The 109,243-nt window shown below is 36.5% G+C and overlaps 1 protein-coding gene across 1 annotated transcript; it reads right to left on the reverse strand.

The window, feature by feature from the left end:
- Positions 1 to 462: 462 nt before the first annotated feature.
- Positions 463 to 108,992, reverse strand: LOC132152958 (potassium voltage-gated channel subfamily H member 3-like). The gene is made up of 15 exons (XM_059561994.1): positions 108,513 to 108,992; positions 35,727 to 35,960; positions 31,695 to 31,829; positions 28,257 to 28,396; positions 27,704 to 27,956; positions 26,601 to 26,758; positions 26,179 to 26,383; positions 21,153 to 21,530; positions 17,181 to 17,380; positions 15,858 to 16,107; positions 9,041 to 9,255; positions 4,914 to 5,170; positions 4,125 to 4,225; positions 3,441 to 3,493; positions 463 to 2,711 (listed from the first exon to the last, which is right to left on the reverse strand). Exons 1-15 carry the CDS (start codon positions 108,586 to 108,588, stop codon positions 1,797 to 1,799), a joined length of 3,570 nt encoding a protein of 1,189 aa, XP_059417977.1. The 5' UTR covers positions 108,589 to 108,992; the 3' UTR covers positions 463 to 1,796.
- Between the last annotated feature and the right edge of the window lie 251 nt (positions 108,993 to 109,243).

A 109,243-nucleotide genomic window follows, 5' to 3' on the forward strand; every position in this document is an offset into this window, starting at 1 on the left:
TGTCATTATAGAGGATTGGAAGAGGATCCCAGCAACAACCTGTGTAGCTCTGGTGAATTCCATGCCCGGGAGGATAAAGGCAGTGCTAGATAACAATGGTGCTCACACACTTTGGACACAGTTTTGACATGTTCACTTGGGGAGTACTCCCTCTTGTTGCCAGTTATTTTGACAATAATGGATGTATGTTGAGTTATTTTCAGAGGATATTAAATCTATACTGCTATACAAGCAGCACACTCACTTTTGTGAGATATTGTGTGCATGTATTTGTGTGTATATATATGTGTGTATATATATGTATATGTATATATATATATGTATATGTATGTATATATATATATATATATATATATATATATATATATATGTATGTGTGTGTGTGTGTGTGTGTGTGTGTGTATGTATGTGTGTGTGTGTGTGTGTATGTGTGTGTATGTATGTATGTAAGTATCTGTGTGTGTGTGTGTGTGTGCGTGTGTCAGGGAAGTGTTACATCTTCAGCTTATTAATTGATCATTTTTCAGAAGTGGAGGACAGGCATTTCCCAAGGTCTCCATTCTGACTGAATATGCAACTCATGATTCTTGTTAGTGAATGTGTTAGGTGACCTGGGACAGTCTGGTTGAAACAAATGAAGTATTATGGATAATGTGTTGTGACAGCTTATTCATTTATCAGTTCTAGAAATTCAAATATGAACTCGGTTTACAAGGTGGGTAATTTGTAGAGTAAAAACATAGTTTTGGTAATACAGAGATAAGAAACACCACCTGACAGTTCCTGTATTCTGTGCGTGATTAGTGCACAGCCATGCAAGTTAATCAGTGCACTTTCACTTGTTATATTAAACTCCCATAGCAAGGTATGACCACAGCAGGATCTTTGCAGTTCTGGCCACCATGCTTTGTTGATTATGATGCCTGTGAAGAACCTAGAATGCCTTTAGAAGAGGAACTTCATGAAGTTGTGCTCAGAGGAGAGTGACTGACTGGTGTCAGGTACTGAGGTGCTCCCAGATGGTGAATGCCACTGTGGCTCTGTTCCAAATCCTAGAAAGCTGTCTGCATAGGCAGCTACAATTTAAAGTAACATTCTAACCTCATAAATGACTGAATCAAACCATTTTCATTTGTATAAACTGTCTCTCAACCTGACCAGCTGACCAGCTGACAAGTTCCCAAACCCAGTCTAAAAGCCATCAAAACACATTAACCTATCTAACAGCACAAGATAGTTGTTCACAGTTGATTCCAATAGAGTCTGACATACAATATTAGACTGAACATTTTCATTTATAATTAGGAACTGTTCCTATCAATGCTTTTCTTTGTTAACAATTTCTGTCAGCATGTAAAATAAGACTTTATATGGAGTCTACTGTGAATAAATGTAAAATCCTATTGGTATTACCGTACTTACAAGATTCTGATTTGTAAAAATGATGAAGATGAAGACATCTTATCTGTGATGCATACATACAGTAGGGACAAACATTTTAGCCACATGCTCATATGCTTTTAAGACAGCATCATTTTAGCTGTCTACCATTTGAAAAAGGTGTCAGTACCATGCTTATGATACCTTAAATTGCTGTCTGTAAAAGTAGGCAGCTCAGTAGGGTTTAGAACAGAGCCACAAGCTGTCCAATTACAAGAGTATTGTCCTTTAGGAACAGCAATCAGTTTTGTCTGTCATTCACAATGTAGGTGTGTTAGGGTAACTGCAGTCACAGCCCAGTTCACGACTCCCCTATTTGCTAAGTCGACTAATCATAGTATTCATCATTCAGTCTCTCACAGTGGCGGTCCTTCTTCATCTATGAAGCTGATATGCTCTGTGGAAGGTCTCCCTCCTGCTGCCCATTCTTGCATCTCAAACTCTAACTGAGGAGGTCTTGGCCTGGGGTTCTGCAGGGACTGTGAAGTGACAAAAGAGGCCTGGGTTTCTGGCAGGGAGTCCAGGAAGCAGGGCAAGGGTGGGGAAGTGTGTGGACAAGAAGGAGGAGTGCACGACCGTGGCTGGACCTGAGGGGCGGTGGCAGTGGAGGAAGGGGACGAGGGAAATGGACTGATCCCCAGCCTGTGGTCACCAGGGGAGTTATTGATAGAGGGTGGTGCAGAGCAGTGAGAGGGCGGTGGAGGTGGGGTGTCCTGTGAGGGGGCATGAGGTAGCAAACCTCTGCTGTGACTGGCAGGTCGGTGAGGACCCTGGCAGGGAGAGCAAGAAATGGATTGGGAGCGGAAAGAAGGGAGCGAGAAGGAAAAGGTTAGAGATGGGGATAGGTGGTGGCTGGCTTGCGGTGGCTGGGCCGGAGCTGCCTGGGTCCCTTCCCCCTCCATTTGGGCTGTCACTGGAGAAAGATGGACTGGCAAGGAAGGTCCCCTCGAACAGTCTGCCTGAACTTGTGCTTGGGGTCTCTGCGGCAGGTTGGTGGGTATGAGACAGCTGGGCAAGCCAATGCTCCCAGTGTCTGCGCTGTCTACTAGGGGGCAAGTAGGTCTGAGTGGTGCAGACGATGTGACGGTGGGCGAAGGAGCTGGTGGTGTGGATATTGTTGGACCACTGCTACTGCTGGGAGATGGAGGCATTGTTTGATTAAGGGCTGTCAGGAGAGGTTGAGATCCAATGACAAGCAAGGGCCTGAGGAGACGTGTCATTTCCTGTAGCTCTTTGCTCAGCTGAGAGACTTGTTGGGATAGACTAGTCATCTGTGAATGAAATCAAAAGAATGTATGTTATGGTGCATATAGTTCTGGCTATAAAATCTGACTGGATGTTCTTCATTCAAAGAGATTCACATTAAACAATGTCCCAGGTAACTGTTTCCTTATCGCTGTAGTGATTACATGTCTCCCAAATCATTCAGCTGTCGCAAAATTAAATCGCTTTAGGATATATAGAGCTTTTCACTTATCATCCAGGTCCTGATTAATATCTTTGGGCTTATTTTGCTATATTGACCAGCTTACTCTATATTATCCTGTACTTACTGATAGTGCAGTAGTGCAGCCTTTTTACAAAAATCAATAAGCCACTTGTCTTACTTAAAATGAGTGTAATGCATGGCCTCTAGTGGCTTATTGGTTTTGGTAGAGCCTGATCTACTTTTCACACATCTTCAAAGATTTCAAAGCATTTTATATCCTGCATGATGTGCAATGTTGTAGTACTTCGGAGTTTGTCAAAATCCAAAACCGTATTTCTGGTCTTGCTCTTGTACTGGACTCAGAAGCATATGGACTCGGTCTTGACCCAGACTCAAGACCTACTGTATTCCGGCTCTGAGTACTACAATTCTGTACACAGTGTTGTACTACTTAAGACTGGAATTGGTCTGGAGGTTTGTGTCACACTGGCATCAAACCAGGGAAAGCATGGTCTTATTTATGTTAAATATAATTTGTTTAATTCTGATTTAATGTGTTTGTTTCATTTACCTCCTCACTCAGTTTGGTGATGCTCTGCTTGGTCTCCAGCTGCTCCTGGTTCACTGTACACAGATGCACACAAAACGAGGTAAGTTTGTTATAGAGAGTGTTAAACATATATTTTTTTAAGCTAACACATTGAGGGAGGATTGGATGGGTGAAGCAAAGTTTATTGTAAAAGACTGTTCCCTGGGCATCTGATGCATATTGCACACAAAACTTGTAAGAGCTGCAATCTGATTGAACAGCTTTAAAGTCAATGTGCATCGGAAATTAAAGTTGTATTAATAAAGTTCCCAGGCTGCAATGATGAATCACTGAGGAAAAATGAATAAATGGATTTGCTAAGGTTTGTAAAGTTCAAGGTCTGTGGCATCAAGACTTATCCTCAAAGGTACTGAAGAGTTTTGATTGAGACATTTAGTGGGACAAATCTCCCTGAGTAGCAAAATATTCTGTATTGCTTTGAGGTTCATATTCAATTTCAGATGTACCACCCCTAAGTGTCACGTAAAAAAAAAGTTGGCAGTTTTACATATTGGTCAGATGGTCCCGTTCTGTCTAAGTGGGTGGTTCTTGGAAAGAATAACCCGCAGAATAACTCTGACTGTGCGAGACAGTCTAATTTTGGAAATATCACTTCATAATATTTCCTTTCTGAAATCATATTCTGTCTTGCTGTTGTGTTTGTACCTGGGGAAGGGGATGGAGGACCGCTCTGAGGTAGGGAGGGACCGAACTCAAACCTTTGTGTTGAGCTGGAATTGCTTTCTGTCTCTATGCCGTCCACAAACCTGCAGAGACATCAGACAAATGCACCGTTGTTCATGTACAGCTGATAAAGAGCTGGTAAGAGATTCAATCAGCGTGGTTAAAATAACTGAAATAGTAATATTAACAATAGTATTAAAATAATTTTAGTAAGTTTAAATTAAAGTTTAAAAATTACTTTATAATAATTGCTTTCTATTTTAATATATTTTAAACTATAATTTATTCCAATGATGATTTCTTAAGTAATGTGTGACACTGAAAACTGAAGAAATGGCTGCTGAAAATTAATCTTTGCCATTAAAAAATATATATATTAAAATAGAAAACCGTTATTTTATATTGTAATAATGCTTTACAATATTACTGTTTTTACTGTATTTTTCATCAAATAAATGCAGCTTTGATGAGCATAAGAGAAGTCCTGCAAAAACATAATACAATCTTAATTATTCCAAACTTTTGACTGCTAATATGCTAATATAAGTGGATTCCTTAACATTTTGCTAATTAAATTCAAGTTTTAGATAAGCTTTGATTTCTTAGTGTAAAATTGAAGAGCCAATCACTAGAGCAGGCAGCGATTCCATCCAAACTGGTTGTCATGGTAGCTGGATACTTCTTCTAAATTATGTATCAGTAAAGTTCTTATGAGAGCCACCATAGGGGCTGCAGCTCACTGAGGATGTGATGTGTGATGTGTACGTGTACCTGGGGCTGAGTTCTGGAGGGGCACTGCTGAAACAGACCACAGGGATCTGGAGGGTGGCGGGCCGCGTGTGGTCTGACGTAGGGCGGAAGGGGCGAGGCGGGAGGAGAGGCGATCGTAGGGGGGAGCTGAGGCCCCGGGTGAGGCGGAGGGGAGAACGTGGGGCCCTTGACACAGAGTGCTGCTCTTCATCATTCTCCTCGTCCTCACGGATAGCAGGAAGTTTCTTCACCAGACCACCATTGCTTTCCCAGTCCAGCTGAGAGAGACAGAGCAGATTTAGTTATGTTATGCCTACGGTCAGCAGAAGTGGTAGTCAGAGCTTGTATCGTAATATTTTACTACAGTACTTGCAAAGTAACACTGTACTTATCAACCATTCTATCTTTTTTTTTTTTCTTCCTTCACCTTGTACAGTACATCTTCATTTTCTGATTCTGATCATTTTTTTTTTATACAATATAATTTGAACCTTTTAATTTCAGGTGTTTTCTGTTTTTGAAATGTAAATCTTGGACATATATTTTCTATTACACACTTATTAAAGTTTTTTAACATAAATAGATATTAACTGTCTATGTACTGATTGATTTGATAAGTAGAGTAGCTGTGTTGTAGTAACTGGGATAAGATAAGATAGAAAGGATAGAAAGAAAATTAGAATGAGGATCATGTGACTGGAGTAATGGCCGCAGAAAATTCAACAGAAATACATTTTAAGATAGATTAGAACAGTTTTTATTAAAGTTAAAAAATCCTCCATTCACAGTCGTGAATAAAATGTACACTTTCAAATTGGCAGCAATCTGACTGCAATATTTGCATACTGAAATGTGGCTGGCCTTCTTACCTGCATTCATTCGCAAGCTAAATTGTGATCTTACATCTATTTAGCCATCTAGAATCACTTTTCATTGTCTTGAAACTGGAATTGTATTGAACCTAGGGTTACATCTAAACATTAACACTATTCTACTGCTGACTTGCAAGCATTAGTACTTGCTTCTAAAAATGCAAATCTAGGAAATTAAGGAACAATTTACATTTATAAAACCATTCTTGGTCTTCTGTAGCAAGTAAATCTGAAAATGATTTTCAAATAGGTAGTAAAGGGTCATGACCAGTGTGTGGCAGACTAACACAGCCTGTTGATTAATCTTGCTTCTCTTTTCCTCTCTACCATATTTCTCCATCTCCAGCTCAACTCTCTGCATATTTTCCATTATACTAGATTAAGGAACCTCAATTGGTTTTTGAACATTAAAACACTCTTCTTTGTAGAAGCTGAAATTGATTTCGATTTCTTCATTGTTAACTCTCAGCGCTGTTCTTAGAATGTCATAAAAAGAATGGCTGCAAGCAGTGTAATCCTGCGGCACCACAGAAGAGGTTGAAGAGAGGAGAGGCAGCACTGTTTATTTTTGATTTGTCAAAACACATAAAAGACTATGTCAATCACCGTCTGTCGCTATAGGGTGGCAACACACACACACACACACAGCCCACATTCCTGTGTTACTTAAAAACTCCATCACATAACCAGGAAGGAAAGAGACTGAAAAATAATAACAATTTGAGCAAATCTTAATGAACGTCTTCCCCATCATTTTCTTCCCACCCCTACATTTGTTGTCCCCAATTCAGTTTGACTGAAATCTCTCCATCTTTATCTGCAATCCCCCTCCCATTCTCTGCACCCTGCCTCTCTCTTTCTTCACATCTTGTTTTTTCCCCGTTGCTCTCATGATCTCCACCCCCACGCTCCGTCTGCAGTCCCACACCCCACCTAAAGCAGAATTTATTTTTAGCCATCTCCTTCCAATCTTAGTAACACAGACACGAGGGGAGCGTGTGTGTGTGCATGTGTGTAAGATGCTTAAATTGGTGCTTCTACAGAAGTTTTCACTTTCTTTCCCTCCCCTTCTCCAGAGAGCGAGAGCAAACGAGATGTTTATTCTGGCATTTCCATGTCCCTCGAGTCGCCAAATTCAGTCAATCACAGCTAAGTATAACAAGAAAGAGAGGGAAGAATCCATTACCTTTTTCCTCCAAAGCCCCAGTGCACAAACACAAAGAGACAAACAGTAATAAGGATGCCCAATAATCACACTTCTATTCCCACCAGCTCTGCAATTATGTGCAAATGTATGTGCGAGTGTGCGTTCATTGGTATTCTCTGTGCATTCTGGGGCAGCACACATGTGAAATGAGCAATGGTGCTGATCCGTTATGTCTCATGGCACAAACAAAGTTGATTTTTATGAAAATGAAGAAAATGAAGTGCTTGCAAATGCAAGTCACTGCCAAGATTTCAAGCTATTGTTGCTGGTTGCCAGGGCATTTCTATGCGGTTGCTAAGGTACTTTGAGAGCGCATTGCTATACAGCTGATAGGGTGTTCTGGGTGGTCTAGGTCAAACAAATCCCTTCACAATGCTATAAGAAAATTGTATATTTGATTGAAAACCTATCGATTTGAGGTAGGGTTGAACTGCAACAGTATCTCGTATATATTGACATATGATATCCTCAAACAGAGCAATATCTTTCTCCAGCTAGAGTGAAAGCTGCATGTGACACCTTGCAGAAGCAGCACTGCAGGAAAAAGTGAAAAGGACAGAAAAGAGGCAACTCTCCCCACGTGCCTCTCGCTTCATTGCTATTTTTATCTTACAGGATCCAATCTTAGCTCGAGGCGCGGGGGACCCAGCCAGCACGGAGTCCCCGCCTTCCCTCTGCGCTATTCTTAGTATCGACACACACTCCAAACTGAAGCTTGCTGCTATTCCTGTCTTTGCAAGTTACACTCAAGGTTGGGAGAATGTATGTGTGTGTTTAAGAGAGAGGTCTCGAGCACAGGCATATATCTGCATCCTGAAGACAAGGGGGAAGGGGCTTTATCTAAGTCAGGGAAAGGACACGGACTTTGAGAATGTGCAAGAAGGAAGGAAAGATGCCTAAGACAGCAGATGGGGATCCATTTTGTCTTTACACACCCATACCCTCCAGTCTGGAGATCGTGGCTTATGAATTAATTGAGCAACTTGGAACTCTACATTCACTATGGACAACTGGGTGTGCAGTAGAGGGTTACAGATTTAAATTTCTAGCTTTTTTTATTCATTTGGCAAATGCTTTTTTCTGAAGTGACTGTTCACACCAGTCCGGATGTTCAGCATGAGAAGCATAAATAGAACAGTTGCTCCAGTTATGAGCGTACACAAAGCAAAGCTGCACAACTTTCTGTCTCTAATTTGCTTGTCATCTTTTTTTTGTAATTAAACAACACCAGTACAGAGAGAAGAGAGCCAGTTCTGGATTCCTCCTCTGCTATTCACTGTTGTTTAGCAAAATACCTGTTTGTGAAAATGTTTTATGTTACAGCAGCGGCTCTGGGCATTTGACCAAACATGCGTATCTTATTAGTTGGTTTTCTCGCTTGTGCTGGCAAAGCAACTAAACCGATCAAAGAACCAAGCTGTATCATTTTCATAATAGGAAATGTGTTACTTAAAGAGCAGCAGTATTTAATTCTATGAGTGGAATCCCTGAACACAAACAGCTACAGCCTGACCAATAAAAGGAGAGTTTTACTCACGTGACTTGCACAAACATATTTTGGCAGAACACAACACAAGGAATACTGAAAAACCAAACATTGACTTCCACTACATGGGGAAAAAAATCTACCAATGCTTTCTTTTATATTGTGTAGGTACTGTCCAAAAACTGTACACTGTATGTAATATGTTTTTACATTTATATCTACTAAATAATTATATAAGACAAATTCAAAAGAATTTATACAGCAGAGAATATAAACCATAATGCTCATGAAGGCACTATTATCGTGTTTGTCTATTTGAATGATGCACTATTTATAGGACTCGTATCAGCTCCACTGCACAACTTACAATATTGATAATCCATTCCTTAGGCGATGTATTGACTCCTGCCCTGTACATCTGAGGCAATTGTCTCAGTCCTTCATGCACATAATTCGGGCTAAAAAAAGCACATGTACACACTGCTTGACCTTTACAGTCATGGATGCAGAATCAAAGGTAATACATTGGGATTGTCACCCTTTGACCTGAAAACCATCATGTGTGCTTGCAAGCATCACTCACGTCAGCTCCACTGCCCTCCCGCAGGTTATAGGTGAGATCGTGCTGAATTTCGCTGACAAACTTCTGGGCATATTCAGGATAGAGACGCAGCACTTCACGCAGTCCCTTTAGGCTGATGTACTGCAGGTCACAATATGTCAGTGCTTTCACATTTGCGTTGGTCTTGATCACCTGCTCTTTTGTCAGCGAGTCCGATCCAATCAGGTCTCCCTTTCCTGTTTGAGAAAAGCATATAGAAGTTCATCTGTGCCTTAAACAGGCTTTGCCATGCAATATTTATAAAAACACATCTAAATTTGCATATGCATGTTAGATCCCTCCAGTATTTTATGTAAACGTGTTCAGACAAGTAGAAAAAGATAAGTGTCAATCAAATTTAGATGATTCTAAGCAAAACCATTCTGTTCTAGGTTTGAAAATGAGACACAGTAGGGGCACACAAGGCAGCATAGAGGCTAAAAATATGTTCTAGTTTGGTGCAAAGGGACTATGAAAGCAGTGACAAATTCTGAAGTGTGCAAAAGTATCAGAGCAGTGCATTCTGGGAAGGCACACATTGGAGGCAACTGAGTTCAGCAGTGCTGGAGAGAGATGGGTGGTAGGGTGCATCTTTCATCAAGTGAGCAGGTGTGGTAATTATACAAGGAATATGTGTGTGTTTGCATGTTTGTACTGTCATGTTTACAAGAGCTCTATGCATCTTATCTATTAGATAACATGGCAGATTTGTTGCTCTTTTACCCCTTGTTCTCTTCTGCTTCCCTATATGAGCAAACCCATGATTGTCCATTGACGAAGTAGCCATGTATTCTGCCAAAAATGTAAAACTATGCAAACTATGCATCAATTAAAAAAAATCTTAACATATGAAAAAGTAATGTGGTAGAAATTTTACTTGTGACTGTTCTGCATTCAAGGTCTTTACTGATATTTTCATGTTCTTGTAAACTCTTGATTTGTTAGTCGATCCACTAATTCCATATTTTCATAAAAATGTTTATACATGACTTTTTTTGATCAGGACCATGAAATTAAAATGCACTATTCTTATATTTTATGGAAATGGTATTATATTTGTATTTTTTAAAAGTGCCCTCATAATCTTTCAATAAAAACATTAGCTTGTCCACATTGTCTCAACATCTTTTGTCTAATGACATGCGCTCAGGTTCGAGAACTGGGTAATAAATGTTGTCCAATGGCCCAGTTAGTTTCAACCCTTTTCCTCAAGCAACCAAACACATAAAACATTAATCTATTAAGTTTGCATCACCCACTTTCTATAATCCAACCAATTCCCAAAACACAAAATCACATTTGTTTTTCTTGTTTGAAAAGCCATTTCATGTGGATATACATCATATATACGTGTTATGTGCTTTGCCATGAAAGTATCACAGAAGCATTATTTTTATGATGGTTTATATATAGCAAAAAGCATGAAGTGTGCATGGGATTGTAGCAAGAAAAAATATTGGTTAATTTCTATTAGTTCAATAACAGAATTCACAGGATTCTTCGGAAACAGTACAGTAAATATACATGAATGAAAAGAGTCATTCAAGACCATTTGTGTGCATTCAATCCATAGAGTTCAATACTTCAGGCAACACTGACATGTGCCATGTGAGAGGACCTGAAGAGGAATCTTTCGCTCCATCTCTTTGTTTCTTCCTTTCCTTGTCTCTATATCTGCTTTCTTGTCTTTCATTCTCCTTATAGCCCCAAAAAGACTAGCTCTACAGTGCAATAACACTTGTAATCTCATTGCGAGGTGACATGAGTCTAGGTGGAGGAAGCCATTTCATATCACAGCTTTAATTAAGACAATCACTCCCCATTCAAACACAGCTCAGAGACATCTGGGTGTCTGTGTGTATTTATTGGTCTGGTTCTGAGAATAAATGTTTATTGCTGTCAGTCTTGACTAATCATTCACTTACATTTCATTTTTTATCAGTTATAGCAAATTTGCACGGTGTCTTTCTCTCCTGCTCTCTCTCTCTCTCTCTCTCTCTCTCTCTCCCTCTCTCTCTCTCTCTCTCCCTCTCCCCCTCTCTCTCTCTCTCTGTGTGTGTTTTCCTGGCTGTCTCTCTGTTTGTCTCTCATTCTCTCTCTCTCCAGTATTCTCCGGAGCCTCCTATGGATCCTCGGGTCAAGCTGTCAGATCGATAACGGCACAGGAAAGTGCCATACTTTGCATGTGTGCAGGTGATGTGTTTCAACATCAAACATTATGTGTACAGGGGTCAAAATGGGCAGCCTGACTGGTCTGCTGCTATGCAGCCCCATATGCAACAAACTCCAATGCACTGTGTATTTTGACAGCCTTCCATCAGAACCAGCATTAACTTCTTGAGCAATCTGAGCTACAGTAGCTTGTCTGTTGAATGCCTCATACTTTATATCCCACCCGCTAACTGGTGCTGTGATGAAGAGATAATCAGTGTTATTCAATTCACCTGTCAGTGGTCATAATGTTATGCCTGATCGACATATAATTATATAAAATGCTGTCTAGGTAGGCAGTTCACTAGGTTTCGAAAAGAGCTTTAATATGCAGGGTGAAAGAATTTGTCTGTCTTGTGTTTATTTTCTCTGTACTGCATGTTCTTTTCCCCATTCCTTGATTCACTCCCTCCCACATTATTTTTCACGTGTGTGGAGATCTATGGTTCTCGCCTTCATGTGTCAGCCAGTATTAATAGTCAAAGCACTTTAATAATGCATTAACCATCAATTATTGAGTGTGCAAGAGAGAGGTGGATGTGGCCTAGGAGCACACCAATATTTGATTTGATCAGAGCAATAGAGTCCGGGCATTTGGAGATAAAGAGACTCACAGACACACAGGAACCTTTAGCATGGCGAGAGGTTTAGCTCATCGTTTACTGTGACCTTTTGAGAGCTTTTATTTCCAGATTAACTGTAGGCACTGTACAAGAGGAGGCTCAGATATGACAAATAGTTTATTTAAGACTGTTAAAACTGCAAGCATTTTATTATCCTTAGTCCTTTGGCATTAAGAAGCTTTTATAGTGCCATGTAAATCAATGTCATATTATACGCTATCTTCTCGATATTGTATAATTTGGTATATCAAGCATGCATTATCCATATTCCACCCAAATGTTTTATAAAGGTTTGGCTCCTCATGTTTTCATATGAGGGGTCTAAGAAACCGAATGTGTGGACGTGTGTTGAGCAGCTGCTCCATGTTCAGATGAAAAGAGAAACACACATTGAACGTTTCATAGTCCTGCTGTCTTGCTGTTAAAAAAATAATTAAATAAAAAAAAAATGATATATATATATATATATATATATATATATATATACACACACACACACACACACACACACACACACACACATACACACACACAATAAAAAAGCATCAGGAGACAGAAATGGAAAGAAAAGGGTATGGCAAAGAGGGTCCTAGGTGACTAAACTAAAAGAACACAAAGAGGCAGAGAGAGATGTATTCATTGTAATCCAGTCCTAATACCCTCAAAGGCATACGGATGATGTCTGTGACAGCACTGCATTGATACATCTCAAACAGGACAGCATTTGTCCATTACACTGGCTCATATGCTCTGGTGCAACACATTAGATAAGGATTATGAAAAAATCCTTGGATTATGAACAAATGAATGAGGTTCTCCATGTTCCTGTGTGTGTGTGTGTGTGTGTGTGTGTATGTGTGTGTGTGTGTGTGTGTGTAACCAAACCCCAAAGATTAAGACTCTAATAATGCAGCAACTAACACTGTGTATAGTTTCCTTCTACTAACAGCTGAAGGACGTTCACATGCTGTTATCTTGCTTCTAGAAGCTTCACAGCAAGGTTTTTGGGAGGTCTTTTTGATGTGTACATCAACTAGGAATGCTTTAAGATAAAGATAAGCATTTATTATTATTATTATTAAATTACCCACAGACAGAATCTGTTTATGCCAATAATTACCATTTCAAATAAAACCCTGGGCTTTTTTTTAGGTGTTTATTTATTTATTTATTTTAGAAAATATTATTCATATTATTTTATGCATGTGCTTATTAGTATGTTTTTCTCCATTGTAAAGCAAACTGATTAGATCAGCATGACACAAAACAGTCCTATGTAAATTAAGCCATAAAGGCTTTTTTTCTGGTCAGTAATAGCTGAAATGTAAAATACCTCTTTATATGCATATATATAACAGATGCCTTTCAGAAATAAAGAAATATTCACTTGAATGAAAATTGTGACATTTAGCTCAAGAGTCACTGAATTTCTGCCACATTAACTGAGTATTTATCTAGTAGATATCATTAGGGTATACACTACCGTACAAGATCATGTGATTCACAGAAGAAAGGGGACATTTACATGGATTCTATTGTTATTTGTCATCAAAAGTAACTTACAGGGCATTACTGCAGCAACCAGTAGGCTAAGTGCCTCGCCGAAGGACACAATAGGTCATAAAATCATGAATCCTCATGAATACTACTGGGTTTGACATCTGGGGTGCTTGCCGAGCTCATTAAGCTCTACAACAGCATAAAAAGCACTGACCTTTTCTAGTGCAGTGGATGAAGATATATTCACACATTTCCAAAATATTTAAACAGAAAACTTTTCATTGCTTACCCATGATTGTCTCAGATTCGAGTAACTACACTTCCTGAAATGTATTACAATGTACATCAGATTTCTAAACATGCATATGTATTTCCATACTGCATTTATGTCAGGTTTTCTTCATATTTTTCTTCAAGGACTGGAGGGTGTGTTAGGAATGTGAATGTAAGTGTGGGAATGACAGATACGGTGCATGGAATAGCAATCACAGATTCAAGAGCTGGATTGCTAAAATCTCTTGCATAAAAGCACAAGGTAATTTCAGGCTGCAGGCTTCATATTTATACCAGCTCTGGGCAAAAGATGTTCTTAGGTTAGTCAACTAGTCCAAAGCAACATAGCCAATAGTAAAAATGAGGAACTTGTAGGTTATCAGATAATGTTGTGAAAATCCTAGAAAGCTGCCTACTGAGAAAGCATTCTTAAGGACAAATTTAAAGGCACGTATCCTCGGCAGAGAAGGCAGAAAGCTCAGTGAAAAAAATCATTAGTAAGAAGTTGGATCAGTCGAGAAAAACATACTGCACATTGTCAATATTCCATTTCATTAATTTGAAAGTTTAAATCCAATAAAAATAAAAAAGTTTAATCCAACTAAAATTTAAAATTTTATACTATACTTTACTATACTAGTATTGTGTTGTGTTGAGCCTCCTGTCTGCTTTGAGTGATTTGTGTTAATAAATTAGCATACTGTTGGGCCTGTACAATTCATAGTAATATTACATACATTCCTTGTTTTTTTTAATTGATTGATTGATTGATTGGATGATAACCCTTGACGAAACTTGATGTACAGCACGTAGGTCTATCACTTTCAAAGTTCCATTTCAATTAGACTGCTGCCTTAAGATGTGGTCACACATTAGCAAAATGTATGCGTAATTTTGCGGCAAAATTGTGCATTGTCCAGTGTCAGTCTAGTGTAGCAATCCATGAACACAGAAGTCACTTTTAAACTAAGCAACCTTCTTAAGGTCATTGTGAAGAATTTGTGTGAACAACTTAAACACAAGTAAAATTTCAACTAAATTGACTATATTCTGCAGGTGAAAATTGCTGAACAATGGTAAATGTAACACTCATTTGGAAGGTAACTGCTTACACAGGCATCTCACTATGTTTTGGAGCTGAGCTTGAATGTTTGCAGCTTTCAAGTCATGTATTGGCAAGCACATTAGAAAAACCATATATCACCTCATTATCAACTGCAGTTGAATATTGCAGATAATATATGTATTATTATGCATATCAAAGGAAGACAATTAATGAGAAAATGAAGCCAATGAGCCGAATGTGTGTGTATAATGGGGGGAGGGGGATAGTTACTGTTCAGCAGAATAAACAAAAATTATATGGGAATTCTCCCTTGAAACAATAAGAACTACAGATAGTGGGAGGATGAGATTTGCTGAGCAAGTGTGTTTAGGTGGTTTAAAAGACCAATTATTTAGCTAATTTGTAATGTCTGAATTATGTCAGAAATGATACATTGATTTTAATGGATGGTGTGTGTGCATGTGTGGGCAGTTTTTATTGTATTGGCCTGTCTCAATATCACATAAGAAGCACAGCTAATAGTGACAGGTAGGAGGAATTAAATGGGTTTTGAAATTGTAAAACAGAAGCCACTGAATAAGTCAGCATAACTGACACACAGATATGTATTTGCACTAGCTGTAGAGTGTTACCAGTGAGCTTTGAGTCTGTATGTAATTGTTTCATTTTGTTTTCAGTTTTCCACAGGTAGCAGCACATGTTTTACCTGAATAATAAAAAAGTGAGATTATTTTTTGCCACAAGTGACACCAAATAGAGTTGCATGGAATCTGTTGCTCTACATGGCAAAGTTTAAAAATGCAATATACAATTCTTGTTCAACAGTTTAAGTACAAAAGAACATTTAGGGCCTTTATTAAATCAATAATTATTTCAATGAAACCAGAACAAATTTCAGCATATATTTTTCAGAAAATCATTCTTGAGTAAATTGTCAGTTTAGATCAAAATTCCTTCTGGTTTTGTTTCATCATTGAGCTTGATTTTGTGTGTGTGTGTGTGTATGTGTGTGTGTAGGGTGAATTTAGGTAATTTGGGAAACATTTTGCAATTGAGCTGACTTGCAAAAAATGGCACAATTATCCAAAATTATCTCCTGAACCCTATGGTTTATGTGTAATCTCACCCAGTATAGCCAGCACAGTGTTGTCCTTGAGCACTTCCATGGAGCCTGAGCAGACAAAGTAGATGGCCTGCAGAGCGTCACCCTGGCGAATGAGGAACTCTCCTGGAGCACAAAAGGAGGTTTTGATGATAAGCGAAAGAGAGCGCAGACACCCTCGACTGGCCGACTCAAACAGAGGCAGCTGGAGAAGCTCTTTATTCAGGTGCATAGCAATGTCAGCCCGCAGTTCATCTGGGAAGTCCTTCAAAAGCTGGGAGAGGACAAAGAGATCTTTTATTTGAAGCACTGACTTTTACTTCTCATTCTTGAAAAGCATAAAACATATATATTTACAGTTCTTCCTCAAGGAATCAATTGCAGCAAAGAAACTGCAGATAAGTCTTCAACTTAGACTTTAATGGGAAATGATATTGATATCAAAGCAAAGAGACGGTTGTGAGTTATGTAATAAGTGTTTTGAATTGGGCTCTTTAAATACATTGTAAGTGTAAGAGTTGTTAATGAGCAGATCAGAGTTATGCATGAGACAAAGAATGGAAAGAGAAAATAAATAAAATGATAGAAGATAATAGGGATTATGAAACAAAATGAGCAATAGAAAGAGAGCATGGTGAAGTGAAAAGAATCACACTAGTGAAATCAAGAAGGCCAATAAAGCCTATAAAGCAATGTAGAGTTATTCACAATTGACACAACACTGACACAATAATCCCAATAAAGCAATGCAGATTGGAATCAACTGTTGTATAGAAAATGAGCTAAAGTTACATAAAATATGAGTGTTTTTAAATGCAAAATGCATTCTCTGTAAACGTTAAAAACATTTTCTCCTGGAGGTCATGGAATATCGAATCAATTTTGCCAGAGTGGACAAGTTTAGCCAAGTAAAAATGCTACTCTGTACTTAATAATTAAGAATTTACTATCAAAATAGGATCAATAGGATTGTGTTGCCTTCTTTTTCAGGTCAAAATTTGTCAAAACTTTGTCAACAGAAAATCGCAAACCCCATAGAAAAATAACTGAAAATTAATCAACTTATACAAAAGTGTGACTTTTTGAGGTTGAAGATCATCAACAGTTTCTATGTTAATTGACCTCTATGTAAAAAGTACACTACGTATGAAATGTACCAAGAATTTAACAACTTCAACAAGTGTCAGAGCTACTGATCCTCTCAGCATCAAAAAAACCAAGAACATTTTTCAATAAGTAGATCAGAACAGTAGTTCAGTAAGTCCAACATGACTGCACATACTTTCAGTACAACAATTTGAGCATGATTTATAAATTTTGGACTTGATAAAAGTTTAAAAGTACTACCTCGCTGACATCGATGCCATTGTTGACAGACCATGTGGTCTGAAAGCACTCCAGCATGCGCTGTGCGAGGGCCTTTGGCAGTCGATGCACTCGGATGAAGTCTTTGAGGTCTTTGGTACGAGTGTGATAGAGCGAGCGGCGCGAATACATCCTCTGAATAATGGCCGTCACGTTACCGAAGACCGCGGCATGCATGAGTGCTGGGGAAAGACACAAAAAGCTAACATTTCAGGCGACTTAATGAATTTGAACAATGACATTGTTGTGCTTTATGTCTTTTTGCACCAAGTTCTTTCAATTTTTTGACAACATCATGACAGCACGTTAATAAGGAGGTACATTTAAAATGGAATGAATCAGTTTCTTTAAACAAGTTTTCAAACTGTTTAATAGAGATGTGACATACAGCCAAGTATGGTGACCCATACTCAGAATTTGTGCTCTGCATTTAACCCATCCAAAGTGCACACACACAGCAGTGAACACACATACATATACCTCTATATACACTTTTAAAGCTCAGTGGAGGACGTGTAACCTCACAAAAGTGTTTTATCAAGTAGTTGCTTTAAATTGTTCCATTGCAATGATAGACAGTCCTTTGATGTTGTACATCAGGATGCGCTCGTGTTTATGCCACAAATGCAATTTCCTGTCTTTGTGATGGCCACTTGTGATCTGATCGCCTGAGACAGATTTTACCAGGAGTTAAGGTTTAGTCATTTGGTAAGAAGCGGATCAGTTTTAACATCTTGCTCCAGCCTGTTTTCTTTCTATTGCTATTTATATATGTTTCCTCTGCATACATTCAGTTCAGAGCAACGGTTTTCACTCCACCACCAAACTCTAAATCATCTATTTATTTAACATTTTGAACTTTGCCAACATGAGTGTAAGCAATTGAGAAGGATTGGAGAGTACTTATGGAGTGCTAATTCAAGTCTACATAAATTGTTGCGGAAATTGCATGCCGCTCTTCTGTTCAAAAACTGCGCTCAGCATAAGTGGCTGCACCTGGGTTATGTGGCTTGGATGAGATTTTTGATGAACACTGTGAAAATTTTCAAAGTAGGTGAAATAGGGCAACAGAATAATTAAGAGCTAATAAAACCTGTTTCAACCACCTGATTCCTGTAGGAAGGACAAATGAGTTGAAATGAATTGTCTCTAAGACAGAAGGGCGATTATATGGAGACCTTTTCTTAATTCTTGAGTTTCAGTGTGGTCTCAAACTGTGCGGCCAATATGAACTCAAACATTGATGGTCACCACATTAATTTTATACCTCCTTTCGTGAATGGAGGCACTTATTGAAGAAGCACTTCAGAAAAGGCCTTTTCCACAAATACTGTACACATTGGTACAGTTCTTTTAATATCAGCATTACTTAAAAATCAAGTGTTATATTTCATAAACTTTGTTTACTTATTTTTTGCTAAAAAAATTTGCTTAAAATTCTAAAAAAAAAATGATAAAAACGTTTGCAATAGAAAAAGCAATTCCCACAGAAGATGAATTGAAAATTAGAAAACAGTTTGACCTCCTGAGGTTCAGGATGATTAACAGTTACTCTATGTGACTTTGCAAACTGCACTGAATCAAATCAAACTTTTATTTCTGCTAATTCATTTTAGGATTTAATTTGAATTTTTTGTTAAAGTGATGGCTCAGATAAAAATTATAATTCTGTTATTCATGTTCTGTACACTATGACAGAATTTTCAGCTTGGGTTAACCATTCCTTTAAATGAAACATATCCAAAGTTAATTAAGTCAAGATAAGAAAGCTAAGCTTAGCAAGCTTAAGCTAAGAAAGCACAGCCTCTGGGAAATAAAGCTTTCCACTGGATGAGGTGGTGGACATTATATTGTAGTCTGATTAATATAATAAATATGCTCAGTCGTTTCACATAATTATGGTAATTTTAGGTATGTCAGTGTTCCCCAAATACGTTCTGTGAGTATGATCTCTGTGTGTGGGAGCCCAACTGTCAGCTGGCTGGGACAGTAATGGCCCTTAGTGGTAGGTTTTGTGCATGCAGGAAAGTGTGCATGGATTCACCCATCCTCATTTGGCCCTCTTAAGTGCAGTAAACCCTGTGTCTCTCTCTTCATGGCCCATAGGACATGCTTTACAATTCAATCCACTCTCACACCATCTCCCTGAAACCCACATAGGACAACTGTCTCAGCAGATAACAAGCCGCTCCATTTCTGTGGCGGTCAAATCCAGATGTTAGAAGAAAACGGCTAAGAGTGGTCAACGTAAGCCCCCTTCTTCTAAGAGTTAAACTGGTTAGGATGTATAAAGGACATCAAAAAATCCACAAAAATATGCCAACACTAAGGTTTTGAACCATGCAAATGAAAACAGGCTGAATTAAAACTTTCAAGTCACTCGTTTTGTATTAAACAAGAAAGCAACATGTCGTGAGACATAGAGATTTTTGGCCATTATCATAAATTGATAAATGCAGGAATACAGGACAAATATGTACTCAACCAGCACTACTTCTACAAATATGGTTGAAAATTCTGAGGTAGTTTAACTATGGTCAATAAACCTTACCTACCCCTAGGAAATGTGTGGAAGATAGAGATAATCAATAAGTAGCAAAGCTTAATGAATAACATGGTCAAAGGAAATGTTGGTGCTCTAAGAATGGAGCCCTGTGGGAAATGTAGATTAAAAGTAAATGAGGTCAGATGGACACACAAACTTAATCGTCACTGCTAAAGACTACTCCAATAAAGCAAATGCACCTCTGTGTCTTATCTTACGAAGAATGCAGTCCTTTGGGAAATTCAGGGATAGCCTATAGAAGTTTAGCCCTTGGGGAAAATGCACTCATTAGTGCACTTGATGTGGACTTGCGCTCTTCTAGTCTTCTTTTGCATGTCTATGGGAAGTCTACATAATTCTAGGGAGTCCCATCTATAAATATAGTTGAATAGTTATAGTTAAAAGGGGTGCTCATGAGTGCCCCCATTTGTTAGTTTATCACAAAAGTTCATGAACATTATATTGGCCAATCATATGGGAATGCATGGTTAAAAAAAACAAAAGAAAGAGGTTTAATGTTGATCATCATTTTTTAGACTAGATATTATTGATGTTTTCTATTGTGCTTTCATTTTGTGCCTTTTCAATATTTAATCACTTTGTTACTTTACCTATGACAATGTATAAAACGTTGTTAAATATATATATATATAAAAAAAAAAATATATATATATATATATATATATATATATATATATATATATATATATATATATATATATATATATATATATATATATATATATACAAACACACCAATTTGTATTATGGGGTTGTGGAATCATAATCATTTTAAGTGTTAAATCATCACTGTTTGAGAAGACTAAATATTTTTTTCTGAATATTGATGTCTGGTGGGGGTAGAAAAGATAACAAAGGGAACATTTGGATTTGAATTACTGTTAGCTAATGCCTAATTAGCATTAGCATTATGGATTGTTTTTTTAATATTTTGTCTATTTTATTTGTGTGTGTGTGTGTGTGTGTGTGTGTGTGTGTGTGTGTGTGTGCATGCGTGTGTATATTTATTTATATATATATAATAGTAATCCTAATCATTTCCACTGGAATACACTACAGTTTAAAGGTTTGGGGTCTTGAATATTCAGCTTTGACATCGCAGGAATAAATGACATTTTAATGTATATTCAAATATAAAATTTACTTTAAATTGTAATAATATTTCACAATATTTTAAAATGCAGCCTTGATGAGCATATGAGACAACTTTCAAGAACATTAAAAAATCTTACACTTTTAAACAATAGTGTATATAGACATTTTAAACTGATCAAGAAAAAAGAACACATCAATATCTTGAAATCAAAAATGTTTATCCCCTGTAGCAAGGCAATATAAATCCAAAAACCTAAATCATTTAAAAACGTGCAATGTCTTTTTGCACTGACCTCCAATCAGCATGGTGCAGATAGAGAAGATCTTTTCTGAGTCAGTATTAGCTGAGACATTGCCAAAGCCCACGCTGGTCAGACTGCTTAAAGCAAAGTACAGTGATGTCACATATGAACTCCGAATCGAGGGCCCGCCTCCCAGCACGGCTCCAGTCTGTCCTGTGTTGGAAGTGCCCACTGGCTCCGCTCCTGTTGTGTTCAATTGGCTCGAGTTCCACACAGACTCATGTCCCACCAGATCAGTGCCGTTCCACTGGCTTGAATTGACCACCAATCCATCCAAGATGGTGGGGCGCAGTGAATCAGGAATGAGGGATGCAAGAGGGGACAGAAAATAGGGGGTGCCCAGACGTTTACCCAGCTCATGCAACCAGCCTACGAGGAAGGAAGAAAATGTAATTTACCCATTTTGCATATGTTTTGACCTGTAAATTTGTCTAGAATGTTCTTAATTTATCATAATGTAATTTTAGTGATTATTCTAACAATCAATTTTTTCCCCCATTTGTGTTTGGCACTATAACTACCCAAAATGCAATAAGGTTGTCACTTCAAAAAAACTTTTTCAGTGAATACATGGCCACTGTCCAGGGTTCTTAGGTCACTGTTAGGTCACAAAACTGAGCAGATATAGAGCAACTGTCCCTGTCCATGGTGCTGAATCTGAAGCATTTTCAATATCAGTTGGTGTGCAGTAGGCTGAACTCTGGAGACTCAACTTGTTTTCCCTGTGTCACTGGTTCTATACATCTTCATTCTTTCTCTCTTCTCTCCCTGCTTGTTTGTCAGTAAGTGTCTAGTTTGGAGATAGTGTAGGTACAATATATGGCATTTTTGAGAGAACCAGAAAAACTGTCAAGGAGACGAAAGAGAAGGTCAGAAAGGGAATGATGGAGATTGAGGGGGAAAGGTGAAAGAGAACCTCTTGCTAGCAGTTGTCAGAGAAGGTTTGATGCACAATCCCACATGAAAAAAAATCCTTTACAATTACATAAACACTCACTTTTCAGATTTACACAGCGAGCAGCTTCAGTTTACATTACCTTTTTCATGCATACATACACCAGAAACCTGGGTCATTCCTTTGCGGACATAAAAACACATCCAAAGTCTTCCCTTTGTTGTCTTTAATGTGTCCTCATGTGCTAATAAACAGAAAAGTGTCCTTTATATGTGCTTAACACCTTATTTGGCTAATATAGATATCTTATTTCTAACAGTTCCTTCCAAAGTTCCTCATGTAAGTATGTGCTGATGTGTTGTTATTTCTATATTTTTTCCTCTTTGTGCTTTGGCTTATGTCTACAGTGTTTTAAGATAAAGATTTCCATTGTTTTGTTCAGATCAAGGATTGTTATGCAGTTCCATTTCCCTCTCACTTTCACTTTGCTTTCTAAAATAACTTAATGGCCAGGTAAAAGAGTATATAAAATGACTACAACTACCAGTAGTATGTAATAGTGCCATTAACATATTATATTGAGAAAGATTTGATAATAATACTGAAACGGCTCCGGTGTCAGAGTGTTAAGATTGCCCTCATTACACAAATGGTATTAACCAACTGAGAGCACACCTCAAAAGTAATAATATAATTGCTTTAATACTTAATATTACACAATAGTTTCCTTTTATATGGTGATAATGGTTTTAGTTGGAGGAATAATGTGCATGTAATAGACCTACATTGTGAAGATTTTAAATAGCTCAATTTTATCTTGAAATTTTCATCCTCAGACATTTTCAAGATTACTTTTTTTAATGTTAAAATTGCCCCAAACCCACAGCCGTGATTAAATCCTGTATAGTAGCTGCAGTCACATTAAAATTTAACCAACAACTTAGAGACAAAATATATATTATTTACATTCAAAGGCATCAAAACTTGATATTAGCATGTGTGTCTGAGAGTGGATGTCTGGACTGGCTGGGTGAAGCTGGTATGTATTAATGAGAGCGTTTTCTCCAGACACCACTGAGATTTATGCAAGCTTTTCAGTCGCATTATTTGTGTAGAATAAAAAAAAGTATTTTTGACAATTCAATTGATGACAAAGTGCATTCTTATTTGTGAAAAACAGTCATCAACCAGTGCTTGACCAGCTTACAGTCTCTTCAATGAATAGAACAAATGTAAATGTAATACTAGCAAAGAGCACTTTCGAAGATTAATTTATACCAGTAATGCTCTGATGGAGCAGCCTTGAGAAACATATACTTTACATACCCTTCTGTTTAGAAAGTGAATGATGAATGGAAAAATTGTGTCTCAAACCACAAAGGTTACGTTGGGTTGTAAATCACCACAGGAGGAAAAAGGTACAAGTACACTAGAAAAATACATTTGAATATCTAATATACCTAATGTAAGTATATGTTTGATATGGTTGTGATGTGCACATTTTTTATTCATGGCATGAGAAGGGAGCCTAAGAGAAGCCCATTGGTAATGACGTGTAAAAAGCAAAGAGATCTTTTTGCAGTGAGAAAAGACAAGTAGAAATGGAATAGATTTCTTCAAGATAGTGTTAGCTTGGGTTAGGGATAGAATAAAGGGGGTTGTACATGATACTCAAGCAGGAATGTAGGAGTCACTGCTGGATGAGGAAGGTAAGGGAGACTGATTTGCAAGAAGAGGATATTAAAATGCATGTAATGATAAGACTGAAAGGATAATATATTTCTAGCAGTGGGGGATCTCTGTTCTCTTCCAAACCACTTGAGAAAGAATCAAGAGTTTTGACTGATTTGACAGTATGATTTTTGGAGCCAAATTGAACATCCTCTCTAGTCTCTCAGTGTCTGCTGGGCAGCTACCCATTAAAAAAAACATGTTCTTCTGAGGTGAGTCCAGTGAAGTGAATGATAATGGGGAGAAAAATAAAATAAAAAAACCAAGAGGGAGTCACAGAGCAACCAGAGTTCAATAAGCTCCTGAGGGAACCCTCAGAGAAACCTTTCATTATTGATATGGCAAAACTACAATCCATTTATTATACTGTACATCCTTTTATATCCCTATTTCCAACACAGATAGACAGCAGTACTCAAAATTGATTCAATATTTCAGGGAAATTATAATAACTGTAAAGAGCCAAGCTGAAACTGGTTCTCACCAGATATAAAACAACTTCTTGCAAATCTGGTACATTTCCAAATTCTACATTCACCATTTAAAACCCGTACTGTCACACATTTGAGTCTCATTAAACACTGCATGTGTGTTGTATTTCAGTTCTAAAATATTCCATCTGATGTGCAGAATGCTACAGACTTCCATTTCTACTAGCAAAACTAGATGTGTCATGACAGCCTCAAATGCTTAATATTTAATGGCTGGGCAATGTAGAACTGGGCGAGAGGGAATGGTGGGTGATATTGTTGGCACAACAGCAGAGACTGGATATTGGAGTAGTATCCATGCATTCAAGGAGAACATGTGGATGTAATTGAAACCACTGGCCGGCAGCCAGTGTGGAACATTGGTCAGGGCTTAGATGTGTCTGAGGATATTGCTGATGCTTAGGCCAATCAGAATCACTTTCATTAGATATGACATATGGTGTTCGACTGTTAGATTTTTTATGAATAGTTGTTCAAATGAAAGTGAAAGTGGCGTGACATACAGCCAAGTGTGGTGACCCTTACTCAGAATTCGTGCTCTGCATTTAACCCATCCAAAGTGCACACACACAGCAGTGAACACACACAAGCCGTGAACACACACCCGGAGCAGTGGGCATAATTTATGCTGCAGCGCCCGGAGAGCAGTTGGGGGTTCTGTGCCTTGCTCAAGGACACCTCAGTCGTGGTATTGCCGGCCTGAGACTCAAACCCACAACCCTAGGGTTAGGAGTCAAACTCTCTAACCACTAGGCCATGACTTCCCATGGTCATATGTTATGTGCTAATAAGTTGGACACTCCCACATTTTAAGGTTTAAGTAATTCAATAACCTGAATCATTCATAAATAACTTGCTTTGTTCCTGCATGAATTGGTTCAGTGAATAATTCAATGACTCTCTTGTAAAGTCGATGTTAACACCTATAGCAGTAACTATGTAACCTGGAGAAAGATTCAGTAAAAAGTCAAATCAAAATAGAACGTAACTACATGTTTTTTTAATTGGTTTGTAGGATTCCTAAAATATTTCCCCTAGTTTATATTGGTCAAGAAAAAGACAAATGACCTTTAATATATCAAGTCCTGTGAGATTCATTCTGTCAAGATCATATCAATGTCATCATACACTCTTTTCTCACAGCCATTTCTTTTACCCTTGGTCTTTTCTATTATTCGTGTTGAGGGTAACACAGGACAGAATGAGCGAAAGGGTTCATTTGTAATTCAGACTGATGCAGTAATTCACCTGTTCATGAACAAATGTGAAAAAGGTAAGTTTGTTCAGACATGACATATGCTTGAATAATGTGAAGAGAATGTCTCATCAGTGTGCTGTTCGCAGAGCCAGAGAGATTGTTCTGTCCTTCTGACAAAACGCATTATGCCTGACCTTTTTTCTTCTTCTTTTCATGTGTCTACCTAATTTGAAAAGTAATTTGCACCTGTATTAAAAGCACAAATGCAAGATATTTGTAATATGAGGCCTTTTTGTAAGGAACATAAAAAGGTTGTTGTATATTTTAAATGTAATGAGAATATTAGTGGACAGACACATTTAATAATGATCCTTGTGTATGAGACACTGTCAAAAGAACTCTTTCACATGTGAAAATAAATAAGCTGGCCTCAAAAAAGGCCTCAGTCTGATCTGTTACACATCAGTACTTATGCTAATAAGATAAATGGCCAAATGTTTTTTTTTTGTCAGTTCACTTAGAGTATGTGGTTTCATTAAACATCTAGTAGAAGATATTCATTATGTTTATGAGTTTATTTTGAGGGTCATTTCTAGTTCAGCTAAGCCAGTAATAGCCAGGATAAACATTGCATTTGTTAGAAGACCTTGAACTTGAAAAGTTGGTACAGCTATGTTGACAGTTTGAAGATATGGCACTCACCGATGTCCCAGGAACCAGGGCTGTTCTCAATCTCGCTGCGGCCGATGACATACCAGACACAGGCCATCCAATGTGCCAGCAAGGCGAACATGGACATAAGTAATGTGAGGACCACTGCGCTGTACTGGGAGTAGCGCTCCAGCTTTTGCAGCAAGCGTAGAAGCCGTAACAATCGAACTGTTTTCAGCAGATGAACTCCAAAGTACTAAACACAGAGATATTGAATGCATACCTCAAAAGGAAATCATAGAATAAACAATCATTTAAGATGGCATGCCCAACAGATGAAATGTGTTCTCCCACAAAGGGAGAGGGTCGTTAATCCTTCTTAAGACAAAAATGTCTTTGTGTTAGGTTTATAAGGTTGTGAATAAACAGTTAAACATAAAATTATCTTCAAAATAAGCAAAATTAACACTTACCACACTGACATTGAAGGCGTACAACAGGTCAAAAGGTAACGCCGCAATCAGGTCCACAAAGAGCCAGGTGGTGACGTAATGCACACAGATAGAGCGCGCATCATACACCACCTGGCCTGATGTGCTCACAAATGTGGTGCGAAAGTTTAACAAAATATCTGGCACAGGGATATAAAGAAAAAAAAACATTTTAGAAAACTTAGAAGAAGACACAAATATTTATTTGTTACTGTATCACAGAAAATATAAACTATTTTATTCATTACCTGGTTCAGTGACAGGTTATAAAAGTTTGGTCTGGGTTCTAGTGACGATAATTAATAGCACTTAAATTAATAGCACTTAAAAAGTTTAGTAAATGGCTTTGGGAACTGTAGCACAGAAAAGCAGTGAAAAGCAACTTTTTATGTAGGAGATTTTTCGCAAATGTTTTGATGATACAAATAGCTGCTCTGTAAATTGTGTGTAATGAGCAATAACAGATGCTGTCACTGAACAGTACTGCTCTTAAGCAGTGCTTATCTTATTGTATCCTCACTGTGGAATTCTAATATAAAGCTAATGGCTATAAATCTGATGTTTTGTCTAATGGGTTTGTATATGAGTATAGGCTTCACTGTATCTTTGAACAGTTAGGCTACATACAGAAATCTGACTTTACTTATAAATTAATTTGACAGTGGGCCTTCAGAGTTATTTTTTCACTACAAAATATTAGCTTTAGCTTTGCTATTTGCTGATACGTCCTTGACAATCTTTTTAGTTTTGTCTCGTGAATTTAGAAATTCTAGATGCATTTTGTGACGTTTGCTTATTAACATCTAGAACTTTTTTCCAGCTCTTAGTAACGGATATATCTGGCCGTATATTACCTCTGTGACATTAAAGACGGTCTGACTCAGAAATGTACACGTACACCTGAAAAATAATAAAACGGTGTGCTACAAATAGGGGTACTTTATTAGCAGGCATTGGTATTAAAAGACATTTAATTTCAGCCAGGTAACATTATTGAGACAGAACTTCTTTTTGCTAAACTAATGACATAGTAAATAAAAACAAATAAACAAAAAAAAACAATAGGACTGTAGGTTGAGCCTTACCTAACATGAAAAGAATTTCTACCAAGATGTCGCTAACACTCGGTGGATTTCTTGTGGTCGACAACTCATCCCGCCCACCAACAACGGTGAAACACACATTGTAGGGCACAGTAACTGCTACATAAAAGGTGGCTAGCAAGATCAGCCAATCCCAGCCAGCTTTGAAGGTGCCGTAATGGAGAAGAATAAAGCGGCTCTTCTGAATGGCTGCCACTTTGTACTCTGGGATGGGCGGCTTCTCACCGAACATGTTCTAAATGATACCAATGTTCAGAAATGTTTATTTGATTTTTTTGTGTGTGCATTTTCAAGAATTTTATATACAGTATGATGTGAACAAACCACTGTGAATTAAAAAACTAATCCAACTCATTTTAGAAGAAGCAATAAATAACTTTGTCTCATTGCTGAACACAGCATATTGTTATATATTTATCTTTACAAGGTAATTTTTGTATTTCCATTGTATTTCCTTCAGTAATGTGAACTTGAACTATTCTTCAGTTCTTGGGTCTAAATTATAAGAATGTTAGTGTCTAAATGTGGGTCTTACATTGTTGATCTTGAGTTTGCTCTTGTCTTGCTTCTGCAGGTGTCCAGACAGCTGGTAAAGCACAGCTCTACTGCGTCGCCGGTTGGCACTGAAGCCCGGTGGTTGCGTGATCTTGTGCACCTTCAGCCCCGTCTCCTCGTCTGAGCATAGAATAGCCATATATCATTTTAGTTGATTTAATTTCTGAATTGTTTGGCTCCACACTAAATAACATCAAGTTTTTCCAGAAAAATACCACGTGCAGCTTTGCTGTGCATTAGTAAAACATAAGCACAGATTTCCACCATTACTTCACTTAAAGGGATACTTCACTTACCCCCATGTCGTTCCAAACCCGTAAAAGCTCTGTTAATCTTCGGAACACAATTTAAGATATTTGGATGAAAAAAACCTGGAGACTTGAGACTGTCCCATAGACTGCCAAGTAAATAACAGTGTCAAGGTCCATAAAAGGTTGCGTGCGCACTTCTGTGTCCTACGCGGCACAAGGATGCGCTGTTTTATTTTAAATCAAACCTCAATACACATAGAAACAGCACATCCTTGTTGCGTGGATGACAAAGAAGATAATACGCAGCACGGTGATATTGAGTGACAAAGAGGAGACCGTTGACAAAGGAATTATTGAATAAAGTAATTATTTTTGTTTTCTTTGCTTACAAAAAGTATTTCCGTCGCTTCAAATAACCAAGATTGCACGTCTGATGGCAGATGGAGTATTCTGATGACTTTTCATACCTTCTATGGACCTTGATACTGTTATTTACTTGGCAGTCTATGGGACAGTCTCAAGCCTCCAGGTTTTCATCAAAAATATCTTAAATTGTGTTCTGAAGACAAACAGAGTTTTTACAGATTTGGAATGACACAGTGGTAAGTGATTAATGACATAATTTTCATTTTGGGGTGGATTAACCCTTTAAGTTATTAGAAGATTCTAGCTTAATTTCTTACCCATAACCATCTGAGTGAAATAACTTAACACTGAAATCACCATTACATTTAGCCATTAGCACTGTCTGCAAAATTTCAAATTACATTTGCATTCATTGTTTATCGAGGGGATTGTGAATATGACAAAAGAAAAATGCATCCAATGAAAAACACAGCAAATGGGAAAAAAAAAGGAAAAACAGTTATTTGAACAATTATGAACACAAACAGACACTATGGGAAATAAACAGCAAAACGTATAATAAACAATTAAAGCCTTTAGAAGCTCTTTGAAATTTAGATTGTAATTAAGTTTTTGCTTCTTCTCCTTCCCTCTCTAAAGAATATGTGACTTTCATTCGTTTCCACTGCACCAGGGGGTCCAGAGTCTTTCTGAAAGATGGTCTGCTTTTGTAGCATACTGACTTTGTAGCTAGTTTATAAAGCAACAATTCACCTTAGAAATAAAAATTTAATAAAAAATAAAAAAATGATTTATAACAATAATTTTTTGTATTTTATCTAATGCATTTCCTTTATGATTTTTCTATCTTTTTCTATGGAACACAAAATAGAGATTTTGTTTGCTTTGTTCCAAAAATAAATTCCTCAACAAAAACATCTTAAGCTCCAAAACTATATATATATATATAAGTACTATATTTTCAACAATTTTCAGCAAATAATGTTTTCAGAGACCTTTAGTATGGCTTTGTAAGTTTGAGGAAGAATACTATATTTCTTTTTGAGGTGAACTATTAATTTAATTTAACTAGGAACAAGAAATAAGAACAATGAAAGAAACAATTTGATTATCACATCATTATTATTTTGTATTATTTATTTTCAGTATAATACAGTTCAAAAGTTTGGGGTAGGTAAGACTTTTTTTATGTTTTGAAACATTATGCTTACCAAGGCTGCATTTACTTGATAAAAAGAAAAACAGTAATATTGTGTTTTCTATAGGACTTCACCCTTTTGACAACATATAGTATCTGTTTTGTTGAGAAAATAAAATAAGAAAATAGGGAAAGACATTAAAGGAGAGTTGCTCCCTCCTCATATGCGAACTACCTTGTTCCCGTCAGGCTATCCTTCACTGAATTGTTGATTTACATTTTTAATTTTAAGGTTTACATGACTAATTTGGAGAGAGCCATCTGTCAGCTTCCTAGATAGATGTCTTACAAATCCTCCAAATTATTTCTAGAACTTCCCAAATTCTCATTCCATCCTTTTTTATTTTATTTATTTGGCTTTTTTCCCCTTTATCACATAAATCCAACCCTGCTTTTTAAAAGTATATTTGGCGTAATCAACATAATTAAGAATGTAACTCTCACTCTTTTTAAATTGATTCCAATTGTTCACTTTTAATGAGTTGACATCATTGACCAGATATATACAGTATATATATATATATATATATATATATATATATATATATATATATATATATATATATATATATATATATATATTCTCTCTCTCTCTCTCTCTCTCTATATATATATATATATATATATTCTCTCTCTCTCTCTCTCTCTCTCTCTCTCTCTATATATATATATATATATATATATATATTCGTTCTCTCTCACTGAGGAGGAGAGGTGTCAAGATTACTGTAACAGCAAGCACCACACGAGATGCTGCTGGTCTATATCAAAGCATCTAAAACAAAATGATTCAGTAGCCAATCATTTTGGGAGAGAGAATGAGAAACAAAGGATAGGAAAATTGCTAAGTATGACATTAACTAGACCAGGTGTTTGAGGTGTGTGTGAATATTAGTTAAATTAAGGGAAAATAAGAATAATCATTTCGTAATAAGCTTTGTAGAGCATCTCACATGAGTGTTGCAGTCTGTATAAAAGGATAATTTGCTCTTTTAAAACCACTCTCCCTTTGTTATAGAGCAATGCTTCTGTAGCTACTTTTACAGAATACAACCATTATTTATACATTATGACTCTCTTGCCTTTCTCTCTTTTTCTCTCTTCTCCTCATAATTGTTTTCTTTGCTCTACACAACACCACAGCTGTGTTTTCGTAGAGTATATTGGAAGGTTACCCTCATTACTGAAGGTATCTGAGAGACTGCATCAACAAGCAGCGAATTATGTAAGAATCAACGTAATGGTTTCTGCATTCAATAAACCATCATGTACATAGATGGTTTACTAAAGAACTAGAGAACACAAATTAGAGATCCACTGACAAAAACGTTGGCTGATAACTCATAAATTCTATATTTTTTGTTTAAATAAATTGTATATATATATATATATATATATATATATATATATATATATATATATATATATATATGTGTGTGTGTGTGTGTGTGTGTGTGTGTAATAAAAAACATATGTTTTGATGTCTTTGAAAAATAAAAAAGGATTTCCTATGAATTAGTCTTTTTTTTGAGGGGGGGGGCATATATTTAAATTGAAACACATATTAATTGGGAAATCCCATCATTCGTGTAGTGACACTCACCTCTTTCTGGACTCTGTTCTTCATCTTGTACTTTCTTATTGTCTGTTATGTCCTTGTGTGACACTAGAAAGAGAACCACCTCTCCCTTCTCATTCTTAATGGGCACAATATCCAAAAGACACCAGAACTGAGTTCCTGTAACAACATAATATCCATAATAGCCACCAGAGTTAATATTCAACATGAACATTCGGTACTGACACATATTTACTGAGCGTTATATTTAGACCAGACTTTATGTTTAAAATGTAGCATTGATCCATAAATGGCTTGATAAATCATTTTCTGTTTATTAGTTAGTCTAAACCAGAAATAGCTTTTTATCAGAGGTTTTCTCAGTTGGCTGTAATGCCTTAATTTCCCATGAGCCCCTATTTGTACCTTGAGTTAAATAAAAAATGGGGGAAAACATTTTTGCAGCTCTAGACTTAGTAAGTAGCAAAACCAGCATAGAAGGACATCTAAAAGTCACTGTCATGTAAAGTGCTTTGTATTCTGTCTGCCAGGAGCATCTCATATGAATCCATTAGATTTTAGCAATTGAATCTAAAGCTGCAACAATGATAATGATAATGAAAAAAAAAATCTTCCATAATAAAGTAATAGGCATTCAGCTCTTAAAATGTTTACTAATTGTTCTGCTATTAATAATAGTAACTTTATATGAAGAAAAACATTTTACAAACAATAAGATGTTATATTTAACTTGATGGATGTCATATTTGGTTCCTTATCTCTCTAACCTGATTCTCTAAGCCCAAATTCTGAACATAGAGAGTGTTCAACATGACACAAACATGGTTAAAGATATGAAAATGATAACTTCATAACATTCATCTCCCGTCCTTTTCTGGCCTGATTTCTATTTCTCAGCATTTGGTCTTCCCAGAAATTAAATCCTTCATCTATCCAGTTTTCCACTGATATTTGATGTTTGTGTGTGTGAATCACCAAGCCCTTTCATTAGGCACAGCTTGAGCCGAAAGAAGTACATTTCCATAAGAAAATAATACATTTAATTGAACCAGTGATCAGAGACCACATAATACAATGAGCGATAAGTTAAAAAACAACACTTAATAAGGTCTAAGAACTGAAACAAGCTAACCTATGCTGCTGACAATAGGTAAATACAATAAATTGATTTGTGCCACATGTGCTGGACAGCTCAGATCAACAATGAATGATTAAACAGCCAATAGTTGGACTGCACAATGGATGCCAGGTTGTTATGATGATTATTGGCCAATAAGGGTCAGGTATCATTCTTAAACCTCACATAAGAGCTCTTTAATACACTAAATTAACTGCATTGTATCTCAAAGCAACTATCCTTATTATTTATTGTAAAGAATGGTTTTGAAAATAAACTGCCCAAAGTTTGCAGTCACATGCCCATTTTGACTGTGGGTGTACAGCAACAACAAAACACAACAGGGTTTCCACATTCAATGCAGCAGTTTCCTGTGAATTTCATCTAGGCCTGTAGGAATTTCCAACTACCCAAAACCAGTGCTGGAAAAGCTACTTTGAAATTGTAGACTGCAGTTAGGCTAATTTATTATAAAAAAAAAAGTGTTAGCTACACTACACATATAACAAATAACTATAACAAATAATTTATACATACATCCCATATATATATATATATATATATATATATATATATATATATATATATATATATATATATATATATAGTATCCAACATATTTAAGTTAATAAAAAAGTGATTTTAAATGAATAAAAAATCTAAGAGGGTGACAATGGCCTATCTAATCTGAACAGTTACATTTATAAATAAAGCAAAATATACCTATTTACATGATAAAGTTTTAAGCACCGTACAGGGGCATTTGAATAAATGAATAGTTTAATATGTTAATTTACATGAAATGTCCGAACGAATTAATTCACTAGAATGACTTGGACTTTCCAAAGCTACATACAAATGAGAAAAAGAGCGAAAGAGGACCGTTTAAGTAAGCGCTTTTATTATTCACTAAGTTCACGCAACGAAACATCGATGTAGCGTTTGGTCGAGCTATACTACGCATTGGAAAAAGAAGTTACTGGAAAAGCTGCACTAGTTTAAAACCAGCTAGTACTGTAGTGTATGACTTATATAAGGTTATATTGTCATTCTCAATCGGAGTCTGATAGCCCATCTCCCTTTGCTATGTAAAAGCTTCGCTATGAAATTTGCGCCAGTGGAGTGCATGAAGTGTCCAACATTTCACACTTCATTTTTTGGGGGTTATTTAAGTGCATCATCTGGATATTTAAAGAACTCCTTTTCTTTTAAACTATTTATACTAAACTATTTATACTAACAAAACGCCATAGAGTTATACAGAAGTACACGATTTGGGATGAGCCTAATGTCTCAATGCAACATGGCAGCCGTGGAACAGAGGGAATATACAGCAGTCTTGCAACTATGATCTTCTATTCCCTTTGAACCATGTACAACCTCAACCTGAACCTGGAGGCCACGAGAGGTGTGTGAGAGGTTTTCTGCAAGTGCCAATGTTCAGAAGTCCTTTGACTCATTGACAAACTGGTAGGAGGGTTGTTGTGGCTGATGCACAGAGGTGACATGATGGAGGAAGCATTCAGAGTTCTGTCTCGGACTGCGGTGGTTTGTTCAGACAATCCACAATCAAACCTTACAAACTGGATAGAGTACACAAATAGCCTATTCTCTTTGATAAGACAACAAACAGCTCCTGAGTATCTCTTACAAACATGCCAAATGAATGAATTGGACTCTGAATCCGGGCTACAGGGGGGCAATTTTCTCTGATGCATGTTGCTCGAATGGTAAATTGAAGTGAATCAGGTGAGAAATCGGCTGTCAGTGCTGCTGTGTTTGGAGAATATTTTTATACCAAATATCTGTCAAATTCTCTCCACCTGTTCTGGTGTCTAGTAGGTTTTGACAGAGAGGTCTACGCTGTATGTTCACAGCAATACCCATTGGTCTCCTGGTACATGGATGGAATTGTGTTCTCTTGACCGCAGGTGGGTAAAAATGCGGCTGGCATTAACTATATGACACGCTGCGCTCTTTCTGTGTATCATGTTCAACATGGAACAAATCAAGCCATCAGAAATCACAGTCATCTCTGAGGCATTGCTTATTGAAGGCTGGTTTAAAGGCATATTGTGTTATTACAGCTGCTCAATTATGATGTTACTATGCTCAACCGCTCCAGACACACGGTAAAGAACACGTCAGGCAATATTAACTAATATTAATTTTAAAGTGAGCCATTGTAGATGTTTTTCTTTCAGATCTGTTTAATATAAGCTCAGGTTGCATTTATTCAATTTTTAAATTGTATTATGCATAATAATGCCAAGCACTCATATTCAAAATGTCTTATCGTTAATCAGTAAGTAAGTGATATTATTATACAAGATTTAACAGCAGAATCGACCAGTTCAACAAACTACTCCAGAAAGCTGCATAATAATACAAATAATCCATTGTCTGAAGATATGGAGAAAATCTTGGGTTGATTAAATAAAATAAAAAAAGTATTTTTATGTAAATCGCTCGGTTCTGTTCTTTTATTTGTATCGCTCCATCACCCTGCTGTGTTAATTTATTTCATCATCGCCTGCAGCTATGCCTTTTTTTAATCATTCTAATCAATTCAGTACATAAGAAATTCATTTCTGATTAATTGATATTAGAGTTTGCTTTGATTTGGTGTCCTTATCCACAGCATAACTCTAATGATATAATTGCTTTAACATAATTAATTTTTTATCATTTATCCTTTATTATTAATCCTTTGTAATATTTTAATTATAAACAAACATTAGTTTATGGGGTAAAATAGCATAACATTCAGGTATTTTTGGTATGCTATATTGCTATATAACACGTACTAAGTTTTGAGATGGACTAATCCTGATTTTGCATACTATTTAGGATAGATATCATGGAAATTGGAATGAATCCCTGTCCATTTGCTTTTATTGCAGGAGACAAAGGCATTTATTTAACAATGTGACTCCTACCTCCTTTTTTGTAGAAGACCAGCTCTGTCTTAAACTCCCGCCTGTCATCCAGGGCATCCTGGATCTGTGCCATCAGCTTATCACTGGTCTCCGGCCCATACAGGAAATGGCAGGCACAGCTCTTCTGCATCAGTTCCGCACGGGCATAGCCAGTGAGTTCACAGAAGCCATCAGAACAATAAACGATGGGATACAGAGACTGGACCTGCGCATTCCCCAGCACAAAGTTACTGTCTGTGAGAGACAAACAACAAAGAGAAAGAGATAAAAGTCTACTCATGAGAAATGCAACAAAGTTATTTGAGTTTCTACACTCAGTATATTCAACAAAAGCTCAGAATAAAAGAGTTATTGACTACAATTTTAATCCAATGAAACATAAATAATATGACAGAAATCCCTTGTGCAATCCATATTTTGTCCAGCTCTGTTATCAGACTCAGCCCAGACTCACTTGAGGCCAGAACAATTCACACACCCTCTCAACAATGCTTTAAGATACCTTTAAAAGCTTTCCACAAACCAACTGAGAATCTGTTTTGTCTACTGCACTCTGACCTTTGAATGAATGTGACAGGAGTGAAGATAGTAGCCTTTATATACACTGTTGTGATGAGATTTCAATGAATACTTATTATAAACATTTTGGTTTGCACTCTATGTAATGTTTTACACTGTTTATAAAGGCATTAAGTGAATGTATGTTTGGTTTATTTGTACACTCCATGTTTGATATTTCTGTGGTTTAACTCAAAATATCATATATGAAGTAAGGCTAGAGTGTATCAAATTTGTATACAATAGCCCCCCAAAGTATGAATGCATTAGAAAATGCCAAAGACATTTTCTCAGAACGAACTTTATTTTTTTAAAGCAAAACATGTCCAGATACTTGTTTTCTTCATTTTAGCACTATATCTGTTGTTTTATCTTCTAAAACTTAAAATGTATTCTTAATTATAATTAAATATAATTTTGTATGTTTCTCTTTCATTATTATTAATGCAATGAATACATTTTTGGAATAATTTTAAGGGCCACTGTGTACAGTAGTTAAAAAATTTACAAATCAATACAGAATTACTTTGTGTAACCATTTTTATAGCGGTTTCCTAAAATGGATCACATTCCATTTATCATCCTTGTTCACTTTATTAGATGTGGAGGCTGCAGTGTGTTATAAATCAAATTCATTTTGCAATTCGCAAGATTTTATTTTATTTTTTTAAAGCAGAAAGAGGCAAGTAGAGTCAAAATAACATGATTCAGATCTGAATGTGTGAATGACGAAACAAGAACAAGCACTGAATCTAAAGCCCAGCATTATTTTACACATTTCACTTGTAAACTCAATACAAGCTCAAACATGCATTGACTTCAGCCTGCACGTATTCTGAAGCATGGCTTTTCATCATCAAAAGAGAGAAAAGAAAGATTAAAAATGGCATATCAAACATCAAAAAGAGAATGGAATGCAGTGCCTTTATTCATCAGCAGTCATTAAATCATCTCTTAGGGCTACGAAGTCATACTCATAGTCTCACCACTTGAATATTTATTGCTTCGAGCTGAGGTGCAAATATTGATCCATCAGCTGGTGGGCGCCCCTCTCCCCCTCTCTCTATGTGTTTCATATTTCATTTCAATTTCATTTAAAAAAAAGCAGTGAGCTGCAGAATCACTTTCAAGTGGATTAAGTGGGAGAGAAAAGCTACTAATCACATCCTCAAGACAACAACACAAAGAAGTCAGCAGAACAGTTTTCAAGAAAGAAGACCGGGTATGAAGAAATGGTGGAGAGGGCATTACAAGTGATGGTAGCAAACATGTCCTAAAAGGACTTTGCTTTACTTATTTATTTATTTTTATTATTATTATTACATTTTGGCAAATAATCCAGAAGAACAATACTTTTAAAGATAATTGTTCTGTATAAAGTGTAATATATATATATATATATATATATATATATATTTAAAATAAAAAAAATATATAAAATAGGTAAATAATAAATGAATGAATGTATATAAAATAATATATTAATTATGTGTGTGTGTGTGTGTGTGTGTGTGTGTGTGTGTGTGTGTGTGTGTGTGTGTGTGTGTGTGTGCTCTTGTTTTTGTGACATATCAGGACACAACTCTGTATAATGACATGGGTATGACACAGGTACTACAAGGTGACTTATGAGGACATAACCCATGTCCCCATTTTTCAAAACGCTTATAAAACATACAGAAGTATATAGAAAGTAAAAATGCACAAAGTTTCCTGTGAGGGTAAGGGTTAGGTGTAGGGTTGGTGTAGGGCGATAGAATATACAGTTTGTACAGTATAAAAACCATTACGCCTATGGGATGAACCCACTTTTCACAAAAAACAAACGTGTGTGTGTGTGTGTAATATAGGTGTGGGTATTTGTATTATTATTACTATTATTTATTATTATTAATAGTAATAATAATACAAATACCTACACACATACAAATATTATGTACAGCCAAGATTGTTATAGGGACTTGTGTATTGTAATATTGTTACAATTAATAAAAAATATATATATATTATCTGTATTTCATGTCCTAGTCCAAAGGGGGGGGGGGGCATTTTCTATTCAGTTCTTCAACTATTTGGTTCCAGATGTTTCATTGCTTTTTAAATTATTATAATATTTTTTTCTATGTTCACATTTACTTATTTAGTTGGTAGGTAGCAGTCACTGACTGTCAGTACAAACAAAGGTGTAAATCAGTCGGGCTGGTATCACAGTAGATAAACTATTTAAACTATTGAAATGTGTCTATTTGTGATGTGTTATGTACATGAGCAGTGCTACATCTGCATTGTTGTAGTCAGTATATGTGATTGACTCATGTTTTCTCTGCTTTTCTCAGCTAAAGCCCCTTCTTTCCCTGGCTGCAACTTCCTGTTTATTCTCGTTACTCTGTAATGAATGATGCAAATCCTACTAACCACCACTTCCATATGACTCTTAATAAATGTACCTGCTGTTGCTGTGATGAAATTACCAATGTAAAATACAAGATGAGGGTGATTAAGGTTGGTCCCCTCAGATGGACAAAACACTCTCACCTAAAGTGGTCAGCAAATCTCTCTGCGATTGAATAGAGAGATATATGCCACAACAGATGGTTAAAACTGACACAAGTAATAGAAGAGAGGCTGGAATTAATGTTTCGACAACACTTCTGTTCGGTTCACTATGTCTGTCTTTTTACTCTTTCTTATTTTATTTCCTACATATTTTTTTAATGAGATTACTTGATGCTGCACCACTAATCTGAACTATGAATTGCATACACTACTTTTTCAATTATGTTTCAAACACTGCACTTATGGTTGTAAAACTCTACTGAATGTTCTTTTATGGCTAGACAAGATATATTACCAAAGTTTATCATTTAATGAGTTTGCTTTACAAATTAAAAATATAATGGGTGCATAATGTTTAATAGTTCACTTATTTTTATGGTTTAATCCACTCAGTCAAAGTGCCTCAAGCTACAGAAAAACAATCACATGTGAGAATGGGGCAGCTGTGGCCTAATGGTTAGAGACTTGGACTAGCTACCAGAAGGTTGCCGGTTTGAGTCTTGGTGCTTGCAGGAGTTGTGGGGTGGGGGGTGAATGAACAGTGCTTTCCTCCACCCTCAATACCCATGGCTGAAGTGCCCTTGAGCAAGACACTAAACCCCCAGTTGCTCCCTGGGTGCTGGATCTATGGCTGCTCCAAGTGTGTTTTTGGTGTGTTCATTTGTCACTGCTGTGTGTGTGCACTTGGATAGGTTAAATGCAGAGCACCAATTCTGAGTATGGGTTACCATACATGGCAAATATCTCATCTTTCAAATCTCTGTAATATGTCTTTTTTTTCTTGTTGAGATTATATGGAGTGCAAATTGAGATTTCCACTGAAGTCTCCTGATATATTTGCGATGATAGTCCTAAATCTTTTATTTCAGTACCAACTCAAATACTGTACTTTATGTCAATAGGCCAATCATTTAAAATAAATACAGTTTTATGCATTTATTTTATAATATATTTTGTATACCTATTTTCCATCATATGTTTAGCTCCGTTAACTATATAAAAACAAATATATATATATATATATATATATATATATATATATATATATATATATATATATATATATATATATATATATATATATTTAACACTTTTGCTTTTGTAAGCAAGTGTCTTATATCTTTCTATATGGGGAAGTTGTGGCCTAGTGGTTAGAGAGTTTGACTCCTAACCCTAGGGTTGTGGGTTTGAATCTCGGGCTGGCAATATCATGACTGAGGTGCCATCGAGCAAGGCACTGAACCCCCAATTGCTCCCCGGGCGCAGCAGCATAAATGGCTGCACACTGCTCCAGGTGTGTTTTTACAGTTTGTGTGTGTGTTCACTGCTGTGTGTGTGCACTTTGGATGGGTTAAATGCAGAGCACGAATTCTGAGTATGGGTCACCATACTTGGCTGAATGTCACATCACTTTCAGTTTATATGTTTTCAGTCTTGTTTCCCATAAACAAGGGAATAAAAGTTAAGCTGACAATGTAACATGTTAATTGCTCTTTACAGAAGCATTAGCATAGCAACTAGCAGATACTGCTGCTTGCTCAGTATGGTTTCACATAGACTAATTTTAATGATTACTTTATCTCCGCTACCCTGCCTGTGGCTTTTCTCCCTCTTTGACTTTATTAATTTTACAAAATACATTTAATTTCCCTTGAATTTTAGATGAAAAGCTTTACTTTGACAACACAACTCACAAGCTAGCCTACTGTGTATACAACCGGAGGCTTGGCCTGGGGGCTATGCTTAGGCATCTAATACAAGATTATATACATTTTCAATTTTGAATATCCAACTAGACTGGGGTCCCCGACCCTAACATGATGAAAGTTGCATTAATCTGTATGACAGGCTGCAAAAATGGCAAGTAAAATGGGCAAGATTTTCACAGCATGTACTGAACTGCTTCTCAACGAGATGTGTCCATTTATGGATTTGACAGACAGGTTTACATAAAATGACTTGCATTCAAGGTATACATTTTGGCAGTATGTATGATATGTGTGCACATATTCTTCAGTAATGAGCTTCATGCATTACTGATAAATGCTTCAAAGAAAGCATAACTGACATTAAGCTAGTATGAAGCCTCAATTCATGATCTGAGTGGAGCAGTGACTGGGGAAGCCTTTAAAGACTAAAATTGTACACTATAGCAAAACTTTTATAGTGAGCTTCATAAAAAGAACTGTTATGGAATTCATTCAAGATCATTCTAGTGCATTTATAAACAGTAGTAATGTACCAAATTAGGATTTACCAGTAAATTGTTTTATTTATGTCAGACTGATGATACAGGAATGTTAGGGACTATTTTGTCATTTTTGGTAACTCAAAATAATGTAATGCTTGTGCAGATAAAAATTGCATTTGCATTAGTTTAACTCCATTACCTGAAGAATAAAGTTGCATGAGTGTTTCTGGATACTTCAGTGCAAGAGAAGTCAGAACAGATAAGCAAGAAGAGATCTCAGATCTTGGAAATGCTTCATTTAAACAGCCTCTGCTAAGCAGATATCTTGCTACAGGACTTAAGGAACCACAGGGACCTTGATGAATAAAATAACAAGACTACCAATAGCAACTTCGCATAAATGCTGAACTATTTCATGGTAGAGTGTGGTGTGTGTGAGTTTGTGTCTTGTGTGAATCAGGTACAGAGAACAAGGGCATGGTAGCCAGAGCTCCAATTCTCCAGTTTACATCGGAACTGGATTCAACTGAGATGGTATAAACCAATTAGTCACTACGAAAGTGCTATATGTGTGTGGGTTTATGAGCACACTTCCTTTAAGAATGGGAGTAGAGGAACAGACAGTCTTGAATAACTATAAGGTTGTAGGAAGATAAGGGATGTTTGATTGATTATGACATCTTAGAGTTTGTTTGAGCTAAATGAAGCAGCATGAGAGCTGAAGGATATACAACCTCCACATACTAAAAACTCATACCAAAAAGTCAAGCTCTGCAGTATCTAGAGCAGCACTGAGATGCAAACAGTGATGTACCATCAAAAGAACTGAGAAAAGAATATTGCGTAAAGTGGTGTGTCAGTCATAAGAACTTTGATAAAGCCCTTTTGGAACTAAAACTGAAGCTCTTTTATATAGAGACAATTAAAAGTATGCTGCAGTCGCAAAAAGAATACTGCAACAGCAAATTCTAAATGAATAAATATTCTTAATAATCATTACCTGCTTTCATAAAGGTTAATGATTTCCCATTACTGTTCGTTAAGCCAAATGTAATGCGTTTTTGAAACCTTCCACATGTACAGATCTCAAAGCAGCTAAGACATAAAACAGAAATCTCAGAAAATCTTTCTGCCAGACAGTCCTGCAGGTTTATACAGTATGTATGTCTGCAATTGGCATGCACTAAACTCTGTTGAATGCAGATTTTATATACAATCAGGTGTTGCCAGACACCTGTCAGCGTTGTGCGGTGACGTATAAAGTTAGTCTTTTCATTCAGCCTGCATTTGCTTTTGTTTTTTTGTTGTGATTAACACGAGTTTTTTCATGACAAATGCTAATTTGCAATGACTTGTCTAACTCCATTGTATCTATAGCAAGAGTAGTTGCATTGGCATTCAAATGTATGCTTTTCAGATAGTGTTCGTTTATAAACTCTGCAAAGGTGAAAGGCTTAGTATTTGACATTCTGGAGGACAAACCTGGATAGGGTGAGATTTTCTTTCTTACTGTTGCATTCACAGCACAAGCCAAAATATCCCATTCTAATTTGTTTCTCTTTATAAATTTATAAATGTGACAACATTAAACACCGAAATATATAGTATTTACAACAGGCTTTAACTTAGACTGAATAGAGGTCTTATGTTGAACCACTGCACATTTTCACCATCCTGCTGTTCTTCATGCCAAAGATAAATCAAAGTCATGCAAAACAATGAGTTACACTGCCAAAATAAATGGCTTTTATTACAAACTGGCTATTTTCAGGAAGTGAAACTGCAAAAAAATCTAAATGTGTATCTCGTTTGGATCAAATTCAGCTGTGTCTAATTTGAATTACTACAGTAATATCAATGTTATCACCTCATTTCTGCTGTTATGTACAGTAAATAGTGCTCTGTGGTGGTCTCATGATCTGCGCCCCACTACCCGAAGGTTGAGTTAGTAATACAACTGGCCATACTGAGCTATTATCAGGATTATACCCTGATTTTGTTTTGCTTTATTGTTGACTGTCTGTTTCCTTGGCTCCTGTTTTCCCCTCAAGTTAGTTTCCATGTTTTTTGATTGATTAGTTCCAACACCTGTTCTGTTTCTCCCTGACTATGCTCCCCATGTATTAAAGCCCTCAGTTTCCCTCAGCTCACTGTCCGGTTTTGTTTGTATGTATGATTATTAAAAGGTTTTATTGGACTGTACTCATTTGTCATGATTTTTTGATATACAATTACAAGTAACAGTTATGCTAATTTTAGACATAATTATTGGGGAGGATATTTTGGGGAGGCTGGCCTGTACAGTTGTCGTTGAAGGACATTTTTCACATCTCACACTGCCCTCCGAGCTGTAGCATTGCTCTTGAATATTTCTGGCAGAGCAAAGGAGAGGTTTCCCTATAATTACCTGTCATGTGGCTATATGTATACAGTTATTTGACAGCAAAAAGAGAGAGAGATTAAAGATTTAGATTAATATTCTGAGTACCTGCCATTACAACTGCCACCAGAGGAATCCAATGCATTTTCTTTCCATAGTGTAAATTGTAAATGAAAAGTATTTTTACTTGCCCTCTGAAACCCTGATAAATAGATTTGACAGCTGCACTGCTCTGTCCAACAGGTCTTTCCCAGTCTCACAAGTTGACAAGTACAGATTCTAAATAGATCTGCTCAGTCAGACAGCAACTTGCAAGAACAGCTGGCACTCAGATCACAGCTGATTTCAACTACTCATAGGCCACTACTGTTTACAAGTGTGACTATGAGCTCCAAGAACTTTTACACCTGCTCCCATTAGCACACACATCTAATTGACACCAGGCCTTCATGATGGTGCTCAATGCATGTACAAGCAGCAGTGGGTGTGTCAGCAGTAAGGTTGCTGGTGACTGACTTATGTTTGGAATAGGATACCATTCACCATGTTATGATTGCCACTGACTACCACGTCACTCACTATAAAACAGTGATATTGTGAAATATTATAAGAATTTAAAATAAACATTTTTTATTTTAATATATATTCGAATATGATTTACATTCAGTATCGATTTTTTTCAGTCTTCAGTGTCACATGATCCTTCAGAAATCATACTAATATGCAACTGAGGTTAGTTACTGTTGTCAGTCAGTTCTAGTGCTTCAAATATTTTTAACAACACACTAGTTGATTCAGAGTGCAACTGTTGTTCAGAGACTCTAATAGACAGAACTTGGACAGATCTGAAGTCTCTCTCAACTGTTGAATAAGATCAAACGCAGTCTTAACTCAAACGCAGCACACACATACAATCTTGATATCTTGGTGGGTACTTTCCATTGACAAATATGTTTTTGATATCGAGCCAATTAAGTCTTCTTTACCTTAATCCTTACAGGAATTTTTCTGCAGTTTTACATTTTCATTAAGATATTATCATATGTTTATTAATCTGTTTTCCTTGTGGGTACTGTTGACTGCTGATTTTAGGTTTTACTATACTTATGGGGACATTTGAGAGCTAAGATATTCACACACATACATGTAAACAGCACTCACACACACTGAGCAGTGTGCACGTATCTACCATAATAGATATAATTGGCACTTTGCATGTGGATTTTGCATAATTAGTATACACAGGTGAATACTCTACCTTGAGTATAGATGGATAGAAGAAGTGATGTAAATTGCAGATTAGGGTGATTACATCCACACATGGCATGCCAGCAATGAATAATCACATGCCCGACGTGGGAGAATATCACATTTTAGTGTAAAACTGAATTACTCCAAATGTTTACACACATGCATGTATGCAAGACCAACATAAACTTATATTTGTCATTATCATCTATTGGCAAATGTTTTTGTTTATTTTTACCTCCGGGAATATGCATGAAGCATTTGACAGTGGCTGTTTTTCAGCCAGAATGGTTTCTACTTATCACTAGCTGGAGGACAGGGTGTATAATTTGCTAACCCTATTATTTTTGTGTAGTCTGTGATATGCTATTCCTTATATAAATAACACATGAGTGTGTGCATGTTAACCAAACCCCTCTGAAAGATACAGTTTAAAAACAAACATTAGCCTGAAATATTTACAAATGATTCTAGCTGCAGAAGCTCTACTCCATGCATGTTGTATTCATGAAAATGTGGAAACTCAACAACTGTTTTGGCCAAACAACAATTTGAAGAGTATCTAGCAGAGCAAGCTGGTGGAACTGTATGCAACTGAACTGTATGTTTCTCTATGGTGGCCCCAGCTGGTTTCCACTCGTCAGGTAGATTTGGTATAGTGTTTTTTTTTCTAACCTGAAAAAATTAAATACAATGATATTAATAAGAAATGTTTCTTGAGCTCTGAATCAGCATATTAGAATGATTTCAGAAGGATCATGTGACACTGAAGAACGGCTTCTGAAAACAGAGCTTTAGAACATCTCACAATATTTTTATTTTTATTTTTGATCAAATAAATGCAGCCTTGGTGAGCATAAGATACTTCTGCTTCTTATTTTGGCACATTTCAGAGAACAATACAAACAAGAACAAAAGAAAGTTGTTGCTGTTGTGTTTGTTTTTAAACCAAAATGTCATTGTGTTGTTCCCTTCAGGGCCATTGTAGTTTTTGCCTCCAGGTCCAAGATCGAATCTAAGTGTCTTTGAACAAATCTTCTGTGCCAAGGGCAAGACATAACATGAATGGAGTTTGTAGTGTTGCTGCCAAATCTGATAGTTTAGGCAGCTGAGATGGACTTCTATATATGTTTTTTTTTTTTTTTTGCATTACATCAAAACACTGATGTGCTATAACAACAGAAAACAAAAAAGACATAGAGACACTTGTTGTTTTGCCATTTTTCCACCTCGTCTCTATCTAAAAACAGAGCATGGAAAAAAAGTAAAATGCAGACAGCAGGCAATTTAGACAGTGGCACTTTGGCAACATAATTACCAAGCTGAATGCACAGGTCTCTCTCTCATTCCTTCTCTTTCTTTCTAAAACACAAAGCTCTTTCACTGGCCCCTAGATCCCTGGGAGAAGTATGGGGATGGCCCCCACACACTGCTGATTATAGCCTTGAAAGTGAGTGAGAGTGAGAGAGAGAGGGAGAGAGGCACTGATACAACCGTCATAAAAAGAAGCACACCCACAGAGAGAGAGAGAGAGAGAGAGAGAGAGAGAGGGAGAGAGAGAGAGAGAGAGAGAGAGAGGCACAGTCTTTGAGTTTGTGAGTGAGTTAATATGAGAAGAGACTAAAACCATGGTGTTAAAGGATGAGCATGTAAGTAAGGGTTGTGTAAGTGATATAGATCATTCATTAATCATCAGACTGACTAATAATGTAATACAAATTAACTCAATTCTGCCATCCTTAAAGCAACAGGACAGTAGAGACATTCCATTTTTCAGAAATTTCATTAGCTATGCCAGTGCAAACAACATTCAGTGGCATATTCTCTAAACAGTTGACCTCAGTCTTATTCATCAACCACCTGCAATTGAGTTTAACCAGATGCTAAATACAAACCCGATTCCAAAAAAGTTGGGACACTGTACAAAGTAAAAAAGGAATGGAATAATTTACAAATCTCATAAAATTATATTTTATTCACAATAGAATATAGATAACATACCAAATGTTGAAAGTGAGACATTTTGAAATGGATTTCATGAGAGCTACACATTCCAAAATAGTTGGGACAGGTAGCAATAAGAGGCCGGTAAAGTTAAATGTACATACAAGGAACAGCTGGAGGACCATTTGCAACTTATTAGATCAATTGGCAACATGATTGGGTATAAAAAGAGCCTCTCAGAGTGGCAGTGTCTCTCAGAAGTCCAGATGGGCAGAGGATCACCAATTCCCCCAATGCTGTGGCGAAAAATAGTGGAGCAATATCAGAAAGCAGTTTCTCAGAGAAGAATTGCAAAGAGTTTGAAGTTATCATCATTTGCAGTGCATAATATCATCCAAAGATTCAGAGAATCTGGAACAATCTCTGTACGTAAGGGTCAAGGCCGGAAAACCATACTGGATGCCCGTGATCTTTGGGCCCTTAGACGGCACTGCATCACATACAGGAAAGCTACTGTAATGGAAATCACAACATGGGCTCAGGAATACTTCCAGAAAGCATTGTCGTAGTGTTAATTTCTCACCTATTTTTAATTTAGTCTTAGTCTTGTGCCAAATGTCCTTGTTAGTTTTAGTCATATATAGTCATTCACATATCTTTTTTTGTTAGTCAAGTGTTAGTCAACTAAAAGTCTCATCATTCTAGTCTAGTTTTAGTCAAAAGAAAACTCAAGGTATCTTAGTCAAGTTTTAGTTGAATAAAAGTCTTTTAATTTTAGTCTAGTTTTAGTCATGATACTGTTTGATACTGCTTTTAATCATAATGCAAAGACCGGTCATCGGGACATAAGCTGTCATGTACAATAAAAGAGTGGGTAGGTAGCAATGCAATAAGCGGGAACCGCTTCGCGTCGGGGTAAAATAAGTAAGTTAACATAAAATATATATAACCTGCTTAATGTGCCAAAACACCATAGCTAACTGGTTGATTTACAGCGTAGATGCCTAAAATCAGCATTAGCTTATGAGACGTTAATTAAGGGTTAACTTAACTGGTTGTGTGGGTGGTTAGCCTTTAGATGTCGTTTAAGATTGTTGGTGTTTTTCCCCGAAATTATTTGTCCACAGTGTTTCCCATCAGTTATGATGACAAATTCTGACTTTTTGTCATTATCATTGTACTTAAAATGCGGCCAAATATCGAGCCTCTTCCTTCGACCTAGCATGTCGTCGTTCGTCACTCGTGTTCGCTTTGGGTGTTATGTATTCAGCAGTTTCGTGTTGCAGCCACAGACTGGCAGCAACAGGAGTATGAGACCTGTAACTTGAGCAACAGCGCGAAGCCGCAAACTCGTTCTGAATATTTTAAAGGTGTAACAGCTGATGAAAAAGCAAAGATGATTGTAGATGAAAATAAAGAGAGATTTTATTTTAGTTTTTATTTTATACCAAAAAATTTCATCTCGTCTTTTTTCATTAACAATAATGCATGTTAATTTAGTCTTAGTCAGCGTTTTTGGCCAATGGTGCAGTCTTGTCCTCTTCTCATCTTAGTCATGAAAAAAAAGGTAGTTGACGAACATATTTAGTCTCGTCTCATCTGACAAAATTAACATTACATTGTCGGTGAACATAATCCAACCGTTGCCGGCTAAAACTCTATAGGTCAAAAAAGAAGCCATATCTAAACATGATCCAGAAGCGCAGCCATTTTCTCTGGGCCAAGGCTCATTTAAAATGGACTGTGGCAAAGTAGAAAACTGTTCTGTGGTCAGACGAATCAAAATTTTAGTTCTTTTTGGAAAACTGGGACGCCATGTCATCCGGGCTAAAGAGGACAAGGAAAACCCAAGTTGTTATCAGAGCTCAGTTCAGAAGCCTGCATCTCTGATGGTATGCGGTTGCATGAGTGCGTGTGGCATGGGCAGCTTACACATTTGGAAAGACACCATCAATGCTGAAAGGTATATCCAAGTTCTAGAACAACATATGCTCCCATCCAGACGTCGTCTCTTTCAGGGAAGATCTTGCATTTTCCAACATGACAATCCCAGACCACATACTGCATCAATTACAATATCATAGTTGCATAGAAGAAGGATCCGGGTACTGAAATGGCCAGCCTGCAGTCCAGATCTTTCACCCATAGAAAACATTTGGCGCATCATAAAGAGGAAGATGCGACAAAGAAGACCTAAGACAGTTGAGCAACTAGAAGCCTGTATAAGACAAGAATCGGACAACATTCCTATTCCTAAACTTGAGCAATTTGTCTCCTCAGTCCCCAGACGTTTGCAAACTGTTATAAAAAGAAGAGGGGATGCCACACAGTGGTAAACATGGCCTTGTCCCAACTTTTTTAAGATGTGTTGATGCCATGAAATTTAAAATCAACTTATTTTTCCCTTAAAATTATACATTTTCTCAGTTTAAACATTTGATATGTCATCTATGTTGTATTCTGAATAAAATATTGAAATTTAAAACTTCCACATCATTGCATTCTGTTTTTATTTACAATTTGTACAGTGTCCCAACTTTTTTGGAATCGGGTTTGTAGAACATCTGAGTATTTGAATTACATCATTTTTATTATTTTTCATCTCAAACACGCCCTCTTTCTATTTAAATAAGGCACATTACAGATTACATCAGCTTACATCTACTCAAATTCATTGCTATTTGTCTGAAATGATTAGCATAATGCAGATGTTACAAGCTAATGGTTTAGTTTTTTTTATAAGTATTATTTTTATTATTTATTATTAAAATGCATAATTGGTAATAAGGTCTCATTTGTTAATGTTAGATAATGCATTAGCTAAAATGAATCAATTAGCAATACATTTTTACATTGTTGTTTTACATCATATTGATTGTTATTAATGATAACAGACACAAATGTGTAAAATGTATTACTAAATGTTGTTAACAAAAGAAACTTTATACATTAGCTTATTTTATTTAATTTTTTTACCAAAGTTTGTTATTTTGTTAGCCTGAATATGAGATCAAAACAAACAAACAAAAAATACAAATAAATCAGCGATCAGGGATTCAGTAAATTATGTTAAACATCAGGCCCTTAAAAAAGAAGATGCAGTGAACAGATGTCTAAACGAAGCCCAGGATGGGTAGAGAGTGCTCGTTTCTAGAAGAAGCCAAGTGGAGCTGTGCGAGGGTGTTTGAAAGTGAACTGAAAATGTTTGAAAGAGGGAGAGTGTGAAAGCAAAAAAAGAAAGAGGACTTTTAAGAGGGAGACAGACAGACAAAACTCCTCGCAAATAAAGCAGGAGAACACTTCAGTATGGCACATAAAGACCTTAGATCATTCACCTTATTATAGACACAATGCAATTAAATCTGGTTTGTTACATGATTTGATGAGAGTGGAAACCATTTCAAATGTTTCCTCTCTTATCTGGGATGCAGCAAGAGAGCTCTAATAAAACAAGAAATGGATATTTTTAAGATATATTTAAACCAAATGCTGTGACTGCCTGAAGAAAACATGCAGAGCCAAACATTATCTCCCATCATCCCTTTTGTTTGCCGCCTTCTTGCTGTTACAAGGCCTGTTTGTGTCTTTAGAGAGCAGTAGAAGTTGAAATGCACTTCAAAGAGGATAAATCTCTTTTTCTTCAATCTAACTTTGCATTAGCTATGCATAGAGCTCTTTTGTGTGAATGAACTGGATTTTTAGATATTCTGATGAAAATGTGAGTGCTTTCCTGCACAAAACACGCCGACACGATGATGTGGTGTTCTGGGTGGTTGCCAGGGTGTTGCTATGTGATAATTAATGTGTTCTGTGTGAACAAAAAGAAAATCTTAAATCAGAAAGAAAATCTTTCAACACCTTAAAGTGCAGGTGAAACAGGAAATAGCTACAGATCTGTGCCATGTTGACGGGCGATACACATTCTTTAAAGGCAGTATGTTGACTCACAGGCTGGGCAGCATGACAGGAAATGTTCAGGGCATCTTTTTTCAATGGGAGCCGGTTTCACTTAGGATGGGGAACTATGTCTGGCAGATGGCATGGTGGGGGAAAACTAAGAATGACACACGTTGACAGGAAGCCAGTATGGAAATGACAAGGCTTGGCAGGATGTTGGGGATGTGATGGGAGATGAAAGGAAAATGGAGAGGACTGTGTGGGAGAAGCCTTCAATTCAGCATGTGTGTGTGCATGTGCGTGTGTGTGTGTATGAACATGCATGGAGCGATCACACATAAACAGAAGAATGCTTACATCATGCAGGCCACTAAGTTATATTCCAGAATTTAGAAAATTATTTCATATATGCATTAAGCAGATAAACACAGCCATATTCATGCAGTTCTCTCTGTCTCACTGTCACAAAAACACATATCCTAGTTCAGTACATGTGCACAAAAATATTTTCAGGTATATCTATATGATTTCAATATTACCTGCAAGTGTTACTTTAATAGTAAGCTATAATATCTGTCTATATAAATATTAAGCACAGAACTAATTGGTAATTCTAGACAAAAGCATCATATCCAGCCTCTGCAAGCAATTGTTTGGAAAAGTATGTCAATAAATGATCGTCCACTGCTGATATCACTGTTATAACCCTCAAGATTGAGGGATTAGAGGTATGATTGCACTGAGGTGACAAATCCCTCCTGCCTGTTTGCTTTGGTGTTTCGATATATTTGAGATATATTGTTTTGAAATATTTCAAGGTATTATACTAGCCTATGACTCATAAATGGTTATGTAACCAGGAAAAACATTATATAAATAAAATATATGTATCATTGTCAATTTTAGCTCATTAGTTCACCAGTCTTCCGTTTTGGGTGATATTAAGGGATGTATTGAATTAAGTGTAACATGATTTCTGAAGAATCATGTGACATTTAAGACTTGCATAAAGGCTGGTGAAAATGTAGCTTTTCATCACAGGAATAAATTACAATATTAAAATACTGAAATAGTAAACAGTTTTTTGTTTTAATTGTAATACATTTTGATAATATTACTGTTTTACTTTATTTTGATCAAATAAATGCAGCCTTGGTAAGAAAATGAGAGACTTCTTTCAAAAACATAAATCTTTTGAACAGGAGTGTAAATTATTTAAGTGTGTTTTTCTTTGCCAGTGAGTTTTTAGTTTAATTTGACTTAAAAAAAAAAAAATCTCACTTTATCTCTCTCTTTCATCTCACATTATCTGATCAAAAAAACACATACTGTGTATCTCAATGACTTAAAGAACAGTTGAAACTTTTTATCCAAAGGTTAAAGTCTATACAAACAAACACAATCCCCCTTAGATCATAAATGGATGATAACACTAAACAAAAAGTATCCTGTGTCCAAACTGCAATGAACCAACAATGTCCAACAAGTAGCTGTATACAACTAGTATAAAAGAGGCCTATTTAATAATGAAAAGGCTTGTGTAAATCAAAGTTCTTAAGTCAATAGAAAAGATTTGTCATGACTACAAGAATAACAAGGTGAAATGCCATCAATCAAGGGCATGAAATATGAACCATATGAGGGCTGGAGATGACAGCACATCATTTGGTGTATTTAGGAAAAAGCAGAAAACAATCAGTCATTCTGACAATAATTTTGAAAAGGGTTGGGGAGAGTCGATGGTGATATTCTGAGGGTTTGTGTTCACCCGGGGGCTGGATTCATGAAAACATTCTGTTTCACTGTTTCATTCATTTTTGTGCTCTCTTCCGAGGGAACGTTTCCAGTATCTCATACACATCCCTACTATAGTTCTACTCTGTACTATGTAGCTAGCATTGTTGTAATGCTTAAATATACACAGTAAAAAACATTGGGTTGTTTTTTTAACCTAACCGTTGGGTTACACATATTGGGTCAATGTGTTGGGTTATCTTAAAATTTGTTGGGTCAATTTTTTTTTTTCGTCGTTGGGTTATTTTAATTATATCCCAACTGTTGGGTTAAATATGTTTCCCGCTTCACTCCGTTCAAATTTTAACGGTCCAGTCAGCGACATCAGTGGCAGCCTGCATGATTATGAAAGGTAAATAACTGTTAATATAATCGTATGATGTATATAACTGTTATAACATTAAGTAATGTGTCTGATACGTTAATTATTATTTTTTTATATGTTAAAAAAGTTTTAATTCCCTTTAGTCCGTTTGTTTCCCCCAGAGAATCAGATCGATTGTAAATGAATGCTATTCCTGTTTTTTCGCCAGCATTAATACATTAAAAGATTATCTGAAAAACTTTTCAGACAAGTATTACTTAAAGTTAATAAAAATGTCTGGTGAAATGTGAAAGTTTGACGAAATCATTAGAATTAAGCTAGAAAAGCCGCACTGACCATTTATCGGATCGGACCAGTGAAAGAAGCTGCTCGAGCGAGCTCTGAGCTCACACACATCAGTCATGCAACAGACAACAGACTTCGTGAGAATCGTTTGAATGAACCTGCAATTTTCTGTTATAAAAGTTCAAAACCCAGACGAAAGAAAAGCGCGCAGTCGTGAGGCAATCCTCTCTTTCAGCAAATATTTATACCAGTAACCCAAATTTACATAACGTTACTCCTACAACCAACCTTTAAAAGGGGAGCGTAAAACAGAAGTCATATTCGTCTTAGTTCACCAGCACTAAATAATTGTACAGTAAAAGTGTTTTAATGGTTTATTCATATTGAATAGTGTTATGCATCTATCAGAATACCCTATAATTACAGCAATTTCTCTTATGAAGATAGATTGATTGACATGTTTTTTAAATGTGTTGTACTAAATGTGTTTATACTTATGTTTTAGACAATAGACTTTTTCATGAAGGAAAAATTGCAACAATGGAATTTCTGCCTGTTAACTGAAACATTTCAAGGTAAGTAACCTATTTAAATTAATGATACATAAGTTTTCAATTTTACTTAGACCTATGACTTCCAAAAATTATGGAAAAAGACAAATGAGGTGAAATAAATGTATTGCCGCATTCCGTCCAACAAAGCTTCCTTTCATTTACAGTGTACTTTTGTTCCTCCCTACAAGTCCAAATCAGTTAAAGGGTAAAGGGCAGAGGTGGGTAGAGTACCCAAAAACTGTACTCAAGTAAAAGTAAAAGTACTTCTAGAAATATTTACTCAAGTAAAAGTAAAAGTACTAGTCTTGAATAGTTACTTGAGTAAGAGTAAAAGAGTATCGGATAAAAAATCTACTCAAGTAGTTAGTTACTAGTTACTTTGGGTCATATATACTGAGCGTATTTTTATTTAGATATATAGATAAAATGTATGTAATGTATGTGTGTGTGTATAAATGTATATATTTCATCAGCCTTTACTCCAATTTATGTAATTTATTATAAAACCCTGTCTGTTTACTTAAGTAACAGATATAGGTGTCATGCCATAACATATTTTTAATACGACTGACTTTATATTAAATGTGAATTTAACATTGAAAGTTAATGTGATATACATATTGCTACTAATCTTTCATTGTTCAGAAAGAGAGCAAACAACATTTACATTATTAAAGATCATTTTCACTGACAGTCTAGATTTCAATCACTCTCAGAAACTCCCATTAAAATCACTGAAACTGTTAACACTGTGAAATCAATATCTTAATTAAAGATTCGTACACACATCTGCACTTTGTTGTTTCTGAAGAGAGAATTCACCAGAAAGAGGTCTCCAGTTAGTTAGCGAGTGAAGGAAGCACCGGCATTTTAGCGATGACTCATCGGAACACCTCTGATTGGCCAATGCTTTAATAAGCTCAAAAGAATCATGTGTGATTGGTTATAATGCGCAGTGCTGTAAAAACGCATCTATCTCTGGCTCAGCGCCAGCAAGCAATCACAGATCTGAATTTAGCAGCTGATGATATGACTTGCTGAACGTAGGGGAGAGCGGGGTCGAAAGTAACGTGGGACGAAAGTAACAAAGCGATTTTCTCCGAGCCTATTACTGCATTTGCATTCCCAGCTATGACGGTATATTCAGCATTCAATCCTTGATGGAGCTGAGAAATATCACGTGATTTCCTCATCATTTCCCGCAGTTAGGTCGGTAAAACTGTTTTCGAGTACAAAAAGTAAATTATTGAAGTGGTAATTTTTTTTAATTAGTTGTGTTGTTTTTTTTGTTTCATGTGTCACAGTAATGATCAATCTACAGTTTATTAAGTGCTTTAACACATCCTAAAGTTTGCATTATCAAAGTTTTTTAGTATAAAAGTAATTCAGGTTTGAATGCCAGGAGTTCCTGTTGGGACAAAAGTAACAGTTGTTACTTTTGTCCCGCTACAGTGACAAGAAGTATTTATTTTGTTCCGGTACATGCTATTCTGTGAATTTCGGTCTCTTGCATCATTTATTCAAATGTTTATGTCATATTATACCAAAAGAATATGTCTGAGTGAGGGTCAGAAAGACAAACAGTGGTCTGGTTTTATCCAGATGTTTATGAGAGAGCGTTTCTGGACATAGAGGAACATCTGGGCAGCTCCTACCTCGCATTTACCTTAGTTATATTTAGGTTTTAGCCATACTTAGCTTTTACACCTCCAGCTATGAATTTGCAGTGTTTCCAGATGTTTTAATGCACATTTTGAATTTATGCATAAAAACAACTGGATGGAAACATGAATAGGCCTACTGTTACATTATGTTTAGAATTTATATTATGCCAATGTAATTTAATTATTATATTGTTCATTCTGTTGAAAAAATGTTTTATAAAAATACACTGAAATAAAAAATAAATAAATAAATAAATTAAGTTTGTACAGTCGGGTTTTGAGACATTTGATGAAACTTAAATTTAAAATAAAAATATAAATATAAATATGTAATTTAATAATTTTTTTTGCAAAAATAAAAGACATAATATGTTTGCAGTTACATATTAACAAGGTCATAGTCAGGTATGCTTAATAAAAATAAGAGTAACAGAAAATAAATCTAACTTGTATTGTTGTGTTACTTTTAACCCACCTGTGTGTTATTGTCGTCCCAACCGATGGGGTCAAAAGTAACAATGTGCAACTTATGTTCAAATTGAAATTATACTGAACCCTTTCTACATTTCTACAAAATACCACCTGGTTTTGATAGACCACACTTATGAGTTATTGACCACAGCAGAAATATATCTCTGTCTACAACATTATCTTTTAAAATGATGTTTTTCTGAAAAATGGTACTTTCGCCCCTGCTCTCCCCTACTCGCACCAGTGTGATTGTATTCAAATTAATAAAATCTTAATCGGCTATTTTTTGTCTTTTGGAAGCTGCATTCAACTTGACTCCCCTCTGTTATAAGCCACACACGTACAACAAACTAATGTCACAGTGGTATCATGTACTGTAATCGAATGTAGCCCAAGTTATTAGGCTACCTGTTAAACAGTAGACAGCACACGTGGTGTTCATCTAATAAGGATCTCCATCGCAAGCAAATAATAGCCTTGCAGATTTGCTTTCAATTCAGTACAGTTCCATTGCCACGTTTTCAACGCTGCTGATGTTAAACGTTACAACTCTGAGTGAACCACTTCAGATGCTCAGCGCGTGCGGCAGGGAACTGAACGAATCATTCAAACTGATTCATGAACCAATTCACTCGTTTGCCAATTGGTTTGATCAAGCCTTTGAACAGAATTGACTCAAAAGAATGAATCATTCGCGAATGGGCATCGCTCATTGCCCAGAGAAAAGTAGACGGCGCGTTTGGAATAAACTGAAGCATTTATAACATTTATTGCATTAAGATAAAGTAACGAGAGGAGCGTCGCCCACAGTAACGAAGTAAAAGTACAGATTTTTCCCCAAAAATTTACTCAAGTAAGAGTATAAAGTACCCATCTTTAAATATACTCCGAAAAATATTAGTTACCCCAAAAAATTACTCAAGTAAATGTAACGAAGTAAATGTAACTCGTTACTACCCACCTCTGGTAAAGGGTGGTAAAATTTACTCACATTAGCAGCAAATATTGCCACAGATTTTCTGGAGGGATTGAAAAATGGTTTAGTCTGTCTCTTAGTGCGAATGATCCCCACAGAGACTGTAAGAATTTAACTTAAAACTTAGTGTGACGAGTGGGGCGGGGCCGAGGGACATGGGAGCGAGGCCGGTGGAGTGATTGGAGATGAGCTACACCTGTTCGACCCACCGGTCTCGAGGCCCACGGAGGAGATGGAAGGATATAAAACTGGAGCGACGACAGTGAAGGACGAGAGAGGACCAGGCCTGGGCTTTTAGTTGTGTTTTGGTTTTTATTTGCGCGCACCAGTCGTCCGTGAGGGGCTGGTGCGCTGTTTTGTGTTTATTTTGCTTTATTAAAATGTTGTTTGATTGTCCGCCGGTTCCCGCCTCCTTCTTCCCGACGATTAGGAAGTTTAATTCATTACACTTATTTTTTTTTTTTTCTTGTGCTTTCTCTGTACTTTTGTCATTTATAGGCCTTCATGCAGAAATTGTCTTTAAAACCCTTCCTGCCATCTGCACCATACCACACAAATGGAAAAATGGTGTGCACATCATACACGGAAATGAAGCGGTCCTTCATTGACATTCAACCTGTAAGTATAAGCAAAACTTAAAATTACAGTGCCCTGTGTAGTCAAGTCACCTTTATTTATTTTATATAAGACACACGTTGTACAATACAAATCTTTCCAAAAGATATTTTGAAAAAAAAAATGATGACAGGGTGAATTATCACTTTAACCAATTTAAATTCGCTATAGCTTTTAACTCATTTAAATTCACTCATATGTAAAGTGAGTGTATCAATGAAATACCATCACAATGCATGTTAAATGAACTTTGTTTTTTTTAAATTCTTTTAAGGTTGACACTAATTAGTGCTGTACTTGAATCACGAGACAATCCAGAATCCGCATGTCCTGGTGCTTGGTGACAAGGAAAACTCCTCCCAAGTTTTTATTATTTTAAACGGGGAAGCGAGGGAACAGGAGATGATACTACAAGCAGTCGATCTGTGTTTTAAACTTTTCTTTGTATATGACATCTACTACCTAAAGCCATCTGCTCCCATTTGAGAGTCTTTGGAAAACACAGTCTTTAATAGTTTCTTCTGCACACTGTCTCCTCCTTAAAAACTTTGTATTTAGTAATCAGTAAAAAACTTTTTTATTTTATTGATCATCAGTAGGTCCAGCAGCTAGTATATTTTTTATTATTATTACTTGATTTTATGATAATTTTTTGTTTTATTATTATATGTTATGTTCATTTTATTTGAAAGACGTAACATTTGCTAAGTGTGGTAACTCATATTCGGAATTGGTGCTCTGCATTTAACCCATTCAAGTGCACAAACACAGCAGTGAGAAGTGAACACACCGTGAACACACACAGCAGTGAGCAGCTACAGTATATATCCAGTGCCCGGGGAGCAACTGGGGGTTCAGTGCCTTGCTCAAGGGCACTTCAGCCATGGGTATTGAGGGTGGAAGAGAGCGCTGTTCATTCACTCTCCCCCACCTACAACTCCTGCCAGCACCAACTCTCTAACCATTAAGCCATAGTTGTGAACTGTATTTGCACATTTGTGTGTTTTGATATGAATATGAATTGACACATTTGTACATCTTAAAAATGTCAGTTGTATTTTTACACATTCTTGTACATTTAAATAAAATATTTTAAAATATATTTGTAAATGTGTTATTTGCATATTAAAACAAAATCTGTAATTTACAACAAAGTAGTTTCAAAATATGGTTGTATTAAGTAATTTTTAATAAAAAAAATACTGATGTTAATTAATATGAATAATTAACTCAACTGTTGGGTATCTTTTAACCCAACAGGATTTTAACCCAATGGGTTGGGTTGAAATAACCCATAGATGGGAAGTTGCTATACCAACCCATAGTTGGGTTACAGATTGGGTTATTATTAACACAACATTTTTTAGTGTGTAACAATTAATTTGAACTGCGTACTATTAGGAATTGAAGACAAGTCTGGGGCTATCCTAACTTTAAGAAGTTATTTAAGACGATTTTAAGAAGATTCTTTTCAAGAATTTGAATTCTTCTTATGTTTTGTCTTAAGAACAGTTAACTTTTTCTAAGAAGATGGCTTTTTTTTCTTAAGAATGTTTTGTGAATCCGGTCCCTGCCATTGAAGGTTGGAAGGAAAATTCTATTTTAAGATCAGATCATTTGACAAAAAAAAATAGTCACTAAAATGATTCCCACTGTGAACTCACATTCCTAAAATAGACAGAAGCTGGAAAATAGCTTTCCTTTCTCTACGGATAAGGGATTCATAACTCAAATGCATATTTGCAAAACATCTATACAGGTCCAGCAGGTATAATCAAACGTCCCGTCTGCATACACACCGGACACTGTTTATTCAGACACAAGGCACATAAATCAAACACTAGCTGTATGTCAAGCTTCATTCACCTGAAGGTAGCTTGAAATAAAAACTAATGCATTTAATATGAATTTGATAATAGCAGCTGAAAAGCACCGCTTAGAGACAGACTGAAGAGTTCAACTGAGGTATACTTTCTCACTTTACACACAAGCGATTGCTGGTACTTAACAGTGTGTATACTGTAAGTGCGGCTGTGTGTTTGTGCCCGAGTATCTCGCATACCCACGTTCACACACAGACACCTACTTGCATTGAGTGTTAATGTCGCTGTTTGTTGGCAGCTATCACACTTTCTCTGTTAATCTGCTCTCTGTTCCAGCAGCTTGTATCTTGGAAATACCAGGCCATGTTGCCAAGCGACAGGTACCCATTCTGTTTTTCTTGGTTGCTATGGTGAGAGGAAGGAGGGTGGGGCTTGAAAGAAATAGGTACAGGCTGTTTCTGAGACACGCACTACACTGTCTCTCATGTGCACTACACAGAGATGCACACATTAACAGTGGTGAATATTTTTATATTAAATATGCATTTTTTTAGCAATGGTTTCATCATGGTATTGTTGTGTACAAAGCGAGTACCATATGATGTAACAATACATACTATATAAAAACTAAAATTATACATAAATATACAGTAAAGACCAAAAGTTTGGACACACCTTCTCATTCAAAGACTTTTCTTTATTTTCATGACTATGAAAATTGTAGAGTCACACTGAAGGCATCAAGGGCTATTTGACCAAGAAGGAGAGTTATGGGGTGCTGTGCCAGATGACCTGACCTCCACAGTCACCGGACCTGAACCCAATCGAGATGGTTTAGGGGTGAGCTGGACGGCAGACAGAAGGCAAAAGGGCCAACAAGTGCTAAGCATCTCTCGGGGAACTCCTTCAAGACTGTTGGAAGACCATTTCAGGTGACTACCTCTTGAAGCTCATCAAGAGAATAACATAGAGTGTGCAAAGCAGTAATCAAAGCAAAAGGTGGCTTTTTTGAAGAACCTAGAATATGACATATTTTCAGTTGTTTCACACTTTTTTGTTATGTATATAATTCCATATATAATTCCACATGTGTTAATTCATAGTTTTGATGCCTTCAGTGTGAATCTACAATTTTCATAGTCATGAAAACTCTTTGAATGAGAAGGTGTGTCCAAACTTTTGGTCTGTACTGTATATATATATATATTTTTTTACAGACTTTTTAAAATACTTTAAAGACTTTTAACTTATGAAAATAAGGATGTTATGAAAGGACTGTTTAAATCCTGTTTTTTTTTTTTTTTTTTTTTTTTTTTTAATCTGTGGGCCATTTATGAAGTATTTATGACCCGTAGCAGGCCTTAACAAGCCTGAGTGTTATGAAATTACACACACATTTTTTTTTGTTAACTTTATGTAAATCCTATTTTTAACCACAGCTGAGATGTTGTGTCTACAGACTGCTAGGGGGTGAAATGCTGCAAGCAGATCTTAGATCAGATCCACACTTTTTTTTAAACATATTTTATGGTTAGCTCCAGATAAATAGCACAATACTCTGAACCGACTAATAGGAAAGAGGGGGGTTAACAAAGAGTGATATTATATTCTTCATTATGTGCATATTCTTTGCAGGTTATTCGACTGCATGATTGTTAATAGAATTACCCTGATGTGATAACAGTCAAGATGTTGTCTTAGTTAACAACAATTACGGTTTTGTTCATGTGAAAGAAACAAACAAAAGAACAGACAGGCAATAAAGCCTCCATCTCCAGCTTGTTTCTTCTTTTGCGGGTGCAGGTTGCTGGCGGGAGATGAGGGACAAGGGCCTCAAGCTGGTATTTCCAGCAAAAATGAGATAACGGGGCTGAGAGAGAAGGTAAAATATGAGAAAGCCTTAATTGCATAAAGTGACAAAGTCATGACCATTTTATCAAACTAATGATTACACTGACCACTACGGTTAAACCTGCTGATATGTGACAAATCAGCAGTGCTTCTGAGAAAAGGTCAGGTCCAGTGTGCCGATCATTTTGGCTTAACTAATAGCATGCTAGTGATAAATTGCATTCAGATGCCATATTTAATACCTTTTTAACGGCTGTTCAAAAGCATATAACGTTGTAAATAAAATAAAAATACAAAAATTAACATACCACCTAAACTAGCCTCTATGCTAAACTTAACCAATAGTGTTAAAAATGCAAACATGAAATGAAAATGCTTTTACTGAAGCAACCATGCCATTTAAGTTTGCTTCTACCATTCTTTAATCGAGTGTCATGACTCGTGCCCAGGGACTCGTACTAGAGTGCTCTGCTTCAAAAGTGCAGTGCTGTACCAGGTGAGCTACTAAGCATGTTTTCTATGTTAGAAAAGTCAAATATATGGGAGAAAAGTGTATTGAGTTTATAAAATAGTATTGTGCAAGAAACCCCACAAAAATTATTAACTGATAATCTGCATGAAAAAGAATAACAGTTTTTGGTGTTTTAGCATTTCAACTGGAATGTGAATTGAATAAGTATAGGTATGTTTTTGGAGTTTAGAAAATATGTAGGTAGAAATATGTTATTACGATATGCTCAGATTGATATTTAGCAGCCAATTGTCTAACCTTCCCTAAAAATTTTATTAAAGCACTCATATGTGATCTCTGCTCTTATGCTGGCGTCTACTGTGAACAGTCATCTTAATGGTGCTTCAACACCAGTCTTTGTTCTCTTTCACACACTCTATTTCCCGCTCATTGCTTTTTAGTTTGTACTTCCTTCAAAGACTGAACCATCTCTTCACCTCTCACTATTTTTTAGACCAGTAATAATAGCTACAATGTATGACAACAGTACTGAAAAATCAGACTAGCTCATGGGTCATTTTTTCCATTCATTTTATTCTGAGGTGTTCAGCATGAAGTGTGCTATCGTGACGGCGAGTCAGTTCTTGTTATTCTCCAATGAATGGTCTCTCACGCTGTTCTCTTTCCAAGAATGCTATAGGTATAGGTTATTTGTGATATAATGTTAGTTAGGACTCTATTCAAGCATGGCAGGAAAAAGAGTGTCAGGGAATATTAACTGACTTAATTGCAACTATTTGACAATTGTACTGTAAGTGTGACGTAAAATGTATGAAAAAACGTCTAAGTTTACGTATGTAACCCTGGTTCCTCGAAGGAACGAGACGCTGCGTCGAGAACGAATGGGGAACGCGTCCAGCGTGACGTCTCTGAATAACGTGTATAATCAGTCCAATGGAAGGGCGAGACTTCATAGGCGGGTGACGTCAGAGACCAGGAAGCATAAAAGCATGAGTGGCGAAGCCGGTAATCAGTTCCTTCGAGGAACCAGGGTTACATACGTAACCTTAGACGTTCCTCTTCCGGAACTTGAGCTGCGTCGAGAACGAATGGGGAACAAGAATGCCCACACCGCCAGACTTTCAAATCTTTGCCTAGTGTGGAAGAGCACAGCAAAAGCAAGAGAAGGAGCCTGACAGAATTTGGGGACAACCCGTCCAATGGCCAAACTTCAGAAGGAGTGAGTCTTGACCCCCAGGAGAGGGGAGATCAGAGGGCTCGAGGCTTAGGATAGCATCCTGATCACCGCTTAGCATAAGCTTCTTCTGGCCGGAGGCCTCAGCCTCAGCGCACCATGGAGGACACATGTAACCAGAGGGTTTCTGCCCACTGACTGGCCACCGAGAGGGGCGAGGTAGGCCACCATGGCCGCCACGTAGACCTTCAGGGGGGAATGGGTCAACCCTGCGGAGAGCCTGCAGGAACTCCAGCACTGTACCATCCGGGCAGTTAACTGGGTCGAGCTGGCGGTCTCCGCACCAAGAAGTGAAAAGCTTCCACTTCAAGGCATACAGTTTCCTCATTGAGGGAGCTCTGGATTGGAGACCGGTCTTACAACCTCGGTTGAAAGACCGAAAGCCAAGAGTTGTGCCTTCTCAGAGACAACACCTACAGCCTCTAAGCTCCATGCGGGGGCGCACCCTCCGCCTGCGAGAGGAGATCTCTCCTGACGGGAACCTCCCATGGAGTGCCGTCAAAAAGAGAAATCAGGCCCAGGAACCATACCCGGCCCGTCCAGAACGGGGCTACTAACAGCAGCCGGACTCCGTACCGGCGCACTCTCTCCAGAACTCCAGAGAGCAGAGCAATCGGGGGAAAAATGTACAGATGAAGCCCCGGCCATGTCTGTACCATGGCGTCCAGCCCCAGTGGAGCTGGATGAGTCAGAGGAAGCCAGAGGGGACAGTGCAATGTCTCTCGAGTCGCAAACAGATCCACCCGAGTCTGGCCAACATCTCCAACTCTGCTTCATCACCTCAGTCTGAAGCCGCCATTCCCTGGGCCTCGGCCCCTGCCTCAACAGGAAGTCTGCTCCCATATTAAGATGCCCAGGAATGTGAACTGCTCTGAGCGAGAGGAATTTGTCCTGGGCCCACACAAGGATCTGGTACGCTAGTTGTATAAATGGCGTGAGTGCAGACCTCCTTGGTGGTTGATGTAAGAGACCACCGCAGTGTTGTCAGTGCGCACCAACACATGGTGACCTCTTAGGTCTGGGAGAAATTAACGAACTGCACGAAGCATGGCCAGCATCTCCAGGCAGTTGATGTGCTATGTCAGATGGCGACCAATACACAGACCGTGGGCAGGGTGGCCACTCATGACCGCACCCCAGCCGGTGAGGGACGCGTCCATCGCTAGCATCACGCGGCGACAAGGAGCTCCCAGCCACCACTGTAGGGGTCTCATGTACAGCAGGCCAATAGTATTCACTTTGTACGCAACTGCCATCAGACCCAGCAATCTCTGTGACTGCTTGACAGTGAGTGACCGGCCTTCTCTCACTCTCGCGACTGCAGTGAGGATCGACTCGATCCGAGCAGGTGACATACGTGCCTGCATCGTGGTCGAATCCCACATCATGCCCAGATAAGGCATGCTGGACGCGTTCCCCATTCGTTCTCGACGCAGCTCGTATATCAGTATCAGGGTTCGTATCAGGGCTGTATAGCTGTACTTGAAGTTGTGCTTTGGACGTACTGCATAATTTAAATAAATAAATCCTATTTTAAAAATTTGTTTTGTCTTGTTTATATAAAATATCTCATTCTCTTTAAAACAAGATACGTTTATTTTAACTTTTTTTTTTTTTTTTACAACATATTTAAGTTTATTTTTTCTTAACCCACAAACAATGTTTTTTTTATTAAACATACATATTACAAAGTAAATTGAGAAGTATGCTTAAAACAAGAAAAATTATTTATTTTCCAAGGGGGTGAAGAAAATCTTTCATTTTCAAGATATAATCTCTGAAAATACCTCTTAATATATTATGCAATATCATATGTACACTGTAATTAATTTAACTTTACTTAAATTCATCTTGTTTGGGGATGCGTAGATATTTTAGTACAAATACACAATTATTTGCAATGCCCTAAAATTTGATTTAATGTTAAATTCAATGGATTCGATCCTGTGTTAAATCTGATGAACGAATCAGAATTCATAAAGGCTGAAACTGAAAATGTTCTTATACTGTATGCACATCAGCAATTGCTCATATTCTAATTATGTATGCACCATGTAAACACCTTATTCTGAATTTTCATTGTAGTTGCTTATCATATTTTATTGTTATATTTGTAATAGTTATTTACGTCTGCATATATCTGAAGTGCACAGCACAATATAACAGGCAGCTGTGCTGTAAGTCAAAGACATGTTTTTGTAGTGAGGAAGAGCTAAAAACATCAATTAATTCACAACTAATCGAAAGCAGTCTGAAATTCACAAAGGTTACCTTTGCAATTAATCTCTCACCTTCTTGTCTAAGGACATGAATATAAATGAAAGATTAGATTAAATTATAAAAATATAGTATATTCCAATAGTTGTACTCCTCGTTGTATGTAAAACACTTTTTCAGAACAAAGGCCTTACTTAAATGGAAAATGGTGTCGGTATGAACATTTATGTAACCAGCAGAGTAATAACTGCCATAGCAAGTTTGTCCCCTTGTTCTCACCGTATCCCTCTTCCTCTCAGCCACGCCCCCTAGTTAGCTTGCAGGTGGCTAGTCATTCATTAGCATTAATGGCACTTCGTATAAAACCGGCACATCGGGTAGAAGACAAAGTAATCCCTTGGCTTGTATGTCCTCCTGATATTGTGTTTGCTGTGTTGTCGCCTATGAAAGACACTTCCGGGTAGCATATTGTTGATCTACCGAAGGTCTTGGCTGGAATTCGCTGTGCGCGCATTTTCATCGCCTCTTTGAATACGAGTTGAGGTAACATATATATGAAAAAAATGAGCAATCACAAGCTGACATCAATAATTTATTTGAATTACAAGCTGAATTGGACAATATCTATGAAAATTTGGCACAGGGAGCTTTTATTCGGTCTAGGCGAAAATGGATTGAACATGGTGAAAGGAATACGAAATATATTCAGAATTTAGAAAAAAGAAATGTTAGTGTTAATAGTATATACAAACTTAAAATTAATGATCAGATTTCTGAAGATCCCCCAAACATTTCTAATTTTGTGGAAGAATTTTATAAAAAACTATACTCTGAACACAACTGTAGTCAGAGCTCATATTTCCTCTCTTGTATAAAAAGTGTGGCTCAAGGTATTGATGAAACTCAAAAGGATATTTGCGATCAAGACATATCCCTTGAAGAACTTAAAAAGAACTTTAGGACGTTAAAAGATAATAAATCCCCGGGGAATGATGGCCTTACAGGTGAATTTTACAAGGTATTTCAAGGTTATATTTCTGAATTCTTATTATTAGTTTTTAAGGAGGCTTTGGAAACCTGTAGGCTTCCCCCAACAATGTGTCAAGGTTTAATTACATTGTTACCTAAACCCAATAAGGATTGTTTGCTTCTTGACAATTGGAGGCCCATAACCCTAATTAATAATGATGCAAATTTATTGGCTCATATTTTTGCGCAAAGAATAAAATTGTGTTTAGATACAATTATAGATGATAGCCAGTCTGGCTTTATGCAAGGACGGCATATTAGCAATAATATTCAATTAATCTTAGATTTAATTGATTATAAGGATTACATAACTGATAATAGTTACATTCTATTTATAGATATATACAAAGCCTTTGATACTGTGAAACATGATTTTTTTTATTTGATGTACTATATTTTTTTGGTTTTGGTCAATATTTTAAAAGGGCAATACAAAGTTTATATAGTGACTGCAATAGCTCAGTTAAACTTCCTTGGGGAACTACTCGTAGATTTAGCATCTCCCGGGGCATAAAACAAGGAGATCCAGCGGCTCCGTTCCTATTTCTTCTGGTCATGCAAACAATGGCTCTATATATACATAATGATTCTTTTCAAGGCATCAAAATTATGGAAAAAGAAATTAAATGCTGTCAGCTTGCTGATGATACAGCTATTTTTTTAAAAGATGTATCACAGGTAAAAAAGGTTATATATTGTCTCAATATCTTTTCCAAAGCTTCAGGTTTATCTTTAAATGTAAAAAAATGTACTCTTTTTCCACTTAAAGAGAATGATACCCATTTAACCGAATTTGAAGGTATTCCAATTAGGGAGCAAGTTACATATCTTGGTATCAATATATGTAAAAATCAATCGGACAGAGTGCAATCCAATTTCCAACCCCTTATGGGAAAAATTAAAAAGAAATTTGATATGTGGCTCATGAGGGATTTGTCACTCAAAGGTAGAGTTCTTTTGTCCAAAACTGAGGGGTTGTCTCGTTTAGTCTATCCTGCAAAAGTATTAGATGTACTAAAATCTTTAAAAAAAAAATTGATTCCACTTTATTTAACTTCATATGGAAAAACAAGTCACACTATTTAAATAAAAATATTTTATGTAGTTCTTATAATCAAGGAGGTTTGAATGTGCTTGATTTTGGTACTTCTAATACAATTTTCAAGTTGAATTGGATAAATTATTAAGAATACAGACAAACTATGGTACATAATTCCTAATCTTATTTTTGAAAAAGTTGGTGGTATAGAGTTCCTTTTAAAATGTGACTTTGAGGTTAACAAGCTCCCAATACAGCTATCTAATTTTCATAGACAGGCTCTTTTATGTTGGCTTCTTATATACAAACACAACTTTTCCCCCCACAAACAGTTAATTTGGAATAAAAAAACAGTTAAATATAAGAATAAATCAATCTTCTATGACAATTGGGTTAAAAATGATATTCTAATGGTCTCACAACTGATAAATAAAGAGGGCTACTTATTTACATATACTGAATTTTTAAAGACATTTGGGATTCCAATATCTCCACGAGAATATAGCATTGTTTTTGATGCAATACCAGCAGGTTTTTTAAGACTTTTGCGAGGTGGTAGTAGTGAACCTTTTAGGCAATCAATGTTTAAAAAACAGGTTTTGCTAAATGGTGTTGATATTAAAGATAGGAAATGTAATAATACATTTTTCAGATGCCTAATTCATTGCCCTGCAACACCTCGAAATAAATACTTTTGGAATGACCATTTTGAAAATATTAATTGGAGATTGATTTGGACTTATAATAACAAATATTGTATCAATAATAAAGTTTATGAAATATACTTTAAAATTATACATAAAATATATCCAACAAACCAGTTCCTAAAAAGATATAAAAATGACCTTCCTGAATCTTGTGCATTTTGCAAAAAGGATACTGAAACTATTTTGCATCTTTTCTTTGAATGTATCTATGTTAAATTCTTTTGGATTGATGTGGAATTTTTATTTAATAGGTTAAGTGGATTTAAAATTCACATAGAGAAAAGAGATGTTATTTTTTATGACAAAAAGGATATAGAAAAGAGTTACATTTGTATGTTAAATCTTATTATATTACTTGGTAAGTTCTATATACACAAATGTAAATGGTCTGAAAGGATACCCAACATCTTCCATTTTAAGGCTGACATGAAGATTTACTTTGAAACATTGCAAGGACTTTCCAACCGAAAAGCAACCAGAACTATGGACATCTACAAAGATTTAAACTCCTCCTCTGTATTTTGATAATACAAGTAGGCTATACCTCTTTCTGTTTCTATTTTGTTTTATTTTTTTTTCCTTTTTTTTTAAGTAATACATAATGAGTATTATATGTGAGTGTGAAATATTTGTTTTTTATTGTATTATTACATGTACAATGTTGGAAATAATAATAAAAAAAAAATAAATAGAAAAAAAAAAAAACGAGTTGAGGTAACATTGGCTGTATGGCTCACAGCAATAGAGTAGTGTTCGCCATGTAACGTGTTTGTATGTTTATAGTAAGTTGATTTACTATATGATTGTTTCACTGTAAATCCTTGGGATGTGACTAACAAATGACCTTGATGTATGCTGGGCTATTTTGTATGTGAACTATGCTTGTGTGTGATTTTCATGTAGGTTGGTATGTGGGGGAAGTAACCAGGGAGTCCCACTTCCATTTATGTTGGGTGTTGTATTCCTAGAGGTAAAAGGAAATCTTGGTTATTGTACCTGTATTCCCTATCATTGATTGATAATGGTTAGGTTATATTTGCTGCACATAATGAATTTTAATGGTGTTTGTTTCTCCTTTTAGAATGATTGTCACTGCTGCTTTGCCTCCTGTAGTTTTAATGTAATTGTAGCTTTTGCCTTATTTTGGTCTATTTTTATTTTGTTTGCCCATTTGAGCTGGCCTAAACATAAGTGTGGTTGGTCCTCTTGGGTTTTTTTTTTTTTTTTTTTTTTTTTTTGTGGGCTGTAACTGGAGTAATATTGGCTGCCCCAGTAGGTTTAATAGTAATATAAATTTTCCTTCTCTTTGGGGAAGTAGAGTGTTGAAGCTAGTTTGTGGAGCAGGCTGCCGGGTTTGAGTCCTCTTTTTATATGGTGTGGCACAGTATTTTTAGTGGTAAGGTGCACCTCACTATTTGCAGTGATTGCTCTTGTAGTGTCTATGCCTATAAGTGTGTGTGAGGTATGTCTGTGTGAAAAGGCAACCGAATCAGCAGCACTGGTGATGTGTTGGTCTCATTCCTCTTCTAGGACAGGCAACCTCTCCCCAAACAGCCGATCCATCGAAACATTAATTGTTTGTATTTTTGATATTTCAGGTGGCAGCCACTATCTCTCTCTGGCTGGTCTAGGGTGTCTAATCCGTATCGTCCCATATTATTCTGAGAAACAATCCCAGAATGTTGTATTGAATTACCTGTTAATAAATGGTTGTGTTTTTATTGAAATCACGTCTCTGTCATTACTTTAGTATCTGTGTGAGAGCCCTCTTGTCTAAATCTAGGTGTTGGAGGCTTACATAAGGTAAATCTTGGTGTGAAAGTCCCCAGGTGGCGTAGTCGAGCAACCTACAGACAATACCTTTTGTCACTTAGCTTCCGTAGGTCACATGTATAATTCTTATAAGACTGATTACGGAAATGTTATTTGAAAGATATTTTGAATACACTGACAGAACAATGCAGGTAAACTGTGTGGATATCCTAGTCACACAGCATGAACACTGGACTAATCAGTGCAAACCCTGCACCAACACTGAATGCATGTTGGTCTTTTGAGCAGGATTCCACTGACTAAAGACCCTTATTTTTGCAACCGCTATTCTGACTAGCCCTCAGCAACTGGATTCAAGATGATTTTACCTGACTGTGGTTTCCCTTCTGCCCAGTATGTCAGTGCAATAATCTTACGAAGAAAAAGAAATGGGAAACAGAAAATGTAAATGTTGAACTGACTGCACAACACTGAAAGGTGTGTATGTTTGATTTAATAGCCTTCCTTTACATCTAATTGGACACAGAGACAGACACACACACACACACACACACACACAGACACATACACCCAGTAAACACCCTCTAAACCCTCTAATACTGCATTAATTGGTCCACAAGCACTAAAACGGTGTTGATCATTAATTTGTCATGGTACAGAAGGAGGTAGCCACAGTAACATTGCTGTCTTGACTCTGTATGTTATTCCTGTCAGATCAGACTGCGCTTGCATACTTGGGTCACCAAAGTCTCTCTCTCTCTCAAAGCCACTTTGATCAGAGCAGTCAGTGTCATAATGACAGCTGTCCAGCTGTCCTCCAGCATCTATAAAACTTTATATATTCTTTGATATATTAGGTGTAATATCTAATAGCAAGATTAAATTCAGATTATCTCTGCATTTCACCACCCTAAAACACCTGACAATATAGCATTTATTCTAACCGTGTACGGCATTAAGAGACACTCTCAAAAAGCTGTTAATCAAAATGGTTTGATTAACAATGACTCTATGATTTGGATTTGTTTTATTCAGACATAAAAATAGGGTGTACTTAATCCCTGATGTGATTAAGATCAAAGCAAAGGATTTCAGAGGCATATTGTTTTTATTTGACAAATTAATTAAGAGCACAAGGGTGAACATTATTAAGCTTTAGTGGTTAAAGAGTGAAAGAGAGTAAGAGGTCGTAAAGAGAGACGGATGATGAAAATCACACCAAAATGAACAACCCTTGAAATTGCATGACAAATGTAACTGCCATAAAGAGCCAATCAGACAAGGATCCCTTGAGTGAGCCGGTGAAATCACACTAAAGTGATTTTATATCAAGTAAAATAACTTTGAAAGTACGCAAAACTCATACAGGTTTGCATGAGGGTTTTTATTTATTTATGTATTTATTTATTTTTACTATTTAAATATTTGGGTAAGCTATCCATTTTCAGACAAATTTTAAAAAAATACATGTATATTCAATATTTTTATATAATAGCATAAGTCACTCTCTGAAGCTGCTTGGTTTTTTTACTCAGATGAAAAATAAAAAAATCCTAGCCATCCTTGTCAAAGTCAAGATTTCTGTTTGTTAATGACCCCAAAATGTCAGGCAATACATTTGGTTAGTACTTTCTATATCTTAATGTACTGAGCGTACTGAGCATCTTATAAACAGACAAAGAACATTCTGCATTCAAAAATGACCTTTTTTTTAACTTGAAATTAAAAAAGAAAGAAAGAAAAAAATGAAACTCTTGCAATTTAATAAAGAAAGAAACAAACTCAAGGTCTTATCAAACAATAAAATATCTGTTCAACGATGTTAGTTAAGTGTTTGTGCTAAACATAAAAATTAAATTATGATTAACCCATAAAATGAAATGGTCGGTTTCTTCTGCTTTGACTGTAAAACTTTTATGCAAATACCCTTGTCACATACGAAACAGTTGCTTTGCTGCACTCACATATGGGCTGTGGGTGCTGTCAGGTCCTAAAGTATACAGTTGAAATTAACCTGCATAATCTGCATAATTTATCAGAAATAAATCTGGTTTATTTTTGGATTGGTAAAAAAATATTCAGTTCTGAAAGTTTACTCTTAAATTTAAAGTACTTTTAGTAGAACTATATAAAAAAAGAAAAATATATGTTTTTTCATGATATTACGGTGTTTGCTATAATGAAGTGCTGTAGATCTACACAACATCAGTTCCTTTGTATTATTGTCAGGGTTTTGAATTCTGAAATGTATGTCTGAACATGCAAATGTAATCAACATTAAAATATCCCATCACTGTCAGACTCACAAGAGACAGACAGTGACTAAATATCTAACCTTTATGTGTCAGCCAGTTGAATTAATCACCAGGTAACGCTTGTCATTGTGGGATAAGACACTGTCCTTTACCTTGGGGCAACGAATAACGAATGCAGAATGGCGTGAAGAGTCACAGACAAGCAGTGGGACTTTTCATGTATTCCTCAGAGGAAATCAGCTCTCATGACATATTGTGAGAGGCACATTGGTAGAGCTCTTCAACACCTGCACTTATCATTCATGAAATGTGTGAGAAAGAAAAAGACCCGTCACCCGAGCCCTTTCCATCCCAGGCATTTGATTTTGTAAAGGTTCTTAATTAAAATGATTTAGTGGAGAGGCAGCACTGCGAGCTGCCATGACATGGATACAGGGACAATCATGGGTCAATTATATGCTTTGACGAGTGGCAGATCTCATGTCCTCTCCGTTAAATCTGCTCATCATGGTCCAGCACCACTGCCTCCATGAGCAGACCATTGAAAGTTGATACAGGTCTGTAATATTTTTTGTTTTTAAAAGAAGTTTCTTATATTCACCAAGACTCTATATGATTTTTTATACATATGTGAACACATTATTGAATTTATATGACACACATTGTTGTTGTTTTTTATCTTTTAATGAATCCTCTTTGGGAGGCATCTGTAGCATGTTGTGTCGGTAAGAGAAAATTATTTTGACTTGTCAGTTAAAGTGAAAATTAGCTTTTCTGAGAGGAGGAAGCTCTAGTTTTGCATTACAAAGGTAATTCTAATGGGATTCGTTCCATTACAAAGTGCTTCATAAATAACTCCTGTGTCCTTGTGTGACGTTTTTACCAGGTTTACAATTGCACAATATTAATTAACTTTGTACATACACGTTACTAAGTGATTTTATGACACTAGTATCATGCAAACAAAATGTGATGGGCAGTATTTTATTTTATTTTATTTTATTTTATTTTATTTATTGAATTGAAGTAGTACTGCCTAATAGACTTCCATTGTAAGTGCATACAAACATGCTTTTCTTTTTTGCTTTTACAAACTTATGGGAAAATTATGACAGCAAGGCACAGATGCTGTTCATAAAGCTTAAGTTGTATTTAAAAGAGATTACTCCCTAACTACAATGTTATCAGCAGCATCTTGTGGGTTCTGGAGGCGGCATAGTAAAAGCAGCAGAAGTAAAAAAAAAAATAATAATAATAATAATAATAATTTAAAAAAAAAATCTGGTCTGGGCATACCTTGATTTCCTGCCTTTTAGTCAAGTAACATTAACATCAGATGGTAAAACATCATTTTCCATTAATTTCTATTTTTAGACATAGGTTTGTTAAGAAAGGTGGTTCAGAATGAAATGGTGTTCGTATGCAAGTATAAGGGATTGAGAGTCAAAGAGTGCTAATCGATGTATTTGGGCAATTCAGTTACACAAAGCCAGATATTATAAAGAAAGATGAGAGAAGTGAGTGAAAGCAAGACACAGAGATAAAGAGACATCAAAGAAATCAGCTAAGATGATATGTGCTGTCTGCATTTACAGACATCTGCTCAAATGGCTGGTACAGGAACAAAATAAGGAGAATAAAGTAAAGTAAAGTAAAATCACACAAGCAAATAAAACAGGTGTCTGAAATTGAATGAGACTCAAGTCTGAAGTGAAGTAGCCGACTACTGAGACAGATTTTTGAGGATAAATAAATTATAAATATACATTCTTGCCTGTCCAAACACAACAAAACAACTCACAAAGAGCCAGTGTATGGAAACCCAAGAGTGGTGCCCTTTTCCTCTATTGTAGGCCTGTTCCTGGCTGCCTGCTGGTTCATGCCACTTTGTTTGCCCTCACTTTGTGGCCCTCAGCTGCCACGAACAGGTGACAGGTGGAATGTAATTTAAAACCCTGTGGAGTGAGCTGGTGGACTAAGTAATATCATTCTCCATATCCCCAGATGCGGCGTGAGGTATATTACTGGTCTGGTAATTGGGCTGGGTGAAGGTAACCTTCTGTGTTTTATCGAGTTAAAAATAAACATGTTGTACGTGTAATTTTAATTGATTGCTAAGGAGTGGCAAGATTTTGATTTTGTCATTGATTTGATTTGTTCATTTATTTAAATGTGTCATGTGACCATCTGGTGTGTTTGGTCAACAGAGAACCTCTTCGTCATTGGGATTTGGGTGTGTCAAACATTCTTCCCTATTAGCTAAGCATGAAGCTAAACTAATCCTTAATGATCTCAATTCTGATGAAAATAACAAATCTCCAGGGAATCAGTGTCCAGTCACTCTCGGAACTCCCAAAAGAAAAGTGCCAATCAACAAATAATTCATGGAACGTTGCACCATCCAGATTGAATGAAACACAACAGAAAGAGTAATGAACAACCACACAGCTCCTGCCATTCAATCAATAGCTTTGACCTGTGTTCTAGTTTATTTTTCCTCTTTCACAAATGCCTCATCCCTTGTTAGAGCAGTCAAACTCATGATTTGGCATTCTCCATACTGTAAATTCCTCTCAATCTACATGTTTCTTGGAGACTCTCTCATTTCGGCCAATAGTCGTCGGCTAATAGGCTAAGAGGATGTGGAGGCCTGTCTGGACCATGTTGAAAGCATGAGGATGAATATTTATGAGGAGGAGAGTGTAGAGTGATAGTACTAACTGAAGAGGTACAGAAAATCAATAGTGCAATGAGTTCAGTAACAGAATATCTGACACAGATGATTAAGGAGAACAGGGAACAGAGGACACAAGGACATTCGGATGATATTCATGATAGTTGCAACTATAATTTAGAAAGAAAAATTCTAGGCTACAAGCTCCAGTTCTCAAAAACCCCGGGAACCAATGTTCTGTATGTGTTTTATGGCCTTATTCAAGTGATTTAACATTTTTAGTTTTTCACTAACCACGCATAACATTTTTTTTCTCAAAAATACAATCATGTACATGCATGCATTTCACATATTATTATAGCCCAGTTTGTGCTGATTACAGTGAGATTAGACTTTACCCATTTAGATATTTATAAGAAACTGAAAAAAGCACAAATGTCAGGGCATGACAAAACTTCTCCAGGCCCCAAAAATACCCTTAGACTCCAGAGGGTTAAATCCTTCCAGGCCCCCCTCAATACCCTCTTGGGACCTGTCTCTACTGCTTAAATCACTACATCAGGGCCCATTTGAGCCTTTGCACTCAATCGAGCTAAAGGTTCTTTCATTGAAAACTCTGCTCCTGCTTGCACTGGCCTCCATCAAGAGGGTAGGGGACCTGCAGGCATTTTCAGTCGACAATTCGTGCCTAGAGTTTGGGCCGGTTGACCAGCACCTTGTCTGTTACAGAGGCCGGCAGAAGGGGAAGGCCATCTCTAAGCAGAGGATGGCCAACTGGATTGTGGATGTCATCACCTTGGCTTATCAGGCACAGGGTGTGCCTTGTCCATTCATGTTGCTCACTCACTCAACTAGAAGTGTTGCATCCTCCTGGGCGCTGGCTCATGGCACCTCGCTGACAGATATTTGTAGAGCGTCCAGCACCAGGCTTCCACTCACTGAATCCTTGAGAACCGGTATAAGGTTGGATTCCATGTGAGAGACCTGAGTGGATCCCAAATGTGTAAAGTCCACGGTATTGCCTCAGAGCCTAGAGGAAAAACTTTGAGGCCTGGTTTCACAGCCAGGTCTTAGGGCCATGTTACTGGTGTGCATATTGAGACAAATCAATGGCACTGATATATTTTGATATATTGGTAATATGACCAATTTTTAAACCATATGAATTATTAGTTGTAATCCATATTAATTTTGCATTTATTTATTTATTATTTTTTGCATTTATACATATGTGTGTATGTATTTTCCATCTAAAAAATCTCATCACATCCATTTGGCATATCACTTCTTATTCATTCTTATTTATTTACTAATTTTTTTCCCTCCATTTAATCATTAGTGCATTAGCTAAAAATAATACAAAAATAATTCCCAATAAAATTCCCATAAAAGACATCATTCCGTAATCTAACCTATTTTTAAATTTAAATATTAATCATACTCTATATTGTTTTGCGATTTTTTTATTATTATTAATATTTTTGTAATTCGCCATGTATCTGAAAATTGTCTAGTCCCATTCATGGGGTACACAATTATTATTTATATATCTATTTACTTACTTACTTGTTTTGTTTTCCCAGGTTAATCATTAGTACATTAGCTACAAAAGGGTTTAAAAAAACCTAAATAAAATAAGATATTAATAACATGTATAATTTAATCTGAAAAAAAAAATTGTCTCTTGGCTTCTTGCAATAGGCATTATCAAAGCTAAAAACTAGTTTTCTGATAATACAGTCTGTGGGAAATAGGAAGATGAAAAGGTTTTTCAGATACGCACATGCTGATTGAAATGACCTACCTTATGAAATGACATAATATAACATAACATAACATACAACAGAAAAACAAAATAATATACAATAACCATCAGCTTTTATGGCACACAACTGATGTGAAACCAAAACAAGATATTGTAATTCCTCTAAGCACAGTACTTTCTGTGGACACACAGCTATGCTCCAGAGTGTCCACTGCTGTAGGCTAGCTTGCAGAAATGACAATGATTGAACCAAGAATTTCTCAGGGGGATGACAGTGACCGAAGACAGAAGTAACAGCTTTAGACCTCAAAGTCCTGAGCCAGTTAATCCCCTCTGTTCAGCCTTCTGGGAGAACAAAAGGAAGTGATTTCCAACCTCCGGACCAAGCACTGGCATCCAATATGAGTCATACACGACTGAACATCAAGACATCTCAAGACCACCTGCTGCTTACCCTTCCATCTTCTCACCTTTGGACTTACATAACCTGATAATGAGCTGAACTGGGTCAGTTTTTACTGTCATATATATAAAAGCCCTCTAGACATGCTAACATGTGTGTTCTAGTGTAGTGGTCTTTCATTTGTTACATTGCTGTGGTCAACATCCTGTTGGAAAGACTGGCTGTTCAGGAACAATGGAAAGTTTCTGTCAATCTTAAAGGGATAGTTCACTCAAAAATAACATTAATAAGAAGGATTAACATGGGTAAATGATAATAGAATTTTTAGTTTTGGGTGAACTATCCCTTTAAGAACAGACCCAGCTGGTTACCAGCATAAGGTCGGGAATGAGTATGTATCTAGATAATGGTGTTTTGGCTGTACTAGACTTTCATCATGTCTTGAACCGGAGATGAAAGAGGCACTCTCTCATTACCCGCCCTCACTATAGTGATTCCTGAAGACTACAGTAAAGACCGCAAGCATCAGCTACTTCTTCTGTTGAGACATCATCGTCATATTAGATTTCATGAAAAAATCCCAAGCAATTTTGCTGTGGATGCCATTTTGAAGCTGTCATGGGTATCTTGAGAAAGGACAGTGCACAGGTCATGTGAAGAAGAAAAGAACGGGCACACATTCATAAAGATTCAGCATGAGAGAACGGCATGTTTCAAACTGATCTTAGATCACATTTTGTAGCTTTTAGTCCATGCTATTGTACTAATAAATGCTGACAAGATTCAGCATTAGCAGAGATAAGCCAAAATATTGAATGCTTTAAATTGATTAGAAGGGACAGTAAAGACTTATAATGTTACATGATTTCGATTTCAAATAAATGCCGTTCTTTTGAACTTTCTATTTGTCAAAGAATTCTGGAAAAATAAGAGCATCATGGTTTCTACAAAAACATTAAGCAGCACAACTGTTTTCAACATGAAATGTTTAAACAAGAAATGGTTCTAAGCACCAAATCTGCATGATTTCTGACAGACCATCTGATACTGAAGACTGCAGAAATTTTGTCATCAAATAATTCAAATAGAAAACTGTTATTTTAAATAAATATATATTTACAATGTTACTTCTTTTTTATCAAATAAATACAACATAGGTGAGCATAACTTTTAAACTGTACAGTAATATATACACACACACACACACACAGAAAGAGAGAGAGAGAGAGAGAGAGAGAGAGAGAGAGAGAGAGAGAGAGAGAGAGAGAGAGAGAGAGAGAAGATCTCTTCTGGTGAGTTTTATACTGTTATTGCATATACTTTTGCAGAGAATAAGACAGACCCTCTCTGCTTCATATTACTCTGCCTCCTTTTCTTTTTCATCTTCTTTTACTTAAATCAAGACTAAATACTTTTTTGGAGGCATCCAACTCCATCAAAGCATGAAACCAGCTTTCCTTAACCCAAACAACTTCAGTCAAATTGCTCTGAGCAAATCTGTGCCAAGTAGATCCTGGTAAATAAACAGAAAAATCTTAACATCAAAAAATGTATGTGCCTGTCCTCCACAATATCAAACCTAAATAATCCAGTCCAAGTGATTAAAATAAAGTGTCATTACTGCTGTATATTTACATCATTCGGTTCAACCATTTCCAAGCTGAATGCATCTAAATGTTTGTTAAGGATGAGTCAAAGGTAGCAAAGAAGCACCCTGTTTTCACACATAATGTTCTCATGGTAAGATTCACATGAGTCAAGGCAGAACTCACCCAATAGTTGCATCTCCCAAATAGCATTCCATAAACTGTGGGAGGACCAGTGTTGGGGAGTAACTAGTTACATGTAACGGCGTTACGTAATTTAATTACAAAATTATTGTAACTGTAATTAGTTACAGTTACTACGAAAAAATGAGTAATTAAATTACAGTTACTTATGAAATTTTTTACGATTACAAAGGGGATTACATTTGAATATTTACACACATCCACATACACATTTAACTGATTTCTTTCCCAAATTGCACTGACTATTCTGAGACATACCGCCCTAATAATTTCCGGGATGCGGAAATACAGTCTGGTTCGTAGAATCCAGTCATAAAAACGAAATGCCTAACGCGGACGGAATATGCCACATTTTGGATGACTAAATCAAAAGTAGGTCAGTACACTTGAATCAAAACATGACATCGACTAGTGTCTGTGAATATTAAGCCCCAAAAATGCAAAATATGACTTGCACATTCTGCGTGTCTGTGGAGATCAGGCGCGGACTGGACACCGGGAGAACCGGGACAATTCTCGGTGGCCTGGCAGCCGATTTTGCCCGCTATTTTAATATCATTATTGTATAATTGCCTGCCGAATGTACTAAAGCGATCATTTGCGAATCCGCCATTTGAGAATTAAATCTCTAATAAGTCATGAATTGTTAGTCATGACTCGCGCGCTCTCCGCGCCTCCGCCAAACGGTTTGATCAGACTCAGAGTAATCAATGCGAGAGAGAGAGAGAGAGAGAGAGAGAAAGAGAGAGAATACAGTGGACTGCTGGAGCAGAGAAGCAGAACTCCTGTTCAGGGTTTCAGGTCAGTTTCATCTGTAAAGATGCTTTTTTGTCACGTTGCTCATCAGTCATCACTCAAAATACTATATAAAGCACATCATTATTATCTGTTGTAATGTTACAGTAGTAATTTAGCTGAAAAAAATTCAGATTTTTTTTATAGGTTTAGGGGGAGCTATGACAGACAACAACACAACCCTTACGAAAATTAACATTTTAATATTTAACTATAAATCCAGAGAAAATGGTTACTATTGTTTAACTGTGGTAACCAAAAATGTAAAATTATTTTACAAATGTATTTATTTAAGAATAAATACAAATCCATTTGCAAAAAAAAAAAAAAAAAGGTTATTTTACTTTTATATAGGCTAATAAAAGCATGGTTAATTTTTGTAAGGGAAAAACATGACTCGTGTACAGTATTAGGATTTTCCTATAAAGATATTGTAGAGTATTGTATTGTAAAGTATAGTTTTGTTCAATCTTGAGTATTAAAGTCACGAGAGATGGATAACAGGGCAAAATAAAGAGACTGAAGAGAAAAATAGAAGTGAAGGTGCAGTTCAGGAGAGAACTTTTAATTATTTTGCATGTCCCCAAATTAAAGATTTAAACCTTTTTTATGTCAGGTCCATGCAAAAAATAGTTTTGTCCATGAATTTGTTTGTATGAGTTTGAATTTTCCAGTCTGATTTTTTTCCCAGTCCGCCCCTCCTGTAAATTAATGGCAAAGACATGGTTTCATTTACTACACATAGGCCTACTGAAGCTCGCAGTGTTTTCAACCTCTGCTGCCTCAATATAGGAGTACACGAGCACATAAACATAATTTCTAGAACTGCTCTGTGTCACTTCATGTGCATTTTACTTATTTTGAGAAAACTATCATCATATACAAAGAGACAGCAGTTTAAAAAAACACCAATGTTTCAGGAGTTTATTACACAGAATATGTCACATGCTTATTAGATAACTGTATTTAAGTTGATGTATATGCTTTTATTTATTATTCTTTAATTTTCACAAATTTAGAAAAGTAATCAAAAAGTACTCAAAAGTAATTAGTTACATTACTTTAATAAAGTAATTGAAAAAGTTACACTACTATTACATTTTAAACAGGGTAACTTGTAATCTGTAACCTATTACATTTCCAAAGTAACCTTCCCAACACTGGGGAGGACATTATATAAAACGCAAACAACAGTTAAACACAGAGGGAGGGAAATGCAGGAAAGCACGAGAGAGGCAGAGAGATGACAGTGAGGTTGCCCCCACCTTTCCCCCGTTTTGTTTTTAAATGTTTACACCATTTTGTCTGGTATTTTGGGCTTCTGCGCACAGAAGGTATGGCAGAGCAGCACTCACTTCAAAGCTGAGTGTGAGCAGCAGGGACCATGGGTGCTTCTTTACACCTCAGCGGGCTGTCTTTATCAGAACGTACTCTGCAGCTGTGAATCCTGGCAACATGAAGACCAGAGAAAATGAGGGAGGGAAAGGAAGGCGTGAGATATGTAAAGAAAGACTAACCCTGTGTGTGTGGGGAGGGACAGGACAGAGAGGAACGAGAGAGCGAAGGGAACGACGCTTGAATATCAAAGCAAAGGAAAATACTTCTTTGCAAAACCGAAAGATAAAGAGTCATGTGGAGCTCATCTTGCTTGATTTTTAACATTCTCCCCATTTTTTCATACCACTTGAAAGAATAGCAAATTAAAGTGACTTGCATAAGCAAGCCTGAAAACGAGACCTTAGAAAAATCCAATGGAATCAGATATATGGCTGTTTCTTCAACTTCATTTAATTTTGCTGTTTACAGTATCAAAAGCATTTTGTGTGTACATTTGATTGTTATACAAACTATGAAAATCCTTAATACTGATTTAAAACCGATCAAAAAAAGGTCAAATAAATAATTGTAATATTTATTTAATTATTTAAAAGATTATAACTTGTGTAACAGTCAAAATGTTTTAAAAGATAGAGACAGAATAGAAATATTTAATCAAGCAATTTTAAACACATAACGAAAAAAAAGAAAAAAAATTAATAATTACTAATATCACTTGTGAACAGAGATTTTATTTTACTAGGCCTCAGCTCAAATCAGTGAATTATTTTAATACTATTTCTATACGATTATAGCATTTATTCATGTTTTGATTTAGCTTTTACATTTTATAAGGATTTTCTTCCCATTTCTATTAGCCTTAATTTATTTTATTTCAGTTTTAGTCATTGTAGTTTCTAAACTTATTTCAGTTAAGTGTTAAGTTGAATTTTTCTTCATCTAATATTGTAAAATATAATTAAATTGAAGTGATTTAATTTATTATTTAAGGGAAATTATCTTTAGTGAGACTAAAGAGTCAGATATGGTACTTGGGGTATATGGTATAATTTCCACCAGCATCATGTCCATCTGCCAAATTCTACCACAAAAATTGAGATGTGGTGTAAATGTTTCATGTGATGAAAATTGTCATCTCCCATGAAGCATGTATATATCCCAAACTAATGTGAATGTGAAAAGTGTTTTTAAGAGTTTATTTTATAAAGAATTCTACAGTGCTAAAGCACCCATAATGGAAGAAACACCCATATAACACAGTACAGAATGATTCCAAGGTACTTTAAAGAACACCATGGGACCACGTTCAAACCAATATGGTCATACCATGTTACCTTTTATTTTATTTTTATTTTTTTGTTAGTGAACTCCAACATGGGTTCAGTGATGACTCAGACCACGGTTGCTTTGTCATAATTGGCTTAAGAGGGTTATCATCTTTCTCCAGACTAGCCATTCTCCTGCTAGCATTAAACACTGGCTCAAGAGCAGGCGACTGTAATGGAGCACTTTTGTATCTGCTGGTCCGGGGGCCACTGAACTCAGCACCTCCATTACACGCCACATTACTGGGAGCAGGATTGAGCGTTGCCGCAGGAATCAATCTTTTCAATCACATTGCGTTCACCAGATTTGGGTGGTGTGTCTAAGACCCAAGTATTTGGCCCTAGGGGCCTGCTCTCGGTCTCGCATTAGCCCTTCATTGGTGATGACGAGACCAACCGTTCCCCTGGCGGGAAGTTGGAGACGTACAAGTGACATGGAAAAACACAAGCCAGATCCCTCCAGGGAGATTTGCTAATATCTGCCAGTGCTGCCAGGTGCGTGGATGCTTAAAAAGCACAGGGCTGCATGCACTTATCGTTACAGACCATTAAGTGCTTTAAGTAGATGGATGATCAGGAATCAATAGGAAAACTTGCACTGATTAAACAGGATTTAGGGTATTGGGTGATATGAGACACAAAGAGGAAAGAATAATGCATCTGGACCCACTAACAAAAGGCTGTTGTAATGAGAGGACTAATTGTGTTGTTATATTGTACATGCTTCTCCAATTACTTGTCTTTTAAGTGGTTTGCTCTGTTGTGCATTGGTGACTGATCAGAAAAGTGATCTCAGTAATTTTCCAATTCCTGGGCTGCCCTGATCCTAACTCAATAGGTCAATTTCTAGACTTTGAGGTAATGAATGAGATTAATGTGATATTGGATTTCTAATCCAATGATTATTGTAGCTGTTCTTTCAATGAAATGGTCAATACAATTTGTGAATTGATCTTAATCGGTCTAATTGATTCACTTGAATGGACTGAAGCAATGTAATCTTAAATGGATAGTTCACCCAAAAATGAAAACATTCTGTCAAATATACCCTTTTCTCAGTGACGTTAGCTAACTTCCGCTTTTCTGCGAAGCAATGCATTTACTTCCATTATACCTTTACAACAGAGATTTGGAAAATGCGGGAAACAGTTGAATATAAAGGCGTGCATTATGAGTTATTGCTAATAAAATTAATGCACTTAAAGTCTGGTTCTTTGGCGAACGATATTCTGCAAGCTACTGTAGCAGTGTCATAGACTTGCTTTCAGATTTATAAGATAAAAATTACGTATACAAACCAAATATTTACTTAAAATCATTTAACTTTTTATTCAAGTTTATATCATTCCATGGATAATTTATTTGATTTATTTCAGCAGTTGCTGGAATGGTTGTAATAGTGAGTACACTGTGTAAATCCTTTGTGTATATTTGAATGCAAATATGTACAGTAGTTGTTCTGCAAAATATATTTTTTTATTAATTAATTATTTTTTTACTATGGGAAAAAATAACATGGACACAAGTAATATTTTTAAATTAAATATTCTGATATTAAGGTAAGTTTCATAAGTTTACAGAAATGCAAGTGATCTAAAATAAAAATAAAAAATTCCAGTTTAAAAATAAAATGTCTTTATATTGAAACAATGAAAGAACTATCACCGTCAAGCCGTGGTGCTACAGAACTATGGGCCTCTATAATTACTTTTATAATTATAATTCCTCTGTTTAATTTGACTTTACATGTAAACCCTAGTACATAAATTATTGAATAAAAAGGCATTCTGTTACCACATGTAAATATCTTAAACATTTGTTTATTTGACAAATATATCTGTCACAGGCTCAGCACCCTCATACTTCCACTCACTATTGTGAATCTACATCCCCTCCAGAAGACTGAGATTTGCTAGTGAGTGACACCTCATGGTACAATCACAGAGAGGCTCAAAATCACTTTCCAGAACATTCTCGATCACCGTTCCTGGCTGGTGGAATGATCTTCCCACCCCTATCCAGAATGCTGAATCCCTAACAATTTTCAAGCGATCTCTTTCGAAGCTACTTTAATTCATCACAAAAAATTATAAATAAAATAAAATATTTCTATTTATTCCTTCTCTTTCTAGCATGTACTTATTTGAACAATGTCTAAAACTTGGTATTGCAAGCACTTCCGGTGTCTGTTTGCCTCTATAAGAAGAATCGCTTTATGTATTCCCCAATTGTAAGTCGCTTTAAATAAAAGCATCTGCAAAATGACTAAATGTAAATGTATATCTAACTTAGATGTATATTATTAGCCACACTATTATGTCATAAAGTGGCACATTCCACAAGCTGTCGTTTTGGCAGATTGGCTTCAATATAAGCTGATTTAAGACTAATAAGTAAGTTTTGAGTTCTGAAACTTAAAGGATTGTTTTTATAATACAATCACCTCTTATATGTAAAAAAAAACAAACAAACAAGGAAATTATGATTTCTTATTTCATGACCCCTTCAAGAGCACACAGAGGACTTCAATTATAGGACAAAAATAAATATATTTTTTTTATTTAAAAATTGTACAGTACAATTTAGCAAAAAAAAATACTAGTAAACATAACAAAGTCATGACTTTTTATATGAAAATTATCAACACAAAACGCACACACAAAAAATTACACTAATTTCCAAATTGTTGCTTTTTCAATTTGTGTCTCTTTAAAGCAACAGTTTGAAATAAATTATTTATAATGAGATCGTGTGTATTCTAAACAACTGGATATTCATTCTTTATGGTATAATCTGTCGAGTCAGCATAGATCAGATCCTTGTATTTTTCCCATACTCTTTCTTTCCATTTTTTTTCAAACCACTTCAAATTTCTTCCTCCATCTCCACCACTCTCTGCGGTTCAGGGGGAGACTGCTGCTGTGAAGCAGGGTCCCAGGAGGGGTACAGCAACCATTAGGAGACAGCTTTTAACATTCCCATCACAGGAGGCCAGTGAGAGACACCTGCCCCAGCCTCCAGAGCTCTGCAGAGCCCTAAGGAGCTCTGCGGTCTCCATGGTGAATGACACAGTGGAACGACATGTGTACTATACACTCAGGGATAGACAGTTAAAGGGTTGCTAACAGTTCAATGAAAAATGGCTGAAAAATAATCTTTGCCATAACAGAAAACAGTTATTATACTACTAATTAGTTACTGTAAAATTAATTCACACGATTACAGTATTTTTTATCAAATAAATGCAGCCTTGATAAGCATATGAAACTTATTTCAATTATTAAAATAATAATAATAATAATAAAAACATTCAACAAATCTTACCAACCCCAATTTTTTTCATGGTAGTGTTTTTTATAAAATACAAAAATGCAATTAATTTTCCCTAAAATGCTATCCACAAAATCTGTCAGTAAACTGATCCTTTTCTCTCGTTATTACTTTACTGACTTTTTTATTTTATGTTAGGAGACTATTATCCTCAGCACTATTCCAGTTCATTCCACAGCTCATTAAATGGAATAACAGAGCATGTCTCGAACCCCAATTTGGGACACTCTTATCTGCTGAAACCAATTGAACATGACCTGATCAGAGTGATCTCAAGCACAGAACAAGCAGGGAGAGAGACAGACAAGGCCTCCTTAAATAGAGAGGGATTCTTTCAGTTGATGCTAAGCTACACAGTTGCACAGATGAAAATCATTCAGAGCGTATCCGCAGAGATACTCATTCTCCATAGGCCCATGAACAGAACCTTAAATGACTTGTCCTCTCTGTTGTCAACAAAAATGGATAAGAATAGACAAACGCCCCAGATGATTATGATTACTGACAAAACTAATGGATATTCATGAGCTGAGTGTGACATTTGGGGCTGTAATAATTGTCCTTAAGCTCTTAAGGTGAAAACTGATTCTCCACTGATAGGGGTGATGAACAGGTCTTATAGCTTACAAAACTTAGATGCCCCATGGTTCAAAAGCAGTCAGTCTAACAAAGAGCTATTGTGCAGGCTAAAAGGAATCAGTGTCTGCAATTTAGTTTTTTTGTCCTCAGTGTTATTCCTCAAAGCAGAGCACAGAGGCTACTGTCAAGAGGTGTAAGATTGCAAATGGATCTTAAGTAACAGACTTGATTGGATCTACCCTCTGCGGCTGGACTGACACAGATCACAAATACAGCATGGACCTGTCCCTCTAGCCATGGGTTTGCCATGGTAACTCATAAGATTAGTGCAGGTGGCAGACTCTCTCGGTGGGGTAAATTACACACCACTAGCATTTTATAAAAAAGAATAAAAATAAAATAAGGTCAAATTAAGTTGCCTTGAATAAATCCCTGCTTTGCATACTACTTTTTAGATTCACAGTATTTGCATTTGGTGAGAAGAAAAGAATCTTGGGTAAACTGATGATGATGTCAGAAGGCAGAGCAGTAAAGCATTATGCAATGACTGGGTATTGATTCAGCTTGGTACTGATTGGCCGCCTGAAAAAAATGCCTTTAATTGGTTACTGTTGCATAATATGAATTTAATGCTGCTCTACATTAAAAAGGAATTAGGACCCTCTCGTTTGTGAGTTCATGCTTTTGTAGCAATTTATTAACAGCCAGCAAATGTGCTATGAATGCGGCTGAATGATTCCAGCAGCACCGAAGCAAAGCAATGATGATTACCACAGATAGCTGATATTGCTGCTGTCACTACAGCTCTGTTCCAAAACCTAATAGACTGTATACATAAGCAATATCATAACCCAAATGAAACCTCTAGAGTTTCTCATTTGGAAAGCACTACTTGAAGCAGCTTAAAGTTGTGTTCGGTGAGTTTTACATTATTAGATTGCTATGCTAACAAAGAGTGATACAGATTATCGATAAAGAAAAAAAATGTCGCATGGGGCTTGGTCATATCCATTATTTGTAATAGAGGCAGATTTGAGAACTTGCAGTTGCTTGTTAGAAAATGGGTGGAGCTAAAGCAGACTAAATTATTAGAGAAATCAGGCTTTTGTCATGAGAGAGAAATCTGCTGTTTCACCAGAAAATCCAGCTATGAACTTTTTAATAAAAATACAAAGTAAATTTTTCTAAATGTAAACATGCATGGAAGAAACATTCACAATAACATTAATTGCATGAATTCTAAAAGTAGAAAGCTGAATTTACATTTCATGCCAACTTCCAGTAAATTACAAAATATCTTGGAAGTTTTGTTCCCACCTTTTCCAATTCATTATGGGACTGAGTTTTCAGTTATATGCTATGTTGTCTTACAGTTGAATTTGGCCAAATGAGGTATTTAAGAAGGTGGTATACTTATGCTACATACCATTTGGAACAGGCTTCATGTTGTGTTTATAAAGTGCTTTAAACTAAAGAAAAGTAAGTGATAACAGGTTCATGAAACAAATAGTGTTTTCAAGACAGGAATGCATAATTGGTCTATGTTAAAGAACTGATTAATAACCAAGACTGCATCGGCCTGAATTAAAAACAGACATTACACTTTCCAATGAAACATGCTGTAATCATGATTAAAGGTTAAACTACAGCAGCAAATTGACAACCCAATCTCATGAGAAAATCTGTTTCACAATTTGGTGATTTCATATGAAATTGTATGGAAACGTATACTTTTCTGAGGAAAAATTTACTGTCTGTGGGCTGTTAGCAGATCACACAAAACAAACAAATAATATAATATAAATTCATACAAATTAGCTACCAATTTGTCAAAACACAAAATGGTAACAAATCTTCATGAGTGTGTTGAAATTAACAATATTTGCTTCTCAGAAAAATATTCAAAATTTTGACAAGACGTGATTCAGCTACAGCACACAATATGAAAAACTCTCATCATCTACACTCATCTGATCTATTAAATAATAGAGAGACACATTAAAGGTCTATTGGAGTTAATGTTCCTGATAAGACTGCTTCGATAAAACTGTAAAAATAAATAAAACTGCCATTTTTCATGAATTACACCACAAAGAACATCCAGATCCTGACAAGTATACCATTATACAGCACAAATGATAGAGTCCACAGTAAGAAAACACACCTAATAGACCATACTGGAAAGAACATTATGCTTTTTATTAATACACGGCGAACAGTGCGTACTAAAAATCACATGACATTCAAGTCACAGTATTGATGATGAAGTCCAAAAGCCACAAACAGCATAATGGTAGATGACAATGTGACTGAATATACCGAACATGACATAATACACAAATAGAGAACAAATAGAAGAATAGAGAATGGAAGATGTTAACAGCTTGGAAGAATATACAGAGTGAATATTAGATTAGAGTCTGGTTGAGATTTCCATTAAGAGTTTTGGATTATGTGGTTTAGTGTGTCTAGCTTGAGTCCTGAAAAAAATTGTATGGAAAAATAGTATGAAATAAAAATACCATGGAAGTTAATGACTATCAGCAACTGTTTGGTTACCAGCATTCTTCAAAATATGTTTTGTGTTCAGCAGAGGAAAGAAATTTGGAGCAACATGAGGATGAATAAATGACGACAGAATTTTCATTTTTGGGTGATCTACACCTTTAATGAGGAACTGTTTGTTTGTAACTACACGGAGAACCTGTAATTTACCACATCAGTGTTATATGCTGGAGTTCCAGAGAATCAAGGCAAGTGTCTGCCTTTGCATTTCTGTCTACCGTACATACAACCCAAGGGAATGAGCAGAAAGCACTCAGTCACACACACATACACATACACACACACTGTCCTGTGTGTGTGTGTGTGTGTGTGTGTGTGTGTGTGTGTGTGTGTGTGTGTGTGTGTGTGTGTGTGTGTGTGTGTGTGTGTGTGTGTGTGTGTGTGGATCACATACAAAGCGAAAGGTTGAGGTAAGAGATCTCTTAGATTTCTGATTCACATTCCAGTACTGTCATCACTGTTGTCAGCCCAGTGTTCATTTTTTCCTTGACATATGACTTGTCAAAGTGCAGCTGAGTGACAGTTGAGCCGTTTCAGCAGCACAGCAAAACCCAAATAACTAGAACACAGATAAGAAAAACAACAACAAAAGAGTAAGTAATTCAGGCATCAGATATGAATATTTATTTTTTTAAAGGAAAAGTTAGCCCCAAAATGATAACTCTTATGATCCATGTACTATATGTGGTGGTATTTGAATGTACTGTAAGAGAACAAGATTTCTCCTGAAAAACAACTTAAATTTCAGTCTGTTACTCACACCAAGCTATTGGATGGCTTCAGAAGACTGTGGTGCATGAGTCATACAGACTCGTTTTATGAAAGAGATCCAAGAACTCTAGGAAACAATAATCCACTTGAAGCCTAAAGATATACAGTACAGATTAAGGAGGAAAAATTAAGAATCAAATAAACTAAATAGATTATTCAGGTGGATTAATCTACTATTGGTTTAAAGAAACCATATAAAATAAATATAAAATATATTCAAATAGAAAACTGTAATATTAGATCACAATATTACTACTTTTACTGTATTGATCAAATAAATGCAGCCTTAGTGGGCATAAGTGACGTCTTTAAAAAAACATAAAAAAAAATTAATTGTTTTCTTAAATATAAATATTTCTTTAATGTCTTTTTTCAACAAAGCACCTTTAAAAGGGCAAAGTGTTTCATAAACAACACATTTTGGAGAGAAGGACAAGAATACAGTCAGACCAATGATTTGAGAGGAGTGGGAAGAGAAAGGCATGCAGGAAAAGATCCAGAGAAATACAGCACTCTTGCTGTTTCATAGTCTGTGCATCACAGTCCGTACGGCCCTTCATACATATCCCGCTGGGCAGTTCAATGGAGGACGCAAAAATATATCAGGGGACTCTATTGTATTTGTGGTGGAAGAAATCTATCCACTGTCCCATCACAAAAACTTTTACTTAATCAGCACACACAAGAAGAGTACCTGGTGTCCATTTAGGGGGATGTCCTTGCTCAAATGTCTAGGACAAATGTCTAATTAGCATGTTTTTCCATCTATCATGCCTTCTTGTTGCTAAGTGTGGCCTTTAGGTGGGCTTTGACATTAACTAAATTAAGGTTATTTAGCAGATGTGCTAGTTTCTGAAGTACAGAAGTTTCTGTGCTGTATGGTCACATGTCTTTTAGCTAAAGTGAACAGACAATCCTGAAATAAAAGATGTGTTGTTTATTGTATTTGTGTGTGTAAGAAAGAGACAGATTTTCTTTTCTGGCCCTTTCAGTCCTTCGGTCTCCAATTAAAGAAGACAGCCTGCTGCTTTCAGATAGCACAGGATCAGAGAGGGCACAGCACCTCAGAGCTGACAAATGCACACAGAAACTCATCTGGAGAACAAACACATCAAAAGTGTGCAGAATGTAACGACAGACAGCTCAGGCACATGTTTTTGAGGTTAATGAAGAGAATGGTTGTGTGTGCATTTGGGAATCTTTTACAATAACTTTTACTTAACTATACTTTTGGCAACAAAACTGTCCCCCAAAGTGAACTGAAAGTAATCTTTATCGATGTACTTAATGGTAAAAACTAATAATAATGTTTTTTTTTATTCTAAAAATACAGAAACCTTTGTAATTATAATTACCTCTACATAAAAATGTATTAAAGTCTAAAGTATGTCCTCATTTAGTCACTGTATGGATAAACATGTAGGTGTATGTGTGTGTATCTTGTGAAAATCCAAAACTCAGATGTATTAAAATTTATAAAAAATTATATAAACATCTTGTTTTAGTTTTTTTTAATGTATTAAATAAATAAATATATAAAATTTTAAGTTTAAAAAATGATTAATCCAGTATACACATACATATAACAAATATATCTATAATAGGCTAATATTTATCATAAAATCTGTATTACAATGCAGTAATGCTATATAATATCATAGGTGAACATAATAAAAAGCTATTAAAATTTTTAGACATTATTGTCAAAAAAGTAAAACCATAAGGAATATGATAGTCAGTTTCAGACACTTTGTAAATATGCTTTCATCATAAACGTCCTCTTTTTAGATGTGCTTTAACCCTCTGGAGTCTAAGGGTATTTTTGGGGCCTGGAGAAGTTTTGTCATGCCCTGACATTTGTGCATTTTTCAGTTTCTTATAAATATCTAAATGGGTAAAGTCTAATCTCACTGTAATCAGCACAAACTGGGCTATAGTAATATGTGAGTATCATGTATGTACATGATTGTATTTTTGAGAAAAAACAAATATTATGCGTGGTTAGTGAAAAACTAAAAATGTTTAATCACTTGAATAAGGCCATAAAACACATACAGAACATTGGTTCCCGGGACTTTTGAGAACTGGAGCTTGTAGACTAGAATTTTTCTTTCTAAATTATGTGAAAATCATCTTGTTTACTCACTTACAGAAAACAATATATTGATTTAAATTTTCTAAGACACTTTTTGTTGGTAAAAGTCATATGTGAGTAGGCGTCAACTATCATGAATATCATTGTGATTTACACCTGAGAAGACCTGCATAATGAGCTGCATAATGAGCCATTCAGTCATCTGTGCCACTGAGAGGAAGGAGTTACAAGAAAGAATGTGAGAACAAAATAAATCTATATAATTTTATGTTTGTAGTTTATTTAGAATATATTTAATTATCCCACAACATAATTTAATATCCACTGGGGGGATCAGTTAAACAGTTTATTAGAACAATCAAAGCTGACTTTCAAACTAATTTTCTGGCATCATTACTCCAGTCACACAATCCTTCAGAAATCATTTTAACAATCTGATTTTCTACAAAAAAACATTTATTATTAGTATCATTATTATTATTATTAATGTTGAAAAGAGCTGAGAATATTTTTCAGGTTTTTTAGGGGGGATAAATTGAAAGAACAGCATTGTCTGTCTGTTAAATGGTATAGTATTGTGTATTGTTATTGAAACTTCATAATATTTCACTTGAGTATACATTTAGTCAGGAATTATGTTTGGAAAAAGTATTTGGAAAAAGTCTAACTAGTAAAATGTTTACACGTTATCTGAAAACTAGTACAAGTATATAAATAAATAAGAGGAGACTTACTCATGTTTATGATCTCTGCTGAATAAAGCACTTCATCCTTTCTTTTCTGAGGAAATCCATTCCTCAAATCCTCAACCACATCACATCTTTTTGGGGTGAATTATGTCTTATTCCACTCATCACGAAGCAAACAGTAAAATAAAAAAACTTGAAGAACAGTCTCGCTGCTTTTTCTTCTGTGTGGGCTTATTCAAGCCGCGCGCTTCACTTTGAATCTGAATAGCGTATTCAGCGCGGGGGCGTGGTCACATTAGATATAATGAAGGGAGATGTGAACAACTTTACTCTCTTCGTTGATTATTCACTGAGTTACAGTTCATTTTAATGACGTGTTTGTAAATGAAGATCAGCGCATACAAAGGCTGCAGACAGCACACCTTGTTTGTTATCTTTATTTTATAAGTGCACAAAATTTTGTTGTTATGTCTGTATACAAAAAAAGTAGACCCTTTACAGATTCGATTAATGTATTACTCTTATCTGTATGATTAAAACTGAAAGTATAATTTAAGTTCTTTTCTGGGATATAAGGAGAAAATGACTCATAACGCGTATGCGCGTTAATCGACTCCAGAGGGTTTTAATTAGTGCTTTAAATAAAAGTCTGCTATATGAATAATTTAATTGTTTAATCCTTGTACTAAGGCCAGACTGTCAATCTATAGAAATATATTACAAAATATGTATATATATAAAAAACTACAACATCATCATATCACATGTGACCATAAAGAGCTAATGTATGTTTATATTAATAGACATTATCATTGTAAAACAATAAGGGATAGGCCTAAAAAGCAATAGCCGCATTTAAGTGGAACAACATTCACCAAAGGTCTTTAATCACTATCTGTCATTTTTGACATAAACTCAGTGTTGATACTGGCACATGCAAAAACAATCAAGCTCCAAACGTCTATGTCATTCATAAATGATTAGCATTAAATAATTCATGCTGTCTGGAGAGCAGTGCCACTACTGAGCATTGGTATAAAATGTGACATTTTTATGATGACTGGTTACCTTCAGGGAAGTCATTAAACAGCATCAGAGAATAGTCATATGTAAATATACACACTGTGTGGTCACTTTATCCTGGAACAAACACTCTTTAAACATGACCTCACCTGAATATATACACACAAACAAAACAGACAGGCCAGTAACTCATTGAATACATGTATAATACATACACAGTGATGCTCAATATGAACATACAGCACAGCTGCACAATAAAATCTCTGTCAACCGAGGGTCTTTAAAAGGACAGTCTTGTTTGATGTGCTCTCATAACTCAGCTAGAACTTTATAGTTTTTACCAATAAACACTGCAGTTAAAGAGCAGAAAGCTTTAATGAGTGGAAAGTCAAACTTGTTGAACATGCAACCTGACCTGACCAGTACACATTACAAAGCCTAATAACTGAGCTAATGTGTAACCTTGATGTGATCGGCTCAGGAAAGGCTCATAAATAGAAGAAATTATCCAGAAGTAATATTCTTCCTGAATCTTCCTGAAATGCCCTAGAGATTGATTTTTTTTATGAAAGATTAAATTTCACCTTAAGATTTCATCTTATTTTTTTCTTTAAGGGCATATTAAAACTGTCTCAGAGGATTATTAATATGTTTTAATCATTCTTTTCAAATGCCTTTCATGTGCAGTTATTTTCATATTTTAATGCTTTGGATAAAATGTCATTTTGATTGTTTGATCCTTGCCACAAGGCCAGACTTTAAATGTATAGCTGAATTTGCAGCTAAGTTGTGTATGTGGTGGTTAAAACCCTGCTTTGACTTAATTAGTGTTTGCATAATTAACTGTAAGTTCCTTTTTGTGCATTCTGACCTGGAGCAGAAGAACAGACTTCTGCATTGCAGAAGTATATCTTCTGCAAAAATCTAAACTAATGCGATGATCTGTGCAGAGCTGTTGGGATTTCGCAGGGTCGTTCTCTCCAGCAAGCTGGTGTATGTACTGTATTAAGGAGAAACGGTTCATGGCACATTCAGCCCTGATGGAGCTGAGGATATTTAATCAAGCGAATTCCATCTGCTGCGGTAACCGTCTGCCCGTGTTCGAAGCGGGGCCAATTAACGGCTGATTCGAAGAGGCCTGGCCACAGCGAGACACACAGAAGCGAGGGAACAGTGAGCGCTTAGCCGAGGCTTAGTGATTTTTCTGCAGTTTACCTGCCTCTTAAAGATGGCAAAGGGATTTCTAATTATATTCTGTGAAGTTTGAGTCATCAGTAAAGTTGTAAAGCTCTGGAAATGTTTTGAAATCATGGAAAAAATTAAACCCTTAATTGTTCCATGTGCCAGGTATTGTTTATGTATCCCTGCGCGCATAAATGTACACACATACACACATTTAGATTATAGACAAAGACAGATGTTTCAAATCACAGATGATGCAGGGTGGATTATTCTGTCTAAGGGAGCATATTTACATGACAAATTTTCCTTTATACTTAAAAAAAAATGCCAATTGGAATTAAATCACACCCTTTCCTTTTGTGCTTTACACCTAATGTCATAAGAAAATAATGGCACAAATATTCCTTACAAACAGAAACAATGAGTAAAAACTGATGCCTGGAAGCAAGGAGGAATTACTCTCAAGGAGTAATTCGCTGCAAAAGCTAATTAGCATTTAATTTCTGAGGGCCTGACATGATGGCTTATGTCATTCAGAATAACACTTCCCCATGGGTCTTCAGAGGGGCATGTTGAATGAGGGATGCAAAGCAAGGGAGTGTGGGAAGTGAAGGCAGGAGATGCCTGACATTTGGAGTCACCATGGGTCTAATTCAAATCAACAGCAGGTTATGTTACGTAACATATGTCTCTTGAAAACGGCAACCAGTGTAACTATTAATGACACGCTAAAGCAATGAAAATTACCCTCTGAAACACACAACAAACTAACACCTCAGTACCCCCTGAGAGTTTTACTTACACACTTTCAGACAACACTTCACTAAAGTCTAAAATGCATTATTTCACTTATTAATATGACAGATCAGCTTCCTTTAGACTGCCAGAGTTCAAAATAAATGTACACTATAAATGCACCAATGCTGTAATATGTAAATTGGTCTCAAAAATACTTGTATACAAAAGCCACATTAAAAATGTGTGATTGCCATATGAATGTCATTGTATTGGTTACATAAAATTTCAAAACAAGAAGTTAATATCAACATACATTTGTCACAATCATTCTGTCCAGTCTAGGTTTGGATATGGAATTACATTTGTTTCAATAATAATGAACGAAACTTTATAAAACTGGACGTAACTTTTTCAGAAACTATCAAAAATATGCCATTACAAAAGAAGAAGAAAAAACAATGAAAACGAATAAAAAATGAACTCAGTCGCACAAATTTAACATGCTCTTCAAACATGTTTTTCAAAGATTAGTTTTCGCTAAATTCATTGCCACAGATTTCGCTTACGTTTCGGAGTTTTTCGTTTGGTGTTTTGACACAAACCTCTCATGGGGGCGGGCTTAACAGTGGTCTACTCTGATTGGATAGTGAGCTTTTGATGGACAGGTGCACTCTGACCGGGAAGTACAGATGCGACCCAGTGGCGCGCATATTGAAAAGCTCTTGTGATTGTGATTTGTATTACTAAATATGTAAATAATATTTGACCTTCGATCGTCTCAGTATGTAAAGATGAGCTCTTGTCCTTCAAGGCAGCTTGAAGTAAGCTTGTGTTACTGAATTACAATAATAACCCGCAACAAACTGTAGCACACTGTAACATGAAAAACTTGTATCGATGTTATTGGTTACTTCAGTAACACAAGCTTACTTCAAGCTGCCTTGAAGGACAAGCGGAGGAGGAAGATGATGCTGCTCCATGTCTCTGTCTCCTGAAAGCTCATCTTTACTGAGACGATCAAAGGTCAAATATTATTTATATATTTAGTAACACAAGGCACTACGTATTGCATACAAATCACACCGAGAGCTTTTTTTTCTTTTTCTATTTTTATTAATGCAGAGAACAAAAACATAGAAAGGTATAAACATACATCACATAATATCCACCACAAAAAACAAAAACAAAAAAACATAAAGAATAAAAAGAGGGCCAAAATCTAAACAAAATTAAACAAGGAGATCAAAGGCAGAGCAAGATTACATTCAAATAGTTTTCCATTTCTTTTAGGAAAACAGAGAAGACAGGTTTACAGTTGGGGAATTTGCATTTGTGAATGTGAAATTTGTTTAGGAAATTTTTTAAATTAATAACAAAACTGATATTTTCATTTGTGGAGTCAGAATACCCAAATATAATGTTTATCACATGTACTGAGAAGGCTGGCAAAATCGTACACTTGACAAACACACCAATATCATCCCAAAGTTTCTGAGTGTATGACATGACCGAAATAAGTGTACAGTTTCTGAGTGTATGACATGACCGAAATAAGTGTACAGTTTCTTCAGAACTCGGAATAAAAAGAGCATGTAAGATCAATGTCAGATTTAAATCTTTGTATACACTTCTTTACAGGGTAGAACCTGTGTATGAGCTTAAAATATATGTCTTTCACTTTGTGAAAAAAAATATTTTGTGGTAGAGACCAGATTTAATCACCGCGAGAGCTTTCCAATATGCGCGCCACTGGGTGGCGTCTGTACTTCCCGGTCAGAGAGCACCTGTCCATCAAAAGCTCACTATCCAATCAGAGTAGATCACTCTTAAGCCCGCCCCCATGAGAGGTTTGTGTCAAAACACCAAACGAAAAACTGCGAAACGTAAGCGAAATCTGTAGCAATGAATTTAGAATCCACGATTAGCGAAAACGAATCTTTGAAAAACATTAACAAAGAATGAAGCATATTTGAAGAGCTTGTTAAATTTGTGCGACTGAGTTCATTTTTTTCATTTTCATAGTGTTTTTCTTCTTTTGTAATGGCATATTTTTGATAGTTTCTGAAAAAGTTATGTTCAGTTTTATAAAGTTTCGTTCATTATTATTGAAACAAATGTAATTCCATAGTTGGAGAGATCGGTGACAAAAGATACAGTAAAACTGAAATAATAAGTAATTACAGTCCCTCACCCTCATGTCCCAGCTTTTTGACATAAGATTTTTCTTTATTTTATTCGTAAGCAATAATTAACAAAAGCATCTCTGTGGAAGGGGTTTCAGGCAAATAAAAAAGGAACTTTCTAAGACTTTAGAAAAGTTTACCTTTAAAACTTACCTAACAAAGCAAATTGCTAATAAAATTTCATATGCAGTGTTGTCAGTTACTAGAATATTTTTGCTCCAGCAACAAAAATAAAGTCACAGCTGAGCTGTTGCGTGTCTCTGAGCAACACACAGTAGCGTCATTTCGTTCCTGAATGTAACGATGTTTGAAAAAGAGCTGGTTGAGTGAATAATTCAGTGACTCACTCATACATACAGTTGCTTGATAAATTCTTAAATCAATCAGTGTTTTTGAACTAACTGGTTGAATGAATGACCCAGTGAATCGTTTATAAGGACATGCAGATATATCACCACCTATTGGTCTATGGATGTAACCTGCAGAAAATCCCCACAACAGATGTTCTCTGTTTTAGTTGTTTGGAGATGTGTACAAAGACATCTATTTTCACAAACGCTGTAAAGTCTCATTGCTTCTGTAGTATACATTAATACTTTCTGAAACTTCTTAACAAATGATACGATCGCTAAAGTGCGTTACTATCCTTCAACAAGCTCCTTATGTGAGAGATCACCTGTAAATACTGCCAGTGAACCGCTGTGCTGTTCTAGCTTTTGTGGATGGCAGTGACTTTGATCCTGGATGACAAACCTGCCACTTTTCCTGTCACCTCAAACACCCCTTTCCGAATCGTTCACAAATCCCTCCCTTCACCATCTGTGGAGAAGCATCTTGAATCACAAAGAGACGCAAGCTAAAAACAGGATTTAACAGCTGCAGGTGTAATGATGTAAGAACAATATAATTGTACACTGCTACTATGTGTATATTTTGTAGAATATGAATACTGATATAGGCAGACTGTGTGAATATTTTTGTGTAAATCACATTAAGTTAAGCAGAACTGTTGTAGGCTTCATAACTTTGATGAAGTGATTAATCATTTCCAATTACTGACAAATTAGGGATTTTTGTCTCTAAAGGGGACTAAAGCTTGATGTATTTTCTGTGTTACATGCAAAAAAATTAATAAATACCTGTCTGCCTTTAGTCAAAAACAGGTAGTCCCACCCCAAACTTCACACCATTTGTCAAGCTTATGTTGCTATGTGAGGACAGCATGGTGAGGTTCAATTTTCACTTTTGGAGCTGTATAAAATAATTTATTTTGTTAAAGGGGTCATAAACTTTTATGTTTTCTTTGGTCCACTTATGGTGTTATTTTTACATCAAAAAAACATCATAATTTAGAAGTATAATAGGCTATTTTTCTGTAGTGTTTTGACCACCCCTCATCAGAAAAGCTCTGTTTGAACAGCCGTATCAGATCGTAAGATCAGAAGTAAATGCACACTGCTGTGTTTGTTTGACAACCTACACCCTTCATAGATGGACACTGTTGTGCATAAATACTCAGCACATATCAAACTATCAGTAATAACAGACAAAGCAATAGTGACCACATGATAAAAACAGTTACTCTTGTGCGGTGAGACATTACTGTCTTTTTGAAAATCCTGTGTCGAATTGGGCCTTGTTTGTAAACGAATTCATGGTAAAATGAAGAGAACAAAGGACCAAGTTCTTTCTCGATCTTCATTAAAAAAATAAAGTTAATCCACTCTTTCCTAAAGGTGGGATCAGAAAGAAGGCAATGCAAAGACTGTTTTTTCTTCTTATTGTCTCCGGAGTATCTTTATTGTTTGATTTCTGCATAGACCTGCGTTTGCCTCGCTCATTATTTACACTACATGCATGAGTTGTTGGGCGGGGCTAAACTGATGGTGATGTAGAAGCAGGTTTTGATCTTCTTCTGCAGAGGCGGTGTTTATCCACACTATTACGTCATAAAGTGGTACATTCCACAACATGTCATTTTGGCAACCTGGCTTCAATATAAACTGCTTTTAGACTAACTTACAGGATGTTTTTATAGTACAGTGACCTTTATATGTCAAAAGATCAAGGGAATTTTGATTTCTCAGTTCATGATCCCTTTAAAGAAGGAAAGTTGAAGAAAAACTGATGAAATTTCAGCCAAGAAACCAAATCCATCTGCTGGTATAAAGTTAAAACAAGGAAAGACCAATAGTCATGTCTCTGAAAGAGCTTTAGAAGTTTTCATATGGATCCATTGTGATTCAACAAAGAATTGCGTAGGACAGCCAGGTTATGCAGTAGTGCCTGGAGACCCGCAAATACTTCTAAAGTTCTCCTATACAAGCCTTTGATTTGTTTTCTCCAGTAATCCCATCGATGACTGACACTTGGTTATTGGATAAAACATATAGACATGGTTAAAAGCCTTTGACATGCCTCTACATCTTTTGTAATATCTAGAAATGTTGGTAAAATGCCTCCTACAGTTTGAGCAAAATTTGCATGCTAAAATGAACCAATGAAGTGTTAATCTCAAATAAATTGAATAATCTCTATATTATATTAAGGCAGCAAATTATGAAGTAGTGACAAACCATGACCTAAAAGTAACTGGAAACACAAATCAGAAATATAATTAAAAAAAAAAGATGATGTTGAAATCTTGATATACAGTAATATACAATAATCTTGAGCTCTGGCCCTTTTTATTGAATGCAATATACAGTATTGTTTGTTACAAAAAAGCATAACTTCCAGCAAGGCTGAAGTCAGTTTGCCAGAGGCATTAGAGACACTGCAGTATCATAGTAATTAGTCTCATATAACAGTTCACGGTTCCATTCCGAAGGCAGGGGGCTGGTTATTTTTTTATAGTCTTTATGCCATAAAACTTTCATAGACTTTGCTCTGAATTACATTGTATGGCATCAGATTGCCAAAGTAAATGGAAACCTTTATTGATTAATTAAGGAAGTTGTCACGGTTTTGCCAATAGACCTTTGAAAAGGAGTTAATTCATTCAAACCAATTAGAGTCCCTGCAAACTCTAACTGTCAACGGAATGCAGTAGGCCCTGTGCAAAAAATCGAATGCGATTTTCATGCACATCTCATCAGTAAAAACGCTCCTGTAATTAGAAGTATATCTCCAGTACGTGCGTTCAGATCAAGGTTGCCAGGTTTTCACAAAAATTCCTGCCCAGTTGCTTCTCAAAACTAGTCCAATCGCGCTTCCAGGAGGTTCCCCGATAAAAATTGATTCCCGGGGTTATAATATACGTTTTTTAGCAGGGTTGCCTTGGTAAAATTCGCATTTTAGGTACTAAATATCACGTTATTTGTATTGGGATCGCTTCGACCCGCGGACATGAAAAACAAACAGACTTGCGACACTAGTTGGCATTTACTACACCGAACCGTAATTGACTGACAATCTACACAAAATTGATGTTAAAATCGCAGGCGATTCTTTGTCGATTTTTAAAACGATTTTGTGTTTTTGTGTTAGTTGTCGGTAGACTACGGCTCTGTGTAGTAACTGCCGTTCCACCTGAACCAGTGTTGCCAAGTCTGCGATTGTTTTTCATGTCCGCGGTTTGAAGCAACCCCAATACAAATGATGTGATATTTAGCCCCTAAAATGCAAATTTTACCAAGGCAACCCTTCCAAAAAATTTATATTTTAAACCCGGGATGCAATTTTTATCGGGGAACCTCCTGGAAGCGCGATTGGACTAGTTTTGGACTAGTTTTAAGAAGCAACTGGGCAGGATTTGTTGTGAAAACCTGGCAACCCTTATCTGAACACACGTGCTGGAGATATACTTCTAATCACAGGAGCATCTTTACTGATGAGGTGCGCATGAAAATCGCATTCGATTTTTTGCACAGCCCTAGAATGCAGTCTATTGCATGACGTGTTCGCATGAGAGTGTTTATGTATGCGTCATGGTTTGAGTTTTTTTATAAGAATTACAGCGCACAGCAGGCTCAGTGTCTCTCAGTTTGACATTTGCTTTCTCCCCCTCAACTCTAAACCTGAGTCTTCATATATAATGACAGCATGCATTTAGTAAGATTTAGCCCTGTATCCTGTGAATGAATACAAAACATAACTTACATATGAATAGATATAGACAAATCCTCTACTGGAGAGTCTTATATATTCATGTAAAATTTAAGTGATGTTGGTTCACATGCACTTTAATGTGGTTTAGCAAGTCAGAGACAAAACTCTGGATTTTTTAATTAGTGTTTTCATTTTGTGTTATTGGCTATTCTTGCAGCATTCTGCCTGCAGTGTCTGTTCTGAGTGCTTGTGTCGAGTGAATATTCAATTGTGTTTACACATAGACCTCACATTCATAATACACAGAGTTCTGACAGGGATGTCGATTTTGAAACTTCACGTGTTGCCACAGAAGGCTCTATGTGACTTATCTCTCAGGTCATTCACAGCCTGTCTCTCTCTGATTCTCTCTGAATTGTTGTCTCATCGGTGGCCAATGTTTTCTCGTCTTCTTTTTATAATGAGGGGCAGATTGTGCCTAACCATGGTGTCATTACACCACCCTGGGGAGAAACTCTTAGCCGCATACACACATACATACATGCATGCACACACACACACACACACACACACAAAACTCGTAAAAAACAACTCTTCCACTTAGACATCATGCAAAGTTCATGAGACATCCGTAGCCTGCATGTGTTGAATTGCCTCAAACACTAAATGGACATTTCAAGATTTTGTTGATTACCGTTACCCTTTCTGCTTCTACGAATGCAGCTAGTGCAACCCTTCAAAAATTCACCATGGTAACAATAATTTCTGGCAAAACAACATAGTTTCTGTACTGACCAGCTCATGTCTGGTTGCTAATTGGATTCTACCAATGGTAGATATTCTCAAACACACAACTTTTACTGTAAAATCCATCTCATTGTGAACATAGAATCAAGGTGGAGCACTGATTGTTAAGAAGTTCTGGAACCTAAAATTGTCTGGTCGGTTGCTAGTGTGTTCAGAGTAGTTGCTAAGGTGTTGCTAGGGTTTTCTGGATCCTTGGATTTTCTGGATGGTTGCTAAACTGTTCAGAGCAGTTGCTAGTGCATCTATTGATGGTTGCTAGGGTACTTTGGACGGTTGCTAAGGTGTTCAGAGTTGTTAGTGAATGGCAACTGAATGGCAGTTGCAAGGGTATCCTGTATAGTAGCCTTATAGCTATTAATAAGCACCCAAAAGAATACATGTTAAAGAGAGAGAGAGAACTAAAGGAGCAGACTGCTTTAAACAGGTGCAAGAAAACTGGCCAAAATGGCTGACTGGAACAAATAGAGAAGGGGGGTCTCCAGGACACTTGATGCCCTTAAGGGAGAAAAAATGTGTGCAAGTGTGTTTATGCATCTTACACAGACACACAGACACACGGGAGCCAAGAAAGTGTCCATCTGGTGAACACACTCTAACCTGATTACAGAGAGCAGATGAACAAAATTAATATAGACGATTCACTAATACAAGGACTCACTGGCTCGATTAGGGTAGTTCTGGCACCATGACCATCAATATGGGAGCTGAGGATTGAGCAGAATACGGAGATAAAACATATCTGATCTCTTATTTATTTGCTCAGCTATATCCAACTAATTTTTGAATACATGCTGTTTAAAGGTTTTTTTTTTTTTTACAAAACATTTTCAAATAAATGCTGTTCTAAATGCTGAAAGCTGAAACAAAGGCAGCAAAATGGTTTCACATTGATAATAAGAAGAAATATTTTTGAGCACCAAATATTAGAATGATTTCTGAAGGATCATGTGACACTGAAGACTGGAATAATGACAATAAAAATTCAGGGCTTCCATAACCTACATAAATCATATGAGGCACCAAAAAGGAAATAATTCTGTCAAATCTGGATATATTGAAGTAAATATCAACATATAAATGGAAATCTCAATATATAGAAGTAAATCTAAATATATAAATATAAATCTGAATATATAGAGAAAAATCTGGCTAAATACAAGAACATGCTCCTGTACTCTCCATTGTTGAACTCTATTTTCTCTGCCTCTAAATCTGCCTTGAATGTATGTTTCCCCAGAATAAGGTATAGATGACAGAACGTTGATTATATTGTGATCAAGCTCCATATCAGGGAGAGGTGTAAATCCCCCATTCTCTTCCAGCCATAGTTCCCTTCTGCGATTAAATAAAGTCCTGAGGCTAATACATAGCTTTTGAGATATGGTCCAACTAAAAACAATATCACGTAAATGTTCCTGGTGATTCCTTGAAATATTGTACCTAGTAAAGAGAAAAAATGCTTTTATTTATTTATATTTATTACATTTATTTATATTGGAATACCAAAACCGAACACAGTGACTCTTTGGCTACGTTCACACTGCAAGGCTTAATGCTCAATTCCCATTTTTTGAAAAATGCGATTTTTTTGCAAGGCCGTTCACATTTCCAATTAAATGCGACCTTTTGTGATCTCCTGTGTGAACGTGAAATGACCCAGAAGTTACCCGCATGCGCAGAAGAGTACTCAATGCTCAACAACGTCACTCGTTGTTTGCGGAAGTAGCTAACGTTAAACATGGATGTCAACAACAGTATAGTCAACAGCGGAGCTCTTTTTGCAATATTAAAGTTATTTTCCCAACGGAGCCAGCACAATTACAATCTTCTCGTTTTAAGAAGAAAATTAAAAATAAGGAGGAGAGCAAGGTTTTTGGCCATGGCGTTTTGTGGAGCAGTATTAGCAACGTCGGTACAGAGAAACGTGTGGGTGCGGAGTCGCAGCCAGGAGTGGTGGGATACTGATGTGAGTGGCTTCACTAATACAGAATTCATCAGTTCATCTTCTTATTCCCGCCTACTTCAACGCAGAATTATGACGTTTGTAGCGTATCAATGACGTACGGGTCGGATACATGTGGCCTGGCCATTCAGACGGAGGTCGCATTTCAAAAGATCGGATACGTATCGGATTCAGGACAACATACCCAAGTGGCCTGGGTCGCATTTGAAAAGATCGGATCTGTGTCGTTCAGACTGTCATGAAAAGATCAGATACTGGTCGCATAGGGGCAAAAAAATCGGAATTGGGTCGTTTCAGCCTGCAATGTGAACGTAGCCTTTAACACTGGACAAGAGTGTGCAAAATGTGTAGCCATGATGAATTGTGAGGACCTTTTGGCACTACGAACAGCCTTTTGTAAAATACAGTAAAAATACTCTATTTGGTTTAGATAAGTGATATGCACTTAGAGTAATTAATTTAGTACAGTATCTGCATTGATGCATTCAGGCATATTGTTTTAATAAAAATAATCATACCAAACACAAACTTTGAAAGGTATTGTGTATTACATATTAGGACCTCAACAAAAGGCCAAAAATCAAGTAAACATTAGCTTCCGTTAAGAAGAGAAAGTGATTGTGTGTGTGTGTGTGTGTGTGTGTGTGTGTGTGTGTGTGTGTGTGTGTGTGTGTGTGTGTGTGTGTGTGCTACTGTGTGACGACTCAGTCTATGGCTCACCCCAATGTTTTGTTCAGTTTCTTTCTCATCTGCTTTGGAGATTAAACAAACGCTCAGACAGGCCAAGATGAATTCTTGACACTGCCGGCTGTTAATTATGATGACTGCAATCGGTTTGTTAGGGGTGTGTAATTAGCTGTGTGTTCGGTGAATGGAAAGCCCTGCATTTATTCTGTCTGAAATGTGCTGAATGCTCTGAATGAATGTTTGATTGAATATGGATGACAAAGACCGAATCACCTCCTTTTGTCTTTCTTTTTTAAATTTTTTCAGAGAATTTTTTTTAAATCTCTCTGATTTCTAAACTCTTCACAGCAAAGACTTTGGCTAGCTGTATTTAGTAAGCTCATATCAAGATCAGGAGTTAAATGTGCAGCGAGATGTAATGTCTAGGGATCACCACATCTCTAACAGATGGAAGACGGTCTGTCTGGTATCTTCATGCTCAAGAGGACTAATATATGTAGACAACAACAACAACAACAACAACAAAAAACTATCTTGCATGGTTGTTCGGTCGGTCAGTAGAATCTAGAAAGACAGCAAAATTATAAACGCATACTATTGTGGTGGAGTGATATCCCTTAGAGTTAGGGTTTTCTTTTCATTCTGATACAAAGTATCAAAGCCAATATCTACACCAATAAGTTTTATGATTTTCGAGGATAAAACAAATAATTATAGCCAACAAACTTCAAATAGCCACAAAACAGGCCTAAACTGCAAATTATATACAACCCGAATTCCGGAAAAGTTGGGACGTTTTTAAAATTTTAATAAAATGAAAACTAAAGGAATTTCAAATCACATGAGCCAATATTTTATTCACAATAGAACATAGATAATGTAGCAAATGTTTAAACTGAGAAATTTTACACTTTTATCCACTTAATTAGCTCATTTAAAATTTAATGCCTGCTACAGGTCTCAAAAAAGTTGGCATGGGGGCAACAAATGGCTAAAAAAGCAAGCAGTTTTGAAAAGATTCAGCTGGGAGAACATCTAGTGATTAATTAAGTTAATTGATATCAGGTCTGTAACATGATTAGCTATAAAAGCTTTGTCTTAGAGAAGCAGAGTCTCTCAGAAGTAAAGATGGGCAGAGGCTCTCCAATCTGTGAAAGACTGCGTAAAAAAATTGTGGAAAACTTTAAAAACAATGTTCCTCAACGTCAAATTGCAAAGGCTTTGCAAATCTCATCATCTACAGTGCATAACATCATCAAAAGATTCAGAGAAACTGGAGAAATCTCTGTGCGTAAGGGACAAGGCCGGAGACCTTTATTGGATGCCCGTGGTCTTCGGGCTCTCAGACGACACTGCATCACTCATCGGCATGATTGTGTCAATGACATTACTAAATGGGCCCAGGAATACTTTCAGAAACCACTGTCGGTAAACACAATCCGCCGTGCCATCAGCAGATGCCAACTAAAGCTCTATCATGCAAAAAGGAAGCCATATGTGAACATGGTCCAGAAGCGCCGTCGTGTCCTGTGGGCCAAGGCTCATTTAAAATGGACTATTTCAAAGTGGAATAGTGTTTTATGGTCAGACGAGTCCAAATTTGACATTCTTGTTGGAAATCACGGACGCCGTGTCCTCCGGGCTAAAGAGGAGGGAGACCTTCCAGCATGTTATAAGCGTTCAGTTCAAAAGCCAGCATCTCTGATGGTATGGGGGTGCATAAGTGCATACGGTATGGGCAGCTTGCATGTTTTGGAAGGCTCTGTGAATGCTGAAAGGTATATAAAGGTTTTAGAGCAACATATGCTTCCCTCCAAACAACGTCTATTTTAGGGAAGGCCTTGTTTATTTCAGCAGGACAATGCAAAACCACATACTGCAGCTATAACAACAGCATGGCTTCGTCGTAGAAGAGTCCGGGTGCTAACCTGGCCTGCCTGCAGTCCAGATCTTTCACCTATAGAGAACATTTGGCGCATCATTAAACAAAAAATACGTCAAAGACGACCACGAACTCTTCAGCAGCTGGAAATCTATACAAGGCAAGAATGGGACCAAATTCCAACAGCAAAACTCCAGCAACTCATAGCCTCAATGCCCAGACGTCTTCAAACTGTTTTGAAAAGAAAAGGAGATGCTACACCATGGTAAACATGCCCCGTCCCAACTATTTTGAGACCTGTAGCAGAAATCAAAATTTAAATGAGCTCATTTTGTGCATAAAATTGTAAACTTTCTCAGTTTAAACATTTGCTATGTTATCTATGTTCTATTGTGAATAAAATATTGGCTCATGTGATTTGAAAGTCTTTTAGTTTTCATTTTATTAAAATTTAAAAAACGTCCCAACTTTTCCGGAATTCGGGTTGTATATATATATATATATACAACAATCAGACCATAATACATATCATATTTAGCTTTGTTTACATGCAGTGGAGAAAAATAAATTCTTCTTCTTTTTTCCTGTCATACCTCTGACAGGCAGTGTTCTCTGTGTCTTTGAGTGCTGTGGCTGAATACTGTCTGACTGCTTGCGCTTTTTAACATTTTTGCTCATGTTCACATGAGGACGAATAATTTCTATATTACACAACTATTTTTTAACCAAGTTAATATTTTTCACAGCTTATATAATATATTTTACTATTTTGTTTTGTTATGTTATGTTATATTTAAATATCATTCGTATAAATTATTACAAAGTAAGGATCATGAAGTAGGATTGATCATATTGTGAGAACTTATCCACTTAATACTGTTTCCAGAAGTGTCTTGTATCTGAAGATTGATCCAGTCATCCCTAATGCATACTCTCAAAATATCAGCCACAATAAAGGCTGAATCCATCTCTTCCTGTTAGTATGTGTGAATGTGAGGAGCCGACAGCATTAATGCAGTCCAGTGTTTATCAGTGTCTACAGCAACTATCTCCTCTCTCTACTGGCCTGTCTCTGAACTCCTCTCAAATGGGAGCACACCAGCAGCACAAAACTCTCCTCTCGCTCCTCTCTCCTTTTCTCTGGCATCAAACAGCAGAATTAAACCTTTGATAGTGCACGTAACTTTGAGTTTAAATGCAGCAGATCCCAACCGTGTGTGAGGCTATAAAGTGACCAACAATAATATGAGTTCTTATCTTTACTCAGATTTTACTGCTGTTCAGTTAATTCTTCTGTTAATTTGTGAATTTTTTTAGCAGTAGAGCTGTTTGAATAATTTTAGTCATTCTTGGGGTTACAGGGTTTATGGCATGCTGTTGTCATGGCAAGTTGAAAAATTTAAAAACCAAATTTATATTAACATGCATATGGTTTTTTGTGGCAATCAACATTATGCCACAAAGGCTGTCAATTTAGCTTAACTTGCACTTAACCCAGAACATCCCTTTAACCATTAAACTACACCACTTGGCCACTGGACAGACACTGATGTGAAGCTGCATGTTAGCGACCCTCTATCCACCTACACACATACACAAGTTACTCATCCCTTCTGTTTAAAAATCACAGATTCACTCTCTGTGGCTTTAGATGAAAGATAAGTCTAAAGAATGTGAAGAAAGCTCAGAAGTGCATTTTCTCACACTCATCATGCAGCACTTGAGTAGTGACAGATGCACCTGTTTTACTCTTAGATGTCTGACCTCTTTCACCCTCAGTGAGCCATCCAGATGTCAAGTAAAATGTATTCTTAAAAAACATTGTTAAACCTTATTACATTGCTTCTGCTCTTCAGATTATGTAATTATTTGAGATGCTAAGAAGAAAATGAGATAAAATGTACTAAGGATGCTAGGGAACAGATCACAGCACAGAACATCCAAAATAAGCAGATATGCAGCAAACTGAACTCAGCAAGACAGGGAAATGAAACTAAATCTTTCTTTATAATTGAGGCAGAGACCAAGTTCACAGTGTTCCACAACACTTAGTAGATGACTAATAGCATGGACATTAACTTTAAGTCAACACCAAAATGTATAATGTAAATAAAATTACCAAATATCAACCAGCTACACGAAAGGATTGAATATGTCCCCTCGCGCGCATTAAGAGCCTATACTGTTCCATTTTACGCACAGGTGTAAATAGCAGTGTGACTGTTAAATTTGCCCCAAACACTTTGTAATTGCATTTGACACTTTGGTGAAGGAACGGTAAGCTGCGCACTTACGGGTGCCATCGAAACGGGTGGCGATGGTGTCGAGGAAGGTGTTCTGCGGGGCCAGCAAACCTCTCATCACAGGCATCCTGGGGCGGGTCGACTGCGTCCTCCTCCCTCCTCTTCGCCCTGCAGGGTCAGAGGACTCCTGCTCAGCCCCGAACCCGGGTAAAAATCGGGATGTTCCGGGCGCGCATCCTAGACCCTGCAGGAGCGCCCCGATCCGTGATACGCGCGGCTCCACTTTGGCAGCTCAACAGTGACCATATCCTTTAACGAAAAGCCCACATATCTGCCTTACATCGTGTCATAAAGAGGAAAATCCGCGTTCGTGTCTTTGTAAGTCAGGTGCTTGGAGATCAGATAAACCCGTGCGTAACGGTAGCGCTGGAGACCGGAGCTCTGACTGGTGAGGAGACTGCGCACTGATGCTGTGTGGATTCCTGGCACCAAGAGCCTTGCTTTCTACATCTACAGTATATAACTGGCTTTCTCTAGTTGCTATAACTAGCAGATGTCACGTCACGTGGTGAGCATGAGTCTGGTAAAGAGGCTAGAACCCTACTAGTTTTATTTTTATTAAAGACTGTTTATTCAGATGAAATGATCCATAAACAGACCAAATTTTGATTTTGTTAGAAATTTTTCATACAAAAATGAAAAAAATATTTAGTGACTGTGGACGGTTCTTACTGTTTCCTAATTTTGCACGTAAAAATTATATATTTTTTTATTTAAGGGGC

The sequence above is a fragment of the Carassius carassius genome, chromosome 11, assembly GCF_963082965.1.
Source record: "Carassius carassius chromosome 11, fCarCar2.1, whole genome shotgun sequence".
NCBI classification, from domain to species: domain Eukaryota; kingdom Metazoa; phylum Chordata; class Actinopteri; order Cypriniformes; family Cyprinidae; genus Carassius; species Carassius carassius.

What these genes read in the sequence shown, in the direction of transcription:
- LOC132152958 (XM_059561994.1), bottom strand. Translation starts at nt 108,588, where the DNA reads ATGCCTGTGATGAGAGGTTTGCTGGCCCCGCAGAACACCTTCCTCGAC. An exon ending in ATGGCATCGATGTCAGCGAG is followed by an intron (nt 16,108 to 17,180) that starts GTAGTACTTTTA and finishes GTCCTCTCCCAG; the next exon opens with CTTTTGAAGGACTTCCCAGA. An exon ending in TCACCAAACTGAGTGAGGAG is followed by an intron (nt 2,712 to 3,440) that starts GTAAATGAAACA and finishes TTTCATTCACAG; the next exon opens with ATGACTAGTCTATCCCAACA.